The 144,179-nt window shown below is 42.1% G+C and overlaps 2 protein-coding genes across 6 annotated transcripts; both read left to right on the forward strand.

The window, feature by feature from the left end:
• Positions 1-233: 233 nt before the first annotated feature.
• On the forward strand, positions 234-10,938 carry LOC101464050 (mortality factor 4-like protein 1). Of its 3 annotated transcripts, XM_076884496.1 has the most exons (13): positions 234-448; positions 797-843; positions 938-1,005; positions 1,123-1,209; positions 2,545-2,625; positions 2,820-2,845; positions 3,055-3,143; positions 3,457-3,558; positions 4,001-4,089; positions 4,849-5,021; positions 6,092-6,207; positions 8,212-8,296; positions 10,368-10,938. In XM_076884496.1, exons 1-13 carry the CDS (start codon positions 409-411, stop codon positions 10,376-10,378), a joined length of 1,014 nt encoding a protein of 337 aa, XP_076740611.1. In that variant the 5' UTR covers positions 234-408; the 3' UTR covers positions 10,379-10,938. The 3 variants fall into 3 exon arrangements, with proteins under 3 accessions (XP_076740611.1, XP_076740619.1, XP_004558001.1); XM_004557944.3 differs by lacking the exon at positions 6,092-6,207 and having other exon boundaries at positions 239-448; XM_076884504.1 differs by lacking the exons at positions 6,092-6,207; positions 8,212-8,296; positions 10,368-10,938 and adding an exon at positions 5,529-6,085 and having other exon boundaries at positions 236-448.
• Positions 10,939-19,508: 8,570 nt separating this feature from the next.
• Positions 19,509-61,864, forward strand: uacab (uveal autoantigen with coiled-coil domains and ankyrin repeats b). 3 transcript variants are annotated; one of them, XM_004557945.4, is made up of 19 exons: positions 19,509-19,702; positions 42,946-43,076; positions 46,840-46,928; positions 47,681-47,745; positions 48,960-49,017; positions 50,681-50,751; positions 50,976-51,082; positions 51,629-51,810; positions 52,333-52,370; positions 52,761-52,817; positions 52,934-53,041; positions 53,500-53,532; positions 54,352-54,444; positions 54,634-54,664; positions 54,774-54,820; positions 55,014-57,701; positions 57,971-58,120; positions 59,070-59,135; positions 59,306-61,864. In XM_004557945.4, the coding sequence occupies exons 1-19, from the start codon at positions 19,655-19,657 to the stop codon at positions 59,375-59,377; spliced, it is 4,134 nt and encodes a 1,377-aa protein (XP_004558002.3). In that variant the 5' UTR covers positions 19,509-19,654; the 3' UTR covers positions 59,378-61,864. The 3 variants fall into 3 exon arrangements, with proteins under 3 accessions (XP_004558002.3, XP_076740633.1, XP_076740626.1); XM_076884518.1 differs by lacking the exon at positions 19,509-19,702 and adding an exon at positions 41,629-42,410; XM_076884511.1 differs by lacking the exon at positions 19,509-19,702 and adding an exon at positions 41,629-42,406.
• The last annotated feature ends 82,315 nt before the right edge of the window (positions 61,865-144,179 follow it).

Below are 144,179 nucleotides of genomic sequence, written 5' to 3' on the forward strand. Positions count from 1 at the left end.
CCATAGAAAGAAATGAGCAGTCTCCCCTAATGACACCTTGAGAAATTTAAACGCTACTAATACTGAAGGGGCTGGGTTTTTCCTGCAGACAAATCACCTCTTGGATGTTAGTGGTGTGTGTGTGTGCGCGCGCGCGTGTGTAGTAGATATTTGCATATTTATGAATATACAATCTTTAGTCTGCCTGAAAGTCAGAGAAAATCATTGTCTGTACGAGTTTGACGAGGAGCATTTGAACGCAGCACGCCCCCAGGGGCTTGACGGTGGTCAGGTGACCCGCAGCAGGCAGGCCATTCTCGGCTTCCCCTGGCTTTGGCTCCAATGTCGGAGGTGTTTGTGCCTGGAAGAAATGGACTCTGGCAATGCAAGAATTTAATCATTCAGAGGTCCGAACAGTTGACTCCGTGAATGGCGCCAAAACAGGACCCTAAACCGAAATTTCAAGAAGGTCGGTAGGGGGGAAAAAAGCACCGATGATGCCCAGTTAGCGGCTGGAAGGGGGCGGGTTTGTTGTTGTTGTTCTTGCAGCTGCAGCTCGACGATAGTGATCCCTAGGGAAGGCGAAAGAGGCTTTATAAAGCTCAGATATCAATGAAAACATAGCTTACGTTGACGTAATATCGCAATGAAGCGCATACAATAAAGCTAGCTCAAGCTTTACAGACGCTAACGGAAGGCTAACTGTTAGCTAGCTTTGCTGTTCATGCTCTGCGTTAGCGGCTCGTTTGATTACATTAGTTGTGGGTGTAATGAACATCATAACGTGCTTTTGACATTAGTTTTCCCCTCCTCGTAGGTGAAAGAGTCCTGTGCTTTCACGGGCCATTGCTCTATGAAGCAAAGGTTTGTCCCGATACTTTATGAGGGTCTTATTACTCATTTATTCCCAGTTAAAAATAAACTGATCCAAGGCCTGTGTGTTTTCTCGCTTTTACAGTGTGTCAAGATCAACGTAAAGGATAAGCAGATTAAATACTTCATTCATTACAGCGGATGGAACAAAAAGTGAGCAGCTTGAGTTGAATATAGGCTGACATTTCTCTCTGTGCGTCTATTTGGATAGGAATTATAACACTGTGATGACGTTTGAGAATCTGTGATGGGTTTTTTCTTCCTTTGCAGCTGGGATGAATGGGTTCCTGAAAGCAGAGTTCTCAAATATGTGGACAGCAACCTTGCCAAACAAAAAGAGCTTCAAAAGGCCAATCAGTGAGTTAACCTCTTCCCACACAGACATGACCAAGAAGTGTTTTTGTGAGTTTTCGGTTCTTCCTAATGTCCAGTCAGCTTTTTAGAGTTTCTGTCAAAGAAAAGCAGCGAGAAGAAAAGTAGGGGGCCGTTTGTGCTCTGTTTTGGGCATGACTGGATAAATTTAGAATTTGCAGCTTTTAGAGTTGACATTACACAATATGGTCTGCCCAATCGCATCCAATTACAGATTCTTGGGAGGTAAAGTAAATAAGTAAATGCTATATCAATATATTGATCAGTATTTTTGTGTGGATACATACGTATATAATCAGATTTTCACTATACTGTTTTTGTGATATCTTAATGTTAAAATCAGCTTTATTGCGAGTTCCGTAGTATTTACAGGTCATTTTTGTTTTCCCGTGAACAAGAATGAATCAAAAATAAGATAAAATGGAGAGCTATAAGAATATGAGATGCATATGTTAAAATAAGTATGAAATATCAAAGTATAAATATGAATTACACAAGCTATATTAAAGCTTACATACAGTTGTATAGTTGTTACTGTCAGTGTATATAAATATAGTGTGTACATGGATTCTTATGAAGCTTATATGGATTATTCTAGTCTGTGTATGTTATGGTGCAAATGAGGAAACTTCAGTGTGAGACTGAATGTGTAGGTAGCACCAGTATTGTTCTCTGTACACAAGAGCAGCAGAAAAGTCCTTTAAGTAAAGGCTGAACGTTCTTTATTCTGTTTTTCAGATATTTTCAGAAATCTCAGATATCATTAGATATGTGTTTTTGTGATTAACATGAACTTTACTGTCAGTTCTGCCATATGATATACATGATACGTAATATTAGACATATTTAACACATAAAGTTATGTTGATAGGGGAAAACGGCGGGGTGGTTTTTACTTTTCCAGAAGAGATTGTACAACTTATTGAGCAACGTGCCACGAGAACACTGTCTGACTCCACATCACACACCACTGTCTGCAAATGGAACAGAGTGTTTTGTAAACAGGCTACACAGCAGGTAGCTATGCATGTTAGCAGTTTTTTAAATGCCAGATGCCCTTGGTGATTTGTGTCTCCTCCCAGAATCGACCCAGGGATCTTTAACTTATTTGTAAACCGCTACACTGTGAGGCCACTTTGGAAACAGTTAAGTCAGTGCTGCAGACAGTGTATTTCTAAAATACCCCCCCACCCCCAATCAAACAGCAAGGCCGTGTCTGCATCACCACGGTGTGATACATCACTACAACTCAACGGTGGTCAGTAAAAGTAATTTAGATACATTTCTATAATTGTGCTCTCTCTTGATTTTTTTCTGCAGGGATCATTATGTTGAGGGAAAGATGAGGGGCTTAGCACCAAGCAAGAAGATTGCTGCTGTGCAGCAGAAAAATGTTGATCTGTGAGTGTCCAGCTTCTTTTCCCTCCTGTAATAATTCATTTAATAACTCAGTTCTTGTGATGCAACCTTGATGATATTATTTATTAGAGTGCTATATGCTCGCATGTAGTCAAAGCAATGAATTACATTAAGACAACTTGAGGTATATGTGTCAAATCATAAGAACAATCATGATGTCTTTTTTTGCATTGTAGGAAAGTGAAAAAGGCAAAACAGAAGAGTAAGTCAAATATTTGTACAAAATGTTTATTGAATTTTGTAGCTTTCTTCCAGAATATTTTTTGTTCTTATAGTAAAGATCTTTGGTGTTGTGGCTTCATGAGGTTCAAGTACTGTTGTATTTATGGAGTCTGATGCGATCTGAGACTTATTAATAAACATATTCACCTTTTATTTCTGTGTATTATTTAAGCTGTCCTTTTCTTTTAGCCCCAGGGCCAGGTGAAGGTACCAGCAGCGGCGAGATGCCCCAGGGGCCACGAAAGAAGAGGGCTCGGGTTGATCCCACAGTGGAGAGTGTATGTATCATCATGTATTGGAACTGGACTTTTTATAAGAATAACAACTGAGCTTCTTTCTTGAGGTGTGAGCAGAATGAGGAAAATACTGAGATGTTGGGGGGGGGGGGGGAAGGTCCACACTCAAGGCAGTACAAAACATCCTGGTCCTGTATCATTTCTTCAATAAGCTTGTGAAATTGTTCAAAGAGTCAGTTATTCCTGCATGAGTGAACCAGTCTACCCCGTGGGTGTAAAACCCACACTTGCTATCACAAATACACAAAAACTTTTAAAAGCAGCAAGGTCATATAGTGTGTGTGTGTGTATCCAGGAGGAGATGTTCACCAACCGTGTGGAAGTGAAGGTGAAGATCCCAGAGGAGTTGAAACCCTGGCTGGTGGATGACTGGGACCTCATTACCCGACAGAAACAGGTGAAAATAAAATCACAGCAGGTTTCACTTGTTTCCTTCATATTTATCCATATATTTATGGAAATGCGATGGCTAGAAATGTCAGGTTCTGGACCACTTGTGCTCGTTTGTCTCTGATTGCACAATGGATCCCAAAATCTTGGGTCAAACTGACCCACCCAATACGTGATATAGTGAAGCAACACTGCTAATGACAGCTGGACCTCTGGCTACCGCTCACATCCTAAACTGCAGTTTCTAATGGACAGGTCTGAAGAGAGCGCTTCAGCCAGAATCACTATCTGGAGCATGCTCATTTGTTCTTCTCATTTCAAAGTCAGAACATGCACAGGATGCTCTGCAATGTAGGACTGAGAGTAAATGTTACAGTTGAGTTTGAAATGAGTTGATGTCTGGATGTTTTTATTGATGGAAATGCTTGTGTAACATTTCTGTTGCTTAGTTATTTCATCTGCCAGCTAAGAAGAATGTAGAGACCATCTTGGAGGACTATGCAAACTACAAGAAATCAAAAGGAAACTCGGACAATAAGTAAGAGTAAACATCCTGACGTTCTCAGAATAATGGAGGCGTGAGGAAGCACTGATATCCTGTGATGAAAATGTTCAGCGGCACAGCATCTGTCAACCACATAAGACTTAAATTCCTTCCACTTTACAAATTTGCTTTTAATAGAGATACTTGTAAACACTTACTAACACATATACCATTAGCTGAACTATATTTTTAAGGGCACAACACCACTGATCTCACTAAAACTGTAAGTTGTGCATTTTGTGCATTATAGCCTTCACAGTAAGTCAAACAGTGCTTTTAAACCACAGGAATTCTTTTAATTATTTTGGATACACGACTCAATTTTTTCCCTCTCTCAGAATTGTGGAAACTGGGCGCTAACTCATTTTTTAGGCTCTTTTTTAAAGCTTTTTTTTAGGCATCCTTTATCTGAGTACTTCTTTAAATATCACAGCATGCTGCCTTTTTGCATCAAAATAAAAATACACCAGAATAAGTAAGTTTTTGTAGTCTTTTTTTCTTTTTTTAATAGTCTGTAGCCAGTTATTGGGGTGGCAGTTGCTGTTACCAGTCTTCTTATAATAGTACTTGTGTGCTTTCTCACATTTGCTGCATCACAGCGCAACAAAAACAACTTTGAGAAGAAGTAAGCCCAGTGATTTCTCTCATGCAACTGTTCAAAACTGTACTATTGACTGTTCTATAGAGAGCTGACCTCTGCTGTCTCCAGTTATCTCTCCAAATACGTGACTTTTCTCTTCTCCATTCGCTTAGGGAATATGCTGTGAGTGAAGTGGTGGCAGGGATCCGGGAGTACTTCAACGTCATGCTGGGCACTCAGCTGCTTTACAAGTTTGAGAGGCCGCAGTACGCCGAGATCCTGGCCGAACACGCGGATGTGCCAATGTCTCAGGTGTATGGAGCACCGCACCTGCTGCGTCTGTTTGGTAGGAACACGTGAAACATAGACAGTGTATCCGGAAAGTGTTCACAGCACATCAATTGTTCCACATTTTGTGATGTTACAGCCTTTTTCCTAAATGGATTAAATTCATTTTCACCTCACAATTCTACACACAGTATCCCATATTGATAAAGTGAAAACAGTTTGCTTTAAAATTCTTGCAAATTTATTGAAAATATAACATTTGCACACGTTTTTACGTATTTGTTCAATACTTTTTTGAAGCACCTTTGGCAGGAGCTTCTCCCACTTTTCTTTGCTGAACCTCTCCATCTGGTTGGATGGAGAGGATCACTCCACAGCCATTTTTAGATCTCTAGGGGTGTTCAGCGGTGTGAAAGTCTGGGCTCTGGCTGGGCCACTCAAGGAAATCCAAGAATAAAGCCACTCTTTTGATATCTTGGCTGTGTGGTTATAGTCATTGTCCTGTTGGGAGATGAATGTTCTCAGTCACCTCCATGACTAAGGCTCTTCTTTCCCAATTGCTCAGGTTCGTCATGAGGCCAGTTCTAGAGATGAGGAAGGCCAATGTGCTCAGTGGAAGCTTCAGTGCTGCTTCAGTTTTTCTGTACCCTTCCCCAGACCTGTGCCTCAGTACAATCCTGTCTCCAAGGTCTACAGACACTTACTTGGACTTCATGGCTTAGTTTGTGCTCTGACATGACCTGCAACTATGAGACCTTATATCAACAGCTATGTTTCTTTCCAAATCATGTCCAGTGAACTGAGTTTACCACAGGTGGACATTCAAGCTGTAGAAACATTTGAACAGATGATCAGTGGAAACAGGATGCGGCTGAGCTCAGTTTTGAATGTCATGCAAGTTTGCAGACTGTTTTTTTTTTTAACTTTGTCATTATTCAGTATTGAAAAAAAAATGTAATCCATTTTGGAACAAGGTTGTAAAATGACAATGTGTGGAACAAGTGAAGGACTGTGAATACTTTCTGGATGCACTGTAAACTATATGAAGCGTAATCAAGTTCGCACTTGGTAACAAGAAAAAAACAGAAAAAAAATCGTAAATAAATTTGGTCGCTGTTTGCTTCACAGATGCTTGTTTGGGCATCTCAGACTGTTTGTGTTCGAAAGTCCTGCTCCATGATGAAATGATAACTCTTGTAACAGGGCGGACCTTAGCGGCTGGAAACACAGTGAGATGGACCAAGGCAAGAGTAGTGGAACAAGAATGCATTTATTTCCTATACAGCTCTCCTTACAACAATTAACTTGTCAAGCTTCTTCACAGCACAAAAAAATCCACGCTCTAATGACAACTGGCAGCCTTAAATATGTTCAGCTGTCACAGACTTAACCATTATTCCACTCTCAGGTAAATTCTTAAATCCCAACCTTCCCCCACAGTATACAATATATCAATAAGAATAAATAAATACATAAATACATTTTCACATTTACATATTAATAAATATTTCACACTTTAATGTTACACCAAACCCAATATTATAAAAACCCAGAAACCCAAGCACAAAAAGATTCACCACACTCTTTACCCATGGTCTCGCCCGGAACCTTTAAATGGTGTCTGGACCCCCGGGGAAACATTTGCCCAAACACCTTGAAGAAGACACAGGCAAGAAAGGTGAGTAATCATTATCTTACAAACACCTATTTGCACCACTTTTATCCCTAGATTTCACACACACATTTGCATTAGTTTTCCTTACTGGTAAACCTTAATCACAATCTCAATCACCATTCTTCTCTCCTGACAGACAACCACCACATTCCTTGACGAGGAGCAGCTGCGCAGGATCTGAAATAAGGCTACCAACTGATTTTAAAATTCCCAATAAATAGACAATATTTAAACTGCTTGTGTGCAAATCCATGCTTAAAGTGCAATGCTCATAAAGTGCTTGATAAGGTGCTTTTAATAAAGTGAAAGGTGTGCTCCAAAGTGCTATACATATAATATAAATAAATGCAGTAAGGGAGTCCTCTTCTTTACAACTCTTCATTTTCATTTTAGAAAAAGGAGACAAAGTCACAGAGAGCCTAATGAATGTGCTAGGTAGAGTAAGTGAGAGCAAGATTGTGTTGCTGTAACAAGGCACGTCCCACTGTTAATTTCATTTACACTGAAAACCACAGGATGATACGGTTAAACTCCTCGTTGGCTTTTAACCTGGGAGGACAAAAACCTGGGGACACGGTGCACAACTCCATAAATGCTGAGCTAAAGGGAGAGAAAAAAGTGGTCTCACTCTACTGAAGACCTCTGTTTGGTCTCAGTGTCCTACCTGAAGACCCAGATCTCATTAGCAGTGATGCTCCTCCGCATGAACGTTGCTTCAAAGAAGTTGATTTTGCTCTCAGTGCAAGTTTAAATTGCAGTTGCCAGTCAGATCAGAACTTCCAAAGACAGAAAAATAGTAGGAATGCAGTACAAAGTGGCAAAATTTGAAGCTGGAAACATTTTTTTGCTTTTCACGGGCACAAGGCCCATTAAAAGTATGTGTTCCTAATCATCATGCTTCTTTTTACATGTCGCAGCAGAATTTATATCTGCTCCTTTCAGTTCAGTTAATTCAATATTTCTGGTTCACCTTTTAAGCAGTTTTGTAAATTCGTGGATGAAAGTGCTAAATAGGCTCGAAGAGAAGTCCCAATGTAAAAGGATTGAAGTATTAGTTATTGTACACAAAATAGCTTTATGGCTACTTCAACTATGATGACTCATCTGGATTGTTAGACGTGACTGAAATTAGCTGAAATTTCATTTTATTATTATTTTTTCCTAACAGTCTGGAAAAATGTCAGAGGCCTCCACCTGTAAAACCATTCCTGTTTTGGGGGGTGTCTCATTGTTGCCCCTCTAGCTCACATGTTGATAATTTCATTCGCACCAAAGCACCAGACAACCCCCTCTGCTACTGAACTAACCAGATTAAAATCCCACATTTAACTGACTTTATGCTATACTCTCATTACAACTTGGTCCTTATTCCCTGATTTTCTTTTAAGCAGTTTATTTAAAGTATTATTTATTTAGATGTTTGTAGCACCAGTCAGTTTATTTGAAAAGTAGGCTTCTCCCCTCTTTATGTCACATTTTTCGATTGTGGTGATGTTATAGAAATCTTACCTCAATCTCCAAATTTACCGTATGCAATGCTGCTCATACGCTGTATGTTGTCCTCCACCAACAGTTCGTATTGGAGCCATGCTGGCCTACACTCCCCTGGATGAGAAGAGTCTGGCTCTGTTGCTCAGTTACCTCCAAGATTTCCTCAAGTAAGCTTTTAACTCCCAGCACAACACCAGTCACTCCATGTCATGTTTGGCCGATTCTCAAATGTCATGTTGTATTCACATTCACATTAGTGCAGCCAGGCTTGTTGCAGTTCCTCAAAACATAAGCCATGAAATCGATTTTCTGCTCTGGAAAGTATTTTTCTTGAGACTAACCGTACACGTTGCAGCGCGTTATGACAGACTGAGGTACCGTGCCGTTCTTTGGGACTGAATCCAAATTGAAATTGGTCTCTTAGATCACTTGTGCGTGATGTTTAGTTGTTTTGATGTGTGAACAGCACTGCGGATACATCTACACTAACTGATACAGTGGTGACATAACATGACTTGCAGATATGGTACGGTCTATATGGTTGGCCTCGGGCTGTGTGAGAGACATGATTGAGAGAGAAAGTAATTCTGACCTCTCCCCTCTTGAACAAAAAAAGACCTGCAGGGCGGAGACACTCCTTTTTTATATATAGAAGTCTTTTCAGCTGAAGGACAGGAGTGTGACAGGATAAAGCACCCATGCACACCTAACCTGTAGGGCCATGACTTCATACCAAGGCGTGTTTCAGAATGGTGCTCTATGAGTGAAGTACAGCCAGGCAGGGGAAGAACACATTTGCAAACCGCTGTTGTAGTGCAGCAACATTCACTCTCTGGGCCTGTGTGTCATGGTTATCACAATGGAGGGAAGCAAGAATGATGAAATTTGGCAACTCCAGCCAAAGCTTATCTGAAAATTGGGTGCAAATCCACCCAGCCAATAAAATCTGGCCATTATTCGCTCCAGAGTTTTGTCATATCCCAAATGCCCTGCCATGGGGTTATAATGAGGCGCTTGGAAAATCGTTTCTCGGCAGCTTTTTGGCACCAGCACCTGGTTGTGTTCCTCCTCTGTGCGACTCACTCGATAATGCTTATACTTAGTCAATACAAAGTGTGTGTAGGTCAGCACTGTGTCAGGGCGCACCATGTGACCATCAGTTCTTATCACTTGGTCAATGGATAGCTTAGGGTGTCATCAACACACTGCTCTGATGGGAAATCTCTCATAGAGTGAATTACAAGGCCTTCTTGTGAGGGCCCTGCCAGACGGCAGCATCGGACAACCCACAGATACTACATGCTCCTACAGGTCGTGAATGCATCCCCACACACTACCTCAACAGGTTATTACAAGTGCCCACTCTTCCTCGGGCCAGCGAAATGCCTTTGTTTTGGCCTGAAAGATCTCCATTAATCAGAATCAGAAAGACTTTATTTATCCCCAAGGAGCAATTAAGATACAACAGAGCAGCATGACGTTGAAGATAAGGACAGGGCATAAACAGGCAATAAGAGTGAGATAGTAAATACACAGAATATACTGTATATTTTAAAATTACACAGTTTTAAAATTAAAGTGACTGAGGGGTCATTTCCCTTGCCCAGTGCAATGGAGGGAACCACAGGGGGCAGTGGGAGCAGTGGTGAACCAGCCGAAACCCCACCCTGACACCACACACTGCTCCACCCCTCCCCTGCTGCTGAGCCACAAATCTCCCCCCTACACAAGTACATATGGAGGTTTTAATTTCTTAAATGCACCATCTTACTGCAGTTTCTTATCCTGACTGTTTTGCATAGAGAAGACGAAGGGTAGACAAAAATGCAGACACTGCTGTCATTTCCTATATAACTTGTAGACTTATTGAAGTAAAACACTGGTGATTTAGCTTTGAGCCTTCATCACCGATCCAAAGCGTAGTCATTTCCTTGATGCTTGGAAAGGTTTTTTTTTTCTTTATAAGAATAAGAAAACATAAACATTCTCATTGAGTTCTCAATATGACTTTCCCATAAAGTTTTTTTTTCTGCCAGTTTGTTTACATACATATAGAATCAAACTAAACTCGACTTTTATTCAGAGTTGTAATTTGGCAGCAAAGCATCTGCCACAATCTAATCTTACTGTAACAGTCATTTTGTAAATGCATGAGCCTGACTACTGCTGAACAACACACTCTGCACCAGGCGTTCCTGCTTCCCTCCTCACTGACAGTCAGTTGTTTGTTTCCTTCAGGTACCTGGTAAAGAATTCATCGACCCTTTTCAGTGCCAGCGACTATGAGGTCGCACCCCCAGAGTACCACCGCAAAGCTGTGTGAGAGCTCTCAGCAAACCTCTTTCCTATTGAGACACCTCATCCCACTCTCCCAGACCACAACTGAAATATCCGTGACTACCCTTTGGATCGCAGTCTTTGGCGATATTTTTCACTTGAACTGATTTGCTTCCCCCGCCAGGGTCTCAGGAGCTCGTCACGGTTAAGAAGAAAAAAAAATTGTGAAACCTTTTTAACTGAGTCACTTTTCTTTTTTCCCCTTTTCCTTTTCATGTACCTTTTTTTTTTTTCATATAAAAGTGTAGTTCTTCATCGTCCGTTACCACAGAGCAGCTCTTCTGTGTTTTTGCATTCCAGCTGATAGATATTTGTTGCATGTGGGTATTTATTGGTGTTTCTTCGGCCAAATGAGGTGCAGTTTAATGCTGGTCCTCAGTCAGTGTTCAGCAGTTAATGTTTTTGTATCTGTATCTTGTGTATTTGTATCAGTTTGTAAAAAGAAAAAAAAAATATATGTTTATACACAGTATCCAGCTCGTTTACTGTGCGTTCTTTTTCACATCAAGTAAATTATTTGGTTTTATCTCTCTCCTTTCAAGACATATCTTGCTGTAAATGTCGCTTATAATTAAAAGCAGCAGCAGGAAATGAAATTGAAAACAGAGAGCCATCCTCCTGCTAAGTTTTGGTTTAGTATTCACCTGACGAGACACAGGGTCAAAGTATCTTTCAATTACATGTGTTGACTGTTAAAGTGCAAATCAGTTTTCAGTGTTAATCCTGCAAATGTAAAACATCCAAAATGCCTACAACCAGATTTTGACACCACATGACAGACTACAACATACATATCCCCACATCAGCATGGGAAAATTACCAAGGAATTATTAAACATGATCCAGTCATGGAGTCTGATTCCTATATATGTTGGTGTGTGTTTGTAATTTGAAATGACTTTTACTGGTCAGTAAATGGAGTTCTGTGGACTAAAAAATGTGCCCTGAAAAATGTTGTATGAGAGTTAGAGAAATATACATATCATAAACAGTGCTGTGCAGATGTCTTGAGCCACCCCTCATTTCTTTATATTTTGCTTTTTTACATTTTTTGGAGTGCCTTTGAACAATAGTTCTTCAGGGTTCTTGGAGGTCTTTTTTTATGCAGTGGCTGCTTTTTTACTCATTTTCAGTTCAGTCCTTGTACCTGGCCATTCTAAGAGATAGGTTTGTTTCTTTAAGCATAGAGTCACTCAGTGTCAGGGGTGAACCAGTGCTGTCTACAGACAAAGAACCTATTTTAAAGTATTGTTGGATACTTTATGATGCACACTTGGGTGGACAAAAAAAAACTTCAAGATATGAGTCTGTAAGTTGCTTTTACTTGTCTGCACAGAAACACAGGCACTTCAGGTCAGCGGAGCTGCGCTCTGCAGGCTGTCAGTGCACTAAACGAATCAGGGCCTCTATGACCAACTCTAAGGACGCCCAAGCTGCCCCAACCCTTCCCTGTGCGAGCTTCACTCATGGGAATCATACTTCACCTACTCAAACATATGTCCAGAATAATGAAGATGTAAATAAACGTTAACAATAAGTAACCCAGAGTCACGTGGTACGCCCGCCCAAGATGGCAGTTTAAGTTGGAGACGCGCACTCCTCTTCCCCCGAAACCTCGTTAAAAATAGGTCAGAGCCGGTTATTTGTCTTATTTGGGATCTGCCCTGGTAAATTCAGTGGAAGGAGTCAGAAGAATCATTACGTTTTACGCAACGATTCGATTATGCCGCGAGGAAAAACACACAACACTCAGGCTACTTCACTAACTACTATGGCGGAGACACCTGATGGAGTTGATGCCAGGTGTCCTTCCCAAGATGGTGTGGCGGCCGAGCTGACTTCTATAAGATCTCTGCTTGAGCAGGTAGCACAAGACATGACGGCGGTGAAAGGTGGTATCGAGTCTCTCAAGGAAGCTGTGAACAGTTTGGGTGTGAGAGTGGATGAAACAGAGACAAGAATTTCTCGATTGGAGGACGAAGAGGCTAAAGCCAGCTCAATATGTAAGATCTTGAAGATACAGAACCAGCGGCTGCAGGAAAAAGTAACGGCGCTTGAGGGTTCCTCACGGCGCCAGAATATTAGAATATCGGGTATTAGAGAAGGATCCGAAGGCAGTAATATTGAGGATTACGTGAAGAATCTGCTGTCTGAGGCTCTGGACATTGAGATGGGAGATTACTACGAAATAGATAGAATCCATCGAGTGGGGCCAGCTTTTCCGAAGCCCACTGCGGACTCCAGACCGAGACACATTATTGTTCGCTTCCTACGGGATAAAGCCAAGATGTCCGTGCTGGCGGCTGCCAGAAAAAAGGGGCAGATCGTTTGGAAAGGCATGAGAGTTCTTTTTTTCCAGGATTACGCTCAGGAGGTACAAGAAAAACGCAGGAAGTTTGATGAGGTGCGCCGCTTGTTGCAACAGTACAAGATTGGCTATTCTCTTCGTTTTCCGGCTGTTATGACTTTTTCAGTGGATAACCAGTATCATCAGTTTTCCAACCCAGCTGAGGCTAAGCAATTTCTAAGCGGCCTGGATTTGGCTAACATTCCGGGTGATGTAGATTAAGAGGATTTGATAAGCTATGGGTTGGTTTACTTTTGAGGGGGGGGGGGGACGTAAGGAGGGACACCATCTGGGAATTTTTTTTTGAGTGCCACGGACCTGCGATTTTTTATGTTTTCATGTTCTTTTGTTTTTTTGTTTGTTTTTTTTTTTTTTTTTTTTTTTCTTTTTTTTTTTTTTTTCTTTTCTCGTGTTTGGTTTTGTTGTTGGTTTTGATGGTATGGTACCAACTGTCCTGTATAGACCTAATTTTTGGATCATTGGGTTGTCTCATGTTACTGGCTCTAAGAGTTGTTATATGGGTAAATGGGATATTCCTCTGGATAAATTTGTATAATAATTCGGCTCACATGGTGTTATGGAGTTATGTAAAATTGTGTCGTGGAATATAGCGGGTTGTCATAATGTTATTAAAAGGAAGAAAATCCTCACATATCTGAAACAGAAAAAGACTGATATAGCCCTGATTCAGGAGACCCATCTTGATGAGGCCGAATCATTAAAGCTTAAAAGAGACTGGGTGGCGCAAGTTTATTTTAGTGCATTTTCGGCTAGAAAAAGAGGGGTGGTCATATTGATTAGAAGAAACTTGGATTTTCAGGTCTTTAAGCATTATACAGATCAGGAGGGTAGATGGGTGGTTTTGGATGCACGTTTACAGGGGCGGAAAATGACATTGGTCAATATATATGCTCCTAATTCTCCTCAGCCACAATTTTTTCATGAAATCTGTAACATGGTGCGGACTATAGGTAACACACACATTGTAATTGGGGGAGATTTTAACCGGGTCAGGGATGTCTTATTGGATAAATCTTCTTGTACTGGACTAAGCAAGGACCCAACAAACGCTGCGGTGGACGTGATGTCAGAGGAACTGAGTCTAGTAGATATATGGAGACTTCTTCATCCTCAAGAAAGAGATTATACCTTTTTTTCGCATCCTCACTCAACCTACTCCAGGATAGATTACTTTTTGGTGTCCCGTTCTTTGGCAAGTCAAACTATTGGGTCCTCTATTGGTAACATTGCTATATCGGATCATGCTCCCATTGACCTTGTTCTTACTGACACTGATAATATTAAACCGTCACCTAGGTGGCGCTTGAATAACTCAATACTGAAGAATAAGGGTCATTGCGAATGTATAAGGGAAATGATAAAGGAGTTTTGGTTGTACAATGAGGGCTCTATTGACGACGTTGGAATGACCTGGGATGCTTTTAAGGCCTATTTGAGGGGGCGCCTTATTCAATATTGCTCCTTGATTAAAAAAGCTGAGAGGGATAAGCTGATGAAGTTGGAACAGGATATCAAGGAGCTTGAAAAACAACATATGTTGCTCCCAGAGAGGGACTTATGGAACAAATTAATTAAATTTAAATTTGAGATGAATAGCATATTGGAGAAAAAAGTGGAATATGCAATGTTTTGTCTAAATCAGAAGTACTTTGAACAAGGGGAGAGAACAGGTAAAATGTTGGCACACAGGGTTAAGCAGATAAAATCTAGTAACCTTATACCATCTATTTTTGATCCTAGTAATAATAATAAGTTGACTACTAGTAAAAAAGAAATAAATGATATTTTTACTAAATATTATCAGGAGCTGTACACTTCTAATGGACTGGTGGAGGAACAGAGGCTGTCAGATTTCTTCTCTTCTATTAAAATTCCCAGCCTGTCGGAAGATCAAAGAAGTATATTAGAAGGTAAGATTACATTAATTGAAGTTAAGCAGGCAATCGGCAGCCTTAGAGTGGGTAAATCTCCAGGTAATGATGGATTTCCATCAGATTTTTATAAGGTGTTTGTGGACGAACTAGCTCCAAGACTACTGTCGGTATATCAAGATGCGTTTCAAAGAGGGAGACTACCGTTTAGTATGCGATCGGCAGTGATCACGTTATTACATAAAAAAGGGAAAGACCCACAGCATTGTGGGAATTATCGCCCAATTTCATTAATTAATGTGGATGAAAAAATTATTTCTAAGATATTAGCTTTTAGGCTTGAAAAAGTTCTTCCGTATTTGGTGCATAGGGATCAGGTCGGTTTTGTGAAAAATAGAAGCTCTGCGGATAATCTACGTAGGTTATTGCATATACTTTGGAAGAGCAGGACTAAGCTAGACCCTGTCGTTGCCTTCTCTTTGGACGCAGAGAAAGCTTTTGATAAAGTTGAGTATCCTTTTCTGTTTCATACCTTGAAGAGATTTGGTTTCGGTCCCTTTTTTAGGCAGTGGATTCAGGTGGTATACACAGATCCAATGGCTACAGTTATTACCAATGGGATAATGTCACCCTCATTTTCGTTAAGTCGGGGTACTAGACAAGGTTCACCCTTATCACCTCTCATTTTTGCTCTGTTTTTGGAGCCTTTAGCCATAGCTTTACGTGAATGTAAGAAAATTAGAGGGGTGGATTTGGGTCAAGAAGAACATAAAACTTTTTTGTATGCAGATGATATTTTACTAATTTCAACTAACCCAGAACAGGCCGTTCCTGCAATTTCCTCAATTATTGATTCTTTCTCTGTAATCTCTGGATACACTATAAATTGGTCTAAGTCTGAAGCTATGCCTATTTCTAAATTGTGTCCGCCTGTTATGAGGAGTTTATGGCATTTCAAGTGGATGCCCGAGGGTCTGACTTATTTGGGGATTAAATTGACCCCTGGTTTAGACAACATAATGAAAGTAAATATTTCCCCAGTGATTCAAAACATCCGTTCGCTGTTGCAGAATTGGGTTAAAATAAATCTGTCCCTTTTGGGCAGAATTAATTTGGTGAAGATGATTATTGCCCCTAAACTTCAGTACTTTCTTCACATGTTACCGATAGCAGTCCCACATAATTTGCTAAAGCTTTATAATACATGTGTAGAGGGTTTTGTGTGGGCAGGTAAAAAGCCATTGTTCAATCGGTCTAAATTATATGCTGCTAAAGAGAGTGGTGGGTTGGCATTGTCTAAGATGGTCTGGTATCATTATGCTTTCTCCCTCTCTCAGTTAGTTAAGATACATAATTCCTCTACTGATAAGCCATCATGGGTTGGGATTGAGGAAAGTCTTGTGGCCCCTTCGTCTTTAGAGGCCTTCCTTACTCAGAAGGGAAGGCCAGTACCGTTTAAAGATCCAGTACTGTCTTTCATGCAAGAGACCTGGCTTAGAGCTCACCAATATATCAACAGCAGCCCTTATCTCACCGCTAGAGCCTCTATTTGGTATAATAAGAAAGTATTAATAGGTAAGAAACCGGTCTGGTGGGAGGCCTGGGCTAGGACAGGTATTAATCAGATGGGGGACCTATTTGGGCAGACTGGCATGAAATCGTTTGCAGAAATCAGACGAGAATTCAATTTGGATCCAAGGGAAATTTGGAGGTTTTTTCAAATAAGACATTGTATTAAAGCCATTTTGAAAAATAATCTAGACCCTCCATCTAGTGTTCAGAAGATGTTTGCAACCCCTGACAATAACAGAATCAGGGCATCTAAATTTTATAGGAGCTTCAGAGAGGCACACGCTCCCAGTTTGGGGGGACTGAGGCGGTGTTGGGAGAAAGATCTGGGTATCCAGATCTCAGAGGACAGTTGGAAGATGCTGATCTCATCATGGTATGTTTGCTCACCTGAAACACAGTCTCAACTTATCCAGTACAAGTTGCTTCACAGAAATTATTGGACACCCAGTAAATTAGTCAGGTTGAAGCTCGCAGATAAGGACATTTGTTGGAAATGTCAGCAGGAAGTCGGGACTCTAGTTCATATGTTGTATACATGTCGGAAAAATGATTATTTGTGGGATGGGATCATCAACTTGGTGAATGATATTTTTAAACTTAATCTTTCTAAATCTCCAGCTATATGCGTCCTGGGCCTATTACCTGACGATAACATTCTCTCAAAAAAACAGAGATTGTGGATGCGTCTGGCTTTTATAACTGGTTGCAGGGTAATTCTTAGGCATTGGAAGTCATCCAGCCCCTGTTCTTTTAAGGAATGGACCGAACAAATGTCTAGGATGGCATCATATGAACGGGTTATGTATAGAATGAAGGGAAGAGAAGATATTTTTGAGCAGGTCTGGGGTCCCTTTTTGCGGTACATTGACAATGTCTCTTAGACATTATGATAAATGGTCTCTTAGAGGGATATTTCATGTGTCATTGGTATTTTGGTTGTTGTCTTTTTTTTTTTTTTTTTTTTTTTTTTTTTTTTTTTTTTTTTTTGTTAGTGTGTTGTTTGTTTGCTTGTCTTAGTTTGTTTGTTTGTTTAGAAACGGACAGAGAACTGACAGTATGATTATTGCAGTTGTATATTTATTTATTAATGTTTCTGTCCATCCAAAAATATTAATAAAAAAAAAAAAAAAAAAAAAAAACAATAAGTAACCCAATAAAATAAAATGATGCCCAGTATCTATGAAAATACATTCTTCTGTGTCCCAACATTCAATGAGTCCCACATTTACTAGCAGTCTGTCCTAAAAACACATCATTTTGTCCCATTTATTTTGTTGATTTTATGAAATAGTCCAAAAAATTCACAGTTTGACAGACACAAAATTGGATTTTTGCACCAACAAGGTGATTCCCAAAGAGCTATCAGCCCAACACTTGGCAGTCTGTGCATGCTGTGCAGTGTGTCTTTAAAATATTTGCTGGTCTCAGTGGAAGGGTGGCTGTCAATAAGTTATTCTTAAGTAAGGGAAACGGGGAGAAAAGGCTGAGGTATGTCAAAGTGGGTAAGAAATCCTCAGAATTGTACACTTCGGTCCTGAAGCACCGTTTTTGTCTGTACTACATTTAAAAGTTGCATGTGTATAAATTTTTGTGTTTAATTATAGTTGTACACAGCACATCTGGAGTCAGGATGGAACCACAGGAGCAGCGTGTTAGGGACACACTGCTTCCATTCCAAGGACTCTTGCAGGTTAATCCACCTATGATACTGATGACAAATACTGCATATAAATATGGATTAAACACTACCATTTTTTATCTGCGCATGAGCTGTGAATGCGGGCACACTGTGGGTGTGGCAGGTAAAAAATTCCTGACAGCGAGCAAATGCTGACACCATGACACCTACCTCAGTCTGTGATTTGCAGTCAAACGTTTAATGCCAGGTCACTGCACGCGGGTGCGCACACACCCAAATGTGTGGATGAGAAATGCTCTCCAAGGAAACGTGGCTGTGGTAAGGGTGTTGCCATGGGGACGTAGACAAAGGAAGAGACACGCAGCATCAAAGTCTCGGTCTTATAAAGTCTTGGTAGCTTTAAGGACAGTGAAAAATACAATATGAGAGGAACACCAGGAAATCCTCCTCTTGGGAATAATTCATGAGACCTGTTAATAGATGTTAACTGTTATTGAGTAGCATTGTAACAGTAAGCCTATATACCAGCTGTTATGTTAGTTTGCCTGTTTATTTACTGGCTGATTCACTTAATCACCCTGCTCTGGGTGACCACAAGAGGGCAGCCTTTTCCCTTCCCCCAATTTGCTATTGTTTTTCCCTCTTTGTAGATTTTACAGTTGAATGCACTTGATATATTTTTATGAGGCGAAATAAAGGGAGAGAGAAAAGAAGCATAAAACAGACTGTAAACTGAAGACAGCAGGGAGCAGTCTGCTAATTGAACACCTTATACTGACTATATTTGGATACATACCCTCACTGTTTAATAATTTAATATTTAATCAGTCAACCACTGTAAACTTTGGCCTAAGAAAGTAATTTTCTTGTGACACACATTTGATATTATATTAACTCAGTCGTGTATCTAAAAAAACCTTTAACATAAAAGAGTCGTTTAAAGACTCTTCAGAGCATTCCAATTCCAAACATTCCTATTCCAAATAATGGCAAAATAACAGCTTGTAGAGGAAAATCGATTTCATCACTGGTGTTGCACTTGCAAAAAAAAAAACAAAAAAAAACAAAACTCTTACAAATGCTTTATGCTTTTGTTGTTGCTGTTTTCCTTTTTTCTTTGCAAGGTATAAAGTTACCAACCCTTCAAATAGGCTCATACGCGGGTAAACTGGTGAGATCTGTGAGGTGTTTAAGTGCACATTTCGATACAATACGTTGGACTTTGACATGAGGGCAATGACAGGTAAACGCACAGTTATTATTAAAATATGTTTCGGGGCACTCTGGGGAGGAGGGGGGATTAGAGGATATTGTGATGTTTAAACAGCAGATAGTTGTTTTTGTTTTTTAAATTCAGTTTACATCGATGTTTACAGGTAACTGTTTGTAGGTGTTTCATTCTTCAGGTAATCCTGACGTCACGCCGGGTTCTGTCCCAGGACGACTCCAACTATTCCCAGCGGCCACTCTCCAAGGAAGTCCCGCCCTCCGCAACTGCCCATTGGATTAAAGGTGAACAGAACGCGGTTGGTTTGGTTTGATTGGCTCACAGGTTGTCAGTCGCAGTGCGACGGGAGTTTCGGGAGTTTGAGGTTAGGCGTCAGGTGAAACCTGCTCTGTGAGGAAAACGGCGCAGATTAAACGTACTTTGCGACTACCTTCAGCATTGCTTTTGCACTTTTTAATGAACTTGTCCAGTGCGGGAAAAGTTTAACACCGGAGACCAACAACTTTAAAAGATGAAGAGCCTCAAGTATCGATTGAAAAAGCACGAAGTTACCATAACAGTAAGTTGATCGTTTGTTTTCTCGGTTTTGCTCATTTTCCCCGTTTCCCACCACTGGAGCGGTCAGCTGTGAGTTCATGGACGGCGCTGGGACCCGACGCTGTGTTGTACCTCCGCGGGTTGCTGTCTGTAACCCTCGCCTCTCTGTCTTAGCGACCACGCTAACCGCGGTCATGTTCCCACGGTGGCTGCCCGCGCGCTCCCCTGGAAAATAGACACCCCGCCAGCACGTTCAAGCACCTGCACACACACGCGCGCGCGCAAGCGGAGGTCGTGGCCTGCTCGACACAGATTATTATACTGCAGATTTAGGCCAGGTTCAGATTGTTATAACCTGGCCTAAATCTGCTGGAGCTGTGCTGTTGTTGTTGTTGTTGTTGTTGACAAAGCGCGCTCTGGAAGAAAGCACCACAATTCAATACCACAAAGTGCCTGTTCTGCTGTTTTTTTTGTTTTATCACAGGGGACATTTGTGGTCATTAAAAAAACAAACAAAAAAACAAACAAAAAAAACGCTGTCGTGCACTTTGACCCACCTTTCATTTCTGTCTTGTGAACACACTGAGAGCTTTTAAATTATGTTTGTTTTTTGGTTGTTTAAATGCACCAGTGTGTTCTCTTTACCAGCCTACAGCTACTGAAACCATGTCCGTGAAACTTTTCTGTAGATCTGTTTAAGAAAAAGTCTGTAATCGTCTTCAGGATCCCGCTTGAACAAGGATTTAGTGTGGTGGTGAACTGCTTGTGTTTCTAATATTTTGTCCATCGTATTTGGATCAACATGAATGGTAGACATATTTGGAGACTGGAGCTTGGTGTTCCCCATTCAATGCTTACATAATGTAAAAGCAGGAAAAACAATGGTGCCTGTTTTATGTTTATTTTGTTTAACAAAAGCAGCGCATTATTATTTTTATTAATACACGATTAATTATTACAGAGCAGCAGACCTTCAAACTTGAGGACAGGTGGGCCTGAGTTGTTTACCGTGAAGTACGGCATGACATACATGACAAAGTTGGAATTGATTGGGTGGAATTGATTCTTCACAATCCAGCGATGACGTATGAACTTTGCTGAATAGACAGCCATCACAATTCTGCACAGTTCAGCATGCAGTGGGTGTCTGGCACTGCACTCTGTTTTCGGCTCCCAGCAATTACCATGAGAAAGGCACAAAGCCAGAGGAGCTGTGTGTGGTAAATTATCCGGCCCCCATTGAAATAAAAGGAGAGAGGGAGCGAAGAGAAGAGAAGCCTTTCGAGATTGAAATGGTATTGTATGTGTATTGACGGCTGTCTCACCCCCTCTGACAGAAGTAGAGAAACCCTTTAAAAAAAAAAAAAAAAAAAAGAACCATGAAAACCAAAAAAGCTTGCAGACTTTATGTTCCACTTGTTTCAAAGCACCCTGAGGAAAAGCTCGATGTGGGCTGTGTTGAGGAAACAGATGTGACATTTACACTGGGCTAAAATTCCCGTTGCATTCCTCTATGAAGGCAGAAGAGGAAATATTAGCACACCTACAGATAAAAGGTGTGTTTAAAAAAAACTCAACAAAACAAAACATGGGTAATAATTTAAAATGTTTAACAAACCTGTTCTGCTTCAGGTAAGATCTTTGTGCTTGCACTGGTAAACAAACACATAGAAGAAGTATGTCATCACCACCTGTTGCACTTTGAAATTTGTGAAACGCAAATCAACCAGTCAATCACTCACTGAGGCATTAAGGTGAACGGCATTAAGTGCTAAACGTTTTAGATGTGTGCCTCGCTCACTGGCTCACAATGAGGTGAACTTGCTTGCTCTTTCTGGGTAGCGTGACTAATCATTAAGAAATACATGCACATTTTTCAAGTAGGAGAGGCAATCATGGGGGTGGGGGGTATTGAAACTGTAACTCAATCCTGGCCAAAGAAAACAAATCCATGGAGGAAACTCCATCTTTCCCCACTCCTTTTGTAACTGTATCAGTTGTGCTCCCTGTTGTTGAAATTCAGAGAAAAAAGGTTTTGTTTTTTAACAAAGAAGCCATAAGCATCATATTTAGTGTCATTACCGTTGTCTTCCACAGTTGCCTGCTTATTGGCTAATCAGGTTTTCCTGTCACGCATTACCAAGAACTTATTTCAGCTGAGGAATGCTGACTATGTTACCAAACAAAGCTGAAAACTTAGTATCCAGGTTTCAAAATGCCATGGCATTCCCTTAATACCAGCTGTAGATTAAAGACAGGATGAAGTCTGTTGGTTTGGCTCACGGTTGCAAAAGGCAAGCCTCCAGTTTCAGTTATTCTTTTGTGTAGAGGCCTATTCTTCTGTGGAGAAGCGTGATTAACTACAAGGCTTCGTACGACAAGCATTGTCATGTTTAAATGCCATGATCATGTGATGGAAAGAAGCGACACAAGATTGTTTTTTCTGTCTGACATTATGGGGCTGTACCTGTTCCACTCAGTTTAGCTGCTGATATTTTCTGAATGTTGAAGTTCACATGTAATCATTGTCTGTTCCTAAAAGACATTCCTTTGTGGAAAATAATATTGGGTTATGAAAAGCAGATCCCTATCAAAATAAAAATAAATATAAAGCAAAAAGAAAATGTGCCTAGGAATGTCCTCAGCAAGATTCCGATCAGCATTCCTCAAACATTTTAGATAACCACATACTCGGATTGCAAAAAAAAAAAAAAAGTGATATCTGTTTGTTTCAGGAGATATCGGTGTGCTTTCAGAGCCGAGGCTACAGAGGTACGAGCAGAAAGTTATAACTCCAGCAGGGTAACCAGAGAAAAATGATTTCCTGGTTAGATTTGAGATTTGGCTGCACTGTCGCAGTATCTGCTTGTTGTCACAGTAAACATCCATCGTGTCAGCTGGATTTTGTGCGTTCAGTACAGCCCGTGAAACTGAAATCACTGAGATGCACAAATGATTTGGTTATCAGAGAAGGAGACACTAAACCTGTCAGACATCAGTTTGAGTGCCTTGATGATAGAAAGTCTTTCTAATGCAGATTCATCCATGAGAGCCTTGTAAGACCAGGATGAGCAAAGCAAAACTGAGGTTTGGGGTTTTTTTTCTCGAGATATGGCTGTTAGAACCAGCTAAAATGTTCTGTGTTACTTGCCTATAGTTGTTTAATTCATTAGGGCTGCACGATTTTGCATAAAATGAGAATCACGATTTTTTTGCTTAGAATTGAGATCACGATTCTCTCACGATTTTCTTTTCCAGTATAAATATTTATTGCACTTATTAACTGCACATCAACTTCGTAACAGTTGAGACTGAACATAAAAACAATAAATAAACATAAAAACAACAAATGTCTCACGTTTTGTTGTTGCCACAAAATGTTGTACTGCTTGAAATTCCGTCTCCACCGTTGCTCGACGCTGTGTGTATAGAGCAGGTAGTGCAACAATAGAAAAATAGTTGCGGGACGGCACTGTGTAGCGTTTGTCTAGGGTGTTGATCATTTTCCTAAATCCCTCGTTTTGCACAGTGTTGATGGGAGCCATATCTTTGGTCAGGTGATAAGTAATAGCCTCCGTAATTTCTTTGTGCCTGCGGGAGTTCGACGGGTATAGGGAAGCGCTGTATAAGGTTCCCGTTATTGATGTTTGGGTGGTTGACTGGGACGGATTTTCTCCTGTCACTTTCTCGTCATCCCTGATGTGCTCTCCGTTGTTTTTTTTAGCAGCCAGCTTCTGTATCACGTGGTATAAGGCTCCGCCCTTGTTATTTGTTGAGCAGGAAGAGTGAGCGCTTGTTTTCATGCAGATTACGTCCCGGATCAAAATGCGGTACAATCGTCGTCGTCTTTTTTTCTTTCTTTTTTTTTTCTTTTTTAAATCATTGTCATTTGGAAATTAGATCGCACATAAGTATGAATTGAGATTGCGATTTTCTAACGATTAATCGTGCAGCCCTATAATTCATTGTATTGTTGTGGCAGACACCCCTCCTGGTCAGTTCTTGAGAAAGGCTTCTTTTCATTGGCCTCTGTTAAATCCACAATCAAATTTAGGGACCTTCTCCTCACAAGGTTTTGAATAATTAGGCCCCATCTTATCTAAAAGATTTCGTAGTACCATATCACCCGAATAGAGCACGTCGCTCTCAGAGTGCAGGCTTACTTGAAGCTCCTAGGGTATTTAAAGGTAGGATTGAAGGCAGAGCCTTCAGCTTTCAGGCCCCTCTTCTGTGGAACCAGCTCCCAGCTTGGATTAAGGAGACAGACACCCCCTCTACTTTTCAGATCAGGCTTAAAACTTTTCTTTCTTAAAGCATAAATTTACAGCTGGATCAGGTGACCCTGAATCCTCCCATAGTTACGCTGCAATGATACACTGAGTATTCCTTACTCACCTTTTTCCACTCTCTCTGTTTATACATTACTCTGCATGTAATCATTAGTTATTGTTAATCTCTTACACACTTCCTGCTTTACTGAGGCCTAAAGCCAGATCTGTACCTCTGTCAGATCTCCTGTGGATGGTGGCATGTTGGGGCACCTACCTGTAAACAGCAGATATACAGGATACAAGGCTGTGGTATATGAGTGGCTAAAAATCACTGCAAAATAGAGTTTCCGGGAGAAAATGCAGTGTGTAATAATAAAAAATGCAGCTTCACTTAGTTTTCCTTGTGATATGTGGTGAAATGTGGCTGCCCTACTGTATTGGGTAGGTATGGCAATGTTTTGCAATGTCAAACAAATCAAATCAAATAAAACATGTCTGCTACTGTTGGATGATTGTCGGTTATGCTACCACTGAGTGATGACATCAGTGCTTAAAGATGCTTGTCCTAAGCCGTCATTATACACCTGCACCTACATCATGTGTCCATGATCCAATATCATTAAAAGTCTGCTGAGCCCATCGTAACGTTTAGTGTAAGGATAGGAGAAGGAAAGGTCAGGAAATGAAATAGTCCAAGGTCTACATGTAACATAGTAACACAACATGTAGACGTTGTAATAGATTATAAGAAGTGTGAGTGGGCTGACGTCCAGGTGAAGGACTGCGTCTTTTTCTCTAGCTTTCATTTCACTCGTAGGAAGCAAAGTATTTTGCTTGATGTTAAGAAAACTTAGACAAGTTTCGGATGTCTGTATCTGTATGTTGTTCAAATTCAGTCTGTTCCCTGACAGTACAATTTTTCAACACATGAAATTTTATATCTGTGTTTTGTTCTGCTCTATCGTCCATCTGTCTTCTATGACTGCTTAGTATTTTCTACATGACGTTCGCTTGAATTGTGACTTATTTGTCGGTGAAATCAGAGGAACAGTAAAACTCAAGTTATTGTCTAAAAGTTACAAAGTTCAGCTAGGCAGACTTTAAGTTCTAGCATATAATACATTATATGGTTATGTTTTTGCTTTTGCACTTGTTTTTCATCATTATAATATCACCTATAGGTCTGGGTGATTACTTGGGTTTTGGACCCAGATCACTTCGCAAGGCTCCTGACTACGGTAGCCGTAATGCTCCAACAATCCATCAAGCCGTGCGGCTTTGTAGCTTACCAAAGTTGTACTAAAACATTTTTGACAGATTTCTGCACGCCATGTACCACATAGATCCAGTTTATGACCTGGTGATGGCCCGATAAGTATGTGTTTAGATTATTGTCTCATTGCTTCACTTGTGGTTTTCGGCACGTAGCTGGAGGCTGTATGTTTTGTGAGTTACAGGACTCGCGTTGAATTCTTATGACATGACTGCAACTGTAAAAATGCCTCTGGTTAGTTAGCACTAAAGGTATTTTTATCACCAATAAATTTTATGGTGGTGAATGGCAGTCACTCTGCAGCTCGCTGTAGGTCAGTGTTCATGGTCACTGTAATTTTTTTTCTTTTCTATTTTTTTCTGGCAGTTTTGTTTTTGGATGGTTTTTGCATTGTGTACGAGCCATATTTAAAACATGAAGAGGGAAGCTCAGACCTGTCAGTTTAATGACTGATCATGAAGACCCCATTAGCCTCCTGACAGGTTGAACACTAATGAGAAGCTTCCTTTAGGCAAATTTGTAGCAGCACACTGTAATGAAAGGGTATTTGCTGCTTTTCTAGTATAACCAGCGTTGTTCTTGGGCTTTGATTATGTTAAGGATTTCAGCAGCAAGTGTGACTGAACGCGTAAAGCTTATTTATTAAATCTGTATCTGACTTTAACATTAATCTTGATGTTTAAAGGTTTTTTTTTCATTCACAATGATATGAATTTGTGTCCCAACTTTTTATTGTTATATTCATAAATCCCTCCTTAAAAAAAAAACCTATCAACTTTTATATTCTCAGAGTTCAGGTTTTTGAGCTTGGGAATGAATTTAATTGTTAAGAGAAATTAGTAGTAACATAGTACTCCATATTTCCTGGCGTCCTGATCACACGCAGATTTTTTTTTCTCTCTTCCCAGGGCTTGCATGTTCAATAATGGTGAAATGTAGGATCCTCCCTTACCCTTTAAGTAGTGTTATTTTACAAAATAGAGAGCGGGATTGGGAGGTGTTGTTGATGGCAAAAGTACTGTGGGACAGTGGAGGCACATGCAGCAGGAATGTTTTGTTGGGAAGTTGAAACGACTCTGGTTTCAAAGTTGTTTTTAACAAAAGGAGGGTGTGGATGGGAGAAGGGAACGTGATGGTTCCAAACCTTTAGGCAGTGATCGCTATCAGCTTCTTTAGATGTTTCTCTGCTCAGGGATAAAAATGGTGATTGTGATAAAGTCTCACAATGAGCTCGGTGCAGATTTGACTTTCCTGCTTCTTTGTTTCGAGGCTTTGTTTGAAATTTCTTTCTTTTTTTCTTTTTCTTTTTTTGGAAGGTCAGTTAGGTGATAACAAAGGTTTTGTATATTTTATTGTGTAGTTAAAGAAATCAGTGTTACGTGCTTGCTTTGCTGGACTGCAACACTGTCTATCTCACTGAGTGACAAAGGCCTCAAATACATTAAGAAAACTACAAATTTGGCTAACAAAAATAAAAATAACAATAAAATAAATTGAGAGTATGCTTTTTTTTTTTTTTTTTTAAACAGCCACGCACTTTTCGTGTAGCTCAAGCCAGGGTGACTAAAGGAAAGCCTTGAGTCAACATGATCTATCAAAGAGCTGTCTTAATAAAACCCTCGTGGTTTCAAAGATGCTGTGGAAGGATTATTTGTTACCCGCAGCTGCTTTTAAGTCTAGGCACTTATCTTAGTATCTTGGTACTGACCTTTTCAGAAATGGTACCGGCTAATTACTCATTAGAATTGAGCCTGTGTGAAACCAAATTTGCTCTTTTTTCCCACCTGCCTGGTGTCACATGCTGAGGTTTGTCAAGCCTGCGGTTACTGTCACTCCTTGGCGATCTCTGTAAAGATCTGCTGCTGTGTTTTTACCCTCTGCAGAGTGCATTGCGGGGCATTGAGGGAAGTGAAGTATATTCTGTCTGCAAGTGCGTGTTTTGTCTGGCTGTGCCTCGGTCTGCAAGGCAGGACAAATAAACAGAGAATTTATAACATGCCTGTCACTAAGCCAGGTCCAGCTTTTTAGTACATATTAGACTTTGTTCACGTAGAGACAAAATGCTTGCTGAAACAGAACCCTGCTTTTCTAAACGGCTGTGTTAGAGGAAGATGAGATGTCTGTTTATTTGTACTGATAAACTGTTGCCTTTGTGGGGAGCTTGTATGTTTTACAGCCTCCTAAACCCCCCAGGAATTTCTTTCTACCCACTGAGCGTTCTTAAACTACCTACTTATGAAGCTCCTTTATCAAGTTTAGGCTGCAACTTGGAGACACCCAGCAGGCGTTCTTAACCTCTGCTGGAGGGGGCGAGATTTGATTAAAATCCTCTTATCCACCCTGCTTAATTTTCACAGTGTGTGTGGTGTTTACTTTTTGGGGTTCAGTTTGGATGGACTGAGTGTTTCATTTGAGCTAATCCTTGGTCAGACTGTAAGGCTGTTTAAATCTCATGAGGAGTGCCTGTCTGACTAAATGCTGTGTATGCTTGCCTGTTAGATAGCAGGCTTTGCTTCATTATGAACCTCTCATACCAGTAATCAGGACCTAGTGTTTTGTTGTTTTTAATTTTCCATTTTGCTATAGCTATGCGCGGTTGGAATAGTGCTGTGCTGGGTAATTTATTCAGACATGCTGCCTCTTAGTATTATTTTATGAGGAATATTTATGTACCAGTGCACAAGACATCAAAGCCCCGTCTTATTCCCCCATTAACAGTAATAGTAATTGACTGCGTTGACCAAAGGAGACAAACTGTGAAACAGACTCATCGCATGTTTGCTTTAGGCTGGATGTTGTATCGGCTGTATAGTCAGTGGCAACACAGTGATCTGTTGTTTCAGGATTAACGTCTGGCTCCATAAGAGCGGCTGTGAGGTCATCCCAGCAGTGTTACCCATCGGCGTTCCCATGCTGTGCTCCCTCCCACTGCTTACATGGAGCAGAGAGCTCATCCTGTATAGCATCAACCAGGGAACATAAATTTGTTTCTGGTGGTTAAGTGCATGTGTCTTTTTATTGTTGTTGTTGTTGTACAATGTTTGTCATGTGTGAGCTTTGCATTCAGTCGGTTTGTTTATGTGTAACATGAACTGTGAGTGTGTGTCAGGGCAGTGATGGGGAGGTTGGCATGTGAGAAGGGGCTTAGTTTATTGACTGACTTTGGGTGGGCTTCAGCTGACGTCAGAATGTACGTACACACACACACACACACACACACACACACACACACACACACACAGTCAGTCAATCAGTCATGCTGAGCAACAGAGGGACAAAGATTCTGCTGATGAAGGACAAACTGCTGTTCAGCAGCACGGACTAAGCCCTATCAAGCTGTGCTCTCTCTGTTTGTATGTTTCTGTCTGTCTGCAGATTAGATACGTGCCTCTGCCGTATGAAAAATGTGGAGTCACTAACATAGTTGGACGGTTTTGTTACTTTTTCAAAAAATCACTGTTCCCTTTGTCGTCACGAACAAACAAGATAGTGAGAGAAACGAAGCGGTGCAGCCAATTAGTGCCTTTCGCTTCAACACCACTGCTGTGTTCAGCTACAGGTGGTCACTGGAGATCTAGACAAGTCTGCTTTTTATGACATTATACAGTCATTTTATTATTTTTAAAATTATACAAATGCCTTGTTAAGATGTGTGAAGTTCATTCACCAAGCAGTATGTATTATTTGTGCAACAGCCACTAAAAGGTTATAGACTAGATGGAATACCTGCTAGGACTGGACGATATATCGAGTTTTTTAATAATATCAATATATTTTTATACGAGATATAAGATGTGACAATATCGTTTATATCGATATAGTATATGTTACGTTATAATTATACTTGTGGAGCTGTAAGTTTGCCTCTCGTTTGTCCACTTTTGTCTCTATGCAGCGTTACTGGGCCTCGCCTCTCCTTCACTGAACACAATTCCCCCTCCCCCATAGTTTCACCTGCAGGCAACGACAAGATGGACACGGCAAATCTCCTCTAACGAGTTACTGCGGATCGCCCCGTGCGTGGGGCTGGACGGCGTCAACGTGTTAACGAGCTAACCGCGCTAACGACATGCAGCCCACAGGGGGTGACTTTGGGTGGGCTTACTCAATTTATTTTTGAGTAATTTCTTCATGTACATCTACGCTGTATGTTAATAAAAGTGCCTGTGTGACATCTGGGACACAGCTTTGACTAAGAACTCTCTTTTTGTTCTTACCTTATGGTAAATATCGAGATATATATCGTATATCGCCATCCAGCTAAAAAATATCGAGATATGAATTTTGGGTCATATCGCCCAGTCCTAATACCTGCCACACAGAGCATGCTGTCTTTTGCTGTATATCTCTTTATGGTGGCGTGTTTTTGTGCGTGTTGATGGAAACCTGGTGCAGCAGAGTTAACTGATGCTCTATTTGTGGCGTGAATGTGCATCTGCTGTGTTTTGAGATGTGGAAATAGACTTTTTTTGGAAGAAGGTGATCATAGGAAAGAATATGTGTGCATTGGACAATGTCAGAGGGGCAAGCCAGTGCCTGCTTTGTAACAGGCATGAGTCAGGTGTTCTCCAGAATTAAATTTTTTCTGATAGTTTTAGTCATTGTAGTAATTGTTAAATTATTGTTTATTGGATATTATTTTGTTACATACATTTATGTTACTGTTTTTGTTTGTCAGAGGTCTTTAGGTGCAAGACTAGGGAGATTTTATGAAGTATGTTTACTGATGTTTTGGTGTGTTGCATGATAATCCGATTGTTAAGTGATGACATGACGAATCCGACTTCCGGGCCTAAAGTAGTCTGCGTTTAATATGGCTTTTGTGTTGTTAACATGTTTAATGTTATGTATTTTCTTCTATTTGATCTCAAAAAGCTCCTAAAACAGTCAGTGATCACTGTTGACCTCCCTCGGCTTTTATTACCGCTAATCATTTATTTAAGATCAGTTTTTAAAACCTTAGGATGTAACTACAGCCCAGCCCATGCAGCAGTATATGAATGACTAACCTCGTATTGTGGATGGATTATCTCAGTTGTTCTCCTGGCTGAAGTTTGGTCCTTTTACAGCATCCTGCCATGCGATTACATTTGTTCCTGACCACCGAGAACACTCACGTTAACTTTTATCGAGTGGGGAAAAAAGTTAGCTTGTTTATCAGAATCAGAATCAGAATGGGTTTATTGCCAGATGTTGAGGTTTACAACATTAGGAAATTGCTGCGGTGCTTCAGTGCAGACAATAAGAATTAAAGTGCTATGTAGAAAGAAAGATATGTGCATGAGATATACATGAGATATATACATGAGAATAAGAATTATGAGTGCTACGTAGAAAGATATATACATGAGTGCAGGTGGTGATCAGTGCCAAACATGAAATGATGCAGTGACACAGCGTAGGGTCATGTGTTAGTGGCGGGGACAGTCATGTGGTTATTGTTCATGTGTCCAACAGCAGAGGGGAAGAAACTGTTCTTGTGGCGAGAGGTTCTGGTGCGAATGGACCGGAGCCTCCTGCCTGAGGGGAGCAGGTCAAACAGACTGTGTCCAGGGTGAGAAGGGTCAGCTGAGATCCGGGCTGCACGCCGCAGTGTCCTGGAGGTGTACAGGTCCTGCAGAGATGGGAGTCTGCAGCCAATCACCTTCTCAGCAGAGCGCACAACACGCTGCAGTCTCTGTTTGTCCCTGATAGTGGCTCCAGCGTACCACACGGTGATGGAGGAGGTGAGGATGGACTCGATGATTGCAGTGTAGAATTGCATCATCGTCCGTGTTGGCAGGTTGAATTTCTTCAGCTGCCTCAGGAAGTACATCCTCTGCTGGGCTTTCTTGATGACGGAGGTGATGGTGGGCTCCCACTTCAGGTCCTGGGTGATGGTGGTACCCAGGAAGTGGAATGAGTCCACAGAGGTGATGGGGGTGTCAGTCAGGATGATGGGGGGGAGTGGGGCTGTGTGCTTCCTGAAGTCCACAATAATCTCCACTGTCTTCTGGGCATTCAGCACCAGGTTGTTGTGGCTGCACCAAGACACCAGACGTTCAACCTCCCTCCTGTAGGCAGACTCGTCCCCGTCCGAGATGAGCCCAATGACGGTGGTGTCATCTGCGAACTTGATTAGCTTGACAGACTGGTGGGTGGAGGTGCAGCAGTTGGTGTACAGGGAGAAGAGCAGAGGAGAAAGAACACAGCCCTGAGGGGAGCCGGTGCTGATGGTCCGGGAGTCCGAGACATTCTTTCCCAGCCTCACGTGCTGCTTCCTGTCCGTCAGGAAGTCAGTGATCCACCGGCAGATGGGATCAGGCACATTCATCTGGGAAAGCTTGCCTCGGAGATGGTCTGGAAGGATGGTATTGAAGGCAGAGCTGAAGTCCACAAACAGGATCCTGGCGTAGGTTCCTGGGGAGTCCAGATGCTGCAGGATGAAGTGTAGGGCCATGTTGATGGCGTCGTCTACAGACCTGTTGGCTCTATATGCAAACTGCAGGGGGTCCAGGAGGGGGGCCGTGAGGGTCTTGAGATGGGAGAGAACTAGGCGCTCAAATGACTTCATGACCACAGATGTCAGAGCCACGGGTCTGTAGTCATTTAGTCCAGTGATCCTAGGTTTCTTGGGGACAGGGATTATGGTAGAGGACTTGAAGCAGGCAGGCACATGACATGCCTGCAGTGAGGAGTTGAAGATGCCAGAAAACACTGGGGCCAGCTCGTTTGCACAGTGTCTGAGGGTGGCAGGAGACACACCGTCTGGGCCGGGAGCTTTCCGAGCATTCAGACTCCTAAACTGCTTCCTCACATCTGCTTCATGAATATGAAGAGTTGTGGTCGGAGGAGGTGGTGTGAAATCCTCTTTTGTGTGGGGTGAGGGGGCGGGTGTTGCAGGTGAACAGTTTGAAGGTGGTGATGGCTCTATGGAGGGGGGAGAGGTGGGGGAATGAGTGTCCAAAGTGCCTCTATTGTTGGGGTCGTTGGAGGTGTGAAGGCTGCCTGATGGCTCGTCAAAACGGCAGTAGAAGTCGTTAAGGGTGTTGGCTAAGAGCAAGTCATCAGTGGAGTGGGGGGTTTTAGGCTTGTAGTTTGTAATATTCCTAAAACCTTTCCACACAGAGGCCGAGTCGTTCTCTGAGATCTGCTGCTGCATCTTCTCAGAGTGCTGATGTTTGGCAATGTCCACTTCTTTAGTGAACCTGTACTTGGCCTCTCTGTAGCAGTCCCTGTCTCCGCTTCTGAACGCCTTACTCTTTTCCAGCCACAGCTTTTTGAGTTTAGGAGTAAACCAGGGTTTGTCATTGTTATAACTCACCCTGGTGCGTGATGGCACAATGCTGTCCTCACAGAAGTGGATATATTATGCTAACATAGCTGTGTCGCTAGCGGTCACGTAGCACATCATTATATACCAGCTAGCCCAACTTCAGTAACCCTACAAACGTCACTGCTGTTTAGTTTTCTGTCTTCATTTATGTTGGAAGTGATAACAGAGCTGTACGTTTTAATTTGTTTCCAAAACCCCGCAGTCAGGACATGCTATATTGTATTTAGATAGAAGCTAGCGAGCTAACTTCCTGCTAACTTCTAACTCCGTTAAATGTCATAAATTCCGTTTTCATGGATGCCTGGATGTTAAACTCAATTGTTACACCTGGTAGAGCAGAACACAGATCATTTTATTAAAGATGAAAGATTTTAGACAGTTTTTCAACTCTCAGTAATGCCATGGTGATCGTTTGATATATGGACCTGCAGCGGAGTTTAGGCCCAGACACGGCTAGTGACGTCAGACTGAACAACCGGATAATATATATGGAAAATTAGTGAGCTCGTATTTACAGTAAATATACCACATGTAAGTGCATTTCAGTTGTAGTATTTCAAGTTTTACACCAAAGTTTGTGTGTGTGTGTTCATGTGAGAGTGAGTGACTGAGGGAGTGAGAGAGAGACAGAGAGAGAGAACCGACCAAACAAGTGTCAACATAGTATTTCTGCCCAAGTACCAGCATGCCCAAAGCGTTTCTTGCTTAACCACATACCGCCATTAGAGACCAAAGAATCCTGTGGTTTTTACTATGCTATTCTACACATACAGTTACACAAAGGATGGAGTGGCGTGGGATCGCGTTAACAGTCCATTAAAATTTTGGATTAAATCCACCAAAGTCAACTTAATGAGTTTAAGTGGGATTTATATTATTAGCATAAAGGTAGTACAGTGTAAAGATTTCAAATATGACACATTTGACCTCTGACCTCTCAGGTCATTTGATTGATCTGAAGGTGATAATAACGTGTTAATAATGATGTATAGAGCGATTTGAAGCAATGTTTCTTACTGCCATTGTTGCGCTTTTGCCATTCAGGGAATTGTATACGGGGATTTTAAATATCAGATATTTGAGATATTATTTTATTATGACTTTGTTATGTACATTAGAGTACCAAATTATTACAATTTAAATACATAAAAATTTGAATATCATAACACTTTTATTGACCCATGTACTAAAGTCATATAAATATAAAAGAATAAAAAAATAATTGTACTTAAATCATTTCAAGTATTTCAGAATGGGTTTATACAAGGCAAATAACAAAAGCCTGCTCTTTGTACTTGTTTTTACTGAACTGCAAATGTTTTAAAGTACGTTTAAAAATACCAAATAACAAAAAAAAAATGAGTATGTACAAAATCTCTTAAAATTAAATACTACCCAGAGAATGAGCTTCCTCGTGGAGGTTTGTGCTCTTCGGGTGCTGCTTGTTCATAATGCTTCCTTCAGCAAAATAACACTAACCTGCTGCTGTCCCACAGATCCTCCTGTGTGTTTTTCCTTCAGGGGCTGAAAATGTAAATTTTAGGAACATTTTTAAAATATACTACCTCTTTAAGGAAGTCAATACTTTTTTAATTTGCTGTAGTGTTTCTGCATTAGTGACCCAAGTATTCCCTCACTAGCAGCCCACCTCACTGGTACTGCAGTGAGGTGGGCTGCACCCTTTCTTTTTCTTGCGTGGAGCTGGAGCTGCAGAGTTGTGGTGGGATATTGTCAGTGGCAAGTGGCAGTGACTTTCTTATAGAACGTGGCTTACTGGTTTGTCATTAGACTGCCTTTCCAGGTGAGTTGGCAGGGGCAAGGGCCACTGGGTTTAGGGAATGAGGAAGGTGATCCCGGGCCTGGCAGCAGGTCACGGAAGTTGAGGGAAAATAGCTGGGAAACGTTTTGTCCTCTGGGTCAAGTGTCATCTAAAATGGTTTGACCTAATAATTGGGTTGACTAGTCTCCATTTTGGGCAGCACAAGTAAGAATATCTTTGGAGGATCACCAGGAAACTCCCAGAAAGCCACTTTACCATATGGGCTTTATTTTAGTTCCCACATGGTTAACTTTATGTAAGTGTCTTAAACCTTCACACTTTATGCAGATTAACAGCTCACTTTACTGCACGCTAACAGATATTCAGAGCTTCACACATTTTTGTATCCTGATCTGTTTCAACAGTCACTGCAGAGTTGGCATCATGTTTCATTTTGTGTGTGTCATAGTGCAAAGGCTGCATTCTCATGCAGTTGGTAAATTTGTGCTTAATCTAAGTCAGTATTTCCTTTTACTTTCTGTTGTTTCTTGAGCACTGAATGCTCAATAGATTCACAGCTGCTGAGAACAATAACCCATGACAGTGATCTTATTTAAGCACCTGGCACTGGCTGCGTAATGGTAGTTTGTACTAATGATTGCTAGAATTTTCTCATACATACTTGTATCTGTAATACATTTTCTGTTATTTGGAGAATTACTTGTAAGATACAATTGCTTTGGATTCTCTTTAGGTTACCATTGTGTTATTAATGCTTTTGATGCTTATCACCTATCCTCTTGGTCAGAGCATGCAGATATACATTGACTTGTTATTTTTCTGCTGACCACCAGAGGGCGTTTCTGCCTGTTCTTATGCATCCAGACCTGGACGAATGACTCTGTGCTTAGCAGCTATCCAGACATGCTTCATATACATTCCGACAACCAGTGCCTCGTTTTCTCCAGACACCTGGCTTGAACCATCAGTGTCGGCCCAAATGCGCGAGGGGCTTTTACTGTGAAGCATCAGCTTACCTGTTCCAAAATGACAGATTGACTACAAGCATGCTGCATCTTGTCACTTTCACACCTCCACCCCTCTCCTGTCCTTGTGTGTTTGGCTAACACACTCCCAATCTTTCTCTCCTGCACCCTTTCTGTTTCTGGCCCTCAGGGGTTTCAGTTACACCCTACATGCTCAGACAGTTGCACAGCTCACCGCGTTACACACAGGTCTGTGGTCACAGATTAAAGGGATGTGTGCGATGGTATGGGCGCTGGTGTAAAAACACTCCCGCCTCAAACTGCAATGCCTGGAAAGGTATGCCGGAGAGCTGCATCTATTCATCAGTAACAGAGAAGATTATTATAAAGTGTCCCACTGAGTTACTAACAGGATTTCCCATCTTTCCTTCATGTTCACCTGACTGTTCATGAAAACTGCTCCGTGTTCCTGCATTGTTTGTTTACGTGCCACTTCGAGAGATTTCTGTGGCACAGTTTCTGATATTTAAGCTCTTGAGGGTCTCGTTTACACTGACCCAGCTAGAGTTTTGGCTTTTTAACTGCCACAGCATATCGCACCAATAAATCAAATTGTCATTGAGATATTCACAAAGCATGCAGCTATTTTAATGCCACAAACAGGTATCTCTAGGGATAAATGATAAAAATAGTAGCAGAAGATTGGTGTCCTGTTTGGACATGTTGCTAAACCAAAAGTACAGATTTTATGTTAGTCATGCAATATATTGGTCATCATCTTCAGGAAGCTCTACTTTGTTTGAACACATGTCATTTAGTTACTGTAACGTGTGTTTATCTTAAATATCAAAGAAATGCAGCAGTGCATCATTTTCTCAGTTTTGCTATGTAAAGCAAAATTCAAAGCATGCTCTAGTGGTTGTTGTCCGATTGATTGGACCAGTACGCACCATTTAGCCTATGTTATTCTTACTTGTTTATTCTCTATGAGGTTGCAGGGGCTTGTAAGGTCCTCTTAAGGTTTCAAACAAAAATGCACAGCTCACACACAGAGCTGCAAATATGCTGCCAGTTGCCGGTGGATGTTGTTGAACTGATGGTGGCTGGTTAAAAACTTAAAGTGTGTCAAGAAAATATTCCCCACTCCACCATCACCAACTGTTTATACAAAGCTGGATGGATTTGTGCTTTTGTGTCGTTTACTCCAAATTCTGACTGTACCATCCAAATGCTGTGGCAGACCTCGAGGCTCATCAGACCATGCAACAGTTTTCCAGTCTGCTTTTGCCCAATTATTAGTGAGTTTGTGCAAATTGTAGCCTCAGTTCTTGTTCTTAGCTGACAAGTAACCCAGTGTGGTCTTCTGCTGCTGTAGACTCCCTGCTTCAATGTTTGGTGTGTGTTAGGGGTGAGCAGTATAATCTTATAATTATATCACAATATATCAAGAATATTTGTGAACACAATATTTCTGATGATAAAGGGAAAACCCCCCCAGAACATTTTGTTGATGTTTGCAGGCAGCAGCATTCGGAAGTGTACGTTAATGAACAGGATTTTTCAACTGAGCTACTGTCACTGATGATATACTTCCTAGATTGAAATGTGACTCTATTGAAACAAGGTTCCAGCAGTACAGCAGCAGAGCAAGATTAAGTCAAATATAAGCACAAAAGTAGCCTATGTAGTGTTTTCCTTGGAAATTGTATGTGAAAATAATTCCCAATACTTCACTTTAACAAGACCTAAAGTATCACAACCTTGTACCTCATCAGGATATGCTCAAGAATGTCATATAGTAAAGCTAAAAAACTACCTGGGATGTTGTATCTTCCTCAGTGGAGTCATTTGGGCTGCACATCTACGGCTGCTAGCACCTCTTAATTCACAGACTGTTTGCACTCAGCGGTGTGTCTTTTCCACAAAATATACAAGCAAACAGCTGGAGCTGTTTTCTTGTATATTTTGCAAAAGTTGCACTTTGTTGGAGGTTTTATAAGAAACTTCATATATAGGTACTAGATCATCATTGGAGGTTGACACGCAGCTCTTATGCTCTGACATGCCTGGGCTAGTCTCACTGTTACACACAGCAGGGAACGTAAATGAATGATATCACAACTTGACATTTTTATATCACATAAAAATGCATACAGTATTGTCACAGAGGGTATGATACAGCACAGTCTCTTCTGCATGCCTCCGTGGTTATTTGAGTTACTGTTGCCTTTCTATTAACTTGAAGGAGTCTGGCCTTTCTCCTCTGACCTCTGGCATCAGCAAGGCATTTTCCTGCAGAAAACTGTGGCTCGCTGAATATTTTCTCTTCTTCAGACCATTCTCTGTAAACCCTAGAGATGGCTGTGTGGGAAAATCCCAGTAGATCAGCAATTTCTGAAAAATCCTCTGGCAAAAACAACCATGCCATTTTCAGAGTCACTTCAAACATCTGCTCTATTCTGATGCTCTTTATGACCTTAAGTTAGTCATCTTGACCATCTCTGTATGCCTAAATGCACCGAGTTTGATTGGCTGATTTAGATATTTGCATTAATGCAGAGTTGAACAGGTTTATGTAACAAAGCAGCCAGTGAGTGTATATGTCTCTAAACTCTTACTCATGTCCTCTTTAAGCTACATTTCGACTGCATTATTATATCTTATTCTGAAGCCTCAGTTTAGCTTCAGATGAATTTTGGAACATTTCTCCATTTGAGCTCACACGAACCCCTGTGAGGAAGATCAATGCATCCATTGAGTTCACCCATGTGCTGCATTACACGTCTGACTTCTGAAGACTTCTGAAAATCTGAAGCTTGAGATAAAGCTCTAAATGGGAAAAAGATTCTGCCTGTATTTACAGAGACACATTTCCTATAAATTGTCAAAGGGTTATATTTCATGGCTTAATGTCTGTGTCTTCGCAGATGACTTTTATAATCAAGAGGATCCCCGTAGTGGATATCATAAAACTAGATCTGTAACTGCAGTTTGACGTTGGACACAACTATCACTTACCATATTGGTGTAAAGCTTTATGTTGTGATCCTGACTTCAGTCTCTTATCAGATGACCGCTTAGATATTTCTTGCTGGTGATTTCATCTGTGAGGATATTGGAGACCTATTAGTCTCGCCAGCAGCTGAGAGAGGCAGGAAACCGAGGTGTTGGAGAAGTGACTGAACATCTGAGCTGAAGATGGCGAGAGTCTCTAAGTGGCATATTACCAGGCAGCCAGAATAATTTGTGCAGACAGGTAGAACGGTCTAACCTGTCTGATCCAATGTCAGGTGACGTCTTGTCCTCGAGGTCACTGTGTTAAAATAGAAGCTTTAGCAGAATATTGAGTCAGTAACGTCTTGTATGCAGGTTTAATACAGACACTGTAAAGCTGGCTGCTCCATGCCTATTAAGGTTTTCTGTTCAGGACTAATTTAAAAAATTACAGAGATAATTTTTTTAACTTCTGTGTACATCTCTTGAAGTCTCACTGTGGCTCCAGTTACAGCAATGCTAATGAGCCCTGCCTTTGTGGAGATTACAGTATCACAAGTGTTCAAGTCATGTGTGTGGATGGGCTTTTTAATGGTGTAGATATTCAGCCCAGCAGATAAACATGACCACTTTTTTTACTAAATGACATGGCTTTGGGTACCAATTAGGAATACATTTATTCAATATTTGGATAAATGGGATGTTGGGATGTTGGTCCAATCCAAAATGATCCAAAGCTGGACTTTTTTTTTTTTACAGTCAGCCTATGGCAGTTGCATCCAGTCTGTTTCCTATAATACAGGAGTGATAAATGAGCATATCTGCTGCTGTCTGCACAGAAATTCACATTTAACAGAACCAGCTGGCAGCCAGTTGAGTCTCTTCGAGTTGTGCTCACTGACATAGACTGATGGCAATGTGTTGGCATGTCTGCATGTATAAATTCGACAGCAGTAGTTTGCAAACGTGTACCCCCCTCGCATGAGCCAAGGTGTGAAAAAGGTTGTGGGTCATTATCAGAGGTTTCAGGTGAAACAATAAGACAAGGTCTCACCCTGTGTTAAGGCCCCTGGGATGGGATCTCAAGCTCAAAGAATCTATAGATAAACCTCAATCTGCTGCTTTATGTAGTAGATTCAAAGAACCACTACTGTCAGGATTTACAAAAGAGGTGCGGGGAAAATGTAATCATGTAAAGCAGCGGTCCCCAACCCCTGGGCTGCGAGAGTTGAGGCTGTGAAATTTATGGTTTTCAGGGTTTATGTTATTTTTTTTTTTATCGTTAACTCTGTTTCCCTGGGTCTTTTCCAGTGTGTTATTAATAAATCTTCTTTTTTTTGGTATCGGTACTGGTTTTATTTTGTTGTATTTATCCGCGACACCTTAAATATTGTTGGACATAAATCGGTCCGTGGCGCAAAAAAGGTTGGGGACCGCTGATGTAAAGCCATGGACTCAGTTATTTCTGCAGCTGGTCTTACTGCATATTTATTTGTAGGAGTTTCCCCTTCAAAACGTCAAACTTTAGGGAGGAGAGTATTTAAAGGATACAACTGTTTATTATTTAGTACTGAAGAAAAAGGTCCTAACTCTTTTCCACACAACTGCGATTAAGCAATTTAAAATGAATCACAGATGCCATTCAAGCTGCTCCTCGGATGTCAGATTAGTCATGCGGTCATCCAAACAGCTTGTTTGCAACCCGTTAATTTCAATAAATGTCAAGTAAATGCCAGGTCATTTCAAAGATGACCTAGCATTCAGGGCAGGTCCAGTGTCATGGAAAAGCAGAGGTGTTTCCAGAACACGCAGTTCTTTGTGGGTAGATTGTTTTATCTCACTGGCAAAAGCAATGGATTAGTCCTGGAGGGAAACTCCCACGTGAAGCTTTTATCCTCAAGAAAATAACTGGTGATTTTCTGACTATCGGTAATTTAGTTGGATGACTCTGCTGCATTTACTTCAAACAGTGCTCAGACTGCTATAAACAAAAGTGCGATATCTCTAAATTAGCCAAAACATTACTTTTTTTGTTCTGTTAAAGTATAGGGAGTATTTCCCCTGTTCCTGGTAAATATGTGTCAGCAATGTACAATTTGAGATATGAAAGTAAAACAGGAAGATACATTGATATCATGTTGGCGTCATTAAATGTAACTAGATATTGTCATCTGTTGCAATCATCATCCTTTAGCTCGTAAAGGAAACTCATTCACGTTTAAAACCTTTGACTGCTCAAGAAAGTGGGAATCATATCTGGAAAACTTTTCTTAGTTTCCCGTTTGCTGTTCTGTTCAGTTTGCAGATAGTTTAAGTCACATACGTTACAACAACAAGCACAGATGATCTATTTCTCCTCACAACATCAAGTTATTATATGTCGATCAGCTCCCCTTGAAAGACAGGGACTACTGCGGTGGCACCTCTTGCTTGCTAACAGCCCTAATATTAACTAGTACATAAACAGATTCCCAAACAAATACACACAGCAGCAAAGCAGTGTGAGATATTTACGTGACCGACGTATGTGATGGCTAGGTGCCATTTTGGCGGCTTTGTCTCCATGCGAGGGCGAGCAGCTTTCGTAAGTTGACACCTACTCCTTATGATACGACATGTCATGCGGAGGAGGTCTTTCTGCATGTTTGTGGATATCAGTGTTGCTCTGTTAACGCCAGTCTGGCAGCGGGCAGTAACATGAGGAGCTGATGTAGTGTGTAAATTAAACGGGTCTCCTTGTATCCTGTCTTCCTCACCATAGATTGATGTCTGTGTGTCCCCCTTTTTTTTTTTAAAAAACTTCTTTTTTTCTGTGATGTTTTACTCAGTAAGTTAAAGTTGTGCTTTTAAAGTGTATCAGTGAAAGCGAGGAGGCAATATAGATGCAGGTTTTGGAGGGGTTGCAGTCACAGACGGTTGTAAAAAGGCTGTCGTCTAACCCTGCTGCCGCACTGCAAGGATCACGGGGCTTTGGAGCCACACCACCCCGTTTAGATGGATGGGTTAACAGCAGCTTTTACCCCGTAGTATCCTTTGAGGGTCAGTGCCAAGACCACTTCAAAATGTGCAAACCATAATCCCCCTCTGACATTAATATTTTCAGATGGGAGGCAAGCAGAGAGCATGGTGTGTGTGTGTGTGTGGGGGGGTGTCGATGTAAGCACGGTCTTTTTGGCTGGCCTTGTCGCATGCTGGCAGTGCTGATGGACATTAAAGCCATTACTCATGCTGGAGGCATGTCCAGAATGTATTCTTAGCCACTGTCTTCCTATCAGTCACTACAGAAAGGTTGGAGGGTCAAAAAATAAAGAGGTAACCAGTCTGCAGCGCTGTCTGCACCGCTGCTGTTTACCAGGGAGGGGGTGATATTTTAAACCTGTGAGAGTTCACATATTTACCCCACTGAGCCTGACTGACCTTGCCATTTGGTGGGGTGAAGAAGCTGGAGACCACTGATAGAGAAGAGAAGAGGCAGCGAGAGAAACCCTTCATTACTACTCGACAAGAAAGAGCGTTGAGTTTGTTTTTTCAGACGGAAAACAGCAGGAAGAGTACCAGAAGAAAGGGAGACTGAGTTGAGGAAAGGAGGCGACGGCACTTGAGGGAGGTGAACGGTAGCCAGGCTGAGCTGACTTCCCCCACCAGAGGAGGAGTTGCAGTTGCCGGCCAGGGCAGGTCCCAGGGCTGGCAGGGCTGGCCCTACTGCTTCTCCACCTCTGTTCTTTTCTCCTCAATCACTCCTCCTTCTCCTCCCTTTAACGATCAACTAAACTGCTGTGCAGTGATGAACTTGCCGGAAGCGCTCATGAGCAACAGAGGAATGCTTAGAAAAATCTTGCGAAATGAACTTTTTTGCCGCAAGTGAGAAAGATTCCTGAGGTTAAACCTCCCATAAGAGGACCTCCTCTGCATTACAGACTCTCACCCTTCTGTCTTCTCATCCTTTCTTTTTTGTTGTTGCACTCACTGGTTGAGTGCACTGAGAGACTGGGGGGATTTTTGTACTGTTTTTCTCTAGTTTTGCTTTTGTAAACCAGAAAAGTGGCAACTTTTTCAGTAGCACGGTGCAAGGACCAGCTCCACTCACCCAAGATGAGCCGCTGGCTGAAATGCACCTCCGTGCACTTTGTAGGTATTCATTGCCAATAATTTTACCTTGTCACCACCGTTATTGGAGCTCTGATTTCATGAACAGTGTGAATGTAGCCGAAAGCTGTGCTTTACAGAAGCAGCAGTGCAGTGGCAGAACTCTTAGATCAGCTCTCTGTGTACACATCGCCTGTTTTGAATCTTGGTTATGATTAAAATTTGCACTTGCTTGTTTTTGCTTTGTCTTTATTTTGACTTTCAGTGTAAAGAGCCACATTCTTATCAGGAGGTTTAAGAGTACTGTTTCCTTGCTTTGTAGCAACAACTCATGAAGCGTTTTAAATTCCTGGCACATTAAGGTCTATTCTTGTCTGTTATTATAGCAGAAAAGGAAAAATGACTCAGAAATGGACTTTGTTCTATGTGTGTTCGTGCCCGGCTTGCGTTTGGTAGTCAGCTAAAACTCCTGGGGACCAAATTATAGCTATTACTCTCAGCTGTTAAACTAAGTACAGCCTTGGTGAAATACATAACTGTTTGGTTAGAAATGTCTGATAGTTTGCTATCATCATTGACAGAACACAGACTGGAACAAGTATGATGATCGGCTGATGAAGGCAGTGGAGCGTGGCGAGGTGGACAAGGTGTCTGCTGTTCTCAACAAGAAGGGCATCATCCCCACTAAGCTTGACGTGGAAGGACGCTCTGCGTAAGTAAACACAGGCGCATGCAGACACACATGCATCCATGTGCAGTATGTTGACATGTATAGTCAGAGCTTTGAGCTTCAGCAGCACACACGCGTACCACACGAAGTGTAGTACAGTGAGATGACAGTGTACAGATCAGAAATCACTGAAACGTTTGAGTCCAGCATGGATTGGCAAAGATTTGTAAATCTAAAACCAGCAACAGCAATTCCAAACATTGTGGTGACCTCCCCACCGCGTGACATTCCTGACCTTTTTTTCCAGATAAAGCTTCTCTAAGATTCCTTCACAATTAGGTCACTCTCGCTCCAGAACGTCTTAAATAAGCACCACGTTACCCCTGCATGAACCTCCACAAATATAAACACAACAAAATGAAACGAGTGCAGTACATGATTCTGTCTCCATTTTTTTATATCCAGAAATTTCCCTTTTAGTTTCCCTTTGACCGGAGGTCAGTGTGGGAGCTGGTGTAAAGAATGTCCGTGGACACGAGGCTTGACCACATTGTCCGGAGGTGGTTTATGTAGTCCCTACAGGAAATGACTCTCTGCAAATTAAGATTAGATCCACTGTGATGCTTGCAACACCAAGTAATACATTTAGGCCCTGCTGCAGGCCATTACCACGATTTCTTGACATCTTGGAGGAGGAGCATGTTTTAAGTGAGAACCTGATATATTCAGAGGTTGTTGTTTTTTTCCCCTACTAACTCGATATGCACCCTGCAGTGTTAACAGGGCAGTAAGAAATAGAAGGAAAATAGGTCAGTCTGAAATGTGTATGAGGAATTCTCTGATGTTGCATCTCAGCCATCCAAAACCACAGATATGAACACATCTCCCAGACAGACCTTTAATGTAGTGCTATTATTAAAAATGGTTCAGCCTTGAAAAACAATACATTGACCTGTTTTGTTTTTTTGTTTGTTTTTTTTTTTAAATGAGGTGCTCTGTTTTCTTCCTAAATTTAAACAGATTCTGACACCAGTTTTTCGGGCGGGCAGGCGCCCTCGGTTTAATCCTAGATATATGAATGAGTCACTCGTCTCTGGCCCGTGCTGCGCGTTTATTTTGACAAAGCCTTTGTTAAACCATAAAACTCTGGAGCTCCAGATCCCAGACTGCAAAGGTGCAGAGTATTTTCAGCAGTGTGTGAAATTCTCTTGTGGCACCACCGCATAGACCGATGTGCACATGCATGCGAATAAACACAATTATACACACATCCTGATAAATGCCTGGTCTCATAATAAGGTGCTAGAATTTGTCAGAACTAAATCCAGAACCACAGCCTGCAGAGGTTGTTGTTTCCAAACACAGTCATGCTTATCATTCGCTGTTCCCCTGTGGATCAGAACCAGTTAACTGTAAAATGAATGAATATTCGAGGGGGGGCCGGAAGAGGTCACGATTTTGCCACGTCTAACCAAAACAAAAGTGAACCGCAACTCAGCCAGGCCACTTATAGTTCACTGGGCCACACACACACAGACACGCACACATGTGCATATGGTATTCTGGCCTTTGCAAAAGCCCACAAAGGAATGTTGAATGGTGATTCCTTATAATCATGGACCTCTGAGGGGAAACTAATTACAAGCTGTTACCCCCAATATATCATTTGGTGTGCCCTGGATTAGCCTCGTTGTGTAGAGCTAATGAATTCAGCCCTAAGTGTTTCTATCGCACCTTCCAGCTGAGTAAACAGTTTGCATCTCTGCTGTGGCTTTAGCTGGATCTCAGCGTGGTAAGCCCACCCATCACTAACGCTCATTCTGTGCAGACAAGGGCCTAGTAGCAAAAGTAGTTCTCATGACAGCATGAGCATACCACTAAAGACAGTCAGTCAGCTAAACCTCCAGCACAATCCTGGCACTGAGTGAATAGCTAATTTTGTGCTCAAGTGCTTTTGGGGGGTGCTTTTTTTGTTTTTTTAATCTAACTATTGTAAGATCTGAATTTCGTGTGTGTGTGATCTTGAGGCCAACTTGATGATAGATTTACAGGAAGTAACACTAAGCAGTCGCTGCCATTCTCTTTGTTATATATCAAATGTATTGCAATGTTCTCCTTGTCTGGCTACCAGGCAACGACGTTGACCTTCTCATTTTGATACGATGGATGTTGTGACTTACCACTGGCATTAGAGGACTTTCTTAAAACTAAGCGCAGCAGTGATTGACAGAGCTTTACAGAAACGAGTAGAGCAGCATGTTTTTGTGCACACATACCAATATTCACTTTCAGATAAGAGGGAGCTAAATGTAAGATATGAACATGGACTGTTGTATCCTCAGAGACGCACTTTGTCACACATGGTTCAGCTAGCGTCATACTAGGGTTTGATAGAAAACAGAAACAAGTGGACTCTTTTAAAAATAGCAGCCATATCCAGTAGACTGACAACCTGAAAGCTACCCAAGGAGCAGATGTGAAAATGTAATGTGCTCTGTTAAAGCCAGAGCCATTAGTCTCCAAAAAAAAATCTTGTCTAACCATTTCACTGAGGTCTCCATGTATTTATAGCATCAGTCCTTTGCATTTGTTGAATATCATACTTTATTTAAGATGGATTTTTGGCATTTTTGCCTTTATTTTATTATTGTAGAGACAGGAAATGCCAGATTTTCAGGCTTGGCCATTTTGGCTTTGAGTTATATTTGCTGTCAAGACAGTCATCGCTCTTTATTCTTCAAAGTCATGGGGAAATGCACTCAATTAATTGCACTTATGTACCTTTAACTTTATTTCAAAGCATTCTTTGAGTTCCCTTATGGAAAGTGATGTAGGTTATGAACTTAGTGAGGGGTATCACCCCACTTGGATAGCTTTACTCTGCTTCCCGTCTGCTGTTTGGCCTGGAGAGCCCAAGACGCCACTGCTCCACAGAAGATCAGCATCTCCTGGTCATCAACACTGCTTTTAATACCCACGCCAGCGTTGAGGTGACAGCCGAGCTGTCTCCTTGGCAGATAACTTGGGGTTAGTGTATGAACGGGCTCATGTGTCCGGGTGGGTGTCAGACAGAGATTAGCTTACACACAAGTGCTCCGCAGTCTTGCATGGAGACTAGCAGCAGTGCTGCTGTGGGTTACATTGGACAAGCGCAGCTGGAACGTTTCCAGTTGAAGGTGATGATTAAATACATGTTGGCAAACACGTGCAGTGGGAAACGGCTTAACTAAGTAGGCAATTAACGAGGGAATATGTGCACTGTGTAGCAATCGTGCATTAAACACTTTCGCTCCAACTTGCACTGAGTATGTTCAGTCGAGTCACATGGTTCTCATTGGTCGATAGATTTGATAATTTGGCTTGGGTATCCCAGTCACAACACTTGATTGATGCTGTAGATATCAATAAGCTTACTATTCATGTCTATTAACTATTAGCTATTACCATGCATTCAACATTTTTTGTCGGTAGACACGGTTTTTTTTCTGCAAAATAAGCAAGTTTGTGTCGCTCCTAGTTGTCACTTAGACCTCACAAACCCTGAGGGCTCTCGTTATGTTTTGAGAATGCTGATCCTGCTGATAGCTTGGAGCCAGGCATCAGTTTGCAGCCCCTCTCTTGTCTCTCAGTTTTACCCTCTCCCCTGTCTCTTTACACCCTATCACGTTTTCACTTGCCCTTCTCAACTCTGTGCTCTCTGCTCTCTGCTACATACCTCTCACCCATGCCCTGTCAGTCTTTTCTGGCTTTTTTATTTCTTATTTATTAATTTTTAATTAATCTCCATCTCTCTCTTGTTTTCCAGGTTTCATTTGGCTGCAACACGAGGACACTTAGAAGTCCTCAATCTCATCCTGGGACACAATGTTGATGTGACTGCGAGTGACGCCGCTGGTAAGTTTGTTGCACCAAAAGCCTTGTGCGTGATTGCTTTGATTGCTAGCAGATCGTAGCAGTCACTCAGAGTTTGGATAGAAGACACTGACTTGTCTGCAAACGCTCTATGAAATGTAAAAAGCGCTATGGAAACTGGAAAAAGAGCATGATCACCTTCATAGCTCAGAACCATTTAGCATGCACACTCACAGACCCTTAAAGGCGCAATATATTTCTGCAGCTGTGAGTATATGTTGCTTGGACCTGAGCAGACCGTCATAAATTTTATCCACTGGTGACAGCAGTTCTCACTGCCGAGCGACTAAGGCAAAGAGTATGCAACCTTCAAAAGAGTGGTAATGCTAAATACTTTGAAGAACAAATGACATCATGCTGTTACTTTCCACAGACTGAAGAAAACGGCAATCCCATCCCTATAAAGGGCGTAACAAAGGTTTTAATACTAAAATTACAACTGCTATTATAGCAACAATGAAATTACTTCATAATCTAGTTTGACTGAAACAAATCTGTATGCTGTATTTACAGAAATATTGCATTTCTATTTAATATAATGAATTAATCTAACATCATTTGAAGTCCTCTAAACAGATTAAACGACACATGTACTGTAAACACTTGTAGTATGTGCATCAGATGGGGTAATTGCATGTTGTGGCGTGTTTCTCTAAATATGCATACATGCAAATCGTGGGTTGTAAATTAACTTTTTTTTGTTGTTGTTTTGAAATTGCTTTTGTCTCTTTCAGGTAAAAGTGCTCTCCATCTAGCTTCGAGAAATGGACACTCTCTGTGTGTGCAGAAACTCCTGCAGGTAAAGCGCAGCTGTCATTGTTAGAAAACGTATGCCAAAATGAAATGACATACTACCTTTTTATTTGGTACAGTTTCACAGTCACTGGTCAGTCAGAGGAGATTCCCTCTCAGCCCCATTAAATTCTTTTTGCCAAACAGCTGTGGCTGCTGAGGCCACTCCATATCGGTCAACAGTAGTGCTTGTTGAGTCACCGTGGCCCTCTGGAGGATTTATGTGTTTACAATAAGGCGGCTGTCTCTCTGCAACATTGTGCTCTCATTGTCTTGCGTCCCTTCCCCCTCATGCCCCTCTCATATCTGGCATGGCAATGATCTAATGGAGGTTGTGGCTGTTGGCAGGGGGTTGTCAGAGCTGTTGACAAGCCTACCCTCCTGCAAACCTGCCATCCATTCTTAGTGCCGTCATCACACCAGACATAGCAGCTGGATGCCCACCACAGCTACTGTCTCCCTCCGTCAGCCCAAACCATCACGGTATAGGATATCCCACCTCCAATGCGCTACCTTCAGCTCCCATTGCTGTTCTACGCCCCCTCTTCACTATGTCATTTGAGCATGCTGCTAATTTTTGGCCCTTGTTGCTAGAGAGAGTGGGGTTTTTATAGTGGGGGACAGATCGTACTGTCAAGCTTACCCAGCAACATCAGGCTCCTGTTAGCATAGAGTCCTGCAGCCCTCATCACCACAGCACTACAATCACTGGAGCCCAGTCAGTGGAGTGGGCTGTGTGTAGATTTCACAAGCATTTGAGCACAGCACCACTTATCCTAATATGACCTTCCTTCTTCTGCCTTTTAGTTTTCACTGCCAGCTGCTGGAAATACATGATATTTAGGGTGCTCCTGTTTTACACACCTGCAACAAGGAAACCTAATTAAACCACTGCTGGACAAGTAGACTGGCATAAGAGAACCTGAGTGTCTGTACTCCACTGAAAACACTTTGTGTCCCTACATAGTTACAGTGCATGTTAGTAATGACCAAACAGAATTGTTAAGGGGTCATTTCTTTGTTATTTGAATCAGATTACAGCTTCTGCCTGGCTCTGTGTCATTATACTATAATACACTGAAACAGGTCTGTGCTAACGAACCTGTAATGTAAAGTGTGAGTTTACCTTTTTACCTAAGTCATATTCTTTATTTGTTTTGATACACGCTGTGTAACAGTTTCTACATTTTCTTTATCTGAGTTTATCTTTGTTTTTAACAGCACAACTCTCCAGTTGGAAATGTGGACCTGCAAGGAAGAACGGCTCTACATGATGCTGGTAAGACTATTCTACGGCAAGGCAGGGAAAAGTTATTTCACACAGCAATTCATTAACATTTGTAGTTCCAAGGACTTTACAAATATTGTAAATTTCAAGAAAATGATAAAATAACAGACTGAAAAGTAATGCACCATAAAACCAAAAGAAGAATACAAAGAATAATAAAAAGTGGCGTGAAAGAGGTTACAGCCGATATATCTGAGATCCAAGGGGAGTCGATTTCAGCATGGGGTACTACAAACATTAAAAGCCAGTTTGGCATTTTGAGTTTGAACTCTGGACACCACCCGCTGTCCAATCCCTGCAGACTTGTAGAGCAACATACAGTGCTGACCGCCTGTCATGAAAAGAAGGAAGCACAAATAATTTAGAAATCTCTAAAAATTAAAGAATTCAGTTAACTGAATTTTTATATCCAAATTTGAGCCAGCAACCACTAAAACCAAGTTTTCTGTTCAGGAATGATTGCTTAATTTAAAAAAAATAATGCACTTTACTATTTTTTTCTTATTTTTTCTAAAACCACAAATTTTTAAGTTATATAACAACGATGATTATATTTTAAGAATTTGCACATAGTGATGTATTAACACTTCTAGGAACATTAAAAAAGTTATTTTGGCATTTACAAGTACTGTTAATTTATGGCAGCTGTGGTATAAACCATCCATGGGCGGTTAAGCACTGTACACTATATGGACAGATGTATTGGCCCACACCTTTCAATGTTTGAATTCAGGTAAAATTTGGCCTTTGCATACATTTGTGATAGTATGAGTAATTCTAAAGAGCTCACTGAATTCGAGCCTGGTGCTGTAATAGGATGCCACTATTGTATCTCATGAAATGTCTTCCCTCCTAGATATACCACTATCATAAATCAGTAGCATTATTGCAAAGTGCAAGTGTTTGGGAAACACAGCATCTCAGCCATGTCTGTGTCCGACCACTGAGTGCTGATGCACACTGACATTCTGCTGAGTTTCTGGCATTGGCTCCCATACCTGAACAGCTCCTGTAGGTGTCCTGTGTTGGTGGCCCAGTACTTTTGTCCATATAGTGTATTTTGCATTTTGGTCTAAGAAAAAAAAGACTCAGTTCAAAGCTTTAAGTAGTATGCTCTCTCTCATCTAATGTTGAGGTGACATCACTCTGTTCCAGCTCTGATTCCACTGCAATAAAGTGCTCAGTGTATTTTAAAACTCTATTCTAGTCCACTGTAGTCCTGATTCTATTATAATCTACTAGTACTGACAGCAGCAGTAGAAGATTATAGTAAACAACTATCCTGCTGCTACTAAATTATAGGTGTACTACGGTAAAATAGAGCTGGTACCCTGTGCAGTAGCACAATAGTAACTGCTGTAGCATCAACCCAATTGAGTTCTATTCAAGTACTCACTCTACTCTGTATGTGTGTACTGGAGTAAACTCTACTCTTTTCTCTCTTTGACTGTTTTCCATAATCAAAGCCTACGCATGCGTGCATATGGATGTTGATGTTTGAGACATTATAGAAAATAAAATTCAGCAGTTTGTTTAAAGGCGGTTTGCGTATACCTTTGATGGTACTATTTTCAACATCAACAGTGTCTGTGCTTGTTTTTCCCGTGGTAAATGAGATGAAATGATTGCAGCGCTCTGTTCTTTTTCTCCACAGTCATGGCGGGCTGTGCCTCCAGCGTCAAACTTCTCTGTGACAGCGGGGCGGCTGTGAATGCCACCGATTTTGTGAGAATTGCTTTTGCTCTTTGTTTTGCAGTATTTTTCTGAAAAAGCCCAAGCCATTTTGTGCTTGTGTTTAGTCCTTGAGTTTGCCTTGTGTGGAGGTCTTAAACTACATTTAAAGTCATGTTAACCTAGTTTACATAAATGCTCTTTGTGGATCAGATCATGAAGGAGTGTACTCACATCTGTAGAGGAATGTGAATGTTTTTTTTATTTTCTTTCTTCAGGATGGGAGGACACCTCTGATTCTGGCAACCCAGATGTGTCATCCCCGTATTTGTCAGCTGTTGCTGGAGCGAGGAGCTGACATTACTGTCCGGGACAAACAAAACAAGTAAGATACACTCCAATTTGCCGAGCGGGCCTGTTAGAGCAGTTTTAATTGAAGTGGAAAGCAAGATTTGGACAGATTATATAGTTTGAAAAGTTAAAACAAGTCTCATTTCTTCTGGCGTTTTTGTGACATTAACATGAAACCAGTTTAGATTGAAGAGGCAATAAAAGTTTTGTTTTTAAAAGGGAAGCAAACAGAATCCAACACTGAAAAATACAGCAGTAGTAAGAGCTCATGAAGGCACCACCAGCCTGAACCCCTGTTATGAGGCAGGATGGATCCATGCGTTCATGTTGTTTACACCAAATTCTGAACCTGCCCTCTGAATGTTACAGAATTTAAGATAATTTGATTTGACAGGAGTCGCACACAATGTGGTCTTCTGCTGCTGTAGCCCATCTGCATCAGGGTTTGAGCTGTTGTGTGTTCAGAAATGCTCTTCTGCACACCTTGGCTGCAGTCAGGTTACTGGTACATCCCCATCAGTTTGAAGCACTCTGATGATTCAGCTTTGCCTTCATTATAAACCGTCTCTGACGCCTTCAGGACCGCGCTGATCCTCGGCTGTGAGTTCGGCTGTAAGGATGCAGTGGAGGTGCTGCTGAAGAGCGGCGCCGATGTGAAGACTGTGGACGGCTTGGGTCACGATGCACATCACTACGCTCGCTTCAACAAGGACCAGGAGCTCATCACGATGGTCAAAAGTTACATCGACAAAGCCAACAGAGGTCAGAGAGCAGGACAAGAAACAGCTATTTCTAAATTTGCTTTTGGAAGAAAATAAATAAATAAAACTTTCCAGACTAACCTAAAGATAAAGGAAAGGTCTAAACCTTAGTGTCACACTATTTATTTATTTCTTTTGTTACTTGGATACTTAGTGGCATAAAACACATCAGCGTGACGGCTCACCAGATTATTTATGTACAAAGTGAAAGGTGATTTTTGTAAAGACTAACAAAAGTGTAGCCTTTAGGCTACATGACAGTACTATTATTACATATGCTATCAATAATGACAAGATGCTATTTAACTTTAAGTATCTGCTGGCTTCGAATCATAAGTATACAAAGTTATACATTTCAAATCCTGTGTTTTGTTTTTTTGTTCTACATGTCTTACAACACTTTCACAGCTGCTTCCTTTTGCCTTCCTTGGTTGCGTTCTCTCTGAACGTGTTTTTGTCTTATCCTGATAACAAACAGCGGAGGAATGAAATGTCACCTTTCGCTTTTCTGGTTGTGTTGCAGATAAAGAAGCCGCAAAGATAGAACAGTGGAAGCGACAGGTAACGCTGAAACATGCAAAAATCACATCATCTTTAAGTCTCTTTAATATAATAATAAAGAGCATTTGTTATTCTCCACATTTCACTCATTGTGGAGTATGTCATGGTGACATGTAGCCTAATGGAAATGGTGCTGAAGCTCTATATTTGTTAAAGATAACGGTGGTCAGAGTTGCTTATATTTCCAGCACTGTAACCTCGCCCTCTCCTGCTGCTCCCTCCACATCTCTCAACATCTTTTTTGGTGTTGTTCAGCACACCGTTTATACATTTCAGGCTACATAGATCTGCTCAGTTGTGCAACGCTGCCATCTAGTGCCTATAAGTGAGAATTGTTCTGTGATTTCATGACTGTGGTAATGTTAAATTAAGATCCTGTCTTATCCTCAGCATTCAGTGGAGAGAACAGAGGCAGCTGAGATTAACAGAAAGGACCAGATCATACATGTAAGTGCTGTGTAACGTCACCATACTCATTACACACAAACAGTCTTTTCTATTTTTGATTCATCATTTTAATTATTTGTTTAAAGTTTTGTCTTTTTTTGCTGTTTGTTATTCAGGATCTGGAAAGGCAGAATGAGACTCTGCAGGAAGGCCTCAGGAAGTACTACCAGGAGCAGAAAGCGCTCTTAGATAAAGTCAACATGCTCCAGCAACAGCTCACCCAGGTAAATCCAGGCTAATGTATTCCCACAGTGACAGAGCCCCTGTGCACAACGGTACAGTAAAGCCTTCCAGGCGTCTGGCTCACTTTGTTCACTGCACCTGCCGGATGGTTTTGCACGTCCTTCTTAGGACTGAAATGATGAATTAAAGTAAAATGTAATAACAACAGCTAAGCTGAGTCACGCTGCTTTGGCATAATGTCTCCTTTTCCTCTAACATAAGGAGTGTAATTTAGGAAATGTGTGATAATTTTCTAACCCTAGGTGTTGAGGAGGAAGAGCTGGCTTATAATTATATTAAAAAAAGGGAGACTTTCTTAAGTGAGCATGATAGCTGCCTGCTATTAGCTGCCAGAACAATTTCCAATACGCAGAAGGGCAAGGAAATTCAATTAAATGAAATCAGCTGTCATTTATTAATCTCTCATGTGAGTTGACTTGTGATCCTTTTTCATCTGCAGGAAAAAATGGCCGCAGAAGACTCTCAAAAAGAGGTATGATAGAAAAATAACCACTTACTCCTGCCTGTGGTTCATTCACAATGTTCGCTTTTATCCTTCATTATAAACTGCATGCATACGTAACTTGAACAACAAGGAAACACTTTGTATGACAGTGCTGGTTAATGATTGTAGCTTGCTCTTTGTGAAATTGTGTCCTGTGCACAGTGAACTCTTTTCTTCCAAGAGCTCTTCCCTTTTTTTAGGTTATCAGCATTTAATAAATAAGGAATAAATAACAGTCACTTCAAAGTAAAAGGAAATTGTTAAACTAGTCTATAAATAAGCGTGAAGCTGCTCGCCCTTTAAAGCCATGGATGTCGAGGTGTTTTGTGGATTTATTTTACCGTGCGCGGATCAGTGTTTGCCTGCAGCTTAGTATCTTGGGCGCAGGAGCAGTTTTGTCTCGTAAAGATGTGCCAACCTGCAGACCAGATTTCTTCTCTTCGGGACTTCAGGCCTCACCTCCCTCCCTTTGACTTCTGCTGCCTGTAGAAGCATTCGTTTTTCACTCTGCCTGCAGCACATCCAAACGTCTTCGCTAAGCCCCTTTAATATCTGATGCTGTTAAAACTTTTTGAATTAGAAACATCAGTGGTGATAACACAAACTGTAGCACACATAGGGAGTAGATGCATTTAGACATATGGTTAGTAGGTACATTATCTGATATCTGTGTTTTTCATGTTACGAACTGTTTCAGAGTAAATTGTTTGATTGGTTTGGCCTTTTCTGAGCATTTCATTTAAAGTGTTGAAGTGTGAGTTCTTACCCTCACTGCTTTTAACATTCTTCTTCTTCTTCTTCTATTAGAAGGAACAGTTGAAGATGTTACTCAGCACCAAAGAAAAAGATGAAGGCGCTCGAGGGCAGGAGACTGTCAAGGTCCAGCTCCGGAGTACTTTGGTTAGTGAATTTATGCATGTGTGTGGTCTCTGCTTCGAGGTAATCCTTATGAAAGTAAAATGTTTTCGGATTCAAGTTTAACAGGCATGTGCAGCCTTCTGATTACAGCAGTGTTATTTTATTTGTATTTTTATGTATTCTGTCTAATCGGTCAGTTTGTAATCGATTTGTCCATCTGTGTTTTCACAGGGGGAATACTCTGGTCAGTCGGTTATCAAAGGTCAGCTTCCTGCTTATTTTGGGCCATAAAGAAAAGACTGTAATTTCAAACTTTAGCAGCAGAGTTTGTGTTTGCTTTAGTTTTACGTTTGTGTGCTGTTGTGTTGCAGGTAAAGAAAATGTTTTTGTCAAAGGTCACAGCCTGGATTCTGATCAGGTATTTCCCCCCCTGTGAACAGTTTTATATGTGCTGCATGTGTCTGGTGTCTATGCACGTCTTTCTTTCATAGTTTACATCTAAAAGGTTTGAATGTACAGTGGTGGGTGGGGCAAAGCTGAGAATGACTTTATTGTGCAATATAAACATATACTATACTAATTCAGCATCTTTTTCCTATCTCTCTCTAAAGATGCTCAGAAATCCTCCCCTCTCACGTTCATTATCCCGACCGCTGGAGAAGGGTCTTCCTGGTGAGCTGGATGCGCTCCGAAATGAACTTGAGGCAGTCAAGAAAAGACAGCAGGCAGCTGAGGAGGAGACGACACGGCTTCAGTCTGCACTGAGCCGTAAAACCAGAGAGTGCCAGGAGCTACTTCAGAGCCGAGACACCATCCAGAAACAGGCTGACCAGCAGGTTCAAGAGCTCGAGGACGCCTTGGGAGACGTCCAGAAACGGATGCTGGACTCTGAGTGCAAGGTCAAACAGCTGCAAGCCCACGTAGTCGCTGTCAAAGAACATTTAGGAGGCCAAGCGGCAGAAGAACTGCGCACTCAGCTCCAGGACGTCAAGGCCAAGTATGAAGGTGCTTCGGCCGAAGTGGGCCGCGTTCGCAACCGCCTCAAACAGAGTGAGAAGGCCTTGGAGGAGTACAAGAGCAGTGAGAGCCAACTAGCAGCTGAGACGGAGAGGCTGAACCATGATGTCCAAAATCTGACTGCAGAGCGAGACGTACTGAGAGAAACACTTTTAGAAATGGAAACCCAGCTGAAAGAGGCCCAGACTAAACATGGCAACACCGTACCGGCCGAGAAGTTCGACAACATGAAAAACCTGCTCACCAATGCAGTTGACGAGAAGGAACGGCAGCTCGCCGAGCTGAGGGAAGACTACGATCGGGTGCTGGAGGAGGTGGCGGAGCTCCATCGAAAGCTAGACAGCCCCTCCTCACAGGGAGGCCCGAGGCCGTTGTCTGCTGAGGAGCAGCAGGTCTGGGCAGCACTGGAAGATGAGAATGCTACCCTGAAAAAGACATTGGTGGAGGTGACTGCAAAAAGCCAGGCTCTGATTCATGAGGTTGAGAAGAGTGAGGATGAAAAAGACATGCTACAAGAGCAGCTGGATGAGCTTAACAGCAGGATTGAGGTGGACTTTATACCGATACAGAACCACGAGGAAGTTCGGAGGAACATGGTAACGGCTCTGGAGGATCTCGAGGACAAACTGGTGGAAGCCGGCGAACGTTGCGGAAGAGCAGAGGCACAAGTCCAACAGCTTCAGACCGAGAGGGGCGCGTTGCAGAAGAATATCAGCAGCCTCAGCAGCACGAGTGAGAAACAACAAAGTGAGATGGACACTATGAGGTGTCAGAATGCCGACCTGATAAAGAAAGTTGAGCTTTTGCAGAAGAGATGTGAAGACAGAGATAAAGAGTGTGTGCAGCTGACCACACAGAGTCAGACTCTCAAAGAGAGCTTGGAGGGACAGTATGTTCCCAGACAGCAGCACGAGCAAGTGAAAATGGAGTTAAGTTCCACCTTAGAGAGCGTTAAAGCTGAGATGTTAAAGTTGGACACAAGTCAAAAAGAAAGTGGGGAAGAGTTGAAGAATGTGAAAGAAGGAAATGAAAAGTTAAAAGAAAAGTTAGAAAAAGTTCTGCTGGAGATGAAAAACGACTACATCAGTGTAAAAGACCACAGAGCTATCACAGACAAGCTGAATGCTGCCGTGGTCGAGGCAGAGAATAGAGCAAATGAGGCGTCTGCAATGCATGCGTTGGCTCAGGATGAAACTGTTAAGCTTACTCACGAACTGGAGGCTCAGAAGAAAGAGCTTGATACCATACAAGAGGCTATTCAGTCTAAGTTTGTGCCTCTGACAACAGCTGAGGAGAAGGAAACCTCTTACAGCACCCAGGTTAAAGAGTTGACAGCAAAACTGTTGGAAATGGAAGAGAAGTATGACAAAGAAAAGACTGCCAGAGAGGGCAACAGACAGGAGGAAAAGAAACTGAAAGTTGAGGTGGAATCTGTTCAGAGGAGACTAGACGTCGCTCTGGTTTCCAGTGAAAAGCACAAAGAAAATGAGGAGGAGTTCAAGGCTAAATGTGAAGAACTGACCCAGAAGTTGGTCAACTTAGAGCAGCAGCTCGACGAGGTAACACTTCAGAAAGCTGAACTTCAAGAGCAAAATGCCCTGTGCAATGCTCAAATTCAAAACCTACAGGAGCGTCTGAAGTCAGAGCTGACACGCATATCGACATACGATACCGAGCTCAAAGCCCTCAATGATGCCTTACAGCAAGCGCAGGCTGATTGCAAGAAAGCAAGAGAGGCGCAGCAGGCGGAGGCCCAGAAGGTGTGCGCCTTTCAGAAAGAAGTGCAGGAACTCCACCGGGAGCAGGAGTCTCTGCTGCAGCATGCCGAGGCCAAGGAAGCCCTGGAGGCTGAAGTGGCTAAGCTACACCTGGCTCTCCGCGAAGAGGAGGAAAACAACGCCCAGAGGGCGGAAGATGTATCTGCTCTGCAGTCAGAGCTCCTTCAGGCTACTCAGGCTCTCGAAGAGATCCGCTGTAAGGAAGACCAAATGAACGAGCTGAAGAAGGAGAAACAGCAGCTGGAGGAGGAGGCCGCCAGCCTGAATAACAAGCTGCTGAGCTTGGTAGAAGAGCGTGAAAAGGTCCATCAGGAGGCAACAAAAGCAAGAGAGGGCGAGAGCAGGGCGAGGACGGAGATGGAGGCAGTCCAGGAGAAGGGGCGCGCCATCGAAAGGGAGATCAGAGAGCTGAAAGAGAGATACGATGAGTCCCTCACCACCATCTGTGACCTGCAGAAGAGGATTCAAACATCAGCTGAGCAGACCGAAGCCAAAGACAAGAAGGTACAAAACAATTCACAGTATAGTCTTAATTGTTCCCAGTTTCATTTGAGAGATTTTGATCAATTTTACGCATGTTTCACATAAACTCTAAATGCCACTGTAACAATGAAAAGCATGATAATGACCACTGAGACGCGTTTGTCATTTATTTTGATGAATAGAGGAAAAAGATTTTTCTGACATTTTTCCATTTCTACTGTGGAAATCCTTGATCGACGTTAAATGATCTTTAACGTCGATATTTGTCCTGCTCTTTGTCTGTGTGACAGATCACAGAGTTGCTTACAGACGTTGAGCGATTAAAGCAGGCGCTGAATAGTCTGTCCCAGCTGACATACACAAGCAACACACCCAAGAGGCAGACGCAGCCCATCGACACACTCCAAGCTCAGATCAAGAGCCTACAGCAGCAGCTGGCTGTAAGTGGACACACATCACATGCTAAAACGTGTTCTAGACAAACTATATAAATATAGACCGCCAAAAGTATTCGCTCACCCATTCAAATAATTGAATTCAGGTGTTTCAATCACTTCCACAGTCACATGTGTATAAAATCAAGCACCCGTGCATGCAGACTGCTTCTACACACCTTTGTGAAAGAATGGGTCGCTCTCAGGAGCTCAGTGAGTTCCAGCATGGTACCGTGATAGGATACCACCGTGCAATAAGTCCACTCATGAAATTTCCTTGCTACTAAATATTCCACAGTCACTGTTAGCTTTGTATGCTTTGTTATAGTACCACTATCTTGCACAATTTCATGCTCCCAACTTTGTGGGAACAGTTTGGGATGGTCCCTTCCTGTTCCAACATGATTGCACACCAGTGCACAAAGCAGCATCCATAAAGACATGGATAGGTTTGGTGTGAAAGAACTTGACTGGCTGACTTCAACCCGACAGAACACCTTTGGGGTGAAATGGAGCGCAGACTGTGAGCCGTGTCTGACCTCACAAATGTGCTTCCATAAACACTCCTGAACCTTCCCCAGAGGAGTTGAAGCTGTAATAGCAGCAAAGGGCGGGCCAACATCATAATAAACCCTATGGACTAAGAATGGGGCATCACTCTAGTTCATACATGTTTGAGGGCAGATGAGTGAATACTTTTGGCAATATACTGTATTTAGTTATTATTATTATTATTACATATTTATTTTGGATAACTGAATTGATAACGTAATGAAAAGCTGAAAACAAGAAGACGTGAACAACTTTAGAGCAAGTTGGATGCTGCTCTTCTAACATCATAACATACAGCAGCTGGAAGCTGGAATACAGTCAATATTAATTATACTGTCTAGCTGTTAAAGACGTGAAACAAAGCACAGTGTCACTCACGTCTTCCTCCTTTCTGCTTCACAAGGATGCTGAGAGGCAACACAGAGAGGTGGTTTCAATTTATCGAACACATCTGCTCAGCGCAGCCCAGGTAAGTCTTACTCATTAATCTGTGGAGATTACTGCACAGTGAGATTTGTCTGGTTTGTCTACGAAAGAAAGTTTGCAGCAGGGTTACTACAGAATATCAGATGATGATAGTCTAATGTTAATATCTGATGTTATATATGTACCGAAGCCCTTCTTCTGTTTCTCCCACAGGGCCACATGGACGAGGACGTCCAGGCCGCCTTGCTGCAGATCATCCGCATGAGACAGGAGTTTGTGTGTTAAAGCTTCAAAACCCTGCTGCTACCTGCTGACTCAGATTCACTGTTTTCATATCCCCTGCTGTAAAGTGTTCCTGCTGTGGCCCCTGTGGGCGCCCAGTGTGTGTCTGCTGACAGGCTGTTAGAAAACACATTTTGCTGCATTTAAAGTCTAAGAAGTCTCCAAACTGTAGATGCAGACGAACACCAGCAGCGTTTTCTTTTAGATACACAGACAACATAAACTCAGCAGTTAAAGCCAAATGTAATCAACTACCTGTATGCAGAAACACTTTGCAGTTGCTGGTACACAGTATGTAAAAACAACAAACTGTTTCATACATTATTTTTCACATCTTTTCTAATGATGGTGAAGATCTGTGGATTTTATGCAACTTTTACACATTATATTCAGTGATGTGAAGGTTATTTGAAAATGTGCATCCCTTTCTTGGATTACTCCTGAAACACTCAGCTAACTGTAAACTGGACAAGCAGACCACTTTTCACATTCCCGCCTGACTGTCAGCGCTCGTGCAGAATGCTTCCATGTTTAACACCGACGTTTGCTGGAGTTTTAATGGGAGGGGTTCACAGTTTCCAGCTCAGAAGCTCAGAGTTACTGGCTGCTGTAATCATTGTTTTCTTTGATACATTTTCAGCTGCTGATTTATATACACACACACACACACACACACACACACACACACACACACACACACACACACACACTCAAATGAAGCAAAAACAGAATAGCAACAGTAGCAATATCAGAAAGGTACTTTAGGTGTACTTTCATGTCGCCTATCTGTACCTGGCCAGTGTACAGAGTGGCAAATCGTGCATGTGTGTTATCAGCCTAAAGCTAAATGACTATTTCTTGTAGTGTGCTAGCTCCTGTAGGTAAACCTTTTTGTTTTACATAGAGGGAGTCTGAAAACTCTTTTATGATTTTCTTCAGCTTGCAGGCGACAACGCAGATGTTGAGATGAGCCATCAGTTTTTTTTTTCTTGTTCTTGCTAAGATCTAACTAGTTTAAGAAGTGATAATACTTTTAGTACTTGGTGTTAAGTTGAACAAATGCAATATGAGATCCAGCTGAATGATTAGTATTTACTTTGGGGCAAAGGCTCCTTTTGCCTGCCTGTTTCCTTGCAGAGCTGCTGGGAGTGCACGGTGACATGGTGAAATCACAGTAAATTTAACTGTGGGGAATGAAGCCTTAATATTTCCATTTGTTTTTGACTCAAAAAATGATTACAGCTCCCAGTAAATCAGTCAGTGTACAGACGGGCTGAAAATCAGATGAAACTACGTGAACCTGTCCTTTAACTTTCACTCGCTTTCTTTTAAGTCAAACTCATTTTGTGGCACACCTTTCTTCTTCTTTTCTTCTCTTCTGGAGGTCCAAACTAATCGGATGCCAAAGACCTGAAGTGGATCCAAATCTAAAGCCTTCTTGCCGCGCTTGTAGACAGTTGTATGAGGTATATTTGGGTGAGTGCTCAGTTATCTCACAGTCCGGTTACACGAATCTGTGCACTGGTCACGCAGGATTCGAATCACAGGGGTGTGAAGAGGCGATTTCTTGCTGTGTCCTACAGTTTGCAGTGGCACGTCGTCTTTTTCTTTAAACCAGAGTGTCCTCTAGTGGTGAAACTTGGCAGGCCAAGTTGGTAGAAAATGTAATAATCACTGCAGACCAGGGGTAGGCAGTTGCTGCTTTTGGAAGCTGTTACAGCTGCATGCGTTTACTGAACACTAGTGGCATTTATTAGAAATCTGAGAAACGCTAAAAATGTGCATAAGAAACTAAAGTGATAAAGCTTCATCTGCTAATATCTGCTGCTGTGTGTTACTGCTTTTTAAACCAAACCTCTTTAAAAACCGCTAAAACTCAACTTTATAGAGCAGCTGATTCATGCAGCTATCCCAGAGCAGCAGACGCGTACCCCTGAGCCGGCTCTTTGTGGCTCCTGATGGTGTAGTGTGGTGGTGTTGTGATTGTTGAGCGAGTCTCTTGTGCCTTTACACTGATATATTTTTCATAGCTTTGTACTTTAATTACTTTACTACAGTGTGACATTATTCAGCAGGTCTGGAAGTAGAACGGCACAAAACACGTTGAGGTTTTACTGTAGGATACTAATTTGATAAGAACAACCCCTGAACGATTACTCATCTGAAACACTCCTCTTTACCCTTCCAGCTAATACGCTTTGTTTTTATATTTAGCACACACACACAAAAAGCTGTTTACACCCATCAAACCTTTTCTCTGTTTTGTTCTGCAGATTTTTTATTTTTTATTTTTAATGGTTAACACAAACTTTTTGGATGTTTCTTTTTCTTTTCCCTCTACCGTTTGAAGGCTAAAGTATGAATCCGTTTGAATCTTTAAATGTTACTGTTTAACCAGTCTGTTTAACTTGGCGGAGGCTCTTGGCAAGAATAGTTGTATTTGTGAATCAGTCATACAAAATCAATAAAAGTGCCTAACATAGAAAACTATATTGTGTTGTGTGTGTGTCTTTTGTCATCACAACATTAGCACTGCTGGTACTGTAGCACAGCTGAAATGCCTCAGTGGCTACAGGATGAGGATGTGGTGAAGACATTTGTGTTCTTCACCGGATCTTTTTGATGATTTCCTGACTTTGTCTGGCACCATCAGCAAGTCAGATTTTGAACTCATGCCACGTGTTAATCTCATCACCTGTGTGTGTATGGTTTATGAACAGCTGTACTTTGGAAAGAAAAGCTGGGTTTTTCTCACATGGAACGAACTTAAAAAAAAGAAAGAGTTGGTCATACATGTGCTTAAGAGGATCGGTGTATGTCCAAAACAGGGAAAGCACTATATTACTCAATGTGCTGAAGACGGAAGACAAAAACTGTGTAGGTTGCCTTAAGGAAGTGAAAGCAGCAAAACAAAAACACCTGTTAATTGTTGGACTGTGTGAGTCAAAAGTTCTTGAGCCTGTTTTTGAATGTACGCACAATAAGTAAAGACTTCTTTATCTTATTTATTTAAGAAATGATTAATAAGTGTTTATCTTTGACAAGTAAACTGCTCAGGATGTTACACATACGAGTCGTGCATAAAGAAAAGTCATTTCCAAGTCTGTGTTGCCCTTGTTACCTCCCAGTGAGATGAAATGATCGACTCCAAAATACATATATACATACACAGTATGGGGTAGCGAGGCCAGCTGTTCGCTGCACTTCTGCCAACACAAACCACTCGTCGTTTCACCCGTCTGCACATATTTTAATTTAGGGGTTCTAAAATATCTTAATAGGTTTTTCCAGCAGAATTTCTCTCCAGGCACCTGAGCTGGTGAATGTGCTGCATCAGACACTTATTCTGCCAGTCGTCCTTTGCAATCGAAGCCCCAGACTCTTTCTCCCATTTAACTGTGCTTGTTTTTGTAGTAATTAACACGTTAGCGTGACAAAGTGCTAAATGGTGAACAAATTAAACACTCCACTAACATGATAGCTGAAAAATCTGGTGATATTTCTAGTATGGAAAGGAATGGTCTTTAAACGCTTTTCTTTTGAAAGGCCAGCAGGGGGCGACGTCTGTGGTTACAAAAAGATTTCCAGTTGTATAGTCTGGCAAAAACAACCTTTGCCATGTTCAGAGTTTCTCAGTCACATCCATCCCACACTCATCACATGAAAATACCAGAGATGAAAATTTTGTACTAATCAATAGGTGGCGCTACGACGGTCATCTTTTCTGTACATTCTGTTGGAAAGGACGATACTATGATTCTGGCCATGTGAGAGGGAACCACCCTCCACTCTCTGAACTTTACAGAGGGCCTTTCAGACCGAATCAGGTAGTATGGAGTAACTTGACTCTGCAGTTTCTGGAGAAATTGCAGTGGGATTGTTGCTACTGTATAGGTTTTATAGAGGCTGCTTCAAAGTCAGCTTTATTGTCAAAAACCATATATACAGATCATACACGGGAACTTGAAATTGCAGTGCTCCCTCAGCCCTCGGTGTTACACTAAAGATGGGCAACAGGCCGCAGGTGTTCCATAAGGTACAACAGCTGCTCTGTACCTTATGGAATTGCTTAGAGTTTCTGCAATCAGAGTGTTGGGGGACATTTACGTTAGTGTAATAAAGCTGTCTCTCATTTTGTACACAGATATCTGAAAAGTGTGTGGATGTTTAATACACAGTATAATGAAATCACGAAAAGTGTCCAGTGCTGTGACTGAACTCCTAACCTTCAACATAAGTAAGCGAGCAGTAACTATACCAAGCCACTGAAGGAGATGTGAGATGGGGCAGAATTTCCACTCAGAGTCACTAGAGCTTTATCAGCAGAAAAAGTGGACTATTTCAGAAACGGTGCACAATTGAGCTGATGAGGTATGAATGGAAGTGTTTTACTTTACTGCAAATTATGGTATCGATCCAATACCAAGTAAATACGGGGCAGTACTGCCAGCACCGATACTGATACCGATATTTTTATTTTTTAATCTTTTTAAAACTTGGAATGTAAATGTGTCTGTCTTAAAACAGTTCACTGGGTTACATGCTCAGCAGTCATGCTCAGATCCCGTCGAATCCCAGGGATAGCTCAGAGTGACCCTATGAGTAGAAGGTCAGGGGTTCGAATCCACTGACCGGCTGCCCTAAAGTACCCCTGAGCAAGGTAACGTCCCTACACACTGCTCCCCGGACACCGGATTGGTAGCCACTGCTGCACTGAGAGAATGGGTTAAGTGCAGGGAAGAATTTCCCCACATAAAGCAAACATTATTATTACTGAGCGCTCCTGTGGCGCTAGTATCAATCCGATCTGATACCAATACCAGCACTGGTATCGATATCTGGATTTATTCCCCCACATCTAATGAACGCCGGAGAGGAAGAGGGGAAAATGGCCTACGAGAGTAATATATGCTGCATAATAGTGAAGCAATGAACTGTCCATTTATTTCAGCTTCTGATTTTAGATTTCTGCTGTGTGAGCTTCACTGCCACAGACTGCACTATCATGTTTCCAGCATTAAACCTGTTAAAGTCTGATTTTTAATATGGAGATCCTCATAAACTCACGGGTCGGAAGAGCTGTGATTATTTTACACGTCCGATTTGTGCTTTTGTTTATTTTATTATGCTGGACTCAAAATGTTCACAATGCGCCAGCCAAGATCACAGCTGTGTGCGCGTGTCAATCCAACCCAATCAAACCACACCCACTCAATCTGATGAAGCATTTTGTGGCTCAACTTTAATGCCGCTCATTTAGCCACAAACAGTTAATGTAACAGAGAAGGACCACGTCCCCCCCCCCCCCTCTTTTTTTTTTTTAGGTGCTGAAGTCTGTGTACTTTTAGCTCCAAACACTCTTACTTCCTCTGTGGGAGCAGCCCACTTCATGTGGTTTCACTTTAAGCACAATCAACCCAGGAATGAGAGAGCGAGTACAGCTCTTTGGCGCACAGCGCTCGCTTTTATCTTTCAGCCTGTGCCTCTATTGATTTGTCTGTTGCTCTTTTTCTCTTCACAAGATTTATTTTTCATTAGAGCTCTTTTCAGCGGGATGCTGGGAACCGAGGGTCAGGGCCGTATCAGTTATCTCGTTTTAGATATATTCATGCGCAGGGGGGATTTAATGTGGTGGAATAGAGGAGCCTGCCTTTAAAAATAATCAAGATTACTAATAATGAAAAAAAATACTACCTTAAAGCAGAGCTCTGAGTTTACGACTGAGGGCTAATCCATATGCTATCCTACCCCCACCCACCCGTTTTTTAACACAAACACGCACACACCGTCTAATTGACACAAGACTTGTCCTGGGTTTGATTTCTTTGAGCAAAGCTTGCTGGTTTCAAGTGGCAGTCTCCCTCCTCCTCCTTCTCCTGCTCCTTCCTCGGTTTTATGGCTCTCTCTTTTGCGGTCTGCACTGAATAAGCTGTTCTCAGCAATTATGGCAAATACAGTTCAATCTGTTGGTAGAGCTCTCTTTAATCTCATTTCCAGAGTCCTAATCAGTCCCATACATACACTTGTGGCGTTCGGTTAACCATTGTAACCCCCTTTTCCTCACCGCAAAAGGATCCCATCTTTATAAAATTCGTCATCCCCAGGAGGATCAGAGGCATTATTTATGTTGGACTGAGCCCCGGCCGTCCACTGCATGCCTCATGAGTGCTGATCCGACCGAGGAGCCAGGCGGGTGGTTTTATACACATCAAATACACGCCCACATCTTTGCCTGCAGTCTCCCTGGGTTGTGGTGAACGTTTGTTATCGCACGCAGTAGTCTTCCACCTCAGCGGATGCTCCTTTCTCCTCCCGACACTTGTTCCCCAGAGAAGCCGCTGCGCTCTGTCAGCCACGCAGCACCTCAGAGGCCTCTCCTCCCCGTCTTGGTGGAATTGTGATAACTTTTGTTGTGCCTACTAAATGCACTCACTTTGATCGTGTGGTTATTGCTTCTTGTCTTACACACAGATTAAATTATTTACTTGGTCTGTAAGGGCAATTTGGTGGTGCTGTGTTGCCTCACAACAAGAAGGTCCTGAGTTCAACACCACTGGGTGGGGGCTTGGAACACAGGGAGAACATGCAAGCTCCCTGCGTGGAGTGTCCATGTTCTCTCTACGGGAAGCTACATGCTCCCTCTGTGCTTCTGTGGGCGCTTCATCCCGCTGTCCAAAAGCAAATGTGCAAGGTTTACTAGTGCTTCTAAACTGACAAATAGATGAAAATGATTGTCTGTCCAGGCAAGTTTTAATATCTATCTGATAAAAAGTAAACACAGGGCCAGTATCACGATCAATCAATCTGCACACCTCTACCAGGGTGTGTCTTTCACCCTGTGACACAATGGGCCAACTTCCTTTGCCCTGTGATAAGCAAAAGAAGATGGATGGACTCAAGTTTATAAATGCATGCTATTTACCCTCAAGGAAAGACAAGTAACGGGCCTCAGATCCCTGATAACATCACTTCTTAAAGACTAAAGATCCCTGCTTTGTTTTTTCTTACATTTTCTTACTTGTAGTTTTCATTACTTGTTGGCTGCTCACTAGATTTTCTTTAGCTCTCTCTGGAGCCACAAAAAGTTTCATATACAGTGGTGCTTTCCAAGACTTTGAGGCGTAAAATCAGTGGAGTTCCCCTTGAAGTACAATACAGATGGCACACTTTATTGGCTGTTTTTTTCAAGTTTGCGAGGAAAAAAAAGGCAACTTGTAATCTCTCACTGGAAAACTACCAGCCACGATGTTTCTCATTGAATTTTTCTTTTTTCTTGGTGCTTTATATGTGAAAATGCACCGTGAGAGCATAAAAAAGGAAACCACAAGAGGACCCACAGGGGCTGCCATTACTCATCATTCGTGGTGCAAACACTTTACCGTCCACGAAAGTCCACGTCATGCCACCAGCACTGTCCTAACCACAGTATGTTGTAATGTCTGCTGTCTTGTCTAAGGAGCGCATTTCACCTCTCATCCTGTGACAACTGGGACAGGCTACAGGCCCACCACAGTTGGTGGTTAAGAAAATGGATATATAGATGGACACTGCCATCAGGGTTTCAATATTTAGATTTTGCTGCGATATCAGGGCTGCAAACACCCTACACGCTTTGCAACTAATGAAATTATGTTAAAACATGTTGGGCTCCTGGTGTTTCCCCGGGGCAGTTGCTCCCTTTCCCAGTCATCCAGCTCTCCTTTCCTATTTACTCCTCATTTTTCCTCCCTCTCCCCCCTTCCTTCCTGCTGTTTTACCTTTTGTCTCCCATCCTTCCTTTCTGGTTAATTCCACGGGTCAGGTCAGTCAAGAGGTCTGTGCCGTATTTGTCTTCCTGGTGTAATTGCTAACTATTTCTCTGTCACTAATAGGCCATTACTCAGGCAGCTTGCGAGGCTACACCGAGGGCAGCGAACACGAGGCCAGGGGCCCCGCTTTTTTTTTTTTTCATTAGTCCCTCGAGGAGCCGGACTCCTCTTGGCTCCAGGCTGAGACAGGCGAGGCCCCTTTAATGTTTTTGCAGAGCTCCAAAGCACTTTGTTGCCTCAATAAAGTTCATTTATGGGATAATAAGGCTCTGGAGGACACATGGTGCTGATTTGAGCCGAATGGTTTCAGCATGGCTCACATTCCCCAAACCAGCTCTCCCGTCTCTCTGCCTGCTCTCCATCTCGTTCTTTGATTTCGTCTTGTTTCTTTTCCCTGCCTCTCACCTTACTCTCGCTCCTCACCTCACATCCGTCCATGCGCTTTATCGGCAGTCATTTGTTATTCTTCTTTATAACACTTTGGCAGCGTATCGGTCTGATCCTAAAATGACCTGGGACTTGCACACCTGGGAATGAGTAGCAGCGAGAGGGCAGGAGGCCCTCTCATTTCCCAGGATTTATTCCAGAGCTTTGAGGAAGAAGGTTGTGAGGGTAGATGAGGAAAGAGAGGCGATCAGTGGAATGAAAAGCCACAAACCCCAAACCCTGGCAGATGGATCGGGTCTTACATGCCAAGGCTACGCCAGAGCCAACCACCGTGGACCTCTGCTGTATCAAAGGTGTGGGATGCATGTGATAAAACAGAATCCTGCACTCGGTGAATGGGTTAAAAAACATCGTGCACAGATATATTAGAAACAGGCCCCAGCCTCCTCTTCTATTTATCCCTTTGGTTATTACACACAGGGCTTACGTGAGTGTTGGCCATCTTTCCCTGAAACCCAGTAAGGACACTGTACACCCCTGCCTGCTAAACGGTTTCATCTGAGTTCAGTGTTTTTCTTTTTCCCTCATTAGTAGTTGGTTAACCACTAATGCTTGGTGTATCTGCTCAGCTTTTCTTCCTCCCTTCATTGAGTTAGCAAGAAACAGATGGGGCCCAAATCGCCACAACCCCCTCCCCAACACTCTCCCCTTCTGACTGTCATCCTTCCCACCACTTCTTTTACAATAATCTCTCCCTCTCAAACGGAAAATCGCCCCAGTTTTGCATGTCTGCTCGCGGTGCAACGCATGAGACAACGTATGCGGGTTGCTTGGTGCTTGGAAATACAGCTGAGGCCACACCTGGCTGCTTCAGTCATCTTAGAAACATTAGCTTATAAGCCTGAGGGTGTTAGCGCGAGCTTGTTAGTGTGGTTAGGAGTGGCCGTGTTTGACTCGATGATGAGGACTGGATGAAAAGCTGCGAGCCTGGAAGATTGGCACTGATTTGATGTTGGCATTTGGGAGCTGCTCCATTTTTCACTTGCGGTATCTTGGGATGGCACGCTGGTTGGATAGCTAGTTCAGCCGAAACAGACCACTGACACCAAGGCTTACTGTGTGTCATAAGTATTATATATATTTCTCAGGTATAAGAGTTAGCGATAGAAAACTGAGTCTAGGCTTTTGACTTCTTTGGACGATGATCAACAGCCTTTTGGCACCAGGAGGAGCCTGTTTTTGGACGATGGATGTAGGTTTAAGCTCTGAAAAGCCACGAAAATGCCATGACCCTGCAATCTTAGCAAAACAGCTCTTATTGTATATAATTTTACGAGATAATGAACCTTCTTCTCACTTGATTGATTACCTCAAAAAACATTTTCCAGTTGCTAGTTTCAAGTCACACTTAATACAACATGATGTTCATTAGGGCACCGTTTAGACAAAAATAAACAGTAAGACAGGGGATGCTTTTGACTGGCAAACCACTAATTTATGAGCAAACAGCGTTCTCATTTTCACTGTAACATCCACCCATAGACTCTACAGAAGCAGAGATGGCATAACCCAGAAGCGTCGAACATAAGGCCTGGGGGCCAGAATGGTCCCAGCAAAGACTCAAATCCGGCCAACTAGACTGCTTTGGAATATGTGGCATAGATTTTGGACTTTTAATTTAATTTTCATACATTTAACAGCTTTGCTGATTGATTAAGAAATCTCCATTGCCATTCATACGACACCAAAGCTGATAGCAATTAAATGACAGAATAGTTCCTGTTTTTCCACTATCAAATATAGAAATTGTTTTTTCAGTGGGTATAAAATAAAAAAGACATTTTCTGTGAATTAACAAAAAACAGTTATTTGCTTGTGCCGATAGATTTATTTCATTTACTACAGCAAAATTTTGTTGTAATGTAGAAAAACTGAGAAATTGCACTTCTTTTTCTTACATTAACTGGGATTTAATGTGTAGTTAAAGGGCTTTAGTCTGGCAGAAAAGGGAGTTTTGCAAGTTCGACCCACTAAAGACCAAAGTAGGCTGTGTGTTGGCATCATTGTAAGTTTGACACCACTGACATGTCCAGTGGTCAGTGAAGCCTTAAGCTGAGCATTATGGTTGTCACCATTTCATTGTTTAGTTACCAAATAACAGGAACTACAGGTGGATCAGACTGTGAAACCAAGGGACTCATAAGGTAGATCACATCAGGGGACTCAAAACTTAAAACTGCACTGAGCTCCTAAATGAATCAGGGAGATGTTTGCCGAGGTCATAGATGAGCAGACTTATGATACTTCCACACAGTGTTTCGGACCTGAAAGCCATGTCCATCCTTTGCATACAGTATTAGATCTATCTGGCATATGATGTCTGTGTTTTCTGTTCCTCTTAAAAAAGGATGGCTAGCGTTCAACTTGAGAGAATCCACAAACATGAAAGACCAACCACTTGCAACAAAACTGAATGAAAATAAGCGTCATTTGCTGTGAAACCATATTTCTGTTTATTAAATTAAACTAATGAGGAGTTACATATTAATTAGGGACCTTTCTAGGCACTAGTTTCTGCTTCTACATACGCTAAGCTAAGCTAATCACCTTTTTCATCTGTTTTAACAGACACTAAACACAGAGAAATGAAGGTGTATTTATTTTCTGATCAAATCAAACTCTGGGCAACAGATAAAATACATAATCATGTCACATCTGCTTATGTAGGATAAATATGAAGCTATGACAGCAGCAGCATGTCAGGCCGCCGTAGCATACAGGCTAGAAGCAGCTAGCTCAGCTCTCCCCAAAACAAACCTGTTAACTAATACAACATGTTTTAGCTTCTTTGATGAAAACTGACTAAAAGTTTCATGACGCTTATAGGTAGGGTTGCCAACCGTCCCTTAAAAAACGGAATCGTCCCGTATTTAGAAACAAAAGTACACGTCCCGTATTGAGCTAATAAGGGACGCACTTTGTCCCGTAATACAGTGAGAATCAAAAGTAGTCTATAAATGTTTATGGAATTAACGCTTTGTTTGAAAACATAATTCCCAGCCCCTCTCCTGCTTTGTGACCAATGAGCTGACAGCACACTTATGACAATTCGAGTATGACAATTCAGATTATCTCATTGGTCGAGGAAAGGTCGCTTGCGGAGAAAATACCGGAAGACAACAGATGACCACAACAACAAGCATGGCCAACAGGGGAACAAACGCCGACACTGCGGTGCAAGTCTCGGATGACAGTACACCTAAAGCTGGGCAGACACTGCGATTTTTTTCAGTCACGTTATTCAGCTCCTGCTCAAACTGCACGATTGACTCGCAGGGGTTAGAAGTTTGCAGGTCACGATGCAGGTCTCACACTATACCGCCCGATGCTCTGATGCGACCTGAGTGCTCACACTGTGCCAACATAACATGAAGGTTATAACAGAAAATCTGTCGCTCTCTCTCTCTGTCTTTCACTCACACAGACACACCACCATCAACTTTGCTAAATTGCTAATGAAAAACATGATCAGGCAGCTGTGATTGAGCAGCAGTGTAGATCCAACTATTTTCACGGTTGTTGTGGTCGTGATAATTTTGTGATGCCACATCGAAAAGGCTCGGATGAGCTTTCCAAAGTTCTACAAGTGCCTCCATCACTTGTGTCCAGATCACACGCTGCACAGCCGCGCTGCGCCGTCTTTTTCACCGATGTTTACGTGTTTGCGCATGAGCAGTGTTAGCGGCTGTGGTGACACCCTCACGAGCGATTGATGATCGGGAGCTGGTCGTGAGGTGTTAATCGCTTCTCGTTACCCCACGTATACTACACGACGCACGATGAAGGCCAAAATCGGGCCGATCACCAAATCGGTCGCACGACTCAAAAATCGGCTCAAAATGGGCCAAAAATCGCACAGTGTAAGCCCAGCGTTAGAGCAGCAATGTTTGTTCCCCTCAGAGAAAGAAAAGAAAAAAGGCTGCAAAAGCACAGGGAGGACTGGGAAAAGGAAAACACCTGGCTGGGAAAGTGCACGATAACACCTATAAAGCGCACTGCACTGTGTGCCGGCGCACTTTTTCCATAGGCATGCTTCTAGTGGTGGGCACAAGAAGAACATGAGGGGCGTGAAAGCTCGGGGAACCCTTAACCAATTTTTTGTCCACCAGGCCACGGCAGAAGCAGATATGGTATGTAAACACTGGTTTGTTGTTTAAACCCTCTGGTTAAGGTTAATATGGGCATGTGCGGTGAATATCAGCGCTATGTGGCCAGAAGTGTGATAATATCATTTATTTTGTGTAATAAACAACTGCAAGGATGGATGATTACAACAAATAGATGAATAATACATAAAAGTAATACATAGATGAATAATGATGATGAGTTAAGGTGCGTAATCATGGGAACAAGCGGGTTTACAAACAGGAGCAGCTGATTAGCATTAGAAAAGCTGAAATAATACCTCAACTGAAGCCAATTGTACTAAATGCACTATATGTGCACTGTTACAAGAATATTTTTCGTTCTATTGCTTTCTATTAATTTATATAATTTTAAGTTAAGCAGGACAGAGTTCTTTTAAAGAAAGATTTACTTATATTCTCAAAAGTTAAGCATGACAGGCTTCTGTTTAAGAAAGAGACCTGTTTTACTGTGTTAATGTTGTCATTTTGAGCTAAAAATAAATGGCTAAATGATCATTTGTTTCCCATATGGTCATATCACAAAGAATATGCATCTGCTTAAATCAAATTCAAGTCAAATGGTTAAAAAATAATTTCACACACACAAAAAAAGAGCTACCACACTGGGAAGGGTGAAGACAACTGGATTGCCCGGCCCTGGCCATGAGGTGTCCCTTATTTATTTTTCAGGGAGTTGGCAACCCTACTTATAGGTGGCATTACTTCAAGATTAACTGTCCTTGGAGAACAAATATACAGCACATAAAAATCCCCCTGTTCTCAAAGTGACCGACCAGCAGCCTCTGTTTTCATTTTAAAGACCACAATGAGACTAATTTAGAGCATCCAGCTCTTGATGATGATATAGTGGCTCAGAGGGTTCATTTCCTCAACAGAGCTTGGATTCAGTAGCCAGGAGATCAAAAGGTCAAGCACTCAAAACCTCTTTCCTGCTTGAGCAGCGGTTTCAGTTGCTGAGTTATTGTCATGCTGGATCGTAGATATTAACCGAGTCGGGTTTCAAATCAGCTTTATAGGATGGAGCTGGCGGTCAAGAGCTGAACAACTTATACAAGGCTATATTGTCACACCATCTAATAAGACACTTAAAAGGAAACCCTTTTCCTGGGGCAGGAGTTCACAAGATGTAAACAGGCTGTAAAACAGAGACATCTGCATTCGTTTTTTCCTTTTCCTCCACATTTGGTAGTCTTTAGTCTACGCAGCTCAGAATAAAACAAAAAAAAAGAACTATTCAGGGCAAATTCTGAAAAGCAAATGTTTGGGTTTTTAAACTTTAGCAGTGTTGATTGGGGTTGTGACAAATATGCAAATGTGTTAACAATTACTGTGCAGCGCTGGAAAGTGCATAACCAACCGCAGAGACCTGTGATCTCACACCAACCATATAACAATCTCATAAACTATGCTGCACTGTCATACAGTAAGCTGACAGTTATATATATAGTAGCTCCAAATCACTTTCTCACTGCAACAAATGGCTTTATTAATATATAATAATAGATAGCACATCACGTATATGCACATTATTTTTAAAGGGCCTTTCTTTATCTTGAATATATTAATTGTGACATTTTAAATGCACTTTGCTGATTCCAGCTCTCAGTCATACACAGCTTGAAACAGAAAGATTTTTGTTGTTCTTCCCATTCGACATGCGCTTTGATCGCACAATTCAGAGCTCAAGGTTGGTTTTTGGTGTTTTTTTTTAATTACTGTGAGGTGTTCTTATTCAGTTTCTCCCCTTTTTTCTCATAGACGAGTTCAGTGTCTTGAAATGTGTATTAAGAGCGTTCTGTCATTGACGTGTTTGCATTACATCCGATGTCTAGTGGGAAGAGCTCTCATTCGCCTGATCAGGGTTATTTAGTTTTGACGATCTACAGAGAGAGGTATGTGTGACAGAGAAGAGAGCATTTCACTGCAGACGTGTGTGTGTGTGTGTGTGTGTGTGTGTGTGTGTGTGTGTGTGTGCGCGCGCGCATGTTTGTTTAAGCATGCAGGCAGCTCGCAGCCCTGACTTTCATGGCCTCACTTCAGAGAGAGCTTTCCCTTGGCAAGATACCTCGCCCTTGGTGAGACCAAAGGGAAATATTTATAAATCATCCGCACAACAAATATTGAAGCCAACCTGCGAGGGCAAAGCCATTCAACAGACACCCTCGCCAGAAATGCGCAAATACACCTCCAAGTCGGCCTCCTGACCCACCGGAGTGTTTCTGGAACCACATCTATGACCCACTTGTATATCTCACACACACACACACACACACACACACACACACACACACACACACACACACACACACACACACACACACACACACACACACACACACACACCATTCTGACCTATTAATACCAGCACACTCCCTCTGGGATTGTGAACTGCCACTTCCTTCAAGATCAAATGTAAACATCTGGTACTTCTGTGACTTCCAGCATCCAGCAGCCTTTCTCCACCACGCTGCGTCTGCTCGCCGTTGTTTCTCTCGTTGCTGTTAAACCCATTTTACTTTCAGCTTAATGTAAGTTCTGCTTTCTATTAAATGGATTTAAGCATGCCTGTGCTTTACATCCCCCTTAGAAACCACTGCCTTATGACAGCTGAAAAAATACCGCTTGCACTTGTGTGCTTGCAGTTTCACTGTGAAGCTCAGAAACTTATGAGAAGTATTTCTGAGGTGATGAGAGGGTTTTTTTCTCCCTGTAACTTTGTCCTCTTCCCCAAATACAAGTGAAGTTTAAAGGTCGTCGTTTGCACTAAAGATGATCCTACACAGACTGCATATGCACAAATCAGGGAGAGCAGGAGCACCTCAAAGGTCTGCAGCGTTGCCCAAATAGAACACTTTGAAGGGGACTGAAGCACAAAGTGGAATCAAATATAATCTTTGCTCTTTGTCTTTTTTCACGCGTGGAGTTGTGGAGTTTTATGATCGCAACTGATATACATTAGATAGAGAAGAGGAGACAGACACAAACAGATTTAATAATACAGTTTGAGTGATTTTGTCTGTTATACACGAAGCCATTTTTGGAGTGTGAACTAAAGAGACGAGATCTTTGTGTTTTGGAAAGTATGACTGAGTTAAATACAAAATTTATTTTCTTGTCTCATGAAATTTTCACATACAAAATATGCAAATAAAACATAAATAATGATACAATGTTCTTCAAAAAGGATTATAATACTACATTTTTATGTCCAGTCCAGTTTTGCAAGTATTAAACATCATAATGATTATTGTATTCCTGATATTTTCGATCATATATAACCAGCATTAATTACCACACTTTGCTGCATTTTCAAGCTGCTATTCATCTTAAGCCAAGGCAATCATACAGTCATTATGCTGGTAGTTTTATAGGACCAGTGCCTTGTTTATGCGCAGCTGCTGGGCATTTTAGGGAAGAACAAGGCACGTTCTTGTGGATGTGATGCTCTAAACTTGTTTATTGGTACTTTTAAGCATTCAGTGCAACAATATTTAAACAGTGGTAAGTCCTTTCTCCTACACTTGTGCATTTACTACTTAGTTCATCAAAGAGAGCACAATTAAGACCTTCTAACCAACACAAGGTCAACTAAAAGGACCAATAGACTACATGAGGTATAACAAACTGTGTTATTTATGTCCATCCATTCAAAGATCCATATTTTTGTCACACATAAACTAGCTTGTAAGGTGCTAAACAGAATATTTTAATCCTTGTCCAGCAAAAAATTACATTCTAATATGTCAGTTTGTTCATATGACTCGTTTAAAAAAGTGGGAAACAGAAAATTAATTTAAACTAACTGTTCAAACCCAGATTTAAAGAAAAGTCCCAACAGTTGAAGTTCGAGCTAATCTCTGTCGTCCTTACAAGGAGAAATTTGTCCACACATATGGATAGCAGTTGAGTTTAATCAGATATGAATGTTACAGTCAAAGAGTTGTTTGTTCTTAATCCTTCTTGGTGTATTTGTGTGCTTGTAAGGTTGCAAACTTTTTCAGTTTATCACAACTGCAACATCAGTTCTGACCAGCAGGGGGCAGCAAATTACCATCTCTCTAGTGCTGGTCTCAGTGGTTGAGATCTCTTTGTAAAAGCAACAAAAACAAATGCACTTTGCAATCAGAGCCACTCCCCTCCCAGAAGGTTGTGTTTTCATGTATGTGGAAACTACTGCCCATTGATATAAAAGCCTGTTATTAATCTCTTTCCTTTTTTTCACCGCCGTCATCATTTCTGTGCAGCGTAACCTACTTCTTGCATGAATTCTTTTTCAAAATATGGGACTGATTGGGTCATTTCAGCATTCTTTCTTATGCCTGTCTGTTTTTGAGCTCATCCATTTAAGACCGGTTGTTCTGCGCACGTAATGATACATCTGTGGAAGCCATAAGTAATGAGGCCTTCTTAGAAACAAAATGCATATTAATCATTTCTGGATAGAGGATAGAGGAAGAGCAATGCAGGGGTTGTGGGTAGAAGTTAAAAAAACAAAACAAGAAAAAACAGCTGAACACCGAAAATGAGAAGAGACTTCTTGTTTTCAGCACTCTTGTTATTGCAGCCTGGCTGTTGGAGGACCAGACTGAACCCTGACCTCTCTGCTTGCAGCATGAGGAAGTGGTTAGGCAGGCTCACAACAAGACGTGGTGCAGCTGAGTTTTTCTTTTGTTTTTTTGGCACAGCACCTCACACCAAAACCGCGGTGCTGTGCCTCGCAGACTCTCTCTCAGGCTGCTTACCGACGATCGGGCCTCGTGTGTGAGTTTCTGTCCCTAAAAAAAATCGCATCTCCTCTTCCTCAAAGAGCAAGTGACCTCGTTGTGTGTCCCAGCACCGCTCTCTCATGAGGAGAATGGCCCCCAGTCCCATTAATCTGGCCACTCTCCACTGACCATGTGGCTGAAGTGCGGATGCATAAACCAGGCTGCTGCTCCACTGCACTCGGGCAGCTTCATGCTCATAAACACAGTCAGGGCTCAGTGAAAGCACACTCATCGTTGAACTCCCGCCCTTCTAATCCCTCTTCCTCTGTATGTGTGTTCATTCACACACACACATATGCACAACCTCAACAGTCTTGAGGGGACATGCCAGATGTCAGTGCTCCGTCTTGGAGCAATTAAACCGGTTGTTATGATGAAAGAATTTACTTGCCATTTGTTTCTCCTGCTCGGATCTAATTGAGTGATTGAGATCTTAATTAGATTAGCTCCTTTTTTCACCTCCATTGTTTCTCAGCCTCTTTAATCCTTCATTTGTGCTTTAATTCTAACCGTTGAAGTTCTAACTGGCTGATCTGTGAGGAGCTGGAAAGCAGCTAATTGCATGTAAACACGTACTGGACTGTGTGTGTGTTTTATTTATGCTTAAATACGCTTCCATCATTTAAGCTTCCTCCGCAGTTTTACCTTTTTCTTTCTTTCTTTTTCTTCCTTTTTTTTAAATGACAAATTACACATTGAAGTCACTTGCAGTTACAAACCCACAATGAATTACAACCAAACTTCCTCTCGACGCTGCGAAGCATCTCAGCATCTCTCGCCTCACAGCTTTTTGGTTTTGCGAGTTGCAACTTCACTTTTTAGGTTTAGTTTCACTGCTCTAAACGTGTTCTACGATAAAACCACTGCAGGCGGGCCTGAACCTACATCAGAATTCCCTTTTATTTCAGCCTGGCGTAGTTCCCATTAATGTGGCTGTTGCGGCTCTCGCAGTCGTGCTAACTGTGCACTCTTCACCTCTTGTTGCAGAGCTTTAGGGAAACTGTCTGAAAGTTAAAAAGAATAGATTAGCTGCCTGGCTCCAACGCTTTCAGGATCAGTTTGTTTAAAAACTGCAAGAAGGAAACTCACACTTTTAAGCCCAATATTAACTGCTTCATGCAGTCTTTACATCTGAGTGCAAAGTTAGTATGATCCATAACATGCCCTGCTGAAATAACCTCGAGTTATTGCTCGCTTTACACAGTTTTCAGTCCACCCACAAGTCCACAAGTTCATGTGGTGTAAAGTATGGAGTCCACTGCTTAGCAATGCAATGGCAACATCATGTAAAAGTCAAAGCACGAAACGTTTCTCCAACTGAAAAAACTACGTCCAGATAAACAGAATCAACTTTTCAGGAGACCAAAAAAGAGTTTAAAATAGAGTGATTGATGGCTTCAATCAAACCACCTTAAATGATTGCTAGTGATCCTCCACATCTCATCAAGAACAGGAAACTGTAAGCAAACAGCTTCACCATATCAGCCTCAAAGGAGCGACTGGCGTTGGGTGTGCGGGTTCCTTACACTAACCTGACCACAGGTGTAGTATCAGTGCCGATCCCAAGCCCAGAAAAATGGGGGGAATCAAAAATATTAAGATTTCTATCTGCTGTGACAGGAACTGTAGCAGCTGAAGGAGGAAGTGGTGGAGCTTGTTTACGCTGATCCTAACTGAAAAAACAAAGAGAATGTGATTGAACGTAAGGTATTTACATAATCTATTTCACATATTGCGAGTGAGACACTTGCACTGGTGAAATATTAAATTAAGCAGAGCATGATCAATGTGACAGTCTACATGTGTGATCACTGTTGTGGCGAAAATGAAACAGTGCATACAAATCCGGATAAAGCTGCTCTCCACTTATTGATGTCAGCTGTATTTCAAGAAGTTAATGATCTTGAAACAGTAACCCATGCCAAAGATGATTTTTCTTCACCACCTGTGAAAAGGCACTGGACTATAAACATTAAAGGCAACGGTCTGTTAAATATCTGTCGAAAACAGGTCACAGGACAGGGAAGGGGTTCAAAGGTTGTTAGCGGGGTTGGGGTTGGGAAGGGGGGTGTCATTGTGATCAGAGATACAAAAGATAATATTAAGGAACCACCTGCAATTACCTCTGCCAATGAGGTTGTGCTTTTGGTAGTGTTTGCAAGTGTGAGTGTCATTATGTCTTTAAAAAGTTTGTCGGGTTGTAAAGTGGGGTCACTTTCAATAAAATTTGTCGTAAATACAGCAAAGTCTTTGAGATCAACTGCATGATTTATTGGTCGAAAATGGACAAAAAATCGTTTAACTTTCAAGTGTGGTGTGTGCTGTCAACATACAGAATGTACTGTCGCATTTCTGACCTCTCCTTCAAGGTCATTAGAATGATCTGAAGGTCAAAGTGAAAACAATGCTATATAGGCCTATTTACGACTATGTTTCTTAGTACCATTGTTTGGATTAATACTATACGGGCATGTGGCGAATCATATATGATGATTCTAAATATCACGTTACCAGTGTTGGAAAGTTACTTTTAAAATGTATTCCACTACAATACACGCCCCAAAATGTAGTTTGTGACGTATTCCGTTAAGTTACTTAATGTGAGTAACGTATTCTGAATACTTTGGATTACTTAATATATTGTCATGCTCTTTATAACTACATGAATGTACTATTGCTGCAGAGTTTTAGACTTGATGGATAGCATTAACAACCTGCTAGCTGCAAATAACCATGTGCAGTTCTGAAAGCAGTGGTGCCTGTCACTACCCGATCCGTACTGGAAACCCGATCGGTACCCCGCATGCGCGAAAGGTTTCTACTTCCGGTCGTAGTGTTTTACGATAGTTACAGCCCAGAGTATCTGTTAAGATGTTAAGAATAACAAGTATATCTTAAAATGTTTGCAATAATGAAGCATTTCAGTACAATGTAGACAAAAATGAAAAATAAAAAGATAGTTACGGATCAGGACTCCCCGATCCTTACTGCGCATGTGTAAAGTCTGACCGTACAAATCGGGTCTACCCGATCCGTACTGCGCATGTGCAGACGTTTTCTTCTTCTTCTGTTCGTTTAATGGCAGTGTACTCCCCAGTGTACGAGGATACCGCCACCTGCTGACCGAGCGAATAAACCCTATTATAAACTGAATTAGCGTCATTACAAACGTGTGTTAAATTTGATTTAGCGATAGTCGAGTGTGTTTATGCTTGTCTGTGAGGAGAGGATTGTTGGAATAGTGATGATGATGTGCGCTATCACTGTCAATTGTCAGTAAACACTTCATCTGGCTGATGAATCTCTGTAATTAGGCGCCATTCTTCTTATTTTACGGCGCTGTTGCTCAATCGGGGGACGCTCTCTGTTGAGGAGAAAAGCATGAATTTCTTTGTATACGGATTATCCATTGTTTAAATGTCCCGGGCAGTCGAAAAGAAGGCAGAGCAATTGAGAAATTTTTTATTTTTTTATTGACAAAGCACAAAATACAAATATACAAATACAAAATAGCAAACACAATGTCAGGGGGTTCGTATAAAAAAGCAAAATAGACACAGTCTATTATAGAATCACATGATATTGAACAGGGAACATAGGTTTATGGTTTTGACAGCTTTTTGATTTTGAGAATGTTGTATGGTTTTAACATATTGTTTGGTTTCATTTAAAAAGCACCGAAAGGATGGTTTTGCGTTAGAAAATTTCGACTTATGTATATGAAATTTGGCCAATAATATCAATAAGTTAATCAAATAAAATTCGTTTGCCCTGTGCATGGGGTACTTAAAGAAACCAAACAATATTTTCTCGTAACAAAGAGAGAACTCAGAAAGGATAAAGGAAACAACAAAAACACAAAATTCTTGCCAGAAAAGATTCGTGTATAAGCATGACCAAAATAAATGAGAAATATCTTCCTTCACACAACTACAAAATGTACAGTTAACATCAATGTCCTTTTTATAACGTACAAGAAAAGACCTAGTTGGGTAAAAACGATGAATAACTTTAAAAGATATTTCCTTTACTTTGTTATTTAATAGAAATTTCGACGGTAAGGTCCAAATCTTCTCCCATTCCAGGTCCTGGTATAAGTTATTCCAGTAGGCGACAGCCGTTGGGACACAAGTTCTGTCTTTTTGAAACAGAGTTCGTATTTCACGGTTGTTTTTCCTCCTTACAAAAGGGAAACACACCTGACCGACATAAGTAACAGCAGGATCCAGTGGTAAAGGGGTCAAATCACTAACAACAAGATTTATAAACAACATTAAGACCCCAGCAGGGATAGCATCAAACACTATGGCATATTCCTTTGGTGGAACAGGAAGACCATATGTATTCAAAAAGTCTGAGTAAGAGAGTAAACCTCCAACAGGATTTATAAGTTGTGCAACACGATGAATCCCATTATCAAACCAATTACTTAAAAACACAGATTTATGTTTGTATAAAATAGCTGTTGAGAAATGCTAGGAGCTAACTGGGCGCTAACTGCATCATTCAAATATATTGAATGTCGCAAAGAGAGGAAGTGACGTAAGATTTGCGCATGCGGGGTACTGATCGGGTTTCCGGTACGGATCGGGTAGTGACAGTGCCCTCAGCTAATGCCAGCTAACAATGTTAGCTTGGTGGCGAGTAGCCTTCAGTAATAGTAATAAATCACACAGCAATAGTACGTCGAAGATATTGAAGTGGCACATAGCCCAGGTAGCTACCACAACTAAAATAAGGATAATGTTAGTTTTTTAAAAAAATAACTTAGGCTACGCCCACACTAATGCGTTTTTGTTTGAAAACGCATCGTTTTCTCTTCGTTTTGGCCTCCTGTCCACACTGAGACGGCGTTTTCCTCATGGAAAAATGCAGTGTTTTGAAAAATGGAGCTGTCCCATCACAGTGTGGACACTCGAAAACGCAGACTTTCTAAAACGATGACGGCATTTTAGTCATGTGATGCAGTCATGTGACCAATTAAACAAAGATAGCTGAGTGCGTTATACAGCAGTTGTTTTGATTGCTCTCAATTTTGACAGCCCTAAAAAAGATTAATATCAGTCTGTACATGCTCCAGATAGCTTTTCTTCAAATTCTTTAATTCTCACTCGCTTTTGCAACTTTGTACTTTTGTGTTACTTGTAGCAACAACTCCACCTCATTGTTAGTCCATTTAAAAAAAACTCGGTGCTTTTCCTCGATATTTTGCTGTGATGTTTCACAGAGCCGGAAAGTAAATAAATGGCTGACAGAAATGAGGCAGGCCGAATCTTCTTGCGCTTCACGCATGCGCAGTACTGGAACGTAAGCGTTTTCAGCCATTTCAATGTGGACTCACAACTCTGTGAAAACGACTGAAAACGCTAGTGTGGACGCGGAGCGTTTTCAGACGAAAACACCGTTTTCAAATCTATCCGGGCTGGTGTGGACGTAGTCAGAGTTTGCATTGCACCGTAAGATTTCGCATATCCCTTTCTTTTTTAAATGTGAAGTGGTGTCAGAATTTCCAAGTAAGAAATGAATTCCTGCCTGAGTACTACTGGTTCTGTTGTGCTGGCTCAGGGTGCCTTGTGTAACTGACGCCATCAACAATAACAAGACGCATTAGAGCCTCTTATTACATGTTTTGTTTGGGTTTGGGGTTTTGTATTTTAAATACGTAACACATATATGTATTCTGTATTCTGTTACTCCCCAACACTGCACGTTACTTTGGACCTGTTATTTGTCCTTCAAGTAGAAGTCTTTAATAAAACTTTAATAAAATCTCTTTTATTCAGAAAACTTTAAACTTTACTGCCTTTGCTTGTATTGGGAATATTTCTAACATGATCCTGGTCTACGGGGGTTCTAAATATCAGTTTGCATCCAAATATCATGCCACATTTGACCTCTGACCTCACTTTTACATTTTATGCCTGTCTTTCAAAGTGACTCCAAAATGTGATAAAGAAAGTATTGTCAAGAGGAAGAGAATGAGCTGCCTCGTTAGTTAGAAATATGGTGTAGTATGATATTATATAATACGTTTAAGTTATTCACGTCCATTTATTTACAATTCAACACCTGCCATTCATTACCTACTCCTACATAATATTTATGTCACCAGAGTAAACATCTGTCATGCTACCCTTATGACCCTAACTCCTCATCGTTGTTTATAATTTAAGAAAATATGAAATATTTGCAGAGCCGAGCGTCTCATACTAATCACTGCGTTGGGTGTTAGCTGACTGATGATTCATCAACACAGCACCGCATCAGTCTTGGCCAAAGGAGGGAGACTTGTTCTTGAAATCATCCCTCAATGCCTCAGTTTCCTGTCCCACAACATCTGCTCAAATGGTTGTGAAAAATACTCAGCACAGCACCACGGGGATTGGAGCATCCATATGTCGGCCGAGATGGAAGTAAACACTGTGACACGATGCTGCCCTTGGAGATAGCCGCGAGGAAGACTTTTTAGCACAGGATTTGAGAAATTGCTGTAATGATTCGCTGTGTTTCGCTCACCATGGCACATTATTAGATGCTTAAAATTGTCTCTGTGCTCTTACAAATTTGTTTTCCTTCTCCCAAAGTTTGTAAACAGCTCTCTGCTCCCGAGCCCTGCAGAATCCAGCCGAGTTGTTTTCCATTCTTGTTCATAGCCAGGCAGCAGTTGGGTAAAAGCTATAAATTATTTATCCGCTGGTTGTTAGCAGAGATATTCTGGATGCTAATAAACTCCTGCGATGTTTGATCTCCTCCATACTTTGTTCTGAAAATAGTTGATTGTGACTGAGCTGTATTTCAAATGAGCTCCTTCATTTGCTGTCTGTTTATTGATGTAACAGGCAAGTGGTGTGTGTTTGCTTTGTTTTTTTACAGTCAATCAAACCTTCTGATAGCAACAGCAATGATTGAGTCAAGCTTTGTGATGTTATACAGAAGGTAAAAAGCTTTGACAACGTGCGTGCATCTGTTGATGCTGAGTAGCTGTTAGGTTTTGTAAAATGGTACCTAACCAGTGATTATTACCTAATTATGTAATGCAAAACAGAGAGAGGAGCATGTTTATCTGCTGAAAACCTGACAACTCCTTATTGGACTTTATGACTCACATCATATTGGCTGTACAGTATATGGGTTTATTTCTGCATGGTTTTCAGGAGGGGACGGATTTTACAAAATTTCTTGTGTTATATATGTGTGGTGTAAACATTTCGTTAATGCTGTATTCATTTGTCTATGTATTACATAAATTGCAGTTCTGATGTGCATTAGCTCTTACAAAAAGCAGAGGGGCCAGAATAAAAATAATAATATAATAAAAAAATTAATAAAGAAATATGAGCCTGTTTTGCCACAAAAAACAAAAACACATGAATAAATGAAATATAATAAAATATTGAATAAATAAATAACTGTCCTGTTATCTTATCAGTAGCGGAAACGAGCTTCCATGAAATAGTATAACAAACGCATTAAAAAAATGCTTTTTGTTGAAATGCTTGAGTAATTTACTTCACTGCAGTTTTTACACTTGGCATAGGACTGAGGTACACTGGGGTTTGGCGTTCCTATTCTTAAATTAAATAACTAATTGTAAAAAAACAAAACAAAACATATTTTAAAAAACTGAGTTAGTCGTGCATCAGGCGAGCTGTCCAAGGATAAGTAATAACATTTGTTTAATTAATTTGTCGCATAGCAACGTTTTTGGCATTTCTATTGTGAACAGGGGAAACAGCGCCTCCTTTAAATGTAATGTCGCTCCATTTCATTCTGTGTGGTGAAAAGCGGTACTGCGCTATCACACTGGCCCTAAAGGTAGAAGACGTTCCGTAAAAGTTCGGGTAGTCTTTATATGTAAAAACTTGTATTATATTTATCATAAACGTCAAATATTGCCAGCAATACATTTTTAAAATTTTTTATTTATTTATTTATTTTTATTGTCTAGCTACCGTGCAGCACCTTAGCTGGACAGAAAGGAACTAGGAATGTTAGCTAACCGGCTGCTGTGAAACCTGCAGTGTTGTTTGCAACACGGTAGTCCAAGAAACAAGTAACTTGTCAAGTCGGCATCTAAAGCATGTTATGATTCGTGTTCCATCATTTCCCTCTGATTCTTCTCAGATACTCAGGTAAGTGTTTACAAGGACATTATTACACTTCTGTTTTGTTTTTTGTTTTTTTACCTGTGCATGTCCTGAGGCATTTTAAATGTATTTAATTAGACATAAGAGTAAGCTGTATCATCACAGTGTGGGCCTGTATGAGATCTGTGATTGATTTTCTTTAATCACTGCTTGTTGCTGTTTTTCATCCTTGCTTGCTTTGATGCTGCGCTGTATAATGAGGAGGTTCATTAGATTTACAAAGTGGTGTGAAGAGACGAGTGTTATCATACATGCAGGGATACTTAAAGAATGTGCATGATTTGGTAGGTTGTGCTTCGACTCAGTAGGCTAGAACCATTGTTGCATATGATAAATATAAAATGGAGCTGTTATAAACAGTCATTAAAAATGTTTTCACAGGACTCTGTGCACTCCTGTAGAAAAACTACACACTGTTAGTGCTTTCATAGGAACATGGCAGGTAAAAACCCAGGTCCTGTGTGAGCACCTCTATAAAATCCATAAAAGCAGAGGTTTTGGCAGTGTTTTGGAGCATTCAGGTGTATGTTAACACAACACCACAATCTTCCCAGGAGTGGACACCCCAGCAAATTCCCCTAAAGGTCGGACCGTGCAAAGAGGTACATCTCAGTCTCAGAATGGGTTATTTGGAAGAGTTGCGAGGAGAAAGACATGTCTGAACAAACCACAAGACATAAAGAACAATATTTTTTAGACAGACAGGACCTAGGGTGAAGATGTTTGACCATAATGAAGAGCCGAAATCAACAACAACATATCTGCACAAACATCTCATACCAACTGCCAAGCACGGTGGTGGAGGAGTGATGATTTGGGCTTTTTTTGGAGCCTCAGGACCTGGGCACATTGGAAAAGTATAAAGTATATCACAGTATTCTACAGTAAATGTCTGGCATCAAAAGTTAGGTGAAAGCTGGGTCATGGAAGAGCATGTGAGCAAATCTACAACATAATAACTAATAACAGATCTCAACCTAATTGAAATGCTGCAGAGAGAATTGAATTAACAAATGTCCACATGCCTTAATGAACTGAAGCAAGTTTGGAAAGAAGAATGGGCCAAAAATGATGTGAGACCGATAAAGTGAAACAGAAGAGGAGCTCAGGTTATTGCTGTTAAAGGTGGCTCTACAAACTAGTGGTATGAGGTCACGAGGTATACTTCGTTTTTTAAAGGACTGCATAGAGTCCTTTAAACTTTCTTTTTCATATGACTGTATTATATTAGGGATGTTTTCAACCACTTTGGAGAACACCTGAACGTTACCAAAATACGCAGTGGTCCCAATTACTGTCAGTGTGTTTGTTGCAAGTGCTTTGTTTCTTTTTACAAAATGATCATTCCTTTTTTTACTTAGCACTATTGAAAACAATGTTACGAAGGTCGTAACAGACAAAGGACCTATTTAAAACAACATAAAATAACCAATTAAACGGACATAAAAGCAAAAGAAAACCAAAAAACAAAGCTCTGAAAAGAAGACAAACAAAAACAGCTAAAAAGGGCAGGGAGAGCACCTGTCAGTCAGTTGTCGTCACTGTCTAGTGGCTCGCCCATCAAGCCTCCAGTGGTGGGAAGTGAGGCGATCCCATGCCTCCGTGGACACGTGCCACCAAGCGTCTGCTTGCTGCTTCATATTGGCAGCTTCCATTAAAATGAATGCGTAGGGAGACAGTTTTTGTCACGTTTTTTAGTGTAAATTGCACATTAGTGCTCAGCAATTTTGGTGTCAGTTCAATACCAAGTTAATACAGAGTTAAGTGCTCTAAACACAGTAAATAGAGAATAGAAACCAAGTATCAGTATCAGCACTGGTATCGATGCTATCGATACTGGAATCAATCCGCCCACTTCTCTTGCACGTAATGTTGTCAGAATTTATAATGATCATTTCTCAGTTGCTGTTGTGCTGAGGGTTGTGTTAGTTTGTGGTCAGTCTAAATAATAAATAAAAATAAATACAATTTTATTTATATAGCACCTTTCTAGACAGAGTCACAAAGTGCTGCACATAAGATGACAAATAATAAAAAGGTAAAATAGACAATATAAAACAGGCAAAAATGAACCAAAAACTGTTTTAAAAAGGTGAGTTTTGAGTTGTTTTTTAAAAACAACTACCGAGTCCACGGTTCTTAATTTATGAGGGAGAGAGTTCCACAGTCTTGGGGCCACAGTGGCAAAAGCTCTGTCACCCTTAGTTCTCATCTTAGTCTGTTTTATAGCAAGTAAGCCCTGATCAGATGACCTCAGGGACCTGCTACGGACATAGGGCTGTAGCAGATTGGAGATATAGGCTGGTGCCAGTACATGCAAGGCTCTGAATGTCAAGACCAGGATCTTAAAATGTACTCTAAATTCAACAGGAAGCTGGTGTAGCGGAAATAGCAATGGTGTCACATGTGATTACTTGGAGGATTTTGTCAACAGCCTAGATGCAGCATTTTGCACAACCTGCAGACGATCCAGAGAACCTTTGCTTAGACACATAAACAACGAGTTACAATAGTCCAAGCGTGAGGAAATAAATGCATGTATAGCAATCTCCGGTTCAGGGCGAGATGAAATAGGGCTTAACTTAGCCAAAATAGGGCTTAACTTAGACGTATTCTGCATTTACGGAGTAATGTTTTCCACGTGAACTGGCTGAAAATCATATTTCCATACTTCAGAAGTGTTTTTCTAAGTTTGCGATAACATCATGGCACACCCTCCTCCTGTGAGCCCCGTCACTCAAAACCCAGGGAATACTGCCGCAGGACCTTGTAATGGACAATCAAACCTTTCACGCTGTGTGAACTTTGATGTTAGTGTTACAAGGTTAATGTCACAGAGGGCCAAATTCAAAAATAGCAATTCGCTGCAGGCTGCGAATGGATTCGTCAGTAGAAACCACATGCTTAGTGAAGCAGGTCTGCATAATTGCCTGCTGACACACAGCCTGTTGGTGAACTCTGCTGCTTTCTGCAAGAATTTTAATGGGAACAGTGAAAAAAAATAAAAATAAAACAACAACACCCACAAAAAGTGTATTATGTGTTTAGCTCAGTCGCTCAGCCTTCGATCACCTATTGGGGGGAAAAAAAGCAGTATCAGAATTGAGGGGGGGGGGGGGGGGGGGGGGGGTTGTCAGCATCTGGTCAATTGTTATTGTAATCATGTCAACACATTAACACCCCCTCTACCCTTCTACACATGTGCTCCCACCAGCTGCATCCTCCACCGTCCCCTCAAAGTCTCACTAACACTCATTTTCAGCCCAGTCACACTGGCTTAATACTTCTACCATCTCCAGAGGGAAATTACTTGCAAGCTTTTTCTCTTCAGCCGGGTATTGGCAGGCCTCCACGAGCAGTGTTTTTCCCATAAAGGTGCATTACTTATGATCAGCGTGTTAAAAAAGGGGGAATTACTGTCATTAGAAAGAGCGAAAGTTGTCAGAAGGAGTAAAAGTGAAACATTTCTGCTGTGAACGGGTGCTAGGAGACTTATAAAACCATTCAGCTTTTTTTTTTCACCATGTTCAGAGGTTTTTCACAGCAGAAGTCGGACAGTAGCACAGGCTCTGCCACCTCCACTTGGCTACTATGCGTTAACACCTCTGTAAACACATGACAGAGCACAGTAAAGAAAAAAACCTCATTGTGGGGTCTGTCATGTGTCAGAGTTTCATGAGGTGTGGCAGGGTTCTGCTTCCTGGTGTAATAACTATCCAGAGGCACTGAAGGGCCTCTGAGGCCGCCAAGAACGTTACTGCAAACACTGAGTACCACACTGCTGTAAAGAAGCAGTCATTCTTTTGAAAAGTATAAAACTAGTGCTGCTAAAAAAACATTTCTGACTTTATGTGATTGAAACCATTCTCCAGATTTTTCCACTTAAAAAACATTCTGCAGTAATTAATATGAAACTTCCAATGTGGCAAAATTTACCTTCACTGAGCATGACTGAGTTTTAGTGAGCAGTGGGACAGTGTTAGGGACTTTTATGTTTCTACTTGTGCCCGGTGCACTATGGAACACTATGACCATACTGGAAAAGTTATCAAAGGGAACCTACTGTGCTCATTTCCCACTTCATGTTGTTATTCTTGGACTCTAGAATAGCGCTGGATGATTCACAGTTTAAGAAAGTCCCTTCTTGTCTTACACTCATTGGAGCAGCCCATGAGCTCACCTTGCCTTTGAAGCAGGCCAACTTTCTTATGAGTGTCTGCCCCTCTCAACGAGCAGGTTTGCCCAGCATGTAGTTGGAGCTGCTGCACTCACATCCAGAGCTGTGTGCCTGAGATGACCATATTAGAGATACCTGTACTTATACCTGATGCTACACAGATCCAAGAGGAGAAAACACTGTTAGAAACCAAGTGTTTAGAACAGTCTAAAGTCTGAGCGTCTGTCTCACAGGGATTGCTGGTACATACACTGATCTCATTATGTGGAACTGTAATGAGCATACACCATTGTAATCCTGTGTGTATATATATATATACAGTGGGGCAAAAAAGTATTTAGTCAGCCACCGATTGTGCAAGTTCCCCCACCTAAAATGATGACAGAGGTCAGTAATTTGCACCAGAGGTACACTTCAACTGTGAGAGACAGAATGTGAAAAAAAAAAATCCATGAATCCACATGGTAGGATTTGTAAAGAATTTATTCGTAAATCAGGGTGAAAAATAAGTATTTGGTCAATAACAAAAATACAACTCAATACTTTGTAACATAACCTTTGTTGGCAATAACAGAGGTCAAACGTTTACTATAGGTCTTTACCAGGTTTGCACACACAGTAGCTGGTATTTTGGCCCATTCCTCCATGCAGATCTTCTCGAGAGAATCAGAATCAGAATCAGAATCAGAATCAGAATGGGTTTATTGCCAGATGTTGAGGTTTACAACATTAGGAAATTGCTGCGGTGCTTCAGTGCAGACAATAAGAATTAAAGTGCTATGTAGAAAGAAAGATATGTGCAGTGATGTTTTGGGGCTGTCGCCGAGCAACACGGACTTTCAACTCCCGCCACAGATTTTCTATGGGGTTGAGGTCTGGAGACTGGCTAGGCCACTCCAGGACTTTCAAATGCTTCTTACGGAGCCACTCATTTGTTGCCCGGGCGGTGTGTTTTGGATCATTGTCATGTTGGAAGACCCAGCCTCGTTTCATCTTCAAAGTTCTCACTGATGGAAGGAGGTTTTGGCTCAAAATCTCACGATACATGGCCCCATTCATTCTGTCCTTAACACGGATCAGTCGTCCTGTCCCCTTGGCAGAAAAACAGCCCCATAGCATGATGTTTCCACCCCCATGCTTCACAGTAGGTATGGTGTTCTTGGGATGCAACTCAGTATTCTTCTTCCTCCAAACACGACGAGTTGAGTTTATACCAAAAAGTTCTACTTTGGTTTCATCTGACCACATGACATTCTCCCAATCCTCTGCTGTATCATCCATGTGCTCTCTGGCAAACTTCAGACGGGCCTGGACATGCACTGGCTTCAGCAGCGGAACACGTCTGGCACTGCGGGATTTGATTCCCTGCCGTTGTAGTGTGTTACTGATGGTGACCTTTGTTACTTTGGTCCCAGCTCTCTGCAGGTCATTCACCAGGTCCCCCCGTGTGGTTCTGGGATCTTTGCTCACCGTTCTCATGATCATTTTGACCCCACGGGATGAGATCTTGCGTGGAGCCCCAGATCGAGGGAGATTATCAGTGGTCTTGTACGTCTTCCATTTTCTGATGATTGCTCCCACAGTTGATTTTTTCACACCAAGCTGCTTGCCTATTGTAGATTCACTCTTCCCAGTCTGGTGCAGGTCTACAATACTTTTCCTGGTGTCCTTCGAAAGCTCTTTGGTCTTGGCCATGGCGGAGTTTGGAGTCTGACTGTTTGAGGCTGTGGACAGGTGTCTTTTATACAGATGATGAGTTCAAACAGGTGCCATTCATACAGGTAACGAGTGGGGGACAGAAAAGCTTCTTACAGAAGACGTTACAGGTCTGTGAGAGCCAGAGATTTTCCTTGTTTGAGGTGACCAAATACTTATTTTCCACCCTAATTTACGAATAAATTCTTTACAAATCCTACCATGTGGATTCATGGATTTTTTTTTTTCACATTCTGTCTCTCACAGTTGAAGTGTACCTCTGGTGCAAATTACTGACCTCTGTCATCATTTTAAGTGGAGGAACTTGCACAATCGGTGGCTGACTAAATACTTTTTTGCCCCACTGTATATATATATATAGTAAAAGCATAGCAAGTACCTATAAAACAATCCACATTAAAAAAAAAATCTCACTTATGTATGGAATTGCTAAGTTGCTAAAAAATTCATTACAAGAGGCACAAATATATTTTTTCTAAAGCTTCTTTGCACAGTTGAAATGAAGGTGGTTTAGTTATGAAGGCGATGACTGTGAGTTGGATGTGACATTTTTGGTCAGATCTTCCTATATCTATGATAATGCCATTGATTTGTAATTGGGGTGTCTTTGGATACAAAAATCATATTTAAACTATGCCAAGTTTTGGAGTTTGGTTTGTTTTTGTTACAGCAGACAAAACTGGAGAAATTAATAAATCTCCATTTTTGTAGTTTATTTCAAATGATGTTAGTGTTGTGGCTGTGTTCACTGTATTCTCATCACCCCCAACTGGTCACGGCAGATGGCTGCCCCTCCCCAAGCCTGGTTCTGCCAGAGGTTTCTTCCCGTTAACCCTTTAAGACCTACCATAGAACCAAGTCCGCCAGAGCTTATCTTTATATTTTTACATGCTGTAGTGCCATTTTTTGGGAACATTTCAAGTTGCTATACATCAATACAACCGTTATAGCCCAAATTTTTGTAATATGTTTGCATTAAGTCTATGGAAACTGAATAAACTACAAAAAAGTGCAATAAACTACAAAAAAATTGCAATAAACTATAAAAAAAATTGAAAATCGTTTTTGAAAAATCGCTTTTGTTTTGTTTTTTACATATATTTCTAGTTAGAGAAATTTAAGAGGTTTATTGCTCAAAACTGTAAATGCAAAAAAGTTGTTTCTTCATAGTTTTATTATTGGACATACACCAATTTTTATATACTGCAGGAAAAATGAAAATAAATATTATAATGCAAATTTGCAAAAAACCCCAAAAAACCAGCATGTGCATCAAAATAAACTATTTCCAGCAGTGCAATTTAAGTTCTAAGTATCCCAGAAACTATTCAGAAAAGCATAATGTCACGGATTGCCGGGGCAAGCCGTGTGGAATGTAGGAAGGACCCAAAAGGCAGCAGCTCTGGTGCAGGTGAGTGTTTATTAACAGGGGTGGGTAAGTACAAACAGCGGTGGCGACAAAACATGAAACTGGAAACCTAAACTGGGTAAACTAATAAGACAAACCAGAACGAGGATGCAGGGAGGTCCGGAGAAATACATATGGGAAGACGCAGGGAGACCAAGGGGAAACAACACAGACGAACCAGCAATTACTAAGACAGAAAATACAACTTAAATACACTCAGAGAACACAGGGAGATTACACACAGGTGGGAAACACAGCTGGGAGTGATTAACATAACGAGACTAGGGAGGCAAACTGAAAACACTCACATAAGACGCAGACCTTCACAATAAAACAGGAACACACGGGCAGAACAGAGTAAACACTAAACAAAGGAAGAACAGAACCAAAATCGAAGAGAAAACACAAAATGCTGGGTCAAAAGGACCCAGGATCATGACACATAAAGCCAAATATGACTTTTAAAAACACCAGTATAGGCTTATAAGGCCCTGAAGGTAAAAAAAAACTATTTATAAATTTTCCGCGAAAATGACGTCACTTCTGGTTTTGGCCAGGTAATGGCGGACATACGGTAGTTCGCGCTGACATCTATTCCAACCTAGGAAGTGTTGTGAACAGCTGATCGGATCGGCAAAGCGTGTTTCTGGAATATAATATAATATATAATGTTTTGTGTGGGTTCTCTCTGGGTACTCCGGCTTCCTCCCACCGTCCAAAGACATGCAGCTCGTGGGGATAGGTTAATTGGATAATCCAAACTGCCACTAGGTGTGAATGTGCGAGTGAATGTGAGTGTGAATGGTTGTCTGTCCCTGTGTGTTGGCCCTGCGACAGACTGGCGACCTGTCCAGGGTGTACCCTGCCTCTCGCCCTATGACAGCTGGGATAGGCTCCAGCGTCCCCCGCGACCCTGAAAAGGATAAGCGGAAGCGAATGGATGGATGGATAATGTTTTTGTTGTTGCAAGCACTTTTTATGCAATTTTTGCAAAGCTTTATGTGGAAGGAAACCGTAACCTAGGACAAGCTAATGGCATAACATGTAAGTACAACTCCTCCGGTTTCATATGCAAAAAAAGTGATTGCGCTACCTTACGTGGTTCCAGTTCTACAGAGATTTAAAAATAGTTATGCAAAACGGAACGTGCCCGCTCCGACCGGTTTTAAAGGGTTAAAAAGGGTTTTTTCTTTCCCACTGTCACCAAGTGCTTGCTGGTAGTGGGTCGTTTCATTGTTGTGTTTCTCTCTCTTGTTGTAGGGTCTTTACAATATAAAACACCTTGAGACGACTGTTGTTGTAAATTGTCTCTGTACAAATAAAATTGAATTGAATTCCTGAAATCAGACATCGTGATTGAGGGTAGATTTGACCAAGACATGCTCAATATTTATATGGTAGCGACCTTTCAATCACACCACCAATACAGCATGCTCTGTGGACACTGATGAGGATTTACAAAATGAACATTGCTGTATACGATGACTAGTAGGGCAGCCAAATAATCAGTTTCCTATTGTCCTTCATACAAAGTTTTCCTGCCCATTAGAAAGAATGCACATTAATGGCAGTCTGGTCATCTTTTATATACAGTCTGTGGGCAGCACTGGCTGACTGTCAAGGCTAACCTCAATGAACAACAGCTGCTGTACTGATGAGGAAGCTGGTGTCTTCCTCTGTGAGAAGGTTTTCTGTGTTTCACCAGTGTAGCATTCCCTACAGCTGCCACGTGGGATGTCATACATCACTACATCATGTCATACATGTCAAACGTCGCTCTCAAGCAGAGAGCTTGAAGTCTTCACTAGATCTTGTAGCAGTGCAGCCGTGTGACCAAGATGGATGCTAAGGTGCCTCCTCTTGTCCTCGCTGAGCTGACTGAGTCTGCCTCGGTATCGAGTTGGATTGACTGTCTTTACGTCTTCATTCCTGTGGTTACACAGCATCACCCATGTGTGGACTCTAGCAGAAAGGGAAAAATGAGTTAAAAAAACAATGTGTGAGACAACATCTCCAGGTGGCTTTTTTTGGACACATATTCACTTTAATATTGAACGCCTCTCCCTCTGTCTGTATTTGTTGTGAATTTTCATGCTAAGTAAAGCTTTCTTTTTTGGAAAACAACTAAAACTACTGGATAAAATATGAGACCCTCAGTGACGAAGGGAAAGTAATGTGGTCGTTTTAAAGTTTTATTCCACTGACACATTGTGGAGGTTAGAACAGTGCTCAAATACTATCTGGATATTTTCTAATTTGCTTATTGCAGACTTTGGTCTCTTGGGGATATGAGTGTATATTGCCTTCATGGATTATAAACATTGCATTTACCTTCTACACCATCTATTTATGATATTTATTAATATCTAACTGTGGCTTGTTGCATTTTACTGTTTGTAACCAATAAACAGATCGCAGCAGGGTGATTATTGCATCACCTTTCATCAGGTCAGATGTTACAGCAACAAAGTCTACGGGCATTAGTGTGTGCAACCTGTGATTTCACCATTAAACTGTTAGAGGTAGAGGAGGAGGAAACCTGGAAACCTTTTAAAGTTAAAGGTGCAGAGAGGCTCAAGAAAGAGAAGATTTGAGCGTGTTTTGGTTAATGTGCTGTTTGAACTGCTGTTTAAATTCAGTGCAAATGGCCGATTTGGCATTCAGCTATACTGGAAGTCGGCCTCCTGAGTACGATCTGATAATGAAAAAATACAGCCTTAAGTGATTTTTACTACCTGTCAACTCTTTGTTTGATTAAAAGACTGAAGTTTGATTAAACTCGGGGAAAAAACCCGAGCCGGCTGAGCTGTTGGTGTCTGAGCTGCAGGCATCTGGAGACTGCGCTTCATGTTTGTGCTCTGGATTTGTATAAACTCTTATATGCTACTCGGCTATTACCGCAGGGGGCCATTTTGTTTATGGGCCAAGCTGAGCAGACCACCGCGCCTGTGTTCGCAAGCTCCTTTCACCAGGAGAGTTGTAATAGCCCAGAGCTGCTCCAGAGAAGTTTCTGTTTTGTGTTGAGCCCCAGACAGGAAACGGCACTCTGGGGAACCACAGGCATCCATAAATATTCAAGCCCAGAGAAGTTTGTAGAGTATGTCGTTAAGGATTTATGGCAGGCTGCAGAAGTGGTCATGGTACAGGGAGGGGTTGCGTGAAGTGGTGTATGAACCTTGTTGTAGACAAACTTGCACGCCAGACTCCTCGGAGGGCAGGTGCTATGGTTGAGAAACGGAAATAAGTGCGAAGATTCAAACTTTGAGAATGTGAAAGCGATTTAGCCCGGTGTCATTTGAAGGGTTTAATATTCTTGTCAAGCGTGTTGGCCGATTTCCCTGTCCTGCATTCCTCTCCCTGTTGTGAGGAAAACGGTGCTGCGGATCCACCATCTGTTTAGCGTTTTAAAGGGTTTGGAGGAAAACCCCAGGACAACGGGTTGCCGCGTGTATCCACAACATAAACAACATTTTATTGATGCATTTGCGGCATAATTTGACATGTTCTCACTTTGGACGATTTAAGGGCTAATATCGGCTAGCTTCAGGAGTGCATATGCCTCTCCAAAGATGTGAGATAATAAACAGAAGCACCGGCGGCAGCACGTTCACATTTTCGTGACATTAAAAAAAACAAAAAAAAGAGGAACATTACACGCACGAATCAGTCAAACTTGAGTTTTCGCCTCTTGCTTCTGTATGTTTTTCTTGTAAGAACACAAAACCGCTCTTGACTTTTGCAGAACATCGTGGCTTCGGGTCAGCACATTTGTGTTTCACAACCTGCTTTCCACTCGGCTGAATGCATGCCCTTGTGTACTCACCACAACCACATGATGCTTCAATTAATATCCAGCATAATGACTACTTCATCTTACATTTCACACCTAATTTTTTTCTCATCTTCCTACTTCCCCTTTTTCATTTCTCTTTTTGACGCCTTCAACTTTTTCCTCACATCGGCCCAGCTATGAGCCACTGTCTCTCTCTTTTCTCACTCCATAATTTCATGGCGAACTTTCGGCTATTTTCAGAGGTCTCTTCGCAGCCTCAGCTTCTCTTTTTTTTCTTCTCCTCCTTTATTCCCACAAGCCCGCTCCTGTCAGTTAGTGCGTCTCTAGGCCGCATTGTTACACCATTTCCCTTTAAAATCTGTGAGTCATCTGTGTCTCCGCACAACACCAAGATAAGAAGAATTTCAAAGTAAAGGTCCCAGAGAAGCAATGCTAGGAGTGCGCGATACAACCTCAAAATTAGATTCCAAGGAAATTAGACATGTAATTATATTTCTGTTGAAATATAAAAAAAAAAAAACCCACAGAAGAAGGTTTAATCTGGCATTTATTAACAAAACAAACAAAAAGAAAGGCATTTTCTATCCTTTTCCCATGAGCTACTCACACTGGTGAGAGACTACACCGCTCAAAGTATGAATCTATTGAAATGAGTTGCGGGCAGGAGCACCATCATATCCAGTGATATGACAAAAATCAAATGGAAGCACAGACAAGGTGTTTTCCATGAAGGTAAAAGTATCAAAGACCAGCTTAACTAAATGATTTAATTTAACAAGAACTAAAGTACCTTAACTGACTGACTTGTAATAAGCTGCATAATATTTTTAAATAATAAAACTGACAAATATGTTCTACCTGGTGCGTTGCATCTTGCGTTGACCTTTTGAACCAGCTGCTCAAAGCCCTGCTTTGCCACCATGTAACCGCATCAGTAATTTCCATCCACCGTTTGCTCTTCCTGTCATATGGAGTCCAACTAGCGAGCACCAGCACTCAGTGGAATCATTTGTTTACGTTTGGTCGCACATCACCAGCTGCTCGTATCTCCTCCTTGCACGCCATTATAACCTGGGTGCCCTTAACAGCGTGAGTTTTTAGCCTCAAGTGGTGAAACACGTTTCTTGTTTCCACAGGAAACAGTTTTTTTCTTGTGTATTATGGAAAATACTTTGCTTTGTTGGGGGTTTTCAAAGTAGCTCTCTTTTTACTAAATAGTCAGGTGGACACGGCGCTCTTGCTGTCAGGTCCTGTCTCACTAGGGAGTGTAACTACATGGCAGTGCTGCACCAAAGATAGAATCACAGCATCAGTGTCACAATGAGTGGACTGGTCTTATCACTGATAGTGAAAAGACCAGTCTAAGGTGATAGTGACCGTTTGGGAGTGTGCTATTGTTCAGTTGTTGTATGGCTTCATCATATATATCAACTGAATTTTGTTTATGCAGCTTCAAATCATATTATGAGTCACCTCAGGACACATAGGGGTGAGCATATTGTTGACCAGCAGTGATGGGTAGGTGGGTTGCCTTACTTTTTGTGTTAAGTTTAGCCGATGTTTTCTTGGTCATAGTTGTGATATACCTGTGATTAGCTAGCATTAGCTGCCAGCATTGTTGACAACCTTCATCTTTGACATTAAATCTTTCTCCTATTGTGGAGAAGCATTGCATTGTGCCACACACATCATCAGTCTGCTGACTCAGTCGTATTTTTGTTGCTTATGTCTGTTGCTTAATGTTGGTTGGCACACAACTTATATGTGGTTTACCAAGCTAGCGGCACTAGTATAAAAACAGGGGAGAATATATATAAGTGTTTAATAATTTGTCTCATATGAAAATCATGATCATTAGTATAAATAAGTTGAATAATAACCTTATAATAAACTAAAAATAACTCAACAATTGGCCCAGAACCAGGTCAGTTGGGGCAAGCACAAAGCAAATAGAGAAAAAAGAGAGACATCACGCTTTGAGTATACTCTGCTGTGGATATGGACAGCTGGAGACATGAGTAGTTATTCCTGTCATACTTCTTTGAAGTCCGCCGCCTGAGGTGCATGTGTATGTTGTACATTGTAATGTAAATTCTCAGCAGACAAGTTCATGCAGGCACAAAAATTGGCAGGCACGCTGACATCCACTCAGACCCTCGCTTTCACCGTCTGATGACGAAATTTACATCACTCAGTCCCGAGCAGACGCACAAGATATAATCAAGGCTTCAGGCATTAAACATAGAGTGGATTCCTCAGACCAATAAACATGCACCGAGAGGTTCCTCCAGAACGGTGCTGAGAGCGTGTCATTGCAAATCACAGAGATCCTCTGTTTACAAAACAAGAGAAAAAAGAAGCAAATCTACAGATTTGAAATTCACATCAAAACTATTTAATTTTGTATTTTCTGACAGGCGATGTAGTGTCATTTAAAGGTAATACGAATGTGTTACGCATTAGGTAAACAAAACATTACCAACCAACATTATTCAAAAACAGGCGGCCCTCATGTTCACATTCGGTATGTCTGAGGCAGCTGATGAAATCGCGAGGGTTCGCTTTGCCCTTCTGCAAGCCACACATCCCCTGCAGTGTCATGTGATCCCACCAATAAAAAGCAGGAAGTTTCATTTCCTATCCTGCCAACAAATTCCTCATCCATCCTCCCATATCTTCACAAACACTCAGACCTAAATGAAAGAAGACACCGAACAAGGCTGATGTTACACGAGAGTAAACAAGGGTGTCATGTGAGGAATACACCAGCATTTTGGCAACTTATGAAAGGGGAATTGTTGAAGTCTACTCCTGTGACTGATAGGGTTCCAGTAAAAGCAGGGCCAAAGGTGAAGGGCTCGTTTGATATAAGCAAAGGTGAACTTATGCATTTAAATGTGGATGCTGTGGTATATAACAAGATGATGCCTCAATTGTTATTAGACCAAAAAACCCACAAAAAACATGCACATGGTATCAGCGTGTGTTTTCTTCTTGGAGCTGCCATGTTAAGAGGAAATGTGTGTGTAGCGTTGATCTGGCGCTCATTAGTTCTTGTCTTGATGCTTGTGCAAAGCAAGCGTGCACATGTGTGGGCGCCAGTTTGTTTGTGTTTGTGCTCGTGCTTGCGAGCGTTCATGCGTTGAATCGAGTAATCCACTTGAGTTTGTGGTCGAATGGGTTTGCTAACTGCCAATTTGGTAAGAGGGAGCATCGGTCTTAAATAATCTAGTGTTTATTACACGAGAGAGCGAAGCACTGCTGATTAAGGGCAGCAGTAGCCCCTTAATGGGTTAGCTTTATGCACAGCAAAATGGCCCTTAGCAACCTGAGCTAAAGGGATCTCAGGCTGCTGTGTGAAAGGTCTCAGAGTTTATTATTAATAAAGCTAATGGGACTAACTAGAGGGCTGCTTTCTCATGTGTGTCATTAGTTCCTCTTACACAGGAGTACTGAAAATAAGCCTTTTCAGCTTTTCATTATTTATTTTTGTCTGGCAGCCCACAAGTGAAAATAAGATATTTAATGTTGTTTTGCCGTCTGCGCGTCTGTCTTTCCTTCACCCACTCTGCCATATCTCATTCACGCACATCTACAAATGTGCACCCACACACGCCTCCTATCTGAAAGACACACACACACATATACACGATCATAGAGGGGAAAATCAGGCAAACCGCCCTCATGAATTCTTATTAAAGTGAGATTATTGAAATGGCAGTCCTTGCTTTTCGATGTCAATCACTGCACATTATGCTGACGGCGATAAAAGCATTTATTTTCCATCTGGCTCGAGGTCCAATTACTCCTGCAGTTTACTGCGCACACAGCGGTAAAATTCAGGTTCTCGGAGCAATCTGGTCAACAGCATGTCGCACTGTCTGTCAGGATTTAATATGAGATGTCAATTAGGACTTGCAGGAGTTTGACGGGATATCTCAGACTGACAACGCCGCTACTTTCTGGATACCCTGTGCATTTCTCCAGAGATACCCCTACTTATTCATGCTTACATTTGTTTGTTTGGCCAGGAAAAACAACAAAACCAAAAAGAAAACTTCGCTGACCCCAAAGTATTTAGAGGACTTGATTAAAAGCAAAAAAAAGGGGCATTTATTAAAGTTTATTTGCATGTTGAAATGTGAATGTCAGGTGATCAGATAGCCTGAAGATGTGGCTGACAGGCTGTAACACAAACCCTCTATCCAGCCAACTGTTTTCTTAACCACTTGAGCCTATTGTGAGCTGACAAAGAGGGGTTTATCCAGAACAGGTCACCAGTCCATCACAAGGCCAACACAAAGAGAGCCAGACAATTCTCACTCACACCTACAGCCAAATTAGAATCAGCAGTTAACCGAACTTTTAGGTGAAGTGGTTAATCCACCTCACAGCAAGATGGCCCTGAGTTCAAACAGTGTTGGCTGGGTGGGGCTGCGGGACCCACAGTCCAGACACAGTCCAATAATTTGTGGTTGTGTAGTCCTAACATAGAGGAAGAAGTTCTCAAAGCTTTAAAAAAAGAGAGGTTTGTTAGTTCCTGCTGTTATATAAATGTAAAATCTCACAAGATAACTGATCGTTGTGGAGCTAGTCATCACTTACTATTAAATTTGAAAGATTTAGAAAGTTTTACATGTAAATTGTCCATATAATTTGTTCTTATAAGTACAATGTAAAAGGACATTTTAATGTATTTGATGGGTATACACTCAGTTTATACTAAGTACATGTTCCTTTGAATAAATACAGTTTCTGAAAAATTTAATCTGTCATTTTTATATATTTCAGTCTCATTACTCTAAATTATTGCTTCATGTTATTTGAGGGTGAAGAATCTCTTTTTGATTTTGTGTGGATTCATTATTTTTACTTTTGTTTTGTAGGTCAGTTGTGCAGGGGAAAAACCGTAGAAAAAAAAAGACTTTCAATTATACATCTTCCTTTTTTTTTTCAGCGCCGATAGGATGAGTCATTGCTCGGCGTAGTTGTGTGGCCACTTGAACCTCTGATTGTGAGTGTGTTACATTAAATTTTATTACTCCTGACAAGCTCAACTCCAAACTGACATTTAAGACTGTAGGTTGATCTCATGAAGAGTCTTTCAAGTTTGAAAATAGAGAAAAAGAACCAGCCTGTGTATACCTTCTTTCTGTGTAATAGCTCTCAGTCTGTCAGACTCTGTCTGCACATCCATCAATAAGTCAACATTACATCTCCGTGTTAGTCGGTCTCTGCTGATATATTTATAGGGATTTCCTGAGGCTTTCTTTCTGCATGTTGGACGCTTCTTTCTGGTGCTGGGCTGTCAGGCCCTGCCTAAGTGTTACTGGGTGGCATCTGGCTGAGCTGAACGTTATATCTGAGTTATCTGTTGTGACTGTGCACTGTCTGATGACATTTGTCAGTATTTACTCTTCTAGGTGAACAAAGGCTTCTTTTCTCTTCCTGCCTGTGACTCAGGATTGACAAGGTTGCAGAAAGTTCATCTTCTGTTTGTTGGGAGCATGACCAGGGCCCAGACAGACATGTATAGGCTGTGACAAGTTGTCTTTGTTTAGGCTGGACTGATACAGACATTTCCCGGTGCATGTCAAAGGGCAACTTCAGGTGAAGTGCAATTCTGTTTTGTAGCCCCACTTTGTCTTATTTTCTCCTCTTCTGCTTCTTTTTACTGCTTCTGTACTCTATGTTACATTTAATGACAGCTTAGAGACGTAATGACGCTTCTCTAGATGACAATCAGGGAGCAAAACCTGAACACTAAGACTTCGCTCAGAGGACCCTAAGCTTCTGCAGTTCCTGTAATTTGACTCGGATGTACCGCAGCTCAACTTGCTCAACCGTAAAATGGCAAAAAACAGAGAGGAAGTGGAAACGATGTTAAAATGCTTTAGCTGAGATTAAGCTTAGTATCACATAGTAGTGATAGTAGTACTCATTCAATAAAACTTACAGGACTCTTGAGCAAATTAAGCCCATTTCAGACACCCAGGTGACTTTAACTAGATCTGACCCAGTAACAATTATTCATCAGTTTCAGCACAGCAGCAGTGTGAACGCAGCATGAAGCATTCAGTCACATTACCAGATAAGATTACTTGCAGACGTCTGTCCTGCATCTTGATCTGATTAGCTCGCTAAAAAGACCAAAAAGCTTTAACGTATGTTTCGTTTTCTCTTTTTCAGTGCGATCAGCAGTTTCACTCCAAGCTGAAATGTTTCTAAAATGTCATTTTCTGGTGACAGGTCAGGTTAACAAAATAGTCAAGAGTTTGGCGTTTCTTAAACCGCAGCGTGGCGACAGGGGTCCTCGTTCTGCTCAGCAGCCTCGGTGAGCTCAGTGTGGCAGCGCGTGGAGCAGTTTTCCACCTGCTGCAGATTTTGAGTCCCCTCAGCTTGCAGCAGATCTCTACAGCAGAAGGACTGCAGCCGGCCGGTGGAGTGGGAGTTTGTCGGACCGTGAGATGAAACACTGTCTTGAGAGGCAGCTGATGACACTGTGGATCACATCATCAGCGATTTGATCAACCTGCTGGTAGAGAAACAGGAGTCCGGAAGCTTGCTGTTTAGCAGTGATAAAATAAAATCGCAAAATATACTTGGGTGTCCATTATTATACTTAGTCGTTAGTCGTTCTCTCTCGGAAACACTGCTGTCTGGCAGTAACGCAAAAATAAAAGATCCACCGTATGATGTTCGTGGTTTCAAAAAAGGCCCTACATCAGTGATGAAAGACAAGCGAGGACCTTTTAACAGTACCAGCAATAAGAAAATCTCTTTGGCTTTCTTGCTGCACATCAGCTCCGTTTCTGACTATCCACTTGTAGGCAGAGGTCACTTTCACCCCCTCCCCGACCGCACCAGGTTCCCTGCGAAGTCTCATTATCCTTTTATCTCAACATTTATCTGACAAGAGACCGGGGAGGGAGGATCCAGGCCATCTTTAAAGATTAATAAAAGGCAGTGAAAAGACAGAGTATAGCTCCAAAAAAAAAAGAGAAAGAAGGGCGCTTCAAACTAGCAATTCTGTTTAATGTCTGCATGTGATAGGGTTGACAGAATTATTAATCAGGAACTAAAGAAAATTCAGACCTTTGCTCTCAGCTGCCTCACTTAGAGTCTTTAGTTACCACCATTACATAGCAACTGAAGGTCGGGAGGTCTGCCACTAATTGGTTCTACAGGGTTTTGAATAACAATGAGAAGAGCCCAATTATAAAATCACTATGAGACACCACAGAGGAGTAAGAGAGAGTGTGCGAGAAACAGAGGGAGGGAGCATGAAAGAGTGAGAGGGAGTGACGAGGGACCCGCTGGACCAGCGATGGGAGAGAGGGACTAGAGAGAAGAAAGACAGAAGTGAAGCTGTTTCATCACTTTTGCTTCCCTTTCCTCAGCAGCACGCTATTAATAAAATTTATAAATCTGCGGTGGCATAAATTTTAATAGAGGGCTGTGGAAAAACAGTCAAGGTCTCTGAAGATAGCTCCACCTCATTTGAAATTCCATTTGCATAAAAGATTCACGTAACACAGGCAGATTTGGAGGGACTCTTTTCTTTTTTATTGTGTGTTCATTTATTAGTAATAGGACCCTTTTTACATGGCGGGATCTGACACGAGCACTTTGGAATATAAATCAGTGTCTTTTTAGAACAAGTGTCTCCTACTTTTTTCTTTTTTTTGTCTCTCCATGTGACAAAATACATGTGTATGTTTTTGTCTGTGCATGCATATGCACTAGTTCTTTTTCTGCTATGGCAAAAGCATCATTGGGGTATGTGCGTGCAGATGCTCTAATGCGTCCACGCTGTGTTGCGTTTTGTGTGACGAGACATCAGCGGGCAGGTCCAGCAGCCGCCCGGTGGCTCTGCTCCTCTGAGAGATAAAGGAACAACTGCTCCCTGTATTAGCGCTTTGTTAGGTGGGTGGAGAAGCTGTGTCAGGTGCAGAAACACACCTCCACCACTCTGTTTGACTGACTTTCACACACACCGCTGGGTATAAACTGGAACACTACCATCTGCTTTGTTTTGTGGTGTGTGAGATTTAAGGTTATATGGCTTCATAGCAATAATGGAAATTGTTTTTCTGCAGAAAAAACACAAAAGAAAACCCACTGGACTTTTGGCAGAATAGCATCTGCTACCGCTGGCTTTGATCATGAGTCTACTGATGGCTGTGGAGTGGAGTGGGCACATGATAAAAATAGTAATGATTCACTTGTGTTTGTCCGCGGAGACTCTGAGTCTGACCGGGATTATAGTCAACCTTTAATCAACTTGGAGCAGAGGCCACGTCCTGCTAGCTCACCTCAAACTCTCTGCCCCTGATTGTATAAGCAGTATTGACTCAGATTATCAAACAGAGGTTCTCTGCGTACACCTGGGCCATTACATTATTTGATTTCAGCTAGACTTCCAAGCACGAAGTCAGATTTAATCAATGAATTGACTTTAAGCCAAAGAAGCCACCCTGCTTTGGATTTTTTCCCTTTAATTTGGGCACAGTGGTCAACAAATGCAAAATTGTTTTTTTATTCTTATTTATAATCTGAACCTTTGGGACCTTCGAGTTAAAGAAATGTGTGATTTCACTTATTTTCACCTTTTGATGTGTTTTCCATAGAAGAAAACAAGGATTTTCTTAGTTTTAGTAGTCATTTATCAGACAAACTGATAATGATCCATGGTTATTACAATAGATAATGTGCACTTCTTTGCTGTTTTAAAGCAGAATATAATTCGATAAATATATTAAGATCCGTGAAGCTATAATCTGAATTTTCAAATGCACCTGTTGTGCCTGTGTGATGGCCGGACCTCTTTAAAATGTATAAACCAGCCAAAATGTAGTGGCAGCTATCTTGTTGTCAACTTCCCCATTTGTTTTGTCACCTAATTAAGCAATTAATGTCTGCCATTTTGATTGTTTGCTGTTTGCCTTAGTGCTGCCATAATAGCATCGCATTTGTCTGTTTGCAGGCAGAAAGGATTGTGCTGAATAATGCATGGCACATCACCACGACAGACAGTGTTGCCATTTGAATTATGAACACATTGGGGTGAGACACTAACTCGCTCTGACTAGCCTGAGGTGAAAAGAGAGAAGAAAGGCGGAAAAAAAAAACATGAGTCTCATCCTTAGCTTTTGCTGCTTCACCTTTATTGGATGTGATGGATGAGAGGAACAGTGGACATCTTGGATACTTTCATGAGCCTTGTTAAAACACTGTGAAACCTGAAGGCTGCCAGCGCTGCCTGAGGAACGTGCTGCTGTCACCTCGCCTCATAAAGCACGTAAATGTTTCTGATTTGCAGTTGAATTGGACTTTTTCTCTTTTGATAGTTCGTGAAAGTGTGTGTGCTTGTACATGCGTGAAAGTGGAAATGATGGGTATAAGGCTTCCAGTGTGCCTGCCTCATTTTGGCACTTCCTTTTTCTTTTTTTTTCTTATATAGAGTTAGGCTCCATCAAAAACCCAGCATTAGCTGCCTGGAAATGTATTAATATAAAAATGAAAGAACAGTCCCTCAGCTCAGTTCTACTTATACACTAAGACTATAAGTTACAGTGTATCATACAATTCGATAATGAAAACCTGAAACGCCCATATCATGATAAGTTATTGCAGTGTGAGCTCAGTTTAATTATTCAGTTACGAGTAGTTTAGTGCTTCTGCAGCAATCATGGTAAGCAGCATGAATGAGGAGGGCACTGAGAGGATGGGTCTATGCAGGTCAGACTTTGGAAAGTACCCCTCATGTCTCAGTGTGTGGTGAGTTCACTGATCCACTTCTTTACCTGGAAAAAGGTCTCTCCTGTTAGTCTCCTGCAATCTAACACAGATATTTTTGCACTTTTATAACTGTAACTACATTTCTCTGAGAGTGTACTATGCATGTATGGTTGTAATTATTCATAGCGTCTGTGAGTGCAGGCTTTTTTTTTCTTTTGGAATAGTAAAGTGACTTGAGCCGAATGCCACCCTGCCATAGTTCATATGGTTTGCTGCTGACTCTGGAAAAAGTCACTTTCTAAATTTACTCCACGATATAGCAGAGAGAGATTCACAAACCAACCACAAATGGAACATCACAGGGAACTTTCTAAAATGCTCTAAAATCTAAAGTGCTACCTTAATGATAATAGATGGCTAGTATGGCTATTGGGTAGGGGTGCAACGATACACAAAATTCACGGTTCGGTTCGATACTTTGGTGTCACGGTTCGATATTTTTTCGATACAAAAAAAATGTTCATGCCTTTTTAATTTGTCATTTATTAAAATTATAAATATATATTTTAACTCAAAAGTACAGTTTTTAAATTTAACCCTAACCCTTGTGCGTGTTTTTTATTTTGACAGCGAATGCGCACCTGCGGACCACTTATGTGCAGCCCTGGTTATTTAGCTCATCATATCGCAGCCACAGAAATTATTTTGTCCATGAAACCATAAAGCTGCACTTTCTTTTTGCCTTATAGTCTGATTTGTCATAACTTCTCCGTTTTGCGGTAAGCTTTTCTTTGGCTGTCACTTCTTCACCCTGACCTGTCTTATTTGGCTCAGCAGAACTAAAATATGTATCCTGCTGCTTTTACACACACACTCACATAAGCTCAGCGATTCTCTGTGCGATCAACCTCTCACATGTTTAAGCTGTGGGAGATTTCACTTGTCATGTTTGCATAGTAAGCTAACGATTAATAAGACGATGTCAGAGGAATTGGTGCACAAATTATCATCACTCACCAATCAGTACTGTCGCTCTCTATACACCGTTCACGCGATTGCAAAGTGAAAGCAAAAAACAAGCGCAAATTCAAACGCGATTTCAATATGTCACATATTGACAGTGGCTCACCGATGCCAATGACATAATTACCCAGCTACATTTCCGAAAGAATGCAAAAGCATTGACATATATTTTTCCTTCCTACAATAGCCCGACGGGCAGGGCAGAGATAGATTTTGGTAGCCCGACTGGAAAAATCGCTAGACGTCGGGCTAGCGATTTTGCGAGCCCTGTATCTGATTGAGGAATCACTCATCTTTGGAAAAGAGAATTTATTACAGAGAAATGGCTCTTTCCAAAATAAAAGCTATACTATCCGCTTCTTCTGGGCTATATTCTCAGCAGCATATTAAACATATCAGGTCCCCATAAGGAGAATCATGTGCTAACGGCTGTCTAAATGACTCGGCTAAAGTTTGTAGCATGCATGCTTGTTGTTTTTGTCTTTGCACTAGGATGATGTCGGCGTAAATGTGCAGTCATATTCGTTGTGTTCCCACTAGTGCTTTCAGGGTTAAAATGACCTTAACGCCACAACACGGCAAATCTCCGTTAACGAGCTACCCCTGATAGCCCCGTGCATGGGGCTAGACGGCCAACACGTTAACGAGCTAACTGCGCTAACACACTAGCTCCCACCCATGTAATTGAGCATTGCGTGGCACATCCAACATACTGTTTTACTTTAGTCCATGACTCGCTTACCTTCAGGGTCATACGTCACATGAAAACCAAAATAATTCCAAACGCCAGATCTGAATGAGGGTGGGGGAGGTTCAATTTGCCATGTTAAAAGGAGAGCTTAACTTCTGTTTCGCTAGCTTGCCCTGCGCTCTTCCTTCTGACTATGCTGTCTGTGTGGAGCGCTCAGTGGATCTGCGCTTGACAGTGCAGCCTAGGCGGAGTAGTCGAACGCAGATTCACTGAGCGCTCCACACAGACAGCATTGTCAGAAGGAAAATTGATCAAATAAATTACAAATGTTGTATTGTTCGATACATATGCGTACCGAACCGAAAGCACTGTATCGAACGGTTCAATATCGATACGAATATCGTTGCACCCCTACTATTGGGTAATTGCTAATAATTAAACTGCTAATGGTAACATCTGCTCCAGCCATGCTAACATTTCTTATAATTGTTTAATACGTAACTGTTGCTGAAACTGGAATTACTGACCTCTGAAATTCCTCACAAAGTGTTGTTGAGTGTTGCAAACAACGAATACAGTTCATGTGTTCAGCTGCTAGTGAAGGGAGGGGCTGTGTGAAATTGTGTACCAGCTGGAGGAGGCGAAAACACCACTGTTGTGAATGAGTATCTGATAGTAATTTTTAGCCTTTATTAGTATCTTATTGTCATTTTTTTATAAACCTACTGTGGATTGACACCTGACCAGCAAAAATGTCTTATAGATAAGTTGTGAGTTATTCATTAAAGGGTCTTTAGTCTTTAGTGTAAAGCTCCTTGTTGGGATTTGGTGCTATACAAAATAAAATGGAACTGAATTGAATATTTAAAAAACAACTACATTTCAGAATGGAAAATGGCAAGCTCTGTGCAAGCGTGATAGCGGTGTCCCCTTCACTCTTTTGGTGGGTTGGTCGCCTCATTAATTTGATCCAGAGGTCTCAACAAGCATTGGATGAGTTATTTTCGATATTTATTGTGGCAACTCTTTATGAAGAGTTCATTTCCTCACATGCATTCATGCTTGTCAGCATTCTTTGTTTTTAAAGTACAAGAAATCCTAACAATATTAATGAAAAAATAGAAATAATAGAACTGAAATAACTGAGGCTCAGCCCAGTACTTTGCCTGTGGTGATCATTTTCAATCTAGGATGCTGCCGATATCATACATATGCATAAACTCAGCACATTTAGTTAATCCAACAAAAGGTTTTAGCTCAAGTAAACATTCACCTAAGAAAAAAAAGTGTTCTCTGGCAAATCCACTAATAGTACACAGTTGCATTTGCATCTACAAGCGATTTATACAATCCCCTCTGGCAGGTCATCCAGATCTTTCTCTTGTAATCATTCCTAGCTATTCTTTGATAAAGTTTATAGGGATAGGATGGTGTTTGATCTGCGTGTGCTTTGTACTGAGGAAAGTGTTAGTAAGACACTGGGGCGCGCTTTAGGGGCGAATTGGGTTAAAGCGCGGCATACCATCTGTCACCTTGAAGAGAGGCAGGATGTGCAGTTCAAATCTGCAGGGAGCAGATCTGTCACGAGAAAAGCCTGGGCATTTTTCCCCTGGGTGACAGAGGAGGGAGACAAGAGGGGCTGTGGATGAGAGACAACATGAGACTGTGAGAGAGAGGGTTTAGGCTAGAGGAATAATGAGAAATTGTGTGCATGTGCTTGTGCCAAAATCCAGAACTGCCTCCGACAACTTATTAGCACATTAAAGTAAAAAAAGAAAAAAGAAAAAAAGAGGGGGGACAAAACTAAAACAAAAACTTACTGAAGCTGATGCAGCTTTTAAGGACATTTTGGACCTTTTTCTGCAGTGATGCATATCCTAAGCAATGCAAATGAGCCTCACTATTTGCCTAGCTTGAAAGAGCAGCGCTATTATTATTAACAGCAAAAGAAAAAAGTCTGACTGGGGGTTATTTTACCTCTCCCAGCGGGGAGCCTGCAAATTAACAAAAAGAAAATTGAAAGCAACATTTGCTGCCTCTGTTATTTCTGTATTTTCCATCTCCTTCCCCACATGAGAATGCAGCAGCCTCTAAATTAATTAGCTCTGAATATGTCTTAATGATATTTATACATTTTAGTGTAATTGTCTAATTGTGCTTTTCTAAAGAAACATATACAGTATGTTTTAGAAGACAAGCTCTTTGCAGCTGAAAATAGGGAGAGAATTTCCCAGCTTATTAAGGATTTTTTTTTTTTTTTTTTTGATGTTCAGCACATCATTAAGTCCGCTCCCATTGTGATTGTGCCTAACCAGCCTCCTCTCTCCTCCACGCTGCTGTTTCTCTGGGGATAGATTCTGCACCAGGCTGTTGGTCAATTAGTCAGTGTGTGTAATTCAAAGGCTGGGAGATTATGTGTTTTCTGCTCCGTGTATGTGTTTGTTTCAGTGAGGCTGGTAGCGTTGGTCATAAAGGGCAGGAAGAAAAAAGATTAGGACTTAATAGGTGTTAGGCCCTCGAGGTAAAATATCTGGCCTCTTCAAGTATGGGTAATCTCTGGCTGTCATATAGTAACATGTTTGTACAGAACAAATATACATGAATCCACAATGTAACTACATAATCAGTGTCTTCCAATTTGTATTTGTATTTATTCTTATTATATTGACTTTTAAACATAGAAAACTAATACAAAGACCTGATTTCCACATAATGAAATGTATGAACATGAAGTAAACACATTAATTAAACAGAATGAAATTAAAAACTCATTTTTTTAAATTACTGTTTGTGCTTTTGTTTAAGTTGGATTTGTTTAATATAGTGTATTTAACCACTGTGTACATGAATTTACAGCCATGTGGTTCTTCTTCATCAATGTGTATGTGTGTCCAGACAGGAAGCAGTTCACAGTGACGTGGCTGTATGACTCACTGTCATTGGACAGTCTGTAGTGAACCACAAAAACATGAACATCTTACTATAATGATCACATCATATATACATATCAACACCCTACCTCCTCCTGAATGGGTGAGTCAATCTCGGTGAAACTTTGCATGAACTTTGTCATGCATACAGTGATTATCAACATCTGTATGTTTTTCAAGAATATTTATTATAAGTGCAAATTCTTTTTAATTTTGTATTCATTATCACCGAATAGATCCGATGTGATATTCTACATTTGTGTTTATTTCATGTGTCAGGTAAATTGTATGTCCCTAAAATTTGACATGAACACCAAATATGGAAAGAAATACAACTGTTTACCAGCACTGCTGGTAACATTAATACAAACAGGCCAGTTCAATAAAGATTCATCCCACAAACAGCCAGCCTCAAGTGGCCATTGATTGAACTGCAATCTTTTTGCTACTCGGGTGTTTGCCCGTTTTCTCACTTATTACCTTTCTTCTTTTTAAATGAATTCTCTGCATTCATTCAAGCACTCAGCTCTCTGGTGTTTGGTTAAACTTCCTACTTTTTAGAGATTTGTGGATGGTTTAGCACAAGTGCTTGGCCTATGTACTGTAAAGTCTGGATTATAAAAATGTTTCATCAAACTTCAAGTCTGAGAGAAAGGCTAATGAACATTTTTGTAGTTGGATTAGGGATCTCTCTCACTGACAAGTTGCGGGCTGATCCAATCACACTACTGTTGGTCACCTGTTGCTTTCGAAGTGTCAAGTAGCTGGGGACATCAGGTATGTAGTAGTGTCTGGGAAATTACATTTAGGGATTAGTTTGCATCTCTTCTTGTTTTTCTTTGTGGCTTTGGTGAGCAGTTGAAGACCCCTGTTTGTTCTGATCCTGGGTGTTACGTGCTGTACCGCCGGCCTGCATGGGGGATTTGCAGGAGCAGGCATATGCAAGTCAGGGAAAGTTTGGTCTCGGTTCAAAGATGGCAGCTCTTTCAATAACGTGCCCTGCATTCACTCTCGACCAAAGGAAATCCTGCCTTCACTTGCAGTGCTCACCTGCTCTTTTCATCTGTGCACCACAGATCAATATTGCAAAGCCTATAGCTGCTACCTTCATCCTCTCCCCTCTTTCTCTTGTTATCTGTGCATCCCATCACCCCAAAACACATTCACTGCTTCACCCCCCCCCCCACCTTCTCTATCCCCTCCTCTGCGCTTGTGGATATTGCTTTTCTTTTCTCCATCACTCTTGTTTTCTCCACCGCTCCATCTCAATCAAGAATGCAGCAAGTTTTATGAATTCATCAAAAATGATCATGGACAATCCAGGGAGGCATGCAGGGAGGCAACAAGGCGAGACGATGGCAGTCTGAACAGATGGAGGAAAGAGAAAAAGACAGAGGGAGGGGAAAGAGGAGCAAAGTGAGGGGGGTGGTGGTGGGGGTAGGTGTTGCTGTACTGCTGAATTTTAATGAGTACCAGGGGGAATTTCTTCTTCACATTTTTTTTTCCTTTTCTCCCTTTCCATTTTTTTTTCCCTAGGATGCACCCATCTACAACACAGCTCTATATCACTGTCTCACAAATGAGCTTTAACACGGCTTCACGTTGGCCTGGAAAGAGCGTGTCACTGAGTGAGGCTGTCGGCTATGCACCGAGAAAACAGCGAACCAAAAGTTCTAATTGAACTGCCAATTTGTCATGTTTATCTTTGCTGTCTTCCACCAGACACCAAACCGCACATGCGGCAGCCGCCACATCCCCTTCCTGGAAACCGGCGCAGATGTAAGCAGTGTTTCTTTCCATGACAGATCTGCTGCTCATTAGTGAATTATGCATTCTCTTTATTAGAGTCTAACAGATAGCATCACAAGCGTCCAGACTTTGTATTTCTATTCTTTGTGCCGTTGTCTTGCTGAATTTTTTGGGGGTGTTTCTTTTGCCCCCAATTTTTTTCCCTTCTTCCACCACTATGTCCTCGTGGCCTATGGCTCCTCTGCACTATCTATGCCTTGTCTCTTTCTCCGTCTCTGCTCTCTCACTCTCTCCTGGGAAGACTTTATTATGATTTGCTCTGACAGCAAAGTACACAGATAAAAGATAATTGCCTGGCTTGACTCCTCCATTGATATGAAAATAGGATTTAAATTATTCACAGTGGTTTGAAGGTTAGTTGAAGGTTATTACTGGGAGATAGAAGTGGAAAAGAACAAGGTAAGAATAAAATAAATAAATAAATAAAAGAGGGGGAAAAAAAATCTTGTGCGTTGCAAGCTGTGGCCGGAAGGTGAGGTGCTTTTCTGAAAGACTCATTTGCAATGCATGCAGTGGAGACATCTTGCGAACAAACCACAAAAGCCTCTCAGGGGGATTTGAACATGGTGGTGGAAGTCAGCTATTAAGCAGCAAATTAAGGGTGGCTTCTCCACAGCAAAACATTGTCAGTTGTAAATAAGGCTGTATCCGATCCTTGCCCACGCTCTAATCCTTTTCATTCGTCTCCTGTCTAGCCTTGCATAGCGTTTCATTTTTCATGCAAAGCCATCGGTGCACGTTAGGTAATACACCGCTCCTTTCTTGTGAAGACAGAAAAGGTTGAAGTGTTGGGTTTAAATCGGGGCCAGTTCTGTTGGGAGACTGGCTTGTTTTGCACTGGACATGATAGACTCAGGAGGGGGTGAGGCAGAATTACCTGCTCTGTTGTTGTTGCCAGCCTCCCCGAGGACACGTTCGCTGATCAAAGCAGGGGTTTGTGGGATAAATAGAAGAGGGGAGAGGTTATGAGGAGTCCTTTTTCCGCGCCCATTGTATTACCTCTTCAGTGGCTTGTGTGTCTGAAGGGCTTTGTGATGCCTGTAGACAGGATTCAGACATTTCTTACACGGGAAGGCTGCGGTAGGTGGTCTGTAAACAAAACAACGCTGCTATCATCCACAGATTTGGCTGCCAGTACCTGTCTGCTTCCATCTTCCAGCTATTAGACTCCATATTGGATTTGATGGTTGAAGATGGTTTTTTCAGTGTAACCACTACAATTACATTGTTTGTATTATACACAGATTTCTTAAAAACAAGAATGACTCACACTAAATGTATATGAGTGCAGCATTTGTTATCTTTTAGCTTCACTTTCGTTCGCCACCAGCTCCTAAGCTGCTAAATGTTCCACTGTGTTCATTAGAGTACTCACTAACTTTGTCATCTTGTGATGGAAAAGTAATGTTCACAGAGTTTATCTGAGGAACTTATTTGTCTCTGTGGCTGATCAGAACAGGGTGAGCTCGCAGATAACAGCTGCAGATTGGGAAACAAACAAAACAAAGAACAAAACTGTCTAAACTGAGCTAAAGAGAACCATTGGGTAAATGTTAACTGGTGGTTTGCTGCCTTGACTTACAACTTCTACAATAGACTCAGCCATGTGATCCATCAGCAAAGCTTTAAGTTTGTTTTTTTTTTTTTTTTTTTACATATCAGCTGTTGGTATCAAAGATAGGCAGTTAGCTTATTTTAATCTTCTAATCTTGTTACAGTAAATGTCCTACATGACAAATGTTAGTTAATGTTATAAATTGTTACTAAGACGAATATGCATTAATATGCTGGCATAGGAGGAGATGAAGTCAAGGCTGAAAGCAAAGAAATCTGTGGTTTATCCACAAAGTCTCATTTTTTGCAACATCTCCCTCTGCATAATCTGTGCATCACCGAGCTCCTGTACTGAAATATCATTAAAACGATGGTAATTTTATTTATGAGCCATCATGTCATCCATTGCAAGCAAGGTCGTGCTTGCCTGTTTTCTATACTGAAGGAGTTCTGCTGAAAAAAACAGTTGCTGACAGAACAAACTGATATGTTTCTTTGTAATTATTGTAAAACTAAAATGTAACTCTTAAGTTAAAAAAGACAGCTGGAAGTGTCTTCAGGAAGATATGACAAAGAATAACAAAACAGATAAGACAAAAACAGATAACGTGCTCAGCTGTGCATGGAACCATGTGACAATTACCTGAACTGCTCATGAGGTTGGTGAATACTTGAACCTATTGTGCCTGATCTCCAGAATTCTTGTCCAATTGCTAAAAAATAGAAATAGAGTATAGAGTGTATATTTGTCCATTAAGACTTGAGAGTGAAATGTGTCTTTGTTTTTCTGGTGATCTTTGTGTTGTTGGTTAGCTGTAGCTTCATTTATAATCAAGATATCCCAGGAAGAGCATTTTACATGGCAGTTATTATAAAGAAGAGCTGACCAACACATGGCAACATCCCTCTGGTCATTTTAGATTTCATATATCTGTAGTCGAATGGTAACAAAGAGAGGGAAGGTAGTCAGAACTGAGGGGATTGAACTACCAGAAGGCAACATTGCAGACATAGAGGACAGTTACAAGTACTTGGGGATCCCGCAGGCAAATGGGAACCATGAAGAGGCCGCTAGAAAGGCTGCAACCACCAAGTACCTGCAGAGGGTCAGGCAAGTCCTGAGGAGTCAGCTGAATGGTAAGAACAAGATCCGGGCCATCAACACGTACGCCCTGCCCGTGATCAGGTACCCTGCTGGGGTAATAGGCTGGCCAAAGGAGGAGATAGAAGCCACTGACATAAAGACAAGAAAGCTCCTTACCATGCATGGAGGGTTTCACCCCAAGTCCAGCACCCTGAGGCTGTACGCTAAGCGGAAGGAAGGGGGCCGGGGACTGGTGAGTGTCAGCACCACAGTCCAGGATGAGACAACGAACATCCAAGAATACATTGGGAAGATGGCCCCAACTGACAGAGTGCTCAGTGAATACCTCAGGCAGCAGAAACCCAAGAAAGAGGAGGGAGACGAGGAACCATCATGGAAGGACAGGCCCCTGCACGGTATGTACCACCGGCAGATAGAGGAGGTGGCTGATATCCAGAAATCCTACCAGTGGCTGGACAAAGCTGGACTGAAAGACAGCACAGAGGCACTAATCATGGCAGCACAAGAACAAGCTCTGAGTACAAGATCCATAGAGGCTGGGGTCTATCACACCAGGCAAGACCCCAGGTGCAGGCTGTGTAAAGATGCCCCAGAGACAATCCAGCACATAACAGCAGGGTGCAAGATGCTAGCAGGCAAGGCATACATGGAACGCCATAACCAAGTGGCCGGCATAGTGTACAGGAACATCTGTGCCGAGTATAACCTGGAAGTCCCGAGGTCAAAATGGGAGATGCCCCCAAGGGTGGTGGAGAATGACCGAGCTAAGATCCTGTGGGACTTCCAGATACAGACGGACAAAATGGTGGTGGCTAACCAACCGGACATAGTGGTGGTAGACAAACAGAAGAAGACGGCCGTAGTGATCGATTTCTGTGCATTTTTTTTTCACACTGCATCAAATTAAGGTTGATTACGTTGATTAAGCATCATGAGGTGGAGCGTGAGGGGTGGTTCCCTATTTTTTATTTATTTATTTTTGTTGTTGCTGGGAGTTGGAACCCTATTAGTTAGGTTGCTTAATATTTACGCTAGGTACCCTTTAAAATACCAGAATAGGGAGGATGGTGTAGGTTTAAGTTTATTAGATTGATCAGTATTGCTGAACTATGAATTTTTTTTTTTTTGCATATAGGTATAACAGAATAGCTTTAGTGTAGTTGTTGTTTTAAACTTGAGTATGAACTTGTACAAAATGCAGCAAGATATTTAAAAAAAACAGTTTTGTTGATTAAAAAACACTATATCGGATTCATATCGGTATCGGCAGATATCCAAATTTATGATATCGGTATCGGTATCGGACATAAAAAAGTGGTATCGTGCCATCTCTAATATATATATATGTTTCACTCTCCTCTGCAAGCCAAATTTATTTTAAGTCAAAATTCAAAAAGTGAAAATCCCTCCTTGTGACTCCCACAGCCCAGGGAGCCTATTGATTACCTGAAGCCAATCACTTGATAGCAGCCTGTCCCCAGAGAGCAGCCCAGCACCATTTCCCCTCTTATACTTTAATTAGCGATACAACCCGTGAGCGCTAATCTATGCGTCCCCCCTCTCTGATATTTATCAGATGTGCACCGCTTTGATTTCTCTGACCCAACAAGGAGCATTGAGATTGGAGTGCGCTGCAGGAATGCTAATATGTTCTTGGAAAGGGAGATGCTGTCAGCCTGTTGGCAGACAAGAAAAGATCAAGCAAGACTTTCTTCTCTCCATATTCACACCTGTACACATCATCCCTTTCAAATAAATTCCAATTTATTGCCAATGCTGGAAAAAAGCTTGGTTTAATACCCAAATGTTGGCAGGTGAAGAGTATGCAAAGAGGCAGTAATACAGAAGCAGATCTGAAGAGGGTCCTGGAAAGTCATCCTGCACTATCTTAACAGGATGAGGGGGAGAAAAAGTGAGGCATAACCATCAGTCTGCATGAACTTGGATATAGGGCTGCATGTTTTTTTCATGCTGCATTATGTGCTGGTATTTCCTGGAATGTTTGCCAGTTAAATAAAAAAAAATTAGAGACAAGCTCACTGTGGATGGATTTTTACCTTGCTTAAAACATTTTGGCAGCTCGCTGATGGATGGGTGTTTCTCACTCTGTCCCCTGCCACTGCCTTGCAGCTTCATTCGGGAACTCTCAGTAATCAGCTGTAGAGTGAAGCTCCTGAATAAATCAATCAGTGATGTATGACTAAAGCGAAGGTAAGACTGCCTGGGCATCCCTTTGATGAGGCCAGATTTGTGTATCAGTCATAAGCCAGTGCCACTACCTAGCACACTTCAAACAGGCTTAGTGCTAAGCCAATTAGCATGACTTTCCATGGTGTTGATCTGCCTGTGACATGGAGCAGGCTGGGCTTAATTGCGTTTTGCCACTAATGCTAATTTATAATAGCCTCTAGGAAAGCTGAGCCCTGAGGTAAACAAAGCAACAGGGCTAATATGTTGTTAGTGCCGTCTCTGCACCGGCTGAAACGCTGCTTATCTGCTTATACCGAGCAGCGCCATCTGTCACCGTTACTGTACGGCTACAGTAGCTTGTTTAATATTTATTACCGCCTTGCGATTAATCTCTCACGTGGATCCAGTGATGACAACTGGAAAATTACTCACATGACGTTCAAGAATGTCATCTCGCTCAGCAGGGTCGGCTTCAGTCGTTGTGAAGCCGTTACCATTTAACACCTCTGGTAGAGGAAGGCTGTCGTCACCTGCTGTAAGGAAACCGTATCGTCTTTCATATAACTTTGTACAGCAGTGTTGTGCTGGTAGGAGCCATATCAGTGGACATATTCAGTCAATAGCTTTATCCCATACTACTCCTATATCTGCCAGAGTTTTCAGTGTGGGTGGTGGTGGCTTACATGGCAGAGTGGGTTGTCTACAAGTCTTAATGTCGGAGCATTGATTCTTCTGTCTTTGTGTCTGTAACAGGAACAATGAACCCAACCACGTAGTTCGCACTTTTACACTTTTTAATCCGGTTGATGTTTCCTCCAAACCTCGGCTGCAGCTTTCCAGCTACAGCCACTCCGGTGTGTCTCAGCCTCCCATGAAGCCGTGCCCAAGCCACACCCGCCACAATGTCAAAGTGTCCCAAGACGAGATACTGAGCCCTGAGTTACCCCAGTGTGTGTGACTGGGAGAATTAGACTTGTACTGGGAAGTGCTATGAGTGCTCAAACTCAGTAGAAAGCAGCACTTAATTTACCTTATGTTATAGTTTATGTTTTCAAAAAGTCTTCACCGTGAAGACTGAGACTCCCCCACGTATTTATACTTTGCCAGGAAAATGAGAAATTGGTGCAGTGATTTATTGAAATATGTCTAAAGATGGAAATATATGAAATACATGGAATGCAGTATATAAGGCAAACACACTGTTCTAACAATCTAATGATCAATCCATGACTGATAGTGCTCCACTGTGTGTGTTTTGGGAAAAGTAAATTCAATTCCATTAATTTTGACAAGATCTCTGTTATGTGTAGACACAACCGTATCCTTGACTCCTTCATGGGTTGGCGTTAAGTGGTCTAACAAACAAAAATGTGAGAAAAATGACCAACATTCACAGAAATATTGGAGAATTATTGCTCAAAACTGCTTTAAAAATGACAAGAAAGCTTGTCTCCTGTGAAGCGAAATATGAAGAAATGAGGGGTGGTGCAAGACTTTTGCATGCTACGATGCATACATAAAATATTTAACAAAAAAAAATGCATCTAATGTTATTTATTAACAAAACTTAAAGAAACCAGAACTAGGTATAACATTTACATTTTACGTGATTGAAATGAAAAATAAAAACATGATAACGAACTGCCTGTTAAGTGCAAATGCTCGTTTAGATATGATTATTAGTCAGACACCTTCAGTACCGATGCTGAAATCTTGCCCCCTACGAACACCCTGCGCATAAGGATCATTAAGAAAACTAAAAGTAACACTGAAACTGAGAAAAACTCAAAGAAAACTGCAGGTGCACCACTGCAGCCAATAAAATATTAACGTTTGTTGCTCTCTGGTAGCAAATGAGTCGGTAACCACAGAATATGTGCTGATACTGAAACATCCAGAGATGAAGTTATTGGTAAACAACAACACACACAAGATGCACACTAATGAGCGCTCCTCTGATCTGCACTGATAGGTCAGCAGTGGAAGTAAAGGATAAAAGTGTGTTTGCACTGCTCTATGTGTGTGTGTGTGTGTATGAATGAGTATGCGGGGTGCAGTGAGGGCAGCCGAGTCTCAGATCTGAGGAGGCCTGCAGGAATGTTCCCTGCCTTTGAAGAGTCTGCTGTCTGTGCTCAACAAATATCAGGCCCAGAATGAAGGGAATGTGGCTTCACAAGGCTCCATCCAGCCCTGTTTTATTAAGGGATCCCGCTCGTTTTTTTCATCCTCCTGCCTCTGTTGTTGTTGGGGATGAAGAGGGCACATACATACTGATGAGGTGAGCTGGACTCCAGGCTGCAGCTCAAAGAGACATTCGGGCCGACCGAGTCCAGGATGAGTGGATCACAGTGAAACTGAGGTCTGTGGGTGTAATGCTAGTTTTTTTTAAGGGAAGGTTTTCTTAAGCAGCAGGTCTACATATCTAAAAGAAATATGTCAGAGAGTAAGATATAAACAGCCCTGAGGAATGCTGATATAAGTTCAATACCTTGTAGTGAAAGTCCAGGTTAGGATTTAGATGAAGCCAGAAAAACAGCATTAGTTATTCATTTACAGGTTTTAAACAACATATATTTGTGTAATCTGACAAGCAATCACTTTTTAACAAGTCTTTTCTCAGTAGCAAATGAGGAAGAAGTTTATATGCAGTAATAAAAGAGGAGTGACTCAACACAGTAACCTAAACTGATTTGCACTGAGAGCTCTGATGAACTTGTGAGCTCCTGTGGTCGCCTTTTTAACAGTCGCAGCCACAGCAGTGGCTGTAGTTACATTATTATAACTTTAAATAAATGTCACACATGCTTTCTTCGAAGCTGATGGAAAATGGTTTAATGTGTGAGTAACTCCTTGGGGCTAGGCTCAAAGGAGCGCCAAGCTGCTGCTCACAGAAAATGAACTAGCGTACAGTGTTTTCTTGGGTGGGCTGCCCACGTACATTAACGCAACTCACTTTCCCTACAGCGTGCTCGCCAGCGGCTGTCTTATCTCTGCAGGGTGGATACTCTCCTGCGGTTGGACCAACTCCAGCTCCGCCTCCTTGGACTGCAGGAGTTGCTGTTCTGCTCTGGAGAGCCACTGTTGACCGGAGGGCCTCTCTAACTAGAACCTGCAGCAGGTGGAGAGCTGGTTCTTGTGCAGATGTGCCAACCTCACCGAGGCTGCAGAGCAGAACAGGGACTACCATCACTTACTGCTTTCCAAGTCAGAGGAGTCGACTCGCTGGAGAGTCATTATTGCTTTTTTGTGTCTGTCACAACATGGGCCTACTTACAATATTTATTCACTCTTTTAAGGATGGCATGCACATACTACACGCATCTAAAACTTGCTCAAACTCCACTGATGTTGCTGAGAATATATATATTCATATAAAATTAAAACATATATGTATGTAGACTTAAGAATGCAGACTACATCAGAACTAATCAGATCTTTTTTCACTTCCAAACTAAACTTAGACATCTTAGGGGATTACACCCTAGCTAGAGATGAGTGGAATTAATTCTAGGTGAATTTCAGAAGTTTTTTTTGTCTTTGTGAAGAGAAGAGATTGCCGTTAAGATAGGGCTGTTCGATATAACGATATATATCGGATGACAATATAAAAACATCTATCGTTTCATTTTATGCTATCGTTTGTTTCGTGCTGTTGCAAAATAAACTGTTTACAGCAATATTTTTTCATTGTTTTGATGGTCACTGTAGTGGCTATATTAATTTCTTAAAGTTCTCTCTTTCTCTTATATTTAATATAACCACACTACAGACAGACAAGCGCCTGTTTTTATGTGTTGTCGTTAGCAACAATGACGGTAAAACCATCGCGTGGCTCCACTGTCCGCTTGTTTGTTTTCCACGTAAAACTTTCCCAATAAAGCTCAGGATCCTGTTGAGACTTTTCAAAATAAACTGAATCACGTGAAAGAGTATGCAGCGAGTTTAAAAAAAGAGCCACCAGGTGCTAAAAAAATAAATCTTAGACTCAAACTGTGAAAGAAAATGGCGGCCGTTACAACTTATGTCTAAAAATGTATAATTTCATACACTCGAATCCAGGTACAGGACGCCCAGCTGGAAAAACTTCATGCAAGTCGAGCTGCCCGAGATTCACAGAATTTACAGAAAATGTTGCATTTTTGTGATTTATATTGTTGTCAGGACGATAAATGTCTTACATCGGGATATGAGATTTTTGTCATATCGCACAGCCCTACGTTGAGATGATTAGAGGTTAACTGGCACGGGATGAACACCTCTTTAATATATTGTAATATTTTAATTATTTTGAAACACTTTAATTCAAAGCAGTCCCAGGTGAATAGTTGCTGACACAACAACAACAACTGCATTGCTATAAGTGAGCAAGTGCCTCATTTAATGACAAATACATGTAATCCTCTGCACTTAGCACGGAGAGAGAGTCTTCCTGTACAGCTTCCTGCTGCCATGTTACTGCAGCACCAGTTGGCCTGAACATATCTAACTAGAAAATAGCTGAAAACATTAGTCATCATTTCCATGCAGGAAACTGATGTGAGTGTGGGTAAATTAAAAAGCACTGAAATCTGGAGTGCCGTAACCTGAAAAGTTTCCTGACCTTCAGGATGGATGGCGCTTGCTTACACTGTTTATCCCTTCACCCCTTGTCTCCTCCTTCCCTCCATCTCTGCCTACAGCGCTGCATTACTTACTCCTGACTCCTGACTCAGCGTCTCACCAGCTCAGACACCAATATTGAGTGCTTTTTATCGTAGCTGCACTTTTTCCTCGTTTGAAACAATATAGCCTGACTGTTGCTATTGATTTTAGTGGATTGTGCTCTGGTAAGCACTCCTTCAAGCCCCGGCTGCTATATTAAGCAATCGTTTCCCACAATAGATGACACTCTTTCTCTGCCTCCTGCAGCAATTTGGTCAGCTCTAATGGGCCTAGCATTACTCAAACTCTGCATTGATTGCATGGTAGAGGATTTTAAAAGGAGTGGTCGAAGTTTTCGTCAATGTGGCTCTCGCAAATGAGCCTGTTTTTAGATTTCTGGGGATTTTTTTTCCTGTGGACTGGTTCAGCCTGACAGTTCAAGGTACTCGTGCCATCAAATGATATTCAAACATGCTGTGATGTAAGTTTGAGAGCTGTGCAAAATGAAACTCAATAGGCTACTATGAAGGCTCTTGGATTCAAAATGAAACCTTGAAACAGTGATGTGCCTGGGATGATTCCACTGGCCCAGCATTTATTTGCATGTCTTTGGGTCTAATGTGATGTGACTACATTTCCCTGGCAGGCACCGAAGCCCTCTGAAGTATGTCTCTTTAAATCACTGGGGCCTTGGGAGTGCAACTGCAAATGATTTCAGACGCTAGGCTGCTTTTCACATCAGTTGTGGTGCATTGGAGTCCCGCTACGCTATCTGCTATCTCCTCCCCATGTCACTGAGCGTCAATAAATCAGTCGAGTCTACAGGCAGACCAGGGAACATGTGGGGAGAATAACATGCCCTGTAGTCACGCATATTTAAATATACGAGGGCTCCGTGTTGCTGATGATTGGGCCACACATCACAGCCTGACGCACCCGAGACAGTGGAAAAAATGGTCGTTTGGGAACACTTAAGTGGTGAAGCCATCTAGCATGTGACTCACTGATGTAATCTAATTGGCTTTGGAGAGCAGTTTGTGTGATAGTATGTGTGTGCCTCTGCGTCCTTTTCTTTCACAGAGCAGTGTGTGTCAAATTTTAGGGATGAAAGAATTTCACACTGTGTGTTTTCAGCATTTTTGTGGAGCGATTTTGAATATAATACCACCAGTGTGGCCTATTTTATTCACATATAACAACTAAAACTTCATCCATCAAAGTTATTGATGGATTTAATTTACTGATTGCAAGCTGCAGATGATATGTTTAAATGCCTTGTTCGCTCATCCAAGTGTTGAAAAGCCGCATTCTGCTCGCTATTATATTTAAGACAAGCAAAAGCTATAAATATTAAAAGTTGAAAAGTTCAGGCTGTGTAATGCTTGGAAGTGACCTAAGCAACCTCTGATAGCATTATTGCACAATATAAGAGAATGTTTAAAGAATACTGCTACTATTATTTTCGTCAAATTACTTAAAAAAGCACAAAAAATGCCTTTAGACTGCAGGCACATCTGTCTTTGCATCTGTCCTGTTCAACCAGCAGGAGCAGCAAAGTTTTTAGGACTGCGTTGGAAATGTGAATGAGCTGCTCGTGTTTACCACCTTTCTCTCCGAGTGGTCATTTTACACGTAAATATAGCACAACTGGCATCACTATGTGAGGATTTTGTCAGACGTTGTCATGAGTTACAAGGATTTTAGCAGGGCAAAGCAGCAGCTTTGCAAATAGCTTCTAAGTGACTGCTGGTGAACAATATAGTCTAAATGGGCTCTGGCAGAGTCAGTATTTCATACTAGCCCCATTGTCTGACAACAAGAACGAGGAAAAATATGTAAATGAGAACAGCTTTACTGGAATTTTTGCCTTGTTAAAATATCGGCTTAGGAAGGAACGAAGCTAGTGGATCTAAATGGTTGACACTTACTGGCGTTAGGCAGGCTGCACATATGATGCAACCACGTCATAGATATGTTAATTAGTGCATCGTGTCATTCAAGCTTTTTTTTCATTGAAAGTTGGCAGCACTTCTGCAGCACGGAGGGAGGCGGCACATTTCCAAACATGGAAGGAGATCTAATCTGTGCATTTTGTTGAAATCACAGTCGGCTTTTGTCGAAGTGATTGTGTCGTCTCAAATGTGGCCTTAGGTTGCTGTATAAAAAAATACCAACGTATATGTATTTCGCATTGTTAGTGAGCCAAAAAACAGATATGTGGTGAACAGCCGGGTTTCTTATATTGCATATGTAGCACTTCAATACAGGGAATATTTTGGGCTTCACACAGTACTAACTGCAGATTTCAGCGTGGCATTCATCCACGTTCCTTTTGTTTTTAAGGTGCCGAGTTAACAGTCTCCTGATGATTTTGTGTTGCACAGAAAGAAAACTGACATCAGGTTTGCGGTGGGTGGTGTGAATGTAACAGTTAGGACTATGTGGCGTGCATCCACGTAAAAGGCTATGGTTGCCCACCCAGCTGTCTGTCAACATCTCTGAGGGGACAACTGTCAGATTAAGAGCCCTGTCAATAGATCACAATCTGCCTCCTGGCCTCAATTATATTGCCTCTCGTCCTCCAACCTCCCCCTGGTGTGGAGAGAAGTATTAGTTGTGAGCCTCATCATGTATTCAGAGCTGTAATGGCTTCTCCGTGCCTGCACTGCATAGATTAGCACCAAGGGCCGAAGGGAAGCTACATGTTGGCACAGGCTTTATGAACATTGCCATGATGGATGTCGGGCCCGAGTGTCATTAGTGCTGTTGTGCTGTGAATTCAGCAGTAGATTGCCAGAAAATCCTCTCAGCATGGCTTGATATCCTGTTAGTGTGGCCATGGCATGGGACACGTGCACATGTGCAGTGAAGACTAATTAGCTAATGGAAAATGCAGTGTATTTGTGTGAGAAGCCGTTTAGTGTTTTTGTGTGTGTGTGTGTTTTTGGGGGTTTTTTGTTGCTGTTTTTGTCTTTTTTTCCCCCCAATAACTACTTTGGATATAATATATGCTGGTGTTGTATTAAGCAGTAGGCTTATTCAGTGTGGAGAGGACTGGACACACATACACAGTCACTATTTTTTTTATTTATTTTTTTACCATATATTGCTTTTACTCCCCCACTCTTTCACACATGGCCAGTCCCTCTGGGCCCACCTCTGCTAGCCAAGGTTTATTATCTATTTGACAGAAGGGCTGGCGGAAGGCATTTGAACACCCCATAAATTGTCATGCAGGCTGCAGTGTGATGCCTACCACTTTCATTCCCTCAGCAACCTGGCATATAACCTCCGTGCCAGCCCATCACGCTGCCATTTGCAGATCCAAGTTGAAACACTGCAGTGCAATTAACAGCATAGATCATTTACATAGTGGCAGAGCTCATTTTCATAATGTTTCCTTTATTATCTGAGGAAGAAATTAACCCAGGAATATATTTACATACCAGCCGCCAATGGTAACAGCTTGCTAATTGCCTGTTAGATGATTAATAAGCTTACAGCAGATGCTAATGAATCGAGCACTCATTGTTTCAAAGGTGCTCATGTGGCAGTGCTTGTGTTGTTGGGGTTTTTTTTTGCAGCTTAATTACATCCATAATTATGCACTTGTTGCATCTGTGTGGAAGTAAATACAATCAAATAATGAAAATGATATATATCTGAGTGAATGGATGGTTAATTGTGCTGGAGAGCTGTCATTTAGCAGAGCAGTAAACCAGAGTTACATTCCCTGACATTGCTTTAATTGATGACACTTTCTGGAGACCTGGGATATTAACTCAGATTGACGCAATATTGTTTTTATACACGATGCGGCAAGAGCTCGACAATTTCTTAATAGGCCGGTGTCACCGCTAATTGTATTAGTGCTTGTGTATCAATGGGTCATTCAATTGCTTTGTGCCACACTAGCAGCACACCTTTGTCTTCCCTTGACTTTTACCTTTATCATAAGTATTACACACCTGGTATTTCATCACACAACTAAAAAAGACTGTACAGGAAGTGGGTTAGGAGGAAATAACATGCGCATTTCCATGACAACTGTTTTATGTCACGTAGTGTGTGCCATTAGGGACAAAAAAATGATTCTCCTTCTGGGATGCTTTTTAAGATGCCAACTGAGAGGCTAGCATGTTCAGTTTTAATTTTCACATGTAGCATGATGGTTCTGTCATCTCTGCGAGGTTGACCAATAAGAGCGCAGAGCATTCACTCACTCCAGCAGACACTGAGTTTGGTTAAGTCGCTCAGCTGTGTTCCGTTCTAAGATTATGTGAAAGAAGACAGCGGGCAGAGACTGTGGCACAACCAGCCGTGTCCAAACGACTTTCTGATCTTGTTGCCTTTGAAATGGATCTTTTGAGACCAGATCTGCAACTACTCACAGTCAGCTGCCATCTTTAAAGTGTCATGGTCCCTGTGCCTCACCAGCTGATTCTGTATTAGGCAACATGTTTTCTCTCTCTCTCTCTCTCCTGCCGGGGCGATGCTCATTATGGGCTCCCGCCCCTGGCCCACGCACCTGCTGCCGATCGGGATAATCACAAGGCCGATTTAAGACAGCAGCACTGTGTCACTCGTCGCTGGATCGTTGAGTTATCAGCGTCAGTCGCTCAGTAGATTGTAAATAAGGATCTGTGAGTTCGTTCCGTCTGTTCGCCTCTAACTATAATCTCTGTGTACAGATCTATCCCGGACCTTTCCCTGCCTGCCTGTCATCCCGTGGACGAGTGAGTGGATGGTGTTTCCCCAGTGTGGGGAGTGAAGAGAGAGAGCCTTTGGAGGACGTCAGATTCCCGTCTTTTCCCTCACATACCCCGGAACCCTGGACCCCCCTCCCCTCCCTCCAGCACTTTGTAAATAGCATCACCTGGTGTCGTTGTGTAAATAAAATCTGTAAATCCTGTAAGGAGTCCCGGTCTGCGCCTGAGTCCGTTAACTGAAACCTGACAGAACGATCCAGCCATCATGGACTCAGCAGGTCGGGACCCAGCCGCTCAGGACCCTGTCGCTCAGGCACTCATCGCTCAGGGAGCTGCTCTGGCTCGACATGAGCAAATGCTCGAGCGGCTCCACCACGAAATGGCGGCGCTTACGCAGGCGGTTGCTCGCTTAACACCTCTGGAGAGTGATCCCCGGCCGGCGGCTCCCGCCCCCCAGGAGCCTGCGCCTGCCGCTGCGAGCACACCTCCGGCACCTCTGCCACCCTCGGACGGACCCCTGCCCACGCCGGAACCTTTTACGGGTGAGTCGGACAAGTGTGCTGGTTTTCTGGCTCAATGTACTCTTGTGTTCCGTGAGCAGCGGCGCTTCCATAACAACGACGGTGCCAAAATAACCTTTTTTGTCCAGTTGCTGCGGGACCGTGCTTTAAAGTGGGCTCAGGTCGTGCTTAGCTCGGATCCCGGGATTGCCTATGCTGATTTCCTGTCTAAATTCCAGACTGTGTTCAATAAAGGCTCAGGCGCTGAAGTCGCCGCGCTTCGTCTGCTGAACTACAAACAAGGGAAGCGGAGCATGTCTGACTATTCTATTGATTTTTGGATTTTGGCTGAAGAGACAGGCTGGGGCCCGGAGGCCTTACGGAGTGCACTGCTCAATAATGTTCGTGAAGAGGTGAAAGATGAACTCATTATGCGAGATCTCCCCGACTCTCTTACCGAGTTAATGGCTTTATGTATCAAGGTGGATGACCGGCTGCGAGCTCGTCGTCTGCCGCGGCACTACAATTCCCAGGAGGCCACGGGGCAGTGGAGGGCTGGCTCCACCTCGGAGCCCAGCTCTTCCCGGCAGGCAGAGAGCGCAGACGGAGGAGAGCAACCCATGCAGATTGGAGGCTCGCATCTCTCCGCCGCGGAACGCCAGCGCCGTATCTCTGCCGGTGAGTGCCTCTATTGCGGCCACAAGGGACATGTGGTCGCCTCTTGCCCATCTCGAGCAAAAGGTCGCGCCCACCAGTGACGGTAGGAGTGCTGGTGGGCGGTCTCAGCCAAGACAAATCTCCTCCACGGTTAATGCTGTCTGCCCAGCTCACGGTCAACACCAAAGGTCATGTTCTCTCCGTTTTGATAGATTCAGGGGCGGAACAGAATTTTATTGACTCTGAGTTAGCAGACCGCCTTCAGCTAGGGCAGGAACCTCTTCCCCACACTTTGCATGTCACTGCTTTGTCCGGCCAGCGCCTACCTGACATTACTCACGTCACTGAGCCCGTTATTCTTACTCTGTCTGGCAACCATACTGAGGAAATATGTTTTTTTGTGTTTAAGGCCACTCGGACGCCGCTCGTTCTCGGGCACCCCTGGCTTCGTCAACACAACCCGTGCATTAATTGGCTTACGGGACGCATTACGGGGTGGGGAGAGGAATGCCATATGACCTGCCTTAAATCCGCCTCACCGCCTCACACACCAGCCTCCCTCGCCAAGTCGACCGCGCCCTCCGATTTGTCCGGAGTGCCCCCTGTTTATCATGATCTCGCCGAAGTGTTTCGCAAGGACCGGGCCCAGTCGTTGCCTCCTCACCGACCGTACGATTGCGCTATCGACTTACTCCCTGGCGCGCCATTGCCTACTAGCCGTCTCTACAGCATCTCTCTACCGGAGCGAGAGGCTATGGAGTCATACATCTCAGAGTCCCTCGCCGCCGGCTTGATCCGCGCATCCTCATCGCCCGTAGCAGCAGGGTTTTTCTTCGTCGAGAAAAAAGACAAGTCTCTCCGCCCGTGCATCGACTACCGTGGATTAAATAACATAACCATCAAAAACAAATATCCACTCCCACTTCTGACCTCTGCTTTTGAGCTGCTCCAGGGGGCGACAGTTTTCAGCAAATTGGACTTGAGGAGCGCATATCACTTAGTTCGGATCCGAGAGGGCGACGAGTGGAAGACCGCCTTCAATACTCACCTTGGACACTTTGAATACTTGGTTATGCCGTTCGGCCTCTCTAATGCTCCTGCAGTTTTTCAAGCACTCGTTAATGATGTTTTGAGGGATTTCATCAACAGGTTCGTCTTCGTCTACCTCGACGACATCCTGATCTTCTCCAAATCACTGTCAGAGCATGAGACCCACGTCAGACAGGTCCTGCAACGCCTGCTGGAAAATCGGTTGTTCGTAAAAGGTGAAAAATGTGTCTTCCACGTGTCCACAGTTGCCTTCTTAGGCTACGTCATCGAGCAGGGAGACCTACGTCCTGACCCAGCTAAGGTGAAAGCCGTGGTGGAGTGGCCTGAACCCCCCAACCGACGGCAGCTGCAGCGGTTCCTCGGCTTCTCTAACTTCTATAGGAGGTTCATCCGGGACTATAGCAAGGTAGCTCTGCCTTTAACACAATTGACCTCTCCCAGGGTTCCTTTTCAGTGGAACGATGCTGCCCAATCAGCCTTCCTGGAGCTGAAAGAGCGATTCGCCTCAGCACCCATTCTGGTCCAGCCCGACCTAACCCTGCAGTTTGTGGTGGAGGTGGACGCATCCGACACGGGAGTAGGAGCGGTCCTCTCGCAACAGAGGGATGGTAAGCTCCACCCGTGTGCCTTTTTCTCCCGTCGTCTCACCCCCGCAGAACGCAACTACGACATTGGCGATCGGGAACTTCTTGCCATCAAGCTCGCCTTGGAGGAGTGGAGGCACTGGCTGGAGGGCACTGCCCAACTGTTCATCGTTTGGACAGACCATAGGAATCTGGCATATCTGCAAACCGCAAAGAGGCTTAACGCCAGACAAGCAAGGTGGGCTCTGTTTTTTACGCGGTTCCACTTTTCAATCACTTACAGGCCAGGATCCCGCAACGTCAAGCCGGACGCCCTGTCTCGACAGTTCTCCACCTCCGAAGACCCGGCGGACCCTGCTCCCATCCTCCCGGCCACCTGTGTGGTGGGGGCTGTCTCCTGGGAAATCGAGTCGGCCATTCGCGAGGCTCAGAGAGCCGAACCGGATCCAGGAGGCGGCCCTGCGGGGCGCCTGTTCGTTCCCCAACCTGTCAGGTCTCAGGTATTACAGTGGGCACACACAGCCCGTTTCTCCTGTCACCCAGGAATACACCGCACAATTACTTTCCTGCAGCGCTACTTTTGGTGGCCCACCCTGAGCCGGGACGCCAAAGAATACGTCTCCGCGTGTACAACCTGCGCTCGAAACAAGACCCCAAACCAGCCACCCTCGGGTCCGCTTCATCCCTTACCCACGCCTACCAGACCATGGTCCCATGTTTCTCTGGATTTTGTGACCGGCCTCCCGCCATCTGCAGGTAATACGGTCATACTCACGATCATTGACCGCTTTTCTAAGGCGGCTCACTTTGTTGCTCTGCCCAAGCTGCCTACAGCATTGGAGACTGCTCGCCTGCTCACCACCCATGTCTTTCGCCTGCACGGCATTCCAGATGACATCGTGTCTGACCGGGGTCCTCAATTCACGTCCTGTGTGTGGAGGGAGTTCTGCACCTCATTGGGATCTAAGGTCAGTCTCTCCTCTGGTTATCATCCGCAGAGCAATGGCCAGTCCAAACGGGCGAACCAGGAGTTGGAGGCGGCCCTGCGCTGCGTCGTCTCTTCCAACCAGGCCGTCTGGAGCGAGGAACTGCCCTGGATCGAGTACGCCCACAACAGCATGACCTCCTCCGCCACGGGCCGGTCCCCTTTCGAAGCTTCTCTGGGGTTCCAGCCACCTCTTTTTCCCTCCATCGAAGGCGAACACTCTGTGCCATCCGTCCGGGCGCATCTGCGTAGGTGTCGTCGGGTGTGGAAGGCCACCCGGGCTGCGTTGTTACGCACCAAGGACCGCAACAAACGCTTCGCTGACCGCCGCCGGTCCTCCGCTCCCGCCTATACTGTTGGGCAGAAGGTATGGCTTTCCACACGCTTCGTTCCCATCCGGGCGGAATCCAGGAAGCTCTCTCCTGCCTATATCGGCCCGTTCGAGATCTCGGCTTTGGTTAACCCTGTGTCTGTTAAGCTCAAGCTGCCTCGCAACATGAAGATACACGATGTTTTCCATGTGTCTCAGGTTAAACCTCTCCGGTCCAGTCCTCTGTGCCCGCCTTCCAGGCCCCCTCCTCCCCCCCCGGCTCGTGGACGGTCTGCCGGCTTACTCGATCACCCGTATCATGGTTTCTCGGCGGCGGGGGCGTGGCTTCCAGTACCTGGTGGATTGGGAGGGCTATGGCTTGGAGGAGCGGTCCTGGGTCCCTCGGGCGGCCATCCTGGACCGGCACATGCTGCGGGCGTTCCATCGTCTGCATCCGGATAAGCCTGGTGGGTCGCCGGGGGGCTCCCGTTGAGGGGGGGGGTACTGTCATGGTCCCTGTGCCTCACCAGCTGATTCTGTATTAGGCAACATGTTTTCTCTCTCTCTCTCTCTCTCCTGCCGGGGCGATGCTCATTATGGGCTCCCGCCCCTGGCCCACGCACCTGCTGCCGATCGGGATAATCACAAGGCCGATTTAAGACAGCAGCACTGTGTCACTCGTCGCTGGATCGTTGAGTTATCAGCGTCAGTCGCTCAGTAGATTGTAAATAAGGATCTGTGAGTTCGTTCCGTCTGTTCGCCTCTAACTATAATCTCTGTGTACAGATCTATCCCGGACCTTTCCCTGCCTGCCTGTCATCCTGTGGACGAGTGAGTGGATGGTGTTTCCCCAGTGTGGGGAGTGAAGAGAGAGAGCCTTTGGAGGACGTCAGATTCCTGTCTTTTCCCTCACATACCCCGGAACCCTGGACCCCCCTCCCCTCCCTCCAGCACTTTGTAAATAGCATCACCTGGTGTCGTTGTGTAAATAAAATCTGTAAATCCTGTAAGGAGTCCCGGTCTGCGCCTGAGTCCGTTAACTGAAACCTGACATAAAGTGAATGGAGTAAAGTTGGAAATGACACACAGTCTGAGCTAATGTGGCAATTAACCGTTATAGATCTGGCAAAAATCACAAATCTCTTGTCGTTTGTTGCAAATCTGTTGCTGTCTGGATACATTTTTTTTTGCGTATACAGAAATACAGATTAACTACTTCAGTGAGAACATCATGGATTTGAAATTTAGAATTTAAGAAATTCCACCACAAATAGCGACATGGTTTCTGCAGGATGGCGATTTTACTGCAAATGACATACCAGCTCTGCAACCTTGCAGACACAACTAGTTGCATCGAGTCTCCTATTGTACAAAGATGCATCACGCATGAGTTACACTTATTGCTGTTTCAGATTGGTTGCAGTTTGTTGGCAGTGTCTGCATTTATAAACCAGGCTGTGATAAAGAGTGATTGCAGTCAGTGTGAGTTGCAACATGATTGTTTGAAAGCTGGTTACCTCCCAACTGATGACCCGTGTAGTCACCTTGGAATCGAAAAGTGACTTCTGGGTGACTAGTTGGAAATAATTGCAAATTGTCGTGACTTGCAGTCAGTCTTTGACAGCAAAAAAACAGTTCAGTGCAGTGACTGGGGAACGGCTGATTTTTCTCCTAGTTGTGAGGAGGTTGCTGTTCTATGACTGAGCTGTTAACTTTGAAATCGAGTAACAACAGACAGCGAACTTCACTTAACATTTTGTGTTTGCAGTGTTTTCACTTGCTAGCACCTCCTTCACGCCTGACTTTGCTTGTCATAAAAAATGGCAATCAAGTTTGATTAGAGCGGAATATTTTTTATAGACGAGCTTTTATGACAATAATTGCCTGATCTGTGACCACTGACACAGACAAAAATATTAGCTTGTTTTTTGCACAAAGTACGAAGCAGCTATTAAACTGTACTTTCTGCTTTGGTGCAAATGACGCAAGCTATCAGCACCGGTTTAACGCCAGCCTACGTGCCAGTGTCCACATTCGCTCCAACTTGTTGCACAAAAAGTGCTCTAACAGTGCATGCATCCTGCAGTTGAACTAGGAAATAGGAACAACTGTTTGCCCATGGAGTCCTCCACTGTACGCATGCATGTTCCCACCCTTGCACTGAAACCTTCCTGGTTCCTAGACCTGTCTTCACCAAGTGACTGTCCATCCAAAGTTTACTCTTCGCCTTTGTTTCCTCTTTAAACAAGGGACTCTTTTCTTTTGTCAGTTTTCGCCATTTCAATTAGCTGGAAAAACAAAAGTGATATCACCTTCCAGTTTTTCATGCGTAATTGTCTCAACTTTCCCAGAAGATATTGTTTCCAGTAGCATTTTGAACTGCATTGTGAACCAGTCTAACCACAGATGGTGCCAGTGTTCTGTAGCCACAAAGCACATTGCACATTGTGCAATCGTCATTTACACCATTATGACGTTTTGGTATATTTAAAAATGCTTATTACCTGCAAATTAAATATTAACCTCTTTATCTCCTCTGTAGTATGTATTGAACTCAATTATTTTTAGTAGATTACCTTTTTATTAGCATTAATCTACTTTGAATCAAATAAACAAAAAAAGGGAAATTATTCTATTTTTTGTTACTTTTAACCTAACGTCACTTGTCACTTTTAACGTGTCACTTTTAAGCTAACGTTTAACACATCTTAGTGTTTTAAGGATACAGCTGACATCTTCTTTACATACACTTAGCGTGGTTTCAGGAGTAGGGTGGGTGGGTGATATAAACTCAAAATTATATCATAATATTCCAAGGTAATACTTCAATAACATTTCTCACAAAATGAAAATCTTTGTAACATTTTATTAATAAATAACACATCAGGAGCTGCACAGTATTATCACATGATAGCAAAAAAATATTTTCTACCTTGAATGTTGTGACTCTGGTCAAGGTTTAGCTAGCTGCTGAAAGTCCTGCTTTTCCATCATGTAACCGCATCGGTAATTTCCATCCATTGTTTGCTTTTCCTTACATATGACGTGCAGCTCGCACAGCTCTTGAGAATGGCTGGTCTTAGTGTTGTGCGCAGTAGCGAACATAAATGCTGTTGCTAAAGCAGAGAGCGATTACTCTAGTCTGCCGAGGTCAATGTAAAAGGCTCACTGTCCATGTTGAGCTGCTTTGCAGTGATTCAGTGATGAACTCTACTCAGTAAACCCAGTTAATGTTGTCATTTCTGAACACAATCTCTCTGCTCAGTCGGCTCACATAGCATTAGCTTTAGCATTACCATAGACCAGCATCAGCTTATTTCCTTTCCTGGCTCATCTTGATTAGTTTGGTTTGTTGACACTTTATCTAACTGTACAACAATGATTCAATTCAATTCAATTTTATTTATATGGCGCCAAATCACAACAAAAGTCGCCTCAAGGCGCTTCATAGATACAGAGAAAAACCCAACAATCATATGACCCCCTATGAGCAAGCACTTTGGCGACAGTGGGAAGGAAAAACTCCCTTTTAATAGGAAGAAACCTCCGGCAAAACCAGGCTCGGGGAGGGACGGCCATCTGCTGCGACCGATTGGGGTGAGAGAAGGAAGACAGGATAAAAGACATGCTGTGGAAGAGAGACAGAGGTTAATAACAGATATGATTCAATGCAGAGAGGTCGATTAACACATAGTGAGTGAGAAAGGTGACTGGAAAGGAAAAACTCAATGCATCATGGGAATCCCCCGGCAGCCTACGTCTATTGCAGCACAACTAAGGGAGGATTCAGGGTCACCTGGTCCAGCCCTAACTATATGCTTTAGCAAAAAGGAAAGTTTTAAGCCTAATCTTGAAAGTAGAGATAGTGTCTGTCTCCCGAATCCAAACTGGAAGCTGGTTCCACAGAAGAGGGGCCTGAAAACTGAAGGCTCTCCCTCCCATTCTACTTTTAAATACTCTGGGAACAGCAAGTAAGCCTGCAGAGCGAGAGCGAAGTGCTCTAATAGGGTGATATGGTACTACAAGGTCATTAAGATAAGATGGGGCCTGATTATTTAAGACCTTGTATGTGAGGAGCAGGATTTTGAATTCAATTCTGGATTTAACAGGAAGCCAATGAAGGGGAGCGAAAAGAGGAGAAATATGCTCTCTCTTTCTAGTCCCTGTCAGTACTCTTGCTGCAGCATTTTGGATTAGTTGAAGGCTTTTCAGTAAGTTTTTTGGACATCCTGATAATAATGAATTACAGTAGTCCAGCCTGGAAGTAATAAATGCATGAACTAGTTTTTCAGCATCACTCTGAGACAGGATATTTCTAATTTTAGAGATGTTGCGCAAATGGAAGAACGCAGTCTTACATATTTGTTTAATATGTGCGTTGAAGGACATGTCCTGGTCAAAAATGACTCCAAGGTTCCTCACAGCGTTACTGGAGGCCAAGGTAATGCCATCCAGAGTAAGAATCTGGTTAGATACCATATTTCTAAGCTTTTCAGGGCCGAGTACAATAACCTCAGTTTTATCTGAATTAAGAAGCAGGAAGTTAGCGGCCATCCAGGTCTGATGTAGATGAGGCTTTAAAAGAAATGCTGTCATTAATCCGAACACAAAGGGTATCCAAATGAAAGTAACGTTAATCATTGATGAAGTTTGCTAAATGTCAGCTACAGACTGAATGTTCTCAGTTTGCCTGATCGGTTTTTGCTGCTTTTTCTCATTTTGTGAGTTTAAAACAGTAATTTTTCGTGTTTGGAAGTAAAGATTTTTTCTAATATTTTTTTATTGGCACACAACCTCCTAAGTCCATTTTACAGTTTGCTCACATCTGTTCTATTTTCAGTCACAAATGCCGGTGAAAGGCTCCCACTGTCAATGCAGCGGTATGGCTGCAGAGAAGCGCGCAAACATGACATGCCCACATAAATGTTTGCGCTTGAATTCAGCCTCTTTTCAATCCCATTGTCTGGTACAATATTATCATACCCATCCTAAGAGACAGATAAGCTTTGGTTTATGGAATAAAGGCTGACTCACCGGTTGTGATGCAGAACCGAATAAATCTCTTTTCAAATCCGCTGTTTTGCATCAGTTATTATTTCAAATATCCCCTGTGCTGTTTTAAAGTCTTGAGCTTGAGAAGCAACCCCATTGCACATATACACACCTACACAATCTCGGTGCCCATGTTACACATTTAGAAGGAAAATATATCCCTAATCCCTATCTCTTTTTCTTCCCAGGCTTTAGTTTACAGTGTAATAAATGGCTGTGATTTAATTGTATCACAGCGCAGTGCTCTCAGTGCAGCGAGTGATTAGCACGACACTGTCTCCTAAAACCCTGTGCTGCTGTTTATTTAATTGTCCCTATGATGCTGCGGCTATGCTCTATTTATTCTGCTGCTTAACTAAAACAAAAGGCAGGGTTCAACTTTAGTGGAGGCTCATGCAATATTGAGCAGAGTGGAAGGCTGCACCGCACTCTAGAGATGTGTCTCCCAAACACGGCGCACAAAGCCAGCAAGTGCGTACTGTGTGTGTGTGTGTGTGTGTGTGTGTGTGTGTGTGTGTGTGTGCTCAGTCGTGTTCGTTCAGTGTTTTTGCCAAGCCTGCGAATAACACAACTTTCAGACTATGAATAATTTCCTGTGTTTATGCTTTCTTTGCCCCCTGAGTTGCTATTTCTTTTTCCTCTCCTCTGGCTTTTTTCTTTCCATTTCGAATGCAGATTTCTTTCCTCCATCTCCCACATTTGTCTCCCTTTTACCTCGATGATCACTCGCAATTATTATGGAGACATTTGAATATATTTTTTTCCAAAATACATCTTGCCGTTTGCCATAACAACATTATCGAGTCAGTCACGTAGTTTAAAAGCTGAGTAACTTTTCCATGTGTTGGAAGTAAAAACAAGAAAGGCTGAAGAGCCGAGAAACATTTGACTGCATTTAGCTGATTATTTGAGCTCCAGACTGCCTTAAATAATGTGAGCAATATGTAGATCTGTGCACGGCTTGTGTTTTGCTTCTGATGACTGCTGGTATTTTAAGTAATTCACCTCTGAACTTTGTAACCCTTGAACACCAATTTGTTTGTCGCTCACCTACTCCTCACTACTTTCTTTTCCTGTTAAAATAGGGGCTTTATCAGTTGTAGGAGGACCGTGTAAGTATATCAGGGTTTAACAGCACATGCTCAGTTTCATCTAAATGGGGGTGGCACTGCTAAAAATGAGTAGAACAAATCAACAGTCAAAAGTTGTGTTATGATAAGCTAGTTGTTTTTTTTTGTTGTAAAGTGAAGTCTAGCTAGATTAACACCCACTTTATTCTGAGGTATAACTCAAAAGCGAGTGTGGGCACTGTTCCACTAATGACATGCAGGGAAAGTGTGAGCTTGCACAGCTACGGTAAGTACAGTAGGTTAGTGTATAACCAGGAAAGCAGGGTGTAAACAGTGGATGTTTACAGCCGGGCGCTCGGGTTGTAATTCTGCTGTTCTGCTTGGGTTTTTCTTTCAGATGAGTCTGATTAACTTGAGGTTGTGTTTACACCATGCTCGATCGTCTGAACTTGTTTCCCCTGGACCTGTTGCTAGATGCTTTCAGTTACTTTGGAAAGTATACTGCACGAAAAGAAAAAACAAGCACATACCTAACTTCCTTTGTGTTTCTGTTATGCTGTAAAAGACTGACTGAATTCTTTTCTCGCCCTGAATCAAGTTAGGTTAATGTCTGAATTTCATACCATTTCGGTTCTTGAGGCTATTTGTTTATCTTCATCGACAGAAAATAAACAGAGTCTGTGGCGGAAAAGGAAATTCCTTATACCATCTAGAAATAATTATCACTGGTCGGGGGCCCTCTCTGCATGACGTGTGTTTCATCTGAGGTCTTCAGGAAATTGATAATTGCCTCATGATGTTTGTAATTTTAGAAGTAGCTCTGAATGACTCTATTGTTACCAGAAGTGCCCGTGAGGCGAGCTCACCACTTGCCCGACAACAGCTCCCCGCGATGACAGACTCACCTTCACCTTTTGATTATTACAAATTATTGATCAAAGAAGCTTGAAATGGTCATGAAGATGTGAATACCTTGGAAGAACAGGTCGCCTCACGCTGAAAATCTTTGCAGAAAAATATAAAAACGTTTTAAATTCTAAACCGCTATTGATCGCTGCGAAGTGTTGAAAAGCACTGGATTGGTGCCTTGGATTGAGATAGAAAAACTCCCCATGGAGCCCGACCATAATAATTGAAGACATTTGTCTGTTTTAGTTTTGATTTTTATGTGAAGGTTAGGGAAAATCCTGGTATGCACCTTTTGCACTACATCAACCTACCACAGTTATATTAATGCTCTAATATAAGAAGAAAAATCACCTCTGGTATGTCTCTTTTAATCTGTTTTAAAGTTTAATGAATGACTGATCTACTCCTCAAAGATTAAACTGGAGTCTTGTCTCCATACGGCTGCCTGTTTCCCTTCTTCAAGCCAGTGAAGCTGGTCTTTTCCGCCGTAGACGTTTTGAAATAGGGCAAGCTGTGCATACGTGATATTAATCCCCGATTTCTGTCACCAGGGGAGCGTGAACTTGGCTTTCATTGATCTTGTATCTGACTTTAAATCTTTTTTGCAGTTAAGAGAACATCTCAGGGAGTTTATTTTAAGGCTGCTTGGAAAGAGAAAATATGAAAAGAAAAATAAGTGAACCAGATGCACACACACACATGGGTCATACGCACCCACCCAAATTATACACACACACACACACACACACACACACAAAACACAGGTCATTCTTGTGATACACACCGCATTAGCTGTGAATGTTGGCAGGGGATCTTGTGCATCCCCAGCTCATTAATTTCCAAAAGTTGGCAAGAGTCTGCAAAATCTCGCTCATAAAATATTAATATCAACAAATCTTCAAGGGATCTGTAAGAAAATATCATAGAGGGACCAATTAGGCAGAGCGCCTGAAGATTTTTACAGTCCTGTTGCGTGGAAGTGTGCACTGAGCTTTGTATATACTTACATGGTTAACACTTAGAGAGGAAATCGTGCTTTGTGGATCAACACATTTTACCGAAGACATGCCCTCTATTTGAAATGTAAATTCCTTATTAAATTTAATGTCTCTAGTTAGTCATATAATATTAACACGCACATATGCACACACACGGGGCCTCACGCTGAGCCGACGCTCAGCCCGTATGAGCACATACGTTATGTACTTGTCTCTCTGTGTGCCTTTTAAACTCTTGTATTATTCATCCATTTACTCAAACAGCTACTTACTCACAGCTACACGGCTTTCGCCATTAAAGGGAAGTGTGCAGTTATTTAAACAAAAATAAAAACTTAAGTAGGCTTACTGTTTTACTGAGCATATTTCCGTGTAATTTTGGACATTTGTATTGCTTAAAGGGCAATTCAGGAAAGTGATGCTAGATTAGTAAAGTGCACACCCTCTTTTTTGTGTAATTTTGTGTGTAAGCTTCAGCCTGTAATATTTTGGCTCTGTTTAAACTCAACTTGTGTTTTAGCCCTCAGCCACACAGGCCTTGAGAACTGTCGGTGACCACATGGCAACTTCTGATCACTGGGGAAAAATCTGTGTTAGCTAGCAAGTGGGTGCTGGATGTTGCTGGTGCGGCACCAGAAACCACCTTGGGATTGCTTTGATTGCTAGTGGATTGTCTGTAGTTTGCACAAAAGACGCTTTTTGACTTTTGTGTCTGCAAAGACTTGTCAACTACTTGCTAAGTGTTGGTGAAGCTGGAAAGTGTGTGGCATAAACAGGAAACAGACAACGTTTGCCTTACCCGAAATCGTTTTTTAAAGGTGTTGCTTTTACTTTGAAGACAAACAACCCTCGCGTCACCTTGCTCACAGTCTCACTATCACTTGGCAAGTGTTTGCAAACAAGTTTGAATCTTCCATTCAAACTTGGGGCAACTGCGGCAATCTCAAGGTTTTTGGTGCGTCACTGTGTACTCCTTTTCGACCTGTTTCACCTAGCAGCAGTAAGCAACCAACGTAACCAACCAGTCAGGGAAATAATAATAATAATAATAATAATACATTTTATTTATAGGCGCCTTTAAGACCCTAAAGGTCACCTTACAATAGCACAAGAATAATAGTAAGAAAAAGAAAAAAAAAAGCATAAAAGTATAAAAGCTGAGCAACGTAAAAATGGACTAAGACAGAATCAGGTGTATGCAATTTTGAATAGATGGGTTTTGAGACGTGATTTCTAAGTAATGAGAGAGTTTGTGGTCCAGAGATCTGGTGGAAGTGCATTCCAAAGTCTTGGGGTAGAACAACTAAAGGCTCTGAGTCCCATGGTAGTCAGGCGAGCAGGTGGAACAGACAGAAGGGAAGCTGAAGAAGAGCGAAGTGTACGAGGGGGTGAGTGTGTATGGAGAAGATCAGATAAATATGGGGGAGTATGGAGGTTATGAAGCACTTCTAAAGTAAGAAGTGGGATCTTGAAATTAACACGGAGATGAACTGGAAGCCAGTGGAGCTGTTTAAGAACAGGTGTTATATGTTCAGTGGATCTAGTTCTGGAAATAATACAAGCAGCTGTATTTTGAACTAACTGCAATTTAAGGAGAGATTTATGAGGTAGACCATAGAGAAGAGAATTACAGTAAGAATTAAGTAATCTAAACGAGATGTGACAAGAGCATTGACAAGTATGGCGTTATTGTTTCATGAAATCACAGCAACCTAGTGACCAGTGGCTACCACAGTGTCATTGACCAGATTTTAGCAATTAATTTCACAGCAACCAGCAACCTATACCTATATATATATATAGTAAATGGCCTGTATTTATATAGCGCTTTACTAGTCCCTAAGGACCCCAAAGCACTTTACACATCCAGTCATCCACCCATTCACACACACATTCACACACTGGTGATGGCAAGCTACATTGTAGCCACAGCCACCCTGGGGTGCACTGACAGAGGCGAGGCTGCCGGACACTGGCGCCACCGGGCCCTCTGACCACCAGTAGGCAACGGGTGAAGTGTCTTGCCCAAGGACACAACGACCGAGACTGTCCAGGCCGGGGCTCGAACCGGCAACCTTCCGATTACAAGGCGAACTCTTGAGCCACGAGTGCCCTTTGCCGATATGTTTATTACTGGCCATTCAGCTGTAATTACTCTTCTTGGCCTTGTATCCTGATGTAAAAACTGCTGTATTATGATCTAGTCTTTGGCTATAAACAAAAGTAAGGAAGTAAGTAAGACCACCAGTGACGGCCTTTAGTCTGGTAGATAAATCCCTTTTCCAAAAGACCTCCCAAGCAAATATTCAATGCTATTTGTTGTCAAACAACAGATCTATCTGCCTGTTTGAGAATAACAAGAACAATCAGAATCATAAGATTGCAGCATTTCTTAGGACAGTGTTCGTTCTTTCATTAATAGCTGTTATAATCACAGTCAAATCACAGTGTGTGTGGGTATTTTAAGTTTCGGTGTGCTGATCTGGGTTTGTATTCACAGCAGAAAGTGTAGAGCTCCCACAGAGCTGTTTAGAGTTAGGTTGATTACACTTCTGCTCAGACTCAAGTTGGTATATTTATGCTGGGATGTAAATGATTCACTGGACTCTGTGTACTAATGTTTTTCATGTTTGACTTGTCGTTGCAAGACAAGCACAGATCATCATCATTAATGATGACTCAGCTGCATAATGGCTCGGTCACCCCAGATTTAAAAACAGCAAAAACAAAATAACAGGACAACATCCTCTCTGCAACTAAGAAATCGGCAGTTGTTTAGTGATTGTGTTGATTTTTTTTGGCTGTGCAGAGGTTGAGCGTGCAACATCGTAATCATCTGCACAGCCACTTTCAATTGCAAGGTGATTGTACAGTTCACCAGGTTGGAAGCAACGTGTCTGCAAACACATGCAGACTCAGATGGACTGGTAAAGGTTTGCAAATAATTAAATTGCTTATTTAGAAATGCAGACCAATTGCCAACACGATGCATTCACCCTGAGTCAGTCTGTACACAACTCATCTGCTATGCATATCTGTACAATAGGAGACAACTCAGATAGTTGTGTTCTGGTTATATTCCTATAAAAAAGAAAGGTTACTGAAAGCCTTTGCCAATTTGCAGTTAAATCACCCTGCAGCAACTATATCACTATTTGTAGATCTGTGAGGTCTATGAGGTTTTGGCTGGACTCTGATTATAAGGCATGAAGTTCTGTATGTGTAAATTTCTCTGTATGTAGATGGCAACAGATGTATCACTGCCTAAATATCATAAAAGTAGTGCATGTAATTGCCAACTGACCCTGTTCAATTGCAAACCAACTCTGTGTTTTTGTTATCTTGACACTACAAACTTGCTTTTCTGTTTTAGTTAAAAGTTTTTGGGATTTTTCTGACAGAATAGTGGAGCTTAGCCAGGAAAGGCAAGGTGAAAGAGAGGAAAGACACAAAGCAACGGGCCCTGGATTGATTTAAAACCGAGGCTGCTGCATTGAACCTTGCAGCTTAAAGTCACCTGCTCAACCAGGTAAGCTAAACTGGCATGTACCAAACACACATAAGGTGGAAACTAAGATGTCGCAAACCCGGTCCCCATCTTTGAAATAACCATTTTAAATGCAAGTTTATTGCATAATGTCACAATAATTTTAGTTGTGCCAGGGTCTGCAACAACTCCAGTGAGACAGCTCCAACAATAGAAAGCCCATTATCCTACTGTAACACTACAGAGTGCCATGAAAACCGTCTATAAACCTTTTTTTGACATTTCACCATTGAGAAAGCACAGGTGTAATTAAAGATGAAGGTCCATAAAGTGTTGCATGACAGTGCAGAACCTCGAGGAGTGAAACTCTGCTGCTTTTTCCCACTGCAGCATTCTGTGAAGTCTGAACTTTTTCTGCAAAAAACATGTAGTTTAGCCAGTTGGCTAGATAAGAAGTGTTAGCAATTATTCATGTGTCCCCCAAAATGATGCTCATCTGGACGTAGAGTTTTCAGTGGCAGAAACGTTTTGTCAGTCATCGCCTTCAGTCTCAGCTGACTGCAGGTTTCCCCAACCTTAGAAACAGTACCTTTGCACAGTGACTGAAACCAGCCCACTGAATGATCAATGGGCTGCGAGGTCAGTTTCTTGATAATGTAAATTGTCATGACCACTGGTCAAAAACCACTGGTCAATGACAGTTGATCAATGGCCAAGAGTAGCATTCACAGAGAATTGGGGAAAGGCTGCAATCACAACATTGTAAGATGTTGAAAGAGGTACTCTTAGGCCCCCTTCTCGATTCAGAGATGGTCTTTCCCTTTTCATGTAAATGGCCTACTTGACTCCCCGCTCAAACCAGTGTTTCTTCCAGGATGTGTACATACTCATCACTGAAAGCCCCTCTGGGTCTTCACTTCACAGGCAGGAGTTGATCTCTTTCTCCACTGGATGAAAACCCTTAGAGATCCAGTATGTTTCAGGAGTACTGAAACAGCTGAGACACATTTTCACTAATCACTGCATCTCTGTGGCTTTCAAACTCTAAAACACTCAAAGATTGGTCCAACCCAAGGATCGGGTCCTCTCGACACAAACAGAGTAATATAGTGTACGCTGTTAAGTGCGAGGAGGATTGCTGTGATTTATACATCGGGGAAAACAAACAACCTCTGGCGAAGCGCAAGGCAAAACACAAAAGAGCTACCTCATCAGGCCAGGACTCTGCAGTCTATTTACACCTACAGGTCAGTGGACACGCCTTCAATGATGAGGATGTACACGTATGGACAGGGAGGAACGCTGGTTTGAGCGCGGAGTCAAGGAGGTAATTTATGTGAAAAGAGAAAGATCATCTCTGAATTAAGGAGGGGGCCAAGGGTACATCTTTCACCATCTTCATATGCTGTGATTGCAGCCATTCCCCAACTCTCTGTGAATGGCACTCATGGCCATTGATCAGCCTTACCTGGATGATTGAGCATCAAGACATTTATTCAGGTGATTACTTTTTTTGTTTTCTTGCTAAAATGTGAAACTAGAATAACAAAGTCAGCCCCTCCTGTGAAACACAGCAAGATAGGAAACATTTAAGTAGAGCCCTGTTCGGCCAAGTATAAACACCTGTGTAAGTGGACCGTGAGGCAAACAAACTCCACCATTAATTACATTATAGTCTTCGGAAAATAGCTTCAACTTTTTGAATATTTTTGCTTATCAGTACTATTTAATACCAGGAGTCAGTTTTAGACATTTATGACAGTTGAAGTTTGAGAAGAAAGAAAGTTAATTGTTTGAGAACAATGTCTTTTTAACATTGGTTGTCCACACCTAATATCTTGGTTTATGACTGCTAATGTTTGCATAATATGGCGTTCCAAATAAATTTGCCTCCTAATCACAAACATCTGCCAGTGGTATAAGCTAAGTGATACTAAATGGCTAAATCTGTAAAACAAACAAAAGTGGCTGACAAACCTATTTTGTCAGCGCAGTAAAACCCACTCAGCTTGAAAGCCATAACGTCCTCAGCTGTGCACTTGGCCCACTCCTCAATCAAACCTCTGACACAGTGATCTGTCTGCCTCAGTCTTAATTGCTTACGGGAAGGAGCCAAGCACAGGGTTCATTCTCCACCGGCTCTATGTCCTAATTATAGATATTGCTTTGGCATCATCGCCTGATCATTCAGCCGTTGGGCGCCGGTGCCATGAAACGCTAATGGGAGGTTTGTGTGTGCTTACAGGTATTGTAACGAGGCCTATTGGCTTGATTGTGTGTGTAGGTCAAACAGTATGGCGTCTTTCCAAGAAGTTAGATGTCTTCATTTGCTTGACTTTGGGATAAAATATTAGAGCAAAAAAAGCATGATAAGCAAGACTTTTTCACAGGTAGACATAC

This window comes from Maylandia zebra, linkage group LG1, assembly GCF_041146795.1.
Source record: "Maylandia zebra isolate NMK-2024a linkage group LG1, Mzebra_GT3a, whole genome shotgun sequence".
NCBI classification, from domain to species: domain Eukaryota; kingdom Metazoa; phylum Chordata; class Actinopteri; order Cichliformes; family Cichlidae; genus Maylandia; species Maylandia zebra.

Bases quoted from the DNA above. Each gene is read 5' to 3' on its own strand.
- LOC101464050 (XM_076884496.1), top strand. From the start codon at position 409: ATGGCGCCAAAACAGGACCCTAAACCGAAATTTCAAGAAG. The intron at 1,006-1,122 runs GTGAGCAGCTTG...CTTCCTTTGCAG, and splicing joins TACAGCGGATGGAACAAAAA to CTGGGATGAATGGGTTCCTG. The intron at 6,208-8,211 runs GCAAGAGTAGTG...CTCCACCAACAG, and splicing joins ACACAGTGAGATGGACCAAG to TTCGTATTGGAGCCATGCTG.
- uacab (XM_004557945.4), top strand. From the start codon at position 19,655: ATGAAGAGCCTCAAGTATCGATTGAAAAAGCACGAAGTTACCATAACA. The intron at 43,077-46,839 runs GTAAGTAAACAC...CTTGTTTTCCAG, and splicing joins GACGTGGAAGGACGCTCTGC to GTTTCATTTGGCTGCAACAC. The intron at 52,371-52,760 runs GTAACGCTGAAA...TCTTATCCTCAG, and splicing joins TAGAACAGTGGAAGCGACAG to CATTCAGTGGAGAGAACAGA.